This window comes from Ylistrum balloti, unplaced genomic scaffold, assembly GCF_031769215.1.
Source record: "Ylistrum balloti isolate Yb309-2 unplaced genomic scaffold, AGI_CSIRO_Ybal_v1 Utg369570, whole genome shotgun sequence".
In the NCBI taxonomy this organism is placed as follows: Eukaryota; Metazoa; Mollusca; class Bivalvia; order Pectinida; family Pectinidae; genus Ylistrum; species Ylistrum balloti.
Genome location: NW_026781866.1, coordinates 537989 through 682167, shown reverse-complemented (window position 1 = coordinate 682167; position 144179 = coordinate 537989). Strand labels below are relative to the sequence as shown.

General features: G+C 35.1%; 7 protein-coding genes and 1 non-coding gene across 8 annotated transcripts in view; 4 read left to right on the top strand and 4 right to left on the bottom strand.

Moving 5' to 3' along the window:
* Window positions 1–9173, top strand: part of LOC132565035 (5-hydroxytryptamine receptor 6-like) — a 13331-nt gene extending 4158 nt beyond the window's left edge. Inside the window, exon 2 of the mRNA XM_060229644.1 lies at window positions 3100–9173. Within this exon, the coding sequence (XP_060085627.1) occupies window positions 3128–4363 (1236 nt within the window). The 5' untranslated portion in view covers window positions 3100–3127 and the 3' untranslated portion in view covers window positions 4364–9173. The remainder of the gene's footprint in view (window positions 1–3099) is intronic.
* Window positions 9174–25096: 15923 nt separating this feature from the next.
* Window positions 25097–40286, bottom strand: LOC132564674 (dol-P-Man:Man(5)GlcNAc(2)-PP-Dol alpha-1,3-mannosyltransferase-like). Its single transcript, XM_060229338.1, has 9 exons — window positions 40124–40286; window positions 37959–38058; window positions 36359–36506; window positions 34964–35124; window positions 34230–34350; window positions 32445–32650; window positions 31928–31991; window positions 29753–29889; window positions 25097–25613 (listed from the first exon to the last, which is right to left on the bottom strand). The coding sequence occupies exons 1-9, from the start codon at window positions 40284–40286 to the stop codon at window positions 25448–25450; spliced, it is 1266 nt and encodes a 421-aa protein (XP_060085321.1). The 3' UTR covers window positions 25097–25447.
* Window positions 40287–40388: 102 nt separating this feature from the next.
* LOC132564029 (uncharacterized) lies at window positions 40389–48646 on the top strand. The gene is made up of 4 exons (XM_060228791.1): window positions 40389–40506; window positions 42567–42768; window positions 43677–43756; window positions 43984–48646. Exons 1-4 carry the CDS (start codon window positions 40389–40391, stop codon window positions 44160–44162), a joined length of 579 nt encoding a protein of 192 aa, XP_060084774.1. The 3' UTR covers window positions 44163–48646.
* A 4558-nt stretch (window positions 48647–53204) lies between these two features.
* Window positions 53205–80285, top strand: LOC132563729 (uncharacterized). Its single transcript, XM_060228515.1, has 14 exons — window positions 53205–53624; window positions 53915–54083; window positions 55886–56193; window positions 65354–65668; window positions 69253–69322; window positions 69681–69752; window positions 69892–70039; window positions 70155–70324; window positions 70759–70812; window positions 73394–73541; window positions 75053–75222; window positions 75436–75555; window positions 76105–76140; window positions 80215–80285. The coding sequence occupies exons 1-14, from the start codon at window positions 53205–53207 to the stop codon at window positions 80283–80285; spliced, it is 2271 nt and encodes a 756-aa protein (XP_060084498.1).
* An 8028-nt stretch (window positions 80286–88313) lies between these two features.
* Window positions 88314–93696, bottom strand: LOC132564363 (eukaryotic translation initiation factor 5A-1-like). Its single transcript, XM_060229050.1, has 4 exons — window positions 93506–93696; window positions 92774–92878; window positions 91722–91853; window positions 88314–89263 (listed from the first exon to the last, which is right to left on the bottom strand). Exons 1-4 carry the CDS (start codon window positions 93680–93682, stop codon window positions 89189–89191), a joined length of 489 nt encoding a protein of 162 aa, XP_060085033.1. The 5' UTR covers window positions 93683–93696; the 3' UTR covers window positions 88314–89188.
* A 17798-nt stretch (window positions 93697–111494) lies between these two features.
* On the bottom strand, window positions 111495–121248 carry LOC132564257 (solute carrier family 35 member F6-like). Its single transcript, XM_060228961.1, has 8 exons — window positions 121158–121248; window positions 119408–119480; window positions 118136–118346; window positions 117791–117961; window positions 116451–116561; window positions 114575–114730; window positions 112958–113257; window positions 111495–111928 (listed from the first exon to the last, which is right to left on the bottom strand). Exons 1-8 carry the CDS (start codon window positions 121232–121234, stop codon window positions 111909–111911), a joined length of 1119 nt encoding a protein of 372 aa, XP_060084944.1. The 5' UTR covers window positions 121235–121248; the 3' UTR covers window positions 111495–111908.
* A 205-nt stretch (window positions 121249–121453) lies between these two features.
* On the top strand, window positions 121454–121525 carry Trnap-agg (transfer RNA proline (anticodon AGG)). The gene has a single exon. It is a non-coding gene; the product is annotated as a tRNA-Pro (tRNA).
* Window positions 121526–126766: 5241 nt separating this feature from the next.
* LOC132563929 (myeloid leukemia factor 1-like) lies at window positions 126767–138194 on the bottom strand. The gene is made up of 6 exons (XM_060228714.1): window positions 138035–138194; window positions 134660–134894; window positions 133950–134081; window positions 133671–133830; window positions 133039–133278; window positions 126767–131061 (listed from the first exon to the last, which is right to left on the bottom strand). Exons 1-5 carry the CDS (start codon window positions 138082–138084, stop codon window positions 133055–133057), a joined length of 801 nt encoding a protein of 266 aa, XP_060084697.1. The 5' UTR covers window positions 138085–138194; the 3' UTR covers window positions 126767–131061; window positions 133039–133054.
* Window positions 138195–144179: the final 5985 nt, after the last annotated feature.

The window sequence follows — 144179 nt, the reverse complement described above, 5'->3', positions numbered from 1 at the left end:
ATCCTACTGTCTTATGCCGACACGACTACTTTCTGTTCACATCTTAAATTTCATCGCTTTAAATTACTCTCCTTGTCTTCCCGATTTTAAATGATATAAAAACCCTTCTCGTCGTTGGCTTCTCCTACAAATACTTTCATGACACCAACACTGTCCCACCCCTTCCCCTACCCCATGTCATCCACCCTAGCTTTCCCTTATTCTAATCCTATTCCCATTCCTTAACACATCTTATCACTTGTTCTGTTTTCCTCTCTCTTCCTCTCACCACCAACATCAACACCATTACATCTTCCCACGCAAATGCCGTGCGATGGGTTTATATCGACATATTGATTACGTAGAAGGTGATCTGACAAAATGATCACTACTAGTGAGTGGCATTGTCGCAGATACAGTATAACGAGATCGTGTGTAGGTTTTCCTGTTGAATACACGGAAGGTAGGATTGGTGACGTCATCTAATCGGCAAATCGATACTGTCACCACCTATATATTGATCTTGAAAAGGGTGTTGTTACGTGTATATTTTATCGTTTAAATATCCCCTTAAGGGAAAACCCTTAGACTCCAAATAAAAATTGTCTCGTATGACTGGAGAAACGAGGTTTCAAGATATGATTTACTGTACTGTGTTAACATCCTTTATAATGATAATAATATTAACAGTAAATCTATCAAATATACATAAATATTATATAGTTTGAAGATTTAAGCAATTATCTGGGTTTTTTTTATTCAAGACCTATATTAAGGGAGTTAATTCAAGATCTTAAGTATTTAGAGCATTCAAATGCATTGAAGATATTATTTGAGCAATGTCATGCAAGAACTTCTCTTTTAAGATGTTATGTTTAATATCTTGTGTAGTGAGATAATTCGACATCTCACCTATGTATTCAAAGTTTGATGTAGTGAAAAAGATTTAAGTCGAATCGAAGACAATTAATTTCTATCGAGTATTCCAGAATACCTTGGATATTCATGTTCTTTTTGTATATTAAAACCAGGCCTCTTGCAACTGTTAACCACGTTTTTCTTGTTTTTTAGCATAATAATAACGTACCTTGTTCATATTTTCTGACCGTATCGGTATCAGTATTCTAAATTTTTTGTTATTCGCCATCAATATTTTATTCGAAAATTGATAACTGTGTTGAACTTCATTTACAGTGTACCGGGATAGTTTCGTCTCGGGTTATTTTCATCTTTATACCATTATACATAAATGTCGCCCAAATCCATTCACTCCCTCAGGATGCTTTAGAAGGTTATATAAGAGAGACAAATTTTCGCTTCCATCTTAAATTCGCAATCCCTTCAAACACGAAATATGCGAAAATTAAACGAAGCAAAAATTTCCCGGTATACAGTAACTCTTACAAAAATATTTTCGCTCAAATTAGCGTTCTACAATATTAATTAATCCTAGGTAGATTATCCATCATTACACCTTACACCTGCAGTTGCCATCAATTCCATGTCAACATTTGTGAAACCGTCTTATTTCATAATGCTACGTAAACAAGTATCGCTTGAAATTAATGAATTAATGAACATGCAATTTCAGGTTGAAGATACAGAGTCAATACTTTGTTATTAGAAATATGGAGCATCATATTCGTCGTTCATATTTCTATCATCATGGAAATGACGTAAAGCCCTAGGTCACTAGTGTATTTCAAAAACATCTGAAGAAAGATTTCTTTATCGCGTAAAACATTCTCCCTATTGGAATACTGAGTGTCGTAATCGTAATCCTGTCATCAAATTAAAATTAATTCGATTTCGCCTCTTTTTCAATTACATATTTACCTGCAGGGCAAAAAACGGAAATATCTCATAGCGTTCGTCTAATTGGAATGTCCATATAACGATTGAAGCAGACACGAACTAAAATTCCATTTACCAGCTTGTTTACTACTCGAATAACGCTCGTTCTTTGATTGCATGAAAGTTGCTGGAAATAGAAAGTCAGAATAACAGAATCAACACGACCTCTTGAAGTTCATAACCATAACCCGTGTATGTCCTGTATATCCATTAATAGCTCTATTTACTACGGCTATATATTACATTTTAAGGAGAAGAAAATGACAACGTCGGACCCTCATTACACGCCAGACAAAACAAATGGTTAAATAATTATTTCGTTCTTTTCTCTTTTCCTTTGATGTTTATCGTTATTTGTAGACAGAAATAACTGAACAAACATTAAAACATAACTTTAAGATAAATTAATCTATTTTAAATGATGACTATTCATGAAAGGACAGAGGTAACATAGCATTTTAGGTATACAATAACTCCTTGCGTAATGCTCAAATTTGATGGTGCTACTCACACGTGTGGGTGTGGCACTGAGGAAGCGTGCGCCGCCGGTGTTGGTGCTGAAAGGCGAATATTAAGATAAACATAACGATATCAATCGTATAGACGCGTATTAATGTCCTTCTCTAGAACACCAAAAGGACAACTACATTGGTGCAATTAAGTACCTCAGGAAAATACAGGACGTTATACAAATGCTGTATGATTTATCAATATCGTTATATACTGATAACATTCTGCTTTCGAGATTGTAAACAAAATAAGATTGAGGCGCTGAATCTATCGTTATTCCTGTTAAATGGTATCTGTTTAACTGTGGCACTATTAAAACGTAGCCATTAGTAATGATATCTTACACTTAATACATTATATAATATATTATATAAGTATAATAAAGCATATGATTATTTCATATTATAAATGAATAAATATGATATAATAGTAGCAGTGATTAACGCCAGATGATCGGCTTTCTGTTGATTGTCTTCATCATATCCTGGCTTTAATAAGACTTGCTAGTTGTCCCTTTTATCTAGATGTACAATAACACAATTCTTATCCGATTGTTAGAAATGTATAGACAACTTCCCAATGCTTGTTTGGCTTCTTAATATGTTCGTAACAAAATCAATCTATTTCACTATCGTTATCTAATAAGTTGAAACAATATCTTATTTAATAAATTAGCAATATTACCTACAAACATTGTTTTTGGGAGGGAAAAACGATTCTAATGAAGATTATATTAATTCCTTATTTCCATTGCAGATTAATTCCGCTAGTCTACCATTGAAGAATGGAACATATCTACAGACCGAACATGGATGTGGTCATTAACTCAACGGAAGGGATTCCATCAACAGACTTACATACAGCGATCCCCATACCCTTGGCCACCATGGAAACATTCCGGTGTCGGAACTGTTCCCGTATCAATCAATCCGTGGAGGGGATTTTGGAAGTTTCCAAGACCGGAATAGTTATAGACGTGTATCCGGAGTTTATCGGATATGCTTATACCATTCAGAGTGTTTTTATTGGAATTATCCTTTTCTCTCTTATCACTCTTACGGTGGCGGGAAATGTCGTTGTACTATTAGCCGTATTTTCAAACCGAAAGTTGCGAACGGTATCTAATATGTTCATTGTATCGTTGAGCTTGACAGATCTCTTCGTTGGAACGATAGTTATGATCCCTGCAGCTCTAAACGAAATATTCGGCGAATGGCTATTGGCTCGAGCGTTTTGTTCGATATGGGTGTCATTTGATGTCATGTTGACCAGTGCCTCCATATTGAATGTTTGTTTGATTAGTATAGACCGTTACATTGCTATTATGACACCACTAAGATACCGGACATTGATGACAAACCGTCGGGCGATATGTATGCTTTCTATTGTGTGGGGGATAGCCGTGCTTTCTTCATTCGTCCCCGTGGAAAACGGATTACACAGTCCAGATCTGCCAACACTTGAAAACTTGACGATATTCAGTGAACAACCCCAATGCATATTCATTGTGAGCTTCACATATGCAGTGATTGCGGGGTCAGTGACCATTTTGCTCCCTATTATTGTAGCTCTGACTTTGTACTGGAGAGTGTCAAAAGAGGCGAAGCGCCAGGCCTTCCTTGTAGGAAGTCTTATTGCAGCAGGAAATGTTCTACTCGGGCAACATGTGGCGTCTAAGCACATTCGGGAACCCTTTACAAGGAAAGCAACAGTGACGCTAGGCATTATTGTAGGTGCATTTGTAGTGACATGGACGCCATTTTTAATTGCCAACAGCGTCGACGCATATTTCCAGGTGATTCCTCCCAAAGTTTTCACCGCATTTGTGTGGTTAGGGTATTGTAATAGTTTAATTAATCCAATAATATATCCTTTGTTTATGAGAGATTTTCGGAAAGTCTACAAATCGATGTTTTCTCGTTGTTGTCCATATGTAAAAAAGATAAAGTCCTTAAGGAAAGACAAAGTATATAGGTGCATACCTTCTCCAAAGAATCAACAAAGTAAAGCCGTATTATAGGACAGAAACATCAATATTATACGTGTATGCTACAATGATTGACATTTCAAAACAGTATCTATATTTAACTCTGGTTTTTTTTTTTTTAAATAAATTCAGTAAATGAGGGTAAATTGGCATGAAATGTTAATGTGATATTCCTCATTATAGGGTAGTTACAAATTTATTATGACGTCAATTCGGTAAGACAATAGACTAATTAACGAGTTCTTCGTTTAGGGTTTTGTTGGTGCACGCCTAGGTTATCTTGAATACAGCAGACAATAATTCTAGCTGTAAATTTACACAATGTCTCGACAAATCGGATCTCTGACAGATTGTCCGGAAAAAGTCCGCACCTAGAAATTAGAAGCCAACAAAGATAAAATGTAAAAGGTGAAGAGATTGTCCAGTTTTGTAAATAGGTTCAAGGATAAACATGAACATAATTCTGTGATAATTTGTGTGATAACTTGAGATACATAAATTAATGAGAGAGAGAGTTGTTTATTTTTAAAAGAGAGAGAAAATTGCCAGCAAGCACGGATATTTTTCAATGTCATAGTTATTTTCATTGTTACGGAGGTTTGCAGAAAAGTTGTTATATAATTTATTCAGAGCAAAGCTGTGTTATTAAGTGTATACTATTATATTTGTTTCAATTTTGCCATCCTGAAAGTCTAAAGGAAGGTGAAAAATAATCTTGAATTCGCTTAAGTAAATACTAATCTGAAATGATTGCAGAAGTAGGCAAATGAAATGGTCACATGGACGGTTCACTATATGATATTTTAGATTTTACGTCCTCGCAAACGGTCAGGTCATTTTGAAGCCATTAGGGATTCAAACTCAATAAGAAACTATAATGAGTGTACATATTTTCTAGCTTTATACGCTTGTACATGTGTTCCTTATGTTACTATCAAGCTGAAAGCCACACAAGTTTTAAAGGAAATACTTATTCATTATGGTTCTGCATAACATAGAATTTCTGATAGATTTACAATTAGGAAATTTATATAGGTTTTAAGATGATTTATGTTAAACAAATCAGAAATCATCACAATTTATTTAAGTTTAGTTGAATTCATGATTTTTGTTTGAAATACAGATACGTCCATACACTCCCTAGTATGTTTATGTATGTGATCAAAATTGACTTACTGAACTGAAATCCATGTACACGTTAAATTCACACAGGCACATGTAGAAGATTCCTCATTGTAGCTGATTACTAACAAACGAAGAACTTACAAACAGTGCTCTTTAGAATATCATATAAATTCGAACATGATAAAATGTAGAAACAATTAGGATATTTAAGTATATTCTCCGTTCATTTTTTCAACCTTTTTTTATTTAAATTCTTCACATAAGTTAAGTAGCCGGATTGCGTAAACAATTGTTTTATGTTAAAACATTTAAATAAAGCACTGATCACATTGATAGGCCGTACCAATGTACTGTATAACATGATACTGCGGTAAAATCAGCGAAGCCGAAACTGAGCATCCCAGACAGAAAAGTAGTGTTAACAGCAGTCTGCTGTTTCATGATATCACAAATCTAATTATCTGTTTACAAGAATCCCTTTACTGCAAGCACAAAAATAGACACTGCCGCGATAAGGTTAAGCTGTAAGGTGCGGACACACCATTAAAATAACTAAATATGGATCGTTGACTACGTAACCTCCGGTATTACCGTCACACGGCGAGGCTATTTTGGTAATGTAATGTAATGTAAATGGCGTTTTGGTGTAATATAATTATCAGTCAGATCACCGGTGTGGCTATTACAGACAAGAAATCGTGTTAAAAGGTCGGTTACTAAGTGATAAATCTTGGTATATTCCATCAAAAATTGTTCATTTCAAATTAGAATAAGTTTGACATTGTAATCTATCCGTATTTCTAAATCTTTCTAATCTTCATAGTTATAGATTATACAATATAACAGTTACGTTGACTGTACGTATTAATTGATTAAGAAAGGAATTACTCACTTATACTTACTGTATAAACAGCAAAGTTCTAAAAACTAAAAAATCAAGATAGATTTATCATTTAGCAATTGCTTAATATGATATCTACATCAAAATAAATCTTCATGTGACTAATGATAAACTGAAAGAAGTTGTATCAAGTTAATTCGTCTTTTCGGGCAATTACAAAACAAGACACAGATATATATTTAAATCAACCGAAATTATTAAAACCAAAATATCAATACATATACATGTGAAGACTAAGTAAAAGTTCTTAAAGTGAGCTTGTCAGAAATCATAAAACTGCCATGGTTGAAATAGATTATCCTGATTCAGCAATTTCGATGTGTTCACCAATTTATTCATATCACTGTCCAAAGAGGGCCTACATGTTCTTGGTTCAGTAACCTAGGCTAATTGTTTATCTCCACAACTTGCTGTAACGTAGTAAGTAGCGAGTTTAAAAGCCAATGGATGGAACATGAAAAATTCTAACAAAAGAGGACTTTGTTTTCCATGGCAAGAAGGTTTCAACAAAGGATGTCTGTGTAAATCTCCTAAACCAATACACAACTCAGTTTGAATATCATACATGACTAGAGATCTTATCTACTTAAAAGAAAATATCAATTTAGAATCTCCTTTAATTTTGTTTCTGAATAAGCGATGGCCGTAGGGCTATCGTTAAATCTGGACCATTGTCCAAGTTTAATTACTCACTTTAAAATAGATATGGTGTAGTCTGAGAGCTTTATACGAAGAATGTTCTGTTACATTATTTCGTAGGACTATCAATAAGATTGATCACTCACGTTAAATCGTTAACACAAAGTTGTATCAAGTTAAAACTTTCAATATCATTGATCAAAACAGGGTTATTTATCACTAGCATAGGTGTTTGGAATCAAACTGATACCAGATGAGTAAAAGTCCCCTTACATCACATATAGATGGTTTCACGAACTAATATACGATAACTGAATTATGATATACATTATAAAAATGAATAACGTCTGGCGATGTATGCAATGAGTCATCATAAGCCTTACAGATCTGACAGTTTCGTAGTAATTCTATCAAAACGTTCATTCTGTAATCAAGTATTCGGAACATGTCTGATGACACTTTGTAATCAGTTTGACCCCTCATCTTATCAGTCTAATCGCGCTCCTGTAGCATTAAGAAAATTAACTGATGTTAAACGTGGCTGGAACAGTTATTATTCCAAAGTCCTGAAACAAAGCCATCCTTGTTTAGTTTAAAACGTATCAGAAGAATGGATAGGTCGAAATATAATTTTGAATGTTCATCATATGATAACATTTAGGGTATCTTTTGGTTGTTTACGCAGTTTTTGTAGTAAGCAATGTATCTCGTCGACAACGATTTTCCTTAACCACAGTGAAACTCTCATCTAGAAGTACCCAAGGAAATTTGCTTCTACATGCATTACAATACGATAGACGGATTTCATGAGATACAATATATGACGTCATGTTTGTTTGAGAGTAAAAAGATAAGAAGCTTTCAGCTTATTCAATTATATCCTCTCCAGGAGACACAGATTTAATAATGTCTTTGTACAGCTCCTTCGGGAGAAGGTATCCATGTCAAGATCGGGAGGCCAAATTGTCTGCAAGTATTTTTTGATCACCTCTCTGTCATTAAACAACCAATAAAAATTTCCTTCCTGTAGACTTTGCATGAAAGTCCATGAGTACAATCTAATGTGTACTGTGATATAAATAGAAAACCGTCGCGATCTTCTCATCAATATCACAGCTATAGCAGCAGTTGAACATATACATTCAAGCTGGAATACAACTTGAAAGGTTTATTTCTGGAAATGTGATATCTAATTTCACGTACGTTTCCCCAGTAACAGTTTTATTTTTGGAAATGTGATATCTAATTTTACATATGCTCTCTCATTTCCTCTACTATATTTTCGTTTTTCAGTGCGTTACACAGTAAATATAATTTCCCGCGGTCATTTGAAGTGTATTTTAAGACATCAGTGTACTTACAATACACTCATGTATATATACCATGGCCCGTATCCATGATATCATTCTCATGTTTATTAATGAAATAAGTGCTTACCACAATTTTCTTTAAACTCGCTTAAAACCTGAGAACTTGACTTGAGGTCTCCGAAATTCCTTCGAATCATTAAAACATATTAATTAAAAAAATGTGTCACAAAAGCAACTGAGTCTGATAACAAATTATGTATTTAAGCACGAGTGTGGTGTCATGAATACAGGCCATGGATTTTGAAATTGGGATTTGTGCCAAGATAATGAAGTATGATGAGTACGAATTGGATTGTGTGTTTAGTTGGTGTATGTTTGCGGGCTGGGTGGATGAAGGTGTGTGGTATAGTGTGTTTGTGTGTGGGTGTGTGTGTGGGTGGGTGTTAAGGTGAGAGTGTGTTTGGTGGTATGTGCTTGACTTTACACCTGAGTCTGACAGATTAAGATGAAATTCCTCATATTACCAAAGTAGTTAAATTACGTTACTGTTACATTTTTATTATATCTAACAGATAATGCATGTTTTTAGCGATATGTTCCAAGCAATATTTGTTGGATGCATTGTTCTGTTCGTAACACATTGTATAAGAGATGTATAATGGTGATGTTGTGCCAGCGATGTTTTTATCATATTGTGATCACAATGAATCGTTCTAGTCTTTCATCTGGCTGTTCTGGCGTCCATACTTATAAACGTCCTATCCCCAACGTATCTTGTGTTGTTGACCCATCGTTATAATGCTGTTGTTATTCATGAAGAAAATAATTGCGAAACTGACAAAAATACAATAAAATAATACAAAAATAACTACATTGCATTATTGTTTATTCAAGTAAAAGTTGGAATGGTTCACGATTTTAGCTTTAAGATCTAGAGTGTATGTCATCTGTTTCCAAATATATCTAAATATACTTAAAGCATTGCGTAGCCTAAAACATCAAGGAGGACATTCTATTACATAAGACAGCGGGGAGTGGAGGTCTTACACAAGGTACGATTAGACGTAGTAATCTGGATAGGATAAAAATAAAGCTGATAATAATTCCAAATATCAGCAGTTATTACCACATTTACAATAAATATAATATATATTCAAATACAATTTCCACCGCATATGTTTTATTACATAATCACGTTTATCAAATATTCACCCTCTGTTAAAAATTCCAAGTCTATTTCATTCGCGATGATGATATTTTTGCTATTACACGGTACAGAAACAGCGAAACCTTAACGCATGAAGACGGTGACACGTGTATTCTATGCCCTTTTAAATCCAGATCGGAAAATTTCCATTCGCTAAAATGTAATTCGATCGTTTTGTTAGAACATCGCGGAAAAAATAGCCAGTAATTACCAGCAATACGTTATGTATATTAATTTATTGATAAAACTTGTGATATTTGATACAGAACACCTTAGGTGTAATGGATGTAGTGCTATCATCTGATTGAAGTGAAAATCAACATTTTGAAAGTTTAAATTTTTGTCTGTATAAATATCGTTTCTCTAAATATATTTTAGTAAATATAAATAATAGATTTGACTGAAAGGATTAATTTTGAATCAAGACAAGATCTAGCCAAATACTGATTTTCTTTTGGAAACTATTGATCTGTGAAGAACGGGAGGCTGTCATGGATGCAAACTCACAGAAAATACATGCAGGGAATGTTGGGATTTTAAAAGCAGTTCGATTTACATCATATTCAGAAATACAATGAAACAATAGTGTGAAACTGAATTTTCAGACGTTTTTAAAACGTACAAAACGAACGTCAGAACTGATGACTTTCGTAGTGTTCCATGCGCATAACCTTTCATAACCGTAGATTTTACAAGACACTTTAAGAAGTTTTGAAAAAACAACAACGAAATTACCGACAGCTAAATATGATTTTAATAATAAATTCAAATTCTTTAAAACTAGGAAATAATATTTACAATGGAATTGTCATAGAGACACCTGAAAAAAAATACACGAATAAGACTAGACGAGCTCGAAAGTAAACGTATTCTACTTCATCGACGACGTCAATCGGCATTTTTGTTTCGCCTGAAATTTACTTTTATTTGTGGAGAGAAAAATATCATGAACCTTGGGAGAAAAATTCGATTCTAAGTAATATTTTATTGAGTAATTAGGATTTATATTGTGACAATGAAGAAATGTTCTATTTTAATTCTGAGTCATTTAACACATTTTGTTGTTCAAATCCAGTTCATCTTCATTTGCACCGAAGAATGGTTCGATGTCCTTACATGTAACTGATCATCAGACTGTCGTATCTCTGTTATTATAACCCGTATGAAAGTTCACAATTGATTTCTGAATAAAGAATCAAAATGACCGATAGTTTTAGGTTGAAAAGCAGAAAATATAGCAGCAGACTGTCTGTGTGTAGTCAGCTCCGCTCAATATGGCGTAAAACTGATGTAGAGAACTGGAATTTTACTTATTGTTTGCAATATGTTTAGGCGTTTGATCTTTTTCTCAAATGTAGCACATCTTCATTAAAAACATTATATCAATATTATACAGAGTATGTTATATTCTGTACTTCCTCAACTATTGTCAAGAACAAAATGTATGAAATATGTTTCATAACTTATTCTGTAAACATCATTATCAACTGCTAAATATATACTGAATATAACATATTCTTCAACACCTGTTTTAATTAGCTCCTGTCGTCACACATTTTGAAAAAAGAAGACATTTCCTGATGATAATCTGCGTTCTAAGAACATAATACTAGGTATTGAGTTTGATAAATCACAAGAAATGCATCAAATTTGTTTATTATGACAAAAGTCTCCAGATTTCGCCCGGACGTTCCGTTGCCATTAGATAATAATAAAGGAATTAATAAGACTAAACAAAAAAATCAATATTCCGTATAATATTTTTTTCTTATGCTTATTATTTGTTCAGAATCTGTTAGTTTCACATTCCTGCACATGCGTTTTCGATGCCTTCAAATAATTAAGGCTTTGCTCGAAATGTACAACGAAGAAATTAAGATTATCGAGAGTACGGGATCCCTATACTTGTTACAATGTTGTCAACATCACATACCCAGTTGCGATAATAACGACCAACTTCGTCAGTAATTCAGTACCTGACGTAGCTGATAGGTCGGTTATCGTGAAGGGATTAGGTAGAAATCTGGACAAAAACAAAAACAAAAGAAAAAAAACCCCATAAAAACAAGAAAGTAGTTATATGTCAACATAATCATAATCCAAAAGGTCAAACTATAAACCAAAGAAAAATGTACATGGAGACTTCTGGAAAAAGTACAAGGAGCATAAGACCGTTTGATTCGGAAGAGTAAGCGTCTTCTGCTTCATCGACGACACAACAACGGAACCAACAGACAAACTAACGAGCATCAAACACTTCCAACTTTATATCGCACAAATGAAATAATATTTACCAATGAGATCACTATGGCGACCAAGGAACTTCCCCATAAATATTGATTCTAGCGATTTGACCAGGTTTTATTAGTAGCTGTTAAAACTTTATCGCTAATAGATGGTATTTTGTTATAAGTTGTCTTCATATAAGGAACAAGAAATATTCTCTACCTTGTCCGTGGTCACCGTATATACCCATCGGAGAATTTTCCACTCCACTAACCTCGATATACCTTGGCCTTGTCCATCGTATATACCCATCTGAGTATTAGTGACACGACAGAATCTTCTACTCCACTCAGCTCGATATACCTTGTCCATGTCAGTCGTATATACCCATCGGAGTATCAGTAACACGGCACGTGTCTAGTCGCTATTGTTTATTCGATATTCATGGGTTTGCTCCGAATATTGTTATTTCCATGAACGACATACAGGGCTTCAAAAGCGTTAGATGGATGAAAATTATCAGAAGTATTATGATCGCATAGTAATCTTATTGGGAAATATTTTATTTCCTAGTGGAATTAGAATTTATAAGTCAACATGGTTGTTTATCTTTTATAAATTTGGTTCCCTTGTTACTTGGATGGGCAAGGGCTCATAGGGTGAATGTCATGACGATGAAGCATAAGACGCTTACCCCTCCGGATCATATGTCATTTCGTACTATTTCAAGGTCCTTTGAGTAACATATTTCAGCATTATATTATAATTCATAAATGTTATGGCTCTTCTTTCTCTAAATATGCAAATATCAAAACATTCATATCTTCAGCTAAACTTTGACTGTTTGGGGGATGTGTACGAGGTAATAGAAAATATAAAAACACCTATTTGACGTTTTGGTTTTGATTTGATAACTGCTGAAGTTTTTAACTAACGTTCCGTACACTTCATACTTTCTATTAGATATAAGAAAAAATGTGAGTTATATATCCTAATTTGGTTGATTATTTCACTTGCACCAATCTTCAAATTTGTGGGTGTGGAATAAATATTCTAAAGTCGATGATTATGTAAATCTGACAATCAATATGTAGACACCAAACAGGCTAACGATTTTGAAAATCGTATTTTGGTCGATCGCGGTTGAAATCCACTTACTCCAACCCACAGACCGTTGATTAATTTCATTGTACCAAAACGAAAGGCATCTGGTCACGATCCCATCAGTCATCACCTAATGAAGCATCCGCCGCTGCAAACTTTTACAATTACTCATTCAATAGGTCGTTCATATTGGAAACAAGCCAAAGGGGCGATGATTCTCTAACTATTGTTGATGGCAAATTATCTGTTTAACGCATGTTCGCTTTTTCTGCGAATTATACAGAGGCGCTCACACTCACAGCAAATCAAAAACGCAACATTTGCACTTCAAGCAATATTGTCAACAGCAAAGATGGATAACGCGGATGTTGAGAGAAATGATATGCCACAGGGATCTAAATAAGGTTTGAAAATGTTAAACAGGAAGAAAATCGTATAACCAACAATGTTTCAGAGCAATCAGTCGATTGGTCTTTTGTTATCGGTATTTCACACGGAAAATTACTCTGTAACAATCACTTTAGCAATAAATATTAACAATATCTCTCTGATGAGCACCTACCTAGGTCATGTTTTAGATTTTGTTGGCGGTTTTCAAATCACTACGTGTTACTACGACAACATCAGTATATATGTGTAATTTTATAACATTTGTTGACGTTAAGGGATTTGTATAATTACCTTTCAGTGGTTGTTTTTATTGTGATAAAACAACGATAGTTTTACATTTAATCAGTGGTATACCAATGTAAGTTATAAACACAATACCAAGGTCACAACATAAATGCATATAATTTACATTTCGGGGATACCATACCTTGTCATGTACATCAGTCTTACGGCTCTTTCCCTTATTGCTTAAAATCTTCTTAATGTCAGGAAAATTAATTTTTAAACTTAAACGTAACATGCATTTATTTACGATATGGCACAAAATATATTGTTGAAGTCTATCCGTTCACAAGGCCGTAGTGCTCCATTATCTCGACAATGCATGAAGATGACGTGTAGATCAAATTGTAATTATGATTATGCAACCTCGATAAGTTTGGTGGCAAGATCGTCAAACAATGCTTATGGGAACTCAGTGTGCCACTGGCTTTTTGGCGTTTTTTATACGAGTATTTACCGAAAGGCTTGTCAAAACCAGTTACAGTAGTAATCTATCTTTTTCACTTTTAGAAACATTCATGATGTCATGTATTGATTGTGCAATCAGATATACCCTCGAAAACCTGAAATCGTGGTAGCGACATTCTCCTGTACATCAGTCGCTTACCTCAATATTGTCTCTTCTTTAAAAAATGTAACAGGGATACCTATCAAGCTAGTGTTATGATAAATATGATGATTTTCATTTTCCTGTCTTGAGGTTTCTATTTCTAGATTGTAACTTTCCTGTTTCCTCAATTCATATGTCGAAGCTAATTTCATAATTTAGGGTTTTCCATCGCTGCTACCAACGATTGTTAACGTAACCGGATAGTATTTCTTTCAACCATAAAATAATGAATAAATTACATCTGATTACACCTTTATGCATTTACTTTCACATTAATACTTGTAGAGGCGAGTACTTCTCAAACATTACTACAATATAGACTAACACATATCTTAGCAGCTTCGCACTTTCGGTCATCACACTATGCACCACATACAAGACAGTGGTATTATTCCACATCCAGCTATTTCTAGATAGTAACATGACTGCTTCATCATTATAGTGATATTTACACTTCGCAGATGAAGCTTTATTCTAAGACTTATTCGGAATATCACAGTTTCCGTGATAGATGCCGATGACTGACGGAAAACTTAAAACACATTTTCCCAGAAGATTCAGATTAACAAATATGCTTTTTCAATATCGTGGTTTCATTGGCAGTTAGGTTATCCCTTATGCATTTTAAAATTAGATTTATTTAATGCTCGTACAGTGCGTTATGCCTGTTGGTTGCATCGTGTACCTGTGAATTGCATGTCGAGTGCAGCAATTAAACATGAGAATCGTATCGTTTCGTGACTCTTGTGCACCTTGCATTTTGTTCAAATGCCTAGTTTTGTTTGTATATAAAAGATATCAAAGAAAAAGTAAACGGAGTGCGAAATCATGAAAATAATTGAGTTTCTGGTTGAAAATATCTTCGTTAAGTAGGGTGGGACGATCTTCCCACAGACTTTCGGAATACCTATGAAGAAGACGCTTGGTCTTCTGGAACACCTGTTCTTATTTTCCATGTACTTTTTTATTATTTGCGTATAAATCATTCTTTTGTTCATACTTTCTGCTAATTTCATGGAATTTAAGTTGGGATTACGATAATGTTCATATGTTGCTATTTACTTTGTTGCTTTTGTAAATGCCCTCTTATTTCTTGTGGTGTCATCATTTATCCTCCTTGTGATTATGATCGATTTTGATTAAGGTTTTGTATTTGTATGCTGACAATGTATAGGGTTTTACGTCTGCCGACTGGCAGTAAATTAACCTCAGAGACCCTTCGACCCATTTCTATCAGATTAAGCCTCCACTTAGAACATCTCCTCGTGAATTAACCCTGATTGAGAAAGAAGAGGTAACACGAACAATTTGTAGGTATACAATGTATTTCTTCAGGAAAAACATCCAGTCTAAATCCGACGAGGTGGTCCGACTGATGCCAGATCATTGATCCCACACGGAATGTCGCCTAATTTCCGATCGTTTGTGAGAGTTTTGATGCGTGAGGAAGTTTCCGATAATAACAGGTCAAAGTACGGACATAGAGCTCTCTCATTAACTTTCAAAGCCAAGATTGATCCAGCGGATCGCCAATGATTGAACATCGATCACAATCAAGAACACTCACAACACCGAACGGCCCTTCCACTTAGCATGGCTTACAACTAGTAGTTGCTCACGGATCACATTGAGATATGTTTTACAGATTGCACAGTTACGACAAGCATGGCTGACGTAAACAAAAACTAAGTAGTAACTCAGACTATCCGACATATATTACCTACTAATGACACAATGAAGATTAGCCTTGCCAAACTACTTGGCACCTGACTTGCAAAAATTGTGTTTTTGATATTCAAAATAATTGACATTTTTCAATTTTCCCAAATCACAACTGAGTAGTCGATTCATTCCGTATCTTGCAGTGTATTCAATCGATATATTTTAGCAAAATAATGAGTAGTAATAGAGTTCCTAATGTTAATATAAATGTGAGTATATATTTAAATTGGACAAATGGAATGAAAATATCAAAGAATCATAATCCTACGGAAATTTGATTCAACTGGAGCAAGATATGAGTAAAAGAAGAAAGTACACAGCAATTCTTGAAAAGGTAAAAGAATAAGAACAGGTGTTCAAGGGGAGTAAGCGTTTTTTGCTTCATCGACGACTCCTGCGATGTAAGTCTTGGCTAATACAACAACGAAATTGAATATTTCAATATGTAATTATTATAACGGCCTTCAAACTATCCAATCATTTGCATCAACCTTCATCTTTCGAATTCTTGTGATGAAGGTGAAAGATGAATACTGCATGTCTGCCCTTCTACGTGAAGACAGCTTAATGAACATCTATATGATGATAAAGTAGAATTTGTTTTATTGAGAAAGAACCGACAAAAAATCTAAACTCTTGTAAAAAGTGAAATTTGGAATTATTCGGAAAAACACATCTCAGAGGTTTTTTTCAAGATTTTCGTGAATTTGTTGAATGACAGTTAAGGCGGAAGTAGATCGATAAAGATGTTTTATCAAATACGTTTCTGGTGGATGATTTGTAAAAAGACAAGACAATGACAGTATAAAATATGGCAATGATGAGTTCGAGAAAACTTGAATTTCAGATTGACGATATTTTTGTTGAGTTTTCCTTTCTTTATTAGTGACTCATATTATATGTTTCTTGAACTACGGTTACATCTATATCCTTGCTTTTTTATATTTAAGGGCTTCCTCCTAACGCCATTATTTCTGTCATAGATGTCGACTTCTGATCGATAGACTTAACTCAAGACATACCGTATGACAATAGGCTCAATGTGTGTGTTCGCAATTCATGTATATTAGCTTAACATATCTGAATAAACAAAAGGATGTTACTTGCGGTTTCGTTACCATTACCGCGACCCACAATTTGAGGGCATTAAACAGTTTGCTTTTTACTGAAATTCTCACGTAAAATATCATATTTAAGGTAGGAGACGTCCCTTTCAAAATAAACTAGGCTTCTTTGTAATCTTTCAATATGACCCATATTGTTTTTTCTCATATTTTTCCTGATGTCATCATTACCTGTGTGCTTTACGATTTTCTTTAGCCATCATCGATATCCCGTGTAATATTTCCTTCTTATCCCTTTGACGATATAATACTTTATGTGGAAATTTAGAAAATAATCAAAACACGATGTCGACCTACTCTTTGTAAAGAAACACTTTAACATTTGGTTATTAACAATACTGCGGAAAGTAACTATTTGAGAATGATTTACCTAGGCAGGAACCGGAAATCCAGTCGATGTGAATTATCTATTGCAACGACGTGGTTACAACCGACTTCCTGCTAGTACCATAAACACTGCGAACCGTAATTGAGGCGTAAGTACCAATTAGGAGCAAAACGCGTTGACCGGACAAGTGATTAGAGAGGCGGCGCTAAATTTCAATAGTTATGCGAGGACTTTTTATTGTATTTATGGTACCTTATATAGCATAACACGGACGTGAAATCATTACCGAAATGTTAGAATGTCAAATGTCTGCTTTTATCGTAGCGTCCATGAATCATGTGTGACGTCTGATTCATTTAAACGTTTACTTTTATCGACTGTTTGATACTTTCAATAGCAGATCAATGATTATCGATCAGTCTATTGTAGATTTCAGACTTTTGACATAACTCAATTGTCAGATTTACGAAAACTGCGCTTGAATATGTTTACTTACCACAGCAACTTCAAAAAATAGTTGATGCTTGAAACATTTGCTAAAAATTACAATTAAAATGATATTCAAAGGTTGTGAAATGTCTAGATTGCTCCTGCGATGGTTTGTAGAAATATACATTAAGTTCCGGGCTCAGAATATCGATAGGGGAAATCCAGGAATATGTTTGGGAGTGGAATTAGTCATTAGTGCGAAGAAAGCGAATATCAATAAAGCTATATAATCATTAGCATTTGTGATCGCAAAAATAAACTGCAGTCTCGGTACACAGCATAGGATCAAACGAGTGGCAAATCGAATACCTTAAAGCATAACAATCAATTTCAACAATTACAATATTTAATGAGAATCCAATCAGTAATCATAGTGCCCTAGATAGTCAATGGGGTGGAACGGTCGGGTATATATTACTATCGTGCGGTCTTTAAAATCACAGTACGCCTTCTTTAAACGTAAGCTAAATAGAATATGAGACGACAGATGTCGTTTATCAAAGGGTATTGATCAGGACCATTAGTCATTGGTGCAAAGAGATCGAAATTTTAATACCTATGGAAGAAAAATATTGTGCGATACACATCTTTTAGTTGTTGTACTGGTGGTACCACAGGTGTTAAGTGGAAAACTGAAGTCATATATATATATATAGCTGTTGAACTGGTGGTACCACAGGTGTTCATAGAAAAACTGAAGATATATATATAACTGTTGTACTGGTGGTACCACAGGTGTTCAGAAGAATACTGAAGGTAGATATATATAGCTGTTGTACTGGTGGTACCACAGGTGTTCAGAAGAATACTGAAGGTAGATATATATAGCTGTTGTACTAGTGGTACCACAGGTGTTCAGAAGAATACTGAAGGTAGATATATATAGCTGTTGTACTAGTGGTACCACAGGTGTTCAGAAGAATACTGAAGGTAGATATATATAGCTGTTGTACTGGTGGTACAACAGGTGTTCAGAGGAAAACTGAAGGTAGATATATATAGCTGTTGTACTGGTGGTACCACAGGTGTTCAGAAGAATACTGAAGGTAGATATATATAGATGTTGTACTGGTGGTACCACAGGTGTTCAGAAGAATACTGAAGGTAGATATATATAGCTGTTGTACTGGTGGTACCACAGGTGTTCAGAAGAATACTGAAGTCAGATATATATAGCTGTTGTACTGGTGGTACCACAGGTGTTCAGAGGAAAACTGAAGGTAGATATATATAGCTGTTGTACTGGTGGTACCACAGGTGTTCAGAGGAAAACTGAAGATATATATATATAAATAACTATTATAACATTACTATAATATTTTCACGAGTAGACAGAAAGTCAATGTTGTCCAATAAAAAATGTTTAACGGTGAGTGGCTCATCACATCCTATGCACCGAGGGTTATCTTCGCCTTTTAACACATATGAGTGTGTAAGGTATGTATGGCTCATCCGAAGACGGGAAAGGACATCTTCGTCGCGGTGGTTGTCTCTATAGCCTGGAGACCATTCACCGATGATAGGTTTTGCGGAATGCAGTTTATTATCGGTATATTTATTCCGTTCCTCCTGCCACAGAGCTGTTAAAAATTGTTTGATAAATGGTTTAAAATCAGTAAAATGAAATTTAAAAACAACAGGTGGCAATTAAGCTGTCTTTGAGGCACAATTTGCTTTTTCATCGCCTGGTATTCTCATGCGCCGAGGAACCCAGTAAAAAACAATACGAAACCTAAAGACAAGTTCATGAGGTAGTATTAATGCCCTGCTAATGGAAATATTGTCGATATTTCTATTGTTAAGACCTTGAAGTACAAAAAGAGAGTCTGAATAGATAACAGCTCTCTTTACTTTGTATTTTAAAGGGCGAGGCAGATGGCTCGCGCTTCCGCCGAGAATATTGAGGCGTTGTTGGGTACCCGGCATCCATAGGTTTCATCTTGTGTAACCAAGGCCGCGGCAACCTATCATTGTCTTTTGAAACATCAGTATATAAAGATAGAACATATTTGATATTTTAACTCCAACTTCGAGAAGGATGAACGAAAGGTGAGGCTGTCATTGTATGATTTAACAATTTCATGAAGTGAAAAGTCAATTTCAGGTAAATTCAAGAACTAGTGTAAAATTTATATCGTTCCAAAGAATTGAATTTGGTAAAAATCAATATTTGTGTGTTGTGAAATAGCGGAAATCCGAATACCGAATGATGGAATGTCCTTTGGTTTGTTTTGAAACAAGGTTTTGTATTTTGGATCACATACAAGTGAAAAGACAGGATTTGAAGGATTTTACTTCAGCCGAACTGTGTATTGCAAAGCCAATATATTTCAACGGCTATATAGTGATGGTTCGTTAGCCTCTACATTGACGCTTGTTTATGTGTGGTTCTTAAAAGCTCGGAGAGCGAGCCTCAGACCCTGGTGATGAACAGTGTCTAATAATTTGAGATATGAAGAACTATTATCCATATACAATGGAACCGTAGTCTTATTCATAATCTGATAAAAGCTCTTTAAAATCTTAGCAAAAGTTTTTCCTATCCGCTCCCCTTCCAGTGTGGGACGCTACCCAAGCAAAATGTTCAAATTTCTGCAGATAGAAGGACAAAAACAAAAACAACAAATTCGGCTCCCTGGAGGATATGGAGTACCAGGTAACTAATCCCAAATCCTCCAAGATCTCTATCAAAGCTGTCAAACCCCCCTTAAGTTTGAACAAATAATCTAGCTAATTATCAATGATCCTCCTCTCTTCTCTTCATTTACATTAGTGATAATTGATACAATAATCCAATGGAATTGTAAAGGTCTTCGATCCAATATTGATGAAATTATTTGACTGTCTTAAGAAGATAACCCTAGTGTAATTGTCTCCTACAAACGCTCACCAAAGTCGCTATCCTGGTTGACAGCCAAGTTCCTCACAGAAATATACAATTGTTTACAGACCTCCAGGCAACTGCTTTTCGTGTTATACTATATAGGACGCTGACAGTATGCTCTAGCTAACTCCCTCAAAACACTGATTTTATGAACTACGAACTAGACCACTTCCTCTTGCATCTGTCTCCTCCATTCGTACAACCATTGCGGTTCACCCGACACCAATGACAGAGGAACAAAAATGGAAAATAACTTTTGTCTTTTCAAAAATAAATCTCCAACTTATTTGAATCCCCCTTCCGGAACATTCTCGCGCCTTAATTTAGCGTTGTGTCACCCATCGTTGTAACTCGCTTTCGAATGGACAGTACATGACGATCTCTGTGTAAGCGACCACTTTCCAATATTTCTAAGGGATAATGGATCTACAAGGAAAATCATGTACCCCATCAGAAATCACATAAAGCTGATTGGAAAAAATTCGAACATCACAATACCAAAATCCCAAACACCATTGATTTCCTGAATTTAGAAGACACAGAAAAATCCTTTACTTACAAAATTCTGGAGATAGCCGAAGAATGTATACCAAAGTCCAAACGAAAACGCAATAAAAAAATCCTGCATTAATGAAGATTGTGATAAAACTAGGCAATTAAAAACCAACCCCATCAGCGCTAACTTAAAAAACGATAAAATATTAGGGCAAAAATCCCGTCGAACTATACGATTAAACAAAAACATTATATCAGAGATCTTATGTGTCCAAATTAAATTCCATTACATCCACCAAAAAGGTTTGGGATATGATCAAACGAATCAGTGGTCAAGCATCCTTCAAAATAATGGGACTTTTGAAAACAAATGAAAAACTAGCCACATCGATATTTGATATTGCAAATGCTTTAAGATCTGCCCTTTCCAACAAATCGTCTGCAAATAAATAATCACTCCAAGAAACTTTAAAAAAAATTAAGAACACTCGAAAAAAAAATAAATTGAAATTCTCTTCCGAAAACACCTTTCTCAATATTGATATTTTAAATTATATTTTTAGATCAGGTTATGTTCCAAAGTCATTGAAAATGGCAACTGTGATTCCTATCCCGAAACATGGTAAAGACACGACAGATCCATCCAGTTACCGCCCAATGTCACTCACGAGTTGTGTTTGTAAAACTCTAGAGCGGATGATAAATTCAAGATTAATTAAGTATCTAGAATTTTCAATAGGACATTAAAAAATTAAAACTATGCAAAATATTATCATAAATTGAAAGTATTGAGTCGGTATGTAATATGTATTAGCTCTCGTCATATTTTATGGCTTTGTACAGGTCAATAGAAAACAAGTTCCCTTGGTCGTTATGTGTCACAATATGGAGACAACCTATACAATAAATGTATATTGAGCCTATATCATACCAGTGAATCCTAGAAGGAGTGAGTATTTACTTCTAGCATTGGACCAAAATGAAGAGACCTATGCCTAAATGATGACGGTCTTCCACAAATGCAGTCGTGCTCTGTTGTAAATACGCCGCCACTAAAATGACTTGGGTGGTCGGGTGATAAAGCATTCGCTTTTCGCCAAGGTGTCCGTTGTTCGATTCCCGGAACGGACGTGAAAAGGTAAAGGGTCACCTGCCCGAACACGAAGGTTTTCTTTAGAACCTCTCACAACAAGACCCTCCCGCGCTTAGTATAACTTGAAAATAACTGGTTTCGTAATTGTTGTTAAATAAAGTTATACATTCAAAATTACTGAAACAGTGAGCGATATTCCTTCCTATCGACGTTAAGCGAGCAATTATACTTAAAAGTTTCAGATTTTTATTTTACTTTTCAATCTCCTATTATATCGCTGACCGACAACTATTGAAACTCTGTTGATTTACCAACTGTGTGTCCTGATATTGTGTCAGTGTTACTACATCGCGCGCGGTGATATTTAAGTTAAGGTCCCTGTCACAAAAGATTTACCTTTGTCTATATATGTGTTCAGATCAATACGAGATATAGACAGGACTTAGGCTTCTATCAGACAATTTCAATATCTCAGACGACTTTCTCACTGAACAGTCGGAAAGCGTCAATAATACCTTAAAAACAGGATATTGTCAATTCCTCATCTTGTTATATGAATATAAACGGCTTCTGTAATACGTGCTGTACATCAAATGATGTAACCCAATGTGATAGTATAAGTCACGTGCCAAGCATTTTTGTCGCTGAAAAAAACGTTTTATATAATATCACTGAAATGTCTGGTTATATTCTTGCAAACTGCGGTTAAGATAAAATTTCATGTTAAGTATGAGTATCATGAATAAGGTCGTTTCCGTATACTAATTATAAATATCATGGTTTCTGCGAAGAATTTTAATGTTGAAACTTAAATACTGTATTTGATTGAATTGCACATCAAACGAACGCGTATTAACAAGTAACACTTATTTTGTCAAGTATTCGTATATTTTTCGATATATTACTCAACCCTTGTTTCAATGACATCGTTTATTTTTTGTGAAATAAAATCTTCAGATTTTCGGAGATACATTCCATACGAACATAAAGAGCAGGGTATTAGTCGTATCACGGGTAAACTTAAAGCGACATCACGGTAAAACAAATTATCATTATTGAATCTTTACATCAAGTGTATCACCTTACGAAGAGAAACAATTGATTTTCGCTGTAATTTACAAGGATCAAATTATTTGATGCATATAGTGATTATGCAAATGGTGACAAATAGTCATGACATCAGGATCATGGACTACAGACCTGTTTACATTTTAGATTTCGAACCTCGGATTCCTTCAAGAATGACAGGCCTAATGCATTTACTTCATTCTGAAAGTAAATCCAACACAGCATGCTCTCGTTTCACTCACTAAGTCAGGTACTAAAATCCACATGCCAAATGATTTTACTTTATTGTGGGAAGTTCATGAGAACCTCTTGTTGTCTTATATTTTGGATAATGCGACACGAGTGACTTTGTGTTCAATTGAACCGTAGTTGGAGGCAGAAGGAGAACACTGAACAACAGAGCTAATGTCAGTTTCTTTGAGCTGGTGCAACGTTTGCTTGTAATCGGAAAGCTTGGAAGCAATAAGCTTATAATAATTAGAAAATGACATGGTATTTCTGTGTCCGAACTATCGTGGGATATTACACTTCCGGTTGAAATGTTACTGATGTTATCACTAATAGTATCCACTTCCTTGTTTCAAATTCTACTTCATTGTTGCCACATCAGCAGTAATTTGATGAGGTCTCCTTGCTAATTTCCAAATATTACCAATCTTAATGTTATCCTCCAGCAATTTCCGTAACACTGACAGAGGAAGCGAATATATATAATTTGATCATGGTGAACACTTGGCAATTTCTGTAGTCTCCATAAGTATTCAGTGTTAACAAGAGTATACGGCAGGTTTATAAGAATTTAGCCATTCAAGACTACGATAATGTCTCCTTTGAGACTAAAATACAAGCTTATTTGTCCATAATAGTTTTGTTTAGCCCCTATGCGATACAAATAAGTCCCAGACAGGTCCTCTCTGTCATACTTGTTAGATGTAAGGTTCCACCCGATCAGACTTTACAGGTGTGGGTCAGAGACCGGTTTAGATGATCGTAACCCCTGAGAGACGAGGATGACCATAGCCAAGGCACCATCGAGTTCACACCACGATTTGTTTTCACTTGCATTCTAAGGCCGCTCTATCAGTCAATAGTTTGATCAGATTACACAACCGAGACCAAATATCCAAAAATTAAGTTCACGAAAGAAGAAAGACAACTCGCGGTTTGGTCATGACTTTACAACTTTACGGTGTTGTTGGTATAAAGATATTGCATCATGTACTGATTTACTATTTATAGCGTTACATTTTTCAAAGGCCTACCTTTATCTTTAACAAAGTAAGTCTTTCATTCCTAATACGTGACAGCTGCTGTCAATCCTCTTCCTCCTCTCGAGTTAAATCCACTCCGTTAGATAGACGATTACGTGGATGCAGGGTGATGTTGAGTTCTAACATTCAAATACCCAACACATTGTTACAATATCTGGCCGAGATATCCTAGTATGACATTTCTTACTTATCTTTTATAATCCAATATGCAAAATTTGTTTGCTATGTTACACAGTTCGTATACTGTAAACGTGTTTATTTTGGCGAAATCAAATTTTTGCGCAAAAACAATTTTGAACAAGTAAGCAGAATGATGAATTTTTCGCGCATTCGCAATATTTGCTCTATCACTGAGATACAGGGACTACACTAAGCGTTGTGCTGTTTTCGCGGAATATCTTTTGCGGGAAAAGTGTTTAAATAAGCTTATCGACAAATGTTTGTTCACAGTATGTATTAATAATTATTGACCGGCGAAAAAAAACATGAAAATATAACTTTGTATTTACTAGTATAGTGTTTTATTACGTAACTACTGTATAACACAATAACACAAATAATAATTAGAGGGTAACATTAATCAGACTGGTAACAGGAACACGTCACTTGGGGTAATACTGCCATTATCACTTCCGGGTACCATATCATCACTTCCGGGTAGGATTAAACATTGCACAACATGCGTTAGATTTTTCACTTGATCTTTGAGATTATAAAATCCCATACTAATCAAGAATTAAAAATCCTGATGTAGGTTTGGGAAGAGAGGTACCCATAACTTCAGACCACAGACAGTCAAAACAACATTCAGATCAGGTACTTTCCCATACATTATAAAGATTCTCGATATCACTCTAATTTGGTAGCTGTTATAGTTTGTGTGGCAGGCGTGTACGCAGAGCTTGTCCACAGTCCGAACAAAGCCACACCATGACAAACATGTAGGGCTGAACTACTGAAGTCGGTAGAGGGATATGTGTTCCATGACATTTCTATCATCCCCAGCAGCAACAATCTGTAAGGTCAAAGGTCACATTGTTAATATTATTGTCCAAGTTCTAATTCAAAAGACATAGTGGTTAGATAGGCCAAGAAAATCGAAGTTTCATGAATTTGAGAATTTTGAAAGTGGTAATTAAAAAAAAAAAGAAACAGAAAAATATAAAGGTGAAACATCTTGAAACCCAATCTAAATCAGATAAGTTATTGAGGTCCTGAAATTCTACAATAAATGCACATATTTATCAATAGCCCTATAAATTATTATGCATTTGTATCTAATTTTAAACAATATTTTTACAATAGCATCTCTTCAACTTTGGTAGGGTCATGCATCCTTCTCCCTCTCACCACGGATTACCTATGTATTTATTTAACAGATTTTTACATCAACTATTAGGGCCTTTCAATCTTTCAGCAGACAAACACTCAGATAAACACGACCTGTGATCCCATGTAGAGTGTGTTAGACTATAAACACGACCTGTGATCCATTGTAGAGTGTGCTAGACTATAAACACGACCTGTGATCCATTGTAGAGTGTGCTAGACTATAAACACGACCTGTGATCCATTGTAGAATGCGCTAGACTATAAACACGACCTGTGATCCTATGTAGAGTGTGTTAGACTATAAACACGACCTGTGATCATATGTAGAGTGTGTTAGACTATAAACACGACCTGTGATCACATGTAGAGTGTGTTAGACTACAAACACGACCTGTGATCCTATGTAGAGTGTGTTAGACTATAAACACGACCTGTGATCACATGTAGAGTGTGTTAGACTATAAACACGACCTGTGATCACATGTAGAGTGTGTTAGACTATAAACACGACCTGTGATCCATTGTAGAGTGTGCTAGACTATAAACACGACCTGTGATCCTATGTAGAGTGTGTTAGACTATAAACACGACCTGTGATCCTATGTAGAGTGTGTTAGACTATAAACACGACCTGTGATCCTATGTAGAGTGTGTTAGACTATAAACACGACCTGTGATCACATGTAGAGTGTGTTAGACTATAAACACGACCTGTGATCACATGTAGAGTGTGTTAGACTATAAACACGACCTGTGATCCTATGTAGAGTGTGTTAGACTATAAACACGACCTGTGATCACATGTAGAGTGTGTTAGACTATAAACACGACCTGTGATCACATGTAGTGTGTGTTAGACTATAAACACGACCTGTGATCACATGTAGAGTGTGTTAGACTATAAACACGACCTGTGATCCTATGTAGAGTGTGTTAGACTATAAACACGACCTGTGATCACATGTAGAGTGTGTTAGACTATAAACACGACCTGTGATCACATGTGTTAGAGTGTGTCCACATAGAGTGTGTTAGACTATAAACACGACCTGTGATCACATGTAGAGTGTGTTAGACTATAAACACGACCTGTGATCCATTGTAGAGTGTGCTAGACTATAAACACGACCTGTGATCCATTGTAGAGTGTGCTAGACTATAAACACGACCTGTGATCACATGTAGAGTGTGTTAGACTATAAACACGACCTGTGATCACATGTAGAGTGTGTTAGTGTGTGTGTTAGACTATAAACACGACGAGTGATCACTTGTAGTGTGTTTTAGACTTTTTACACTACGTTTGATCACATGTAGAGTGTGCTAGACTATAAACACGACCTGTGATCACATGTAGAGTGTAGAGTGTGTTAGACTATAAACACGACCTGTGATCACATGTAGAGTGTGTTAGACTATAAACACGACCTGTGATCACATGTAGAGTGTGTTAGACTATAAACACGACCTGTGATCACATGTAGAGTGTGTTAGACTATAAACACGACCTGTGATCCTGTGTAGAGTGTGTTAGACTATAAACACGACCTGTGATCACATGTAGAGTGTGTTAGACTATAAACACGACCTGTGATCACATGTAGAGTGTGTTAGACTATAAACACGACCTGTGATCACATGTAGAGTGTGTTAGACTATAAACACGACCTGTGATCACATGTAGAGTGTGTTAGACTATAAACACGACCTGTGATCCTATGTAGAGTGTGTTAGACTATAAACACGACCTGTGATCCATTGTAGAGTGTGCTAGACTATAAACACGACCTGTGATCACATGTAGAGTGTGTTAGACTATAAACACGACCTGTGATCACATGTAGAGTGTGTTAGACTATAAACACGACCTGTGATCACATGTAGAGTGTGTTAGACTGTGTGATCACATGTAGAGTGTGTTAGACTATAAACACGACCTGTGATCACATGTAGAGTGTGTTAGACTATAAACACGACCTGTGATCACATGTAGAGTGTGTTAGACTATAAACACGACCTGTGATCACATGTAGAGTGTGTTAGACTATAAACACGACCTGTGATCATATGTAGAGTGTGTTAGACTATAAACACGACCTGTGATCACATGTAGAGTGTGTTAGACTATAAACACGACCTGTGATCACATGTAGAGTGTGTTAGACTATAAACACGACCTGTGATCACATGTAGAGTGTGTTAGAGTGTGTTAGACTATAAACACGACCTGTGATCCTATGTAGAGTGTGTTAGACTATAAACACGACCTGTGATCACATGTAGAGTGTGTTAGACTATAAACACGACCTGTGATCACATGTAGAGTGTGTTAGACTATAAACACGACCTGTGATCAAATGTAGAGTGTGTTAGACTATAAACACGACCTGTGATCACATGTAGAGTGTGTTAGACTACCTGTGATCACATGTAGAGTGTGTTAGACTATAAACACGACCTGTGATCCTGTGTTATATAAACACGACCTGTGATCACATGTAGTGTGTTAGACTATAAACACGACCTGTGATCCATTGTAGAGTGTGCTAGACTATAAACACGACCTGTGATCACATGTAGAGTGTGTTAGACTATAAACACGACCTGTGATCACATGTAGAGTGTGTTAGACTATAAACACGACCTGTGATCACATGTAGAGTGTGTTAGACTATAAACACGACCTGTGATCCATTGTAGAGTGTGCTAGACTATAAACACGACCTGTGATCACATGTAGAGTGTGTTAGACTATAAACACGACCTGTGATCACATGTAGAGTGTGTTAGACTATAAACACGACCTGTGATCACATGTAGAGTGTGTTAGACTATAAACACGACCTGTGATCACATGTAGAGTGTGTTAGACTATAAACACGACCTGTGATCATATGTAGAGTATGCTAGGCTATGTAAGGTGTTAAGGTGATGCATTTGCTTTCTTTTTAAATAGATGCTGATTTTAAAAAATATATACTTATTATCAAATGATTTTTTTCAAATACTAAGTAATAATACAGAGCAACTTTAATAATACTTTAAACCATGTGTTCTTGTGGGGCTCAATTTTTGAAGTATTTTTAAGCAAAAACGTTTTCATGGACAATTGTATTTGTGGATATATATAGCCAAACAAACCTTCTTATCCTGAATTTAAGAATTTATCGACATATCAATTCATGGCTTGAGAGTACTCATGAGTCATTGAAAATAAAACCTCCACGAAAATCAATTATTATACAGTAATATTTTGCAAAGGTGAAGAAAAGGACACTAAACCAGGTTATTTACACCTTCTTTCACAACCCGACAAATGGTTTTCTTACAGCAAAAACCATTTACTTAATTGCTAGTAAAATCATGTCAACGAAATTTCAACAAAACAATAGGCCCATGGGCCTTAATGGTCAACTGACATAAAAATACAAGATTTCAAATTTTGAACTTGTGAAGAAGTCGAAAATGTGTTTTCAAGATGGCGGCCATGGTGGCCATGTTGGATTTCGGACCTACCTGAAATTAACAAACTTTGGTCAGGTCAATGTCACGATCATTTCAGGTAAGTTTCAGCTCAATGAGACATATAGAACTTGAGAAGAAGTTGAAAATGTTTGCGACGGACGCCGGACAAAAGGCGATCGCAAAAGGCCATCAGACCCGTCGGTCAGATGACCAAAAACTAAAACTGAATAATGGTCATGATTATTGTTATGCTGTTAATCAATTTTGCAAATGCACTACTAGCAATATAAATCAAATACACTATCAGCAGATAAACCATTTTACAAGGAAAAAAGTATCCTTGTTCCTTTAACTTACCTCACTACAGTAGGTAAGGGTGTAGCCCAAAGTAGATAGTGTAGTGTATGGAAATACCACACGTAGAACTGGTAGTGTAGAGACCGGCTAAAACACATCCCTATAAAATTACAGGTAAACAATGGCAGGACAATCTGTATTTCTGAGTTAAGGATCTGTAATAACGAACTTTACCTGATAAATATCACATACAATTTATACATTGAAAATGTTGGCCAGGAAATCTATTTCATGTGTATTATTACAATGTTAAACATTTTATAAAAACCTGATTCTCCGTTCATATCTAAGTTATTACCTGTGAACAGTAAGCACTACTCATAGGATTTAAACAAGTCATGGTGAAATTTGGAAGGAAAGTCAATATTTCCATCAAAACAGCCAGGACAAAGTGGCATTAAATGTATACAGGGTTCACAAAACAAATTGACAACCATTTTGCAACAAAATGTTGAACCAAACTCAGAGGCTGATGAAAAATCCCTACTACAAGGAAAATGTGTGTTAAAGGGTTAGAATTACCAAGAAATTATATATAAACTTTTGATGCTTAACTAATATCAAATCTAAATACATTGTATATAAATTTATCTATACCTGTATGTATAACCAGTTGAAAGATTAAATACAAAAGGTATTCCATCAAACCTGGCGCTTTTAAACAAATATATGTGGTCATGAAAGGATTCATAATTACAAAACTTTGTGTTACCAAAGTTAAATTAAACAACTAAATCTTTTGAAAGTTGCTGGACCAGAAAGTTTTGGACCATTAAAAAATAAATCAGATCAAATGTGTTGTTTTTACCATTACACCCTAACAGTCCCTTATATCAAGAAAATAGCCCAAGTCTGACAAACATTAAACTTGCTGCAAGAAAACAATTTATGTTGTAAATTGTAAAACATAGTATTTTCTATAACATCATATTGCTCAATGAGACAATCTACATTTCCTTTCCAGCATCACATTCTGACAGTCAACATTTTTTTGAAATGCCAGGTGTTGGCATTTCTGGAAGAGATTTCACCGAAGCAACCACATTCTGATCAGTATTGAAATCATTGACTTTACAATTATGTTTTGGATAAGTATTCATGCCCTCCTCGTCCATCAATACGAAGCACTTCACTTAAAGGCTTCGAGCCACATATCTCCAACGTCCTTGAAGTTTTCACATTCTAACACACCACCACAGCTTTTAGCCTTTTTATTTCCTACCCTCACAAATTACTAAAAAAGCAGAGTACACAACCTGCTTCCATCATGCCCCTACACACAAAACAGTAATCACCAATATTTATTGAGCTTTGCAAGAAGAAGAATTGAAGCGTTCTGATATAAGTGACAAATCTGTGTTTTGAATCACAGACCTGTTAATGGAACTGTACTGATACAAACTCTATTAGCTGAAGGTGAATTGTAAATATCCAGGATGTAGAAGCAACATTCTTCTTTCAGTCAATAACTCAGCTGCAACCTGGGAATCAAGTCAAAAAGCACTGTCAAGAGGTATTAGGTGTAGATCTATGTAAAATTGAATTTGAATATGTCTCCATTCATGTGAGTGCAATGTTATACCAGACACTCAAAACAAGCTTACAGTTAAAGTCACATTTATTTTTCATGACCAGACACTTTCTGTCTCACTGGAAATGAGAACAAGTGCAAACTGTGGGTGCAAAAGCCTATTCAACATTGAGTTCCACTATTGAGATAAAGCAAAACCGGTTCACTGTTCCTTCAGTAAAACTGATATAATCAGGTCTCGAATTTCACATTTTTGTCACTTGCTGTAAAAAGCCAGTCATTATTTTTGCTACTTCCAATTCTTGGATTTCTACTTGCAAATAGCCAGTAAAAAGCTTTAAATTCTAGGCTTGATAATGTTGTGTAACATTATAAGTGAAATGACTCACTTTTTCACATAGACACCCAAACATGCCTTGTTTGTAATATAACCCACCAGCATTACCCTTTAAAAAAAGAAAGACGATTCTGGAAGATGTGCTTTAGTAGTTCTCGATGTTGGTACAAAGACATGTTGTAAATATTTCAATATCAATATAACTGGAAAATCTGCCATGATTTCAAAAGCCGTCATCATACTGTCAACAAGTCCTAGCACATGCAATCCTTTGATAGATATTCACAGTCTGTGTTAAAAGGATATGAGTTGGTGACAAAGGACCTCCAGATGATTTCATCAACAATTGGAATTTTGTTCCAGGAAATAATCTAAAACAAATCAGCAGTCACATACAATGGTGACACATTAAAACACCATTAAACAGTTTTATACATTCCATTACAAGGATAGTTCACAACTGTAAAGATTGTATTGCAGATTTTACAAAAAAAAAAAAAACAAAAAAAACACTTGTAACAAAAATTAAATTCCTTTTACAGAAGTCATGAACAGAATTACATAAAAGCCCTCCCCCTCCCATTAACACATAAAAACAACATGGTTATACACAGTGGATATTGTACAAATGACAGGAGTAAATAGCTCCTTTCAATAAAAATTCTGATGTAGAGAGATTTGAGTCACATAATGACTTAAACTGCATCATACAGCAGAGAGTATTCAATTAATACAGGTATCCAAAATAAAATATATTAAATTTATGAATATTGAACACTTGTGTTGTTACTGTATTAAGTTAATCAATAATATCTACTTCTTACCTTTTCCATTTAAACCAGAAGAAAAGTAGGAGAACTATCACATGTGATGCTAATAACAACAGGTGGAAGTAGCGATTTAGGAACATTTCTTCTGATAAAAATCTCCAGTTAACTGTCCATTTGAAGAAAAATTGTCTTCCCAAATTGAATGACCTAGCTATGTATCCGATTGGATTTACAAGGAGGAATGGCAATCCCATCACAATCTGAAATAAAGATTGACATTCTTAACATCAATTATACAGGAAACAATCACTTTAGAGTTTTTGTGAAAGTCACAATCTAGATATCAGATTTATACAGAAGTGCTTAACTTATAGAAACCATCACAATAGATCTTTCACTACTAGGAAATTCTAAATATTGTTTCCATACAGAAAAGCTTAACAGAAAACATACTAACAAGTTCTAGAACACCCATCCAATGTTGACAAAAAAGCTGTTATCATGAAGTTACGATTAATATTATTGGTATGTCTTGTGAACGGATTCCACAGCCTTCCTAACATGGAGACACACTCAACACAAAACCAGCTGTGAGAATGAGTCTACACAGACACATTTTTCTTTAGAATAAGGTAGATAAAGATATTAGGATCCAAAGTTATGTTGCCTCACACATTCACACATTGGAAGAGAAGACACAATTTTTAAGACCTACTGGCAGAGATCAAACTAGAGTAATGAACTCCATAACAGCATACTGACAAACACATTTTAAGGATGACAGCTGGTATCACTATCCTAGGTGGCAGAAGAAGGAAATATAAGCTAGACATCAATCCTTGCTCAATTCAGCATCAAGTTGGATTTTCTTTCTTTTTTTATGTCACCACGTACAAAATGAAAAAGAATCTCAATTGATATTGGTATTACAGACAGAAATAACAACAATTCTATGTCTAAGTGATGAGTCAGCCTTTTTGTATCCTCTACCTAAAGAGACTGGCAAAGAAACAATTATGGTGCTAGGAAACACTGGGCTATTAAAGGATCTTCATATGATTGAATTCCCTTGACTTAGAAATGATTGCTGTAAAATCTACTCTTGCAGCACTCTTTATGCCAATTTCCAAACAGAAAAAAACTGCCTTCGTAGCAAATTAACAACAGAGACATCCAATAAGATCAACCAGGATTCAATCAAAGCTAGAGATGACTACAGGACATACAAAATGTAGATTCTTCAGACACACAAAGGAGCATCACTTCATCAGCTGAAAAAAAAAACTAATCATCAATAATACACACATCACTTCAGCTAATTAGGGAAGGGTGAGTGATTTAGATTACACTGGCGGAGGAGAACCTCCTTCCAGGGTAAAGAGAAGATAAAATGATCACCCACCAAGTACACGCTCGCATAGATTATGTACAAATGATATACTGAAGGACATATGATATATATGTGGCTGTTACCTTCGCAGTACATAGCTAAACTTATCATATCAATGCCTTGGTATTCAATAATATATTTATGGAATATTTTATGCATTACATATGTGACATAACTTATAGTGACGTCAGCTTTAGATAATGAATGATGTCACACAATCACAAGTTCTATTGTGACTTAACAAGGAAGATCCTAGATATAGAGCTGAAATGAATTAATCACTGATGCGGAAATATCCTCTTTTTAATATATTTGCCTGAATAATTACTCATGTGATATGTGAAACTGTAAAAATGTTCATAGACTTGTTTCGTAATTCACACATCTTAAACTTTTGTAAGATTCTATTTGCACAAATAATATACACTTGTGATGTAAATGTCACCTACCTGTGAAGTAGCACATATTGTTAAATATTTTAGAGAACCAACTGTTCCATGTCTCACAACCAGTAACATCAGTAGAGCTGGGGCAAACAGCAAGATGTTCATCTTCACACCAACACCAAAACTGTAGGAATAGCAACATTATACATATAAAAGCACACCTATATTATAGTACATTTAATAGAAGATATTGTTAAACAAATAGAAGCAACAATTATAAATACACCAATATGAATTACAGACTACAAAAACATGTTCAGGATCATTGTGCGTCAATCATTTTGTTCTAGCCAACATTTGGTTTATTGTTGCTTTAGGTTCTATTAACAACCATGGTCATTTAAGGATGTGACAGGTTTGGGTGGTGGAAGAAAGAGGGATTTTCCAGTCAGTATCAGTAGATTGCCCTAACAGGCCTCAAACCCATGACCCAGAGATGGACAGCAAGTGATAGAAACAGTCAGGCACTTTAACCACTTGGCCATGGTGGTTCTTTCCCTCTAACCAACAGGTTCAAAATTGACGAAAAACCTAAATAGGTACAAAAACTTGGGAAAATCCATCAAGTTTGTCTAAAAGCACTGGATGGGTTTTTCTTGAATTTCAATTGCATCCTCTGCATTTCTTTGGTAAACAATTTTAGGTAAGAAATACACCAAGCATCACAGAAGAATATAACTTCCCAGAGAAAGAGAGCATAGATGTCAGAAATACATAAAGGGTATTTCTGTTTGTACCTGAACATAAGACAGCCCCATCCCCAGCTGTCCCTCAGGAACAAGTCCACTGCCACATACAGAAACAGCATGGCTACCGGATCATTAAACAGCCGCAGGACGTAGATGGAGTGGATGCGGTAGGAAGCACAACACATGAAGAAAAGGACATATGGTGGTACCTAAAAATGTCAATAGTAGGCATGAAAAAAGAGTCAGAACATTTCATTCTGGGCCATATTCAGTTTAAAATCATAATTATACAAGGAAGTAACATTTGACATGACATCTTCAATTTATCTCTAGACCTTTCATAATCAAGATCTCTTTATTTGATGAAAAAAAAGAGAATAATGGTTCTTGTGCACTGCACTTCTCCTTGTTGAGATTTATCTACATATGAAGTTTTATGTTGATATCTCTTATAGTTTTCTTACTATGATCTGCAAAAAAAATTATTTAGGTATGAAAAATGAAAAAGGGCAACAACTCCTAAATTATGCAAAAGAGAGTGATGATGCTTGTGCACTGCACTTCTCCGTAATGAGATTAATATACATATGAAATTTTATGTTGATACCTCTTAAAACTTTTGTGTTATGCTCCGGACAAAAGGACAAACTGATATACATACAAAGCGGTGACTATATGATCTCCCTTTGGGGAGCATAAAAAATAGTTTATCTTAAAGTTACTACTTCCTTTAACCTTTCCACTTATTCCTGAACCCTAAGAAAAAGACACTTTGTTTTTACCTAACTAAATCTCCAAATTCATCCAAAAATTTCCTTCTGGTAATCTGGTCTATTTGAACTACCAGTTACTTCAAACACATGATTTTTGTTGATGAAACAACAATATTCCATCTAATCAAAGTTTGAACCAAGCTTATTTTTCTTTAATCAAATTTTCAGAATATTCAAACACAACAAATTCTAAATATATGTTGATTCGTCAAATGATAAAATGGTTACCAATTGATAAATAAAATGGAAGGGCAATTAACACATGACATAAGTCCACAATCTACACAAAAGAAAGTTAGGCTATTTTACTGTGTCTTTACTTCAGGCAATATGAAAATGGTTATTCCATCAATTCATATTACATAAATCTTTAATGGATTTTATTTCAATTTTTTTTTTCAAAATTGATTAATCTAATTTTTTTTCTCATCCATGTATTGCATGCATTTTCATAAATTTTAACCATTTTAACTCTATGTAAAAACTAAAAAGGAACTTATAACTTTACTAAGTATATACTAAAATTCATAAGGATACATGTATGGCATGTATAAAGAAAAATTTAATAGTTAATAAATAATTATTAAAAACAATTCTGTGACCGTCTTTGAGAATGAACTTACCATGTTGGATAAGAATTACAAATTCAATGAAATTTGTAGGTATTTACCTGTTTGACTTGTCTGTATATATCAAAGATGACCATTAGAGACAGGACATACAAGGCAGCAAAAATGTACTGAGCCAGTACAATGTTTACACCCCTCTCTGTTATGTGGTACAGTCCCAGGAATATATACACAAAGCCTGCTGGGTACCTAACAATTAAAAAGAACAACAATATTGCAAGCTGTTAGAAAAAAAATATTCTAAATTTTAGCAGACACTAGATATGATTACCACAATTATACGGGAAACTTGATAAAACATTTACATATACATGAATTACTTGAGATAAAATAATGAAACAAACCCATATCAATAATGGGTACCCACTGAAATATTCATAACAAATCTAATAGTACAATGTACATAGCAAAGCTAATTCACCGAGGCTATCCGTTGTCTGGTGACAGCGAGTGCTGGTGAGATATCTTTACATATGACCGACTCTTGTTTCAAGTATCAAGGGGTTATGTGTGCCAGCATACTGTGCAAAGAGATACAAAAACCAGACTTGTAAACCATTTAGTATTTTGGAACTCTGCTGGTTTTTTGGACTAAAATATTTGAGTCCTGGTCACTTGCTTTGCTCACATTTTTGAAACCCATTATATTTCTTTGAAACTGGACTTATCAAACTTTTGGATATGGTACTCTGCACTCACCAGCAAAAAACCTACAAAAATTACTGTGGAATGTAGCAGAATTAGACTAACAGATAATTGTTTGAGGGTCTTTCTATAGATAAGTGAAAGGTCACAATGTGCTTCCCTTCCTTGCTACACATGTGTAATTTTTGTGTTTACTGATACATAATTACTAACAAATGATACAAAAAAACCCAAAATTGGGTACCTCGAGCTCGACAAATGTGTCACAGTGATTGATGATATAGTAGACCACTGTCTTGACTCTAGAGGTTCTTTTGACAGGTTACTGAACCTGTGTGTGGTACTAACATAAGCTGGTCCAAGTAGGATGACTGTACTTGATTGAATCTTTGCTATATTGATATCAATAGTAATGCAGAATCAGATCCATGTATACCGGTGAATTCAGTATTACAATGTATTTTCTTCTATTAAATATATATATATATATATATTGATATTCTTGATAAAAGATTCAGCATCAATATATGACAGTGTTAAACAAATCAACCACCTGATTGCCTGTTAAATTCTTGTACAAATTGTCTTAAACAATAAAATTATTAGTAGAGCCTAAGCAAGCATGATCTAGTGATGATACAGCTAGGTTTTAATACAAGTAGTGGCAATTGGGAAGAAATAGACTTACAAAAGTTTGAATTTATTAAATCAATTTAAAGTTTAGTTCAAACAATGAAATATCAGGGTAACACAAATTCCTGTCAATATTTCATACTGCTATTATCCAACTCAGGTGTCTGTAGTGATCAACTGCAGTTCAAGCCAGAGCATTTTCAATTAAAATATTTATAGGCCGTTGGATTTTCAAGGTGTTAGCTCCATCTACTCTAAATTATAAATACTGAAATACCAGCATGTATTTTAAGAGTTTGCAGAAAAAATATATACCAGGTAGATGTACTTCAAAGGTATCATGCACAATTATCAATAACCTACACCAGTGGTCCTGTGTCGCCTTTAAGGGTCATGTAGTCATATGATCCATTCACCACTCCACCAACTTCCTGCATGTAGGCAATCCAGTCAATTTCTGTATCTGTGTCAAAAAAGAAAGGTAAATGATTTATAGACTACCATAGACATAGTGTCTCAGATGTTATGAAATAGTGATTTTTCAAAGACAACAATCGATTAACACACTACATTAATATTTCGTGGGCCATAATAGTAAGATACCACATATATAGATACATTAACAGGCTCCAACTTGTTATTTTTTACCTGAAAATATTTCATGTTTACATATGTATGTAGATTTGTTAACTGGGTTTATTGTCCTCTCAACAGCCAGTCAGCCCTGGGAAGGTGGCTATATAACTGAACAATTTGAGGGAGGCCTGTCACATGCCATTAAGTGTAACTAAACTACAGTGTTTTGCCAAAGGACACAAGCGTATCAGTCCATTTCACGGCTTCCTGAGAGACACATACTGCCACAAGTAGGGAACTTTGAATGACATCCCTCAAACCTTCACATGAGGTTGCACAAGCTTATTTTCTATAGAATTATATATGTAGATGAAGTACAGATGTCTAAAAAGCATAACATATGAGAAGCATGTTAATACTATGTTGAAAACCAAGGTTAAAGGTAACTTTTTTTATTAAGGGATCATAAGTTATAAACTTCAAAACCGAAAAATAAAGTCACAGGGTGTACAGGGGAAGAAGGTATGTTTTACAGGTGAAGTGATGTCGCTTGTGCTTCATTCCTTTTGTGATGTCATATTGCAGGTAGCATAAGGTGTGGATAATCATTTAAGGGAATGCTGAAGTCTGAATACGATATATAAATGTTTTGAACATGGAGGTTATTCAAAGTCAGTAGTGGAACTTGATATAAATGAAGTTTTATATATATAAATGATTAATATAGCATGTTGATCTTAAGAGTCAATATAATATTGACACATTTCCTCAAATATAGGCTCTGATTACAAAGTTGTATACTTTTCTAGAATTATACTACAATGTATTTTATATTTAGTTGGTAGATCTTTGTGCGTTTTGTCAATTAGATGTATGTTACTGTAACACTACCTGTATACACATGATTGTGGAAACTTAGACTGCAGTCATCATTTATGTAATTTCTTTGCTTTAGTTTTTAGATGAATAACTTTTATTTTATTTCATTAACTATGACAGAATATGAACATTTTTATCATATAATCAGCCTGTTATCCAGTGAATTTACCTTCAAAATATTTTTTGCACATTCTTTTAACAAGACTAATATACAAAGGAGCATTTTTTATTCTTTTGCCAATCAGAAATTGACTTTGCTAATATGGAGACAAAGACATAAGGTCATCTTAACTTTATTTTCAATTAATATGCGATTTTGGGAAAATTGTCTCAAAGTTTAAATTTTTGCTAATCAAGACTTGAAAAAAATGAATACTGATGATTACACATGTACATATCAATTCCTTTTGGGATTCCTCCTTCGCACTCATTTATATTGAAAGTTTGACAATGTCTGTCATCAGAATTCCAATGAGGGACATTGTCAAATATCCAATATAAATGAGGAGGAATCCCTAAAAGGCTCACTGTACATAGATAGTACACTGGATACAGGTTCTTATACATCTTTATCAAGATCCTCCTCCTGTGACTGTACGTCATCACTCCTAGTATTGTTTATATTAGTCTTGTAGTTAAAATGTAAGTCGTTAATTGACCAAAGTCTATTGAACCTATTTTCGAAAGATTCTAAGGTTGGCGTAACCACCACTATTTGGTAAGACTTGTTTCATAAATTCTCATATGAAATAAAAAATTATAGAAGATTTTATTTTTTCTACATAGAAAAGGAAAGTGAACAGTAAGCATTTTAGCTTGTGTTTTTCTTCTTCAGTCAACGTTTGATCTGTAGGGAAAATATGTATCACTATATTGTCATGCACAGAGGAAATCATTGCAAAATTGTTTCCCCTTATACCAAGATGTGAAAGTTGTGTCATTGATAAGAAACCATTAGGATAACATTTCAAAAGAAACTATAGGAAACTTCCATATATTATACCATACCGGCATACAGTTACGAAGCATGCAAATCAAAGAAAACAACAACATAATATTAATTACCCACTTACATTTTATGCGCTGAATCACCAATACATTAACAGCAATTTCAGCAGCAAGTAAGCAAAACATCGCCAGAATCGCATGACCAGGGTCGAATACAAATTTTGACCAATATTGTAGAGAAAATATCTCTCTGTGTTTTTTCCACGTCGTTCGCTTGGGAGCTGCCATTTTGAATGGTCATGTGACTGATACTTCCGGTGATTTCGGTACCTTTCTAGATTTTTCTTCAATTCCCGTTGCTGCTGAGGCTGAGGCCCAGAAAATAACATTATGGACAGGTATCTCTGGCTGTGTTTTATACTTGCCGCATGCTGGTTTGTAGTTGTTGAAAACACAGCAGAATACCAGATAGTTGATCAAAGGGTACCTTGTCCCTATTATGGTCTTGGTGAGTTTTATTACAAAAGACTTATATTGGAACAAACTCCAGATCTTAATACTATGAAATATTGATTTTTCCTTAATATTCTCAAGATCTTTGTGGAAAATTTAACATGAGAATGATAACTTGATTTATACTGGGTTAAATGCAGTTTAACAGATGTTTTCTTATGTGATATATATGTGTATTGATATTTCAAAATGCATGTACTGAATTATGTTACATAAATTTCTTCCATATTTAAGAAACATGTCAAAACACATCTTTATACAAATATGATTACAATGGAACCTTTTGAATGTACAATTAGCTGACAATAACAATGACTTTTTTATATATGGTAAACAATTAAATATTTTAGATACAGCATGTACAGTTTGTCATTTCAAATTATCAAATGATTCGATTTGTGGAATTTGTGTGAAAATATCATTCATGAATACCGACACAGCTTGAGATTTATTACCGTTTTGTCGTCCTTTCAAAAATCATGTAATAAGCAAGAAAAGGCGAAGTGAAGACAAGATATATCTTAAGAATATACTTGCATGCTCTTCATCACCTGCACCATTAACTGGAGGATTTTTAAAAAATTAAATTCCTGAATCCCTGAATGGATTATTAAAATGTTTTTGGCCAAGTTGAATGAGTGTTAAATTGCTTTCATTAGACCAGCTTTAAATTGTTAACATATCAGGAGTAGTCTCAAACAGTTTTACTTTTTTTAATTTATTCAGGTGGACTATATTGTTTTTTGTGTTTTTCTGAATATGATTTTGATTCAATGTTTTTTTTTGTACAGTATATGACCTTTGTTCAATCTTTTCCAGAGATCTCCTTCTGTTTTCTACCATTCTTTATCAAACTTAAGACTTAATCACCTATGACATAGATATATGTGTACTTGATCATTATTAATTGGATTCACTATTTTTTCTAAGTGTTATTGCTCTTAACTTTTTCAGCATTTTACTCTTGTTTAGATATTTCTCCAGTTTTTCACTATAACAGTTGGTAATCTTTATCAACAAAACATACAACTCTCTCTTGGTATTTTGACTTGACCAGTTTTGGAAGAGTTATTTCCCTTTGTTTTTGCCATCATTTTTCAACCAATTTCATTCGAGCATGCTAGGTTTAATTATAATGACATGAAACTGTGTCTCTATGTCTTTTTGTTCCTTTGCCGTATTTCTGTGCAATGAAGTGTTTTTTGGCATGAAACGAGCATATATATTATTCCATTCTTGTTCTATAATAATCCTCATTGGAGAATTGATAAATTGAAGTTACCATCCCATAACTTGATAGGATTGCTGGACATCAAGAGATAAACAACTGACGTCTGTTTCCACTTTTAGGGAATTGGAAACTGTAAATATGGTGTGAGGCTCATTGGGGAAATATTTTCCTTCTGAAGAAATGTGAAGTCTAGGATTTTTGTCTTAAATATCTATGTAAGCAATACAGGCCTTCTGGTCCTGTTCTTTTTTAATTTGGTTTACAAAGAATCAGGGAAAAAATACCAAATTCACTTCAAACCTTTCTAGATTACATCTCAAGAACTTTTCAACAGAGTTACTAGTGGATAACACATTATATGTGGTGGATAAGACATCACACTTTACAGCTGTTGTTGCGAGTGGATAACTCATTATATGTGGTTGAGAATATATCTCACTTTACAGCTCTTGTTATTCATTTACAGCTGTACATACCTTTGTATTAATTTTGTAATTTTGGTAACATTGATAATTTAACCATTTGTAAAAAATTACAACAAAAAGTGTGAATTTCACATACATAAATATACATGACATTTAAACCTATCATTAACATGATTCCCCACCCTTCTTCTCTTTTATCATAGATATAGGTGTTAGACTTCTCACATACATATTACACCTGACATCCTAATTCTAATACCTGTGCTAGGTTTTTGTTATTGGTATTCTCTTGCTTTTTATATATACATTTTGAATGACTGAAATTACGACCATTGGTGTTAAAATCTTTTTACCAGTAATGTAGTTAATTTCTAAATTATATTGATATTTTTGTTACAGAGAGCAATCGATTCACTATGAGCAACGACGGACTCGTAAACTGTTCATGGTATGCACAGAAAACCTGCTGTAAGCGAACTGAAGTGACATCTGTTTTCTCTAACATGTTTTCCCTGTATGGTGCCACGAAGAACTGCAAGAATCACATGAACTATCTCATGTGCTACTTCTGTGATCCAGAACAGTACCGCTGGTACAAAAGGTACCATCTTTAACATTAAATATTGATCAGATTTAAAACAATATTTGTGATTCTAACTGATCTTTAAATTATATCACATGATTAAATTTTGTATCACAGCATATCTGGTAGCTGTAGGCTGAGGTTAAGTCTTAAATTTGCGATATCTTTAATGACCACTGATGTAGCAGAATTTAATCGTAAGAGATATTAATAATTGTCCGGTCACTGTCTTTCTGTATGTTTTTAACATTGAAATTTTACCTACCAGAAATACATTGAGAAAAGATATCTGTACCATTGGATGACACCAGAACTAAGTGTAGGTTGGGAGGCTCACTGGTTGTGCACTCACAATCACAACTTCCACCTAGTTATGGAGTCATCTGCTGAACCACATGGTTTTATACCAGGCACTCTCACAGCAAAACCTTTCAGGCATTTCAGTCTGGGCCAGTATCAGTAATTTATATAAACTATACGAGCATGTTGTAAAAAACCTGAAATTTATAGTTTATATAGTTTTACTTATCTTATTAATGCTGAACAACATATTTTAAAATTTTTTGTCAAATCCATGAATTTATATGTCCCCAAAATAATGAACCAGAAAAAGTTGACATGGGTTATATTTGTTATTCTAGGAGATTTGATAGGCAAGATTTAACCTCAAAATCAGGATCAAAAGCCAACAAAAGTATAAATTTTAGAAAACATTGAAACTTGAGTACCATAAAAATTTATACATTAACTGTGAAGTACATTTTGAAATAGCATAGTACACTGTACTACTGATTGATTTTGATTGAAATCTGACAGCCTGTGTAACATCGATTGTACTTTATAACCAGAATTCTGTACACCATAGTGTCTACATAGCAATTAGTGTGATTTTAGAGTAAGGTCATATATTTGTATTAATTTTACAGTAAGGCCCATGTGTGTGCAGACTTCTGCAGAGCTGTGTTTGAACACTGTCAGGATGCAGAATTTGATGGCAAAAGTATTGGTAAGTATATTTGATAAATAATTCAACAGTTGATTTTTCTAGAAAAAAGAAAGCATACATATTTTTTATACTTGTTTGTGTTTACTTTTATCTACAACAACATTTCGCTGTAACATTAAATAAGAATTTTTATACAGAGTGAATTATTTTACTTTAAAAGTGGCCATGTTGTCAAAAATTGCCCAATGAACTACGTTTGTGATTTATATTTATATATTTTCTTTAAGGAACAAACTACCGTAATGGAACAGACTTCTGTGAGGCCCAGAACTTTCATGTGGTGGAGGGCGATAACTGTTTTGACTATGATCCTACAGTGTTTGGGCGGGCACAGATTGCACAGAGAGGCAGCTTGGAATTATTAGCAGCTTCAATCATAGGGTTTCTTTTGATTATTCAAAATTAAACTAGGGGACAATATTCCAATCACTTCTCATTTATCATCAGATAGCTTGCACAGCATGAGAGGTGGTATCAAATTAGTTTCTGTAAGATGTGAGTACTAGTTTAATGATGGTGTAGTCTAAGAAATAGAACCATTTGTCAAACAAAAGTCCTGTAAAGTCTTGAACTAATTAAGAAGTTATAATGTTGACAATTTCAGTTTCATGATCACGGCTTCCATTAGACCCCTAATTATCAAGATTCAAACCACCTTTTCCTCCAAATTTGGAAAATCAAAACTAAAATGACATGGAAATTGGGAGTCAAAGCAAGTTTTAGAAAGTCAACAACATAGTATTTAGGGTTACATTGTGGATGGAAGTTCTGATTAAACTTTACATTTGGAATGAAATGTCATACTAAGCTCATTACCGTAAAAACCCATGTAATGTCCGCATCTGTGTAATGTCTGCACCCCTTTTTTGACACAAAAATCTGGGGAAAAAACCCACCTTCCATGTAATGTCCGCGGGTAAAAATGCAAATTGAAGCTGCCGATTTCATTTCACGTAAGCTAATGTCGTAATGGCCGAGAGCATGTCGCATTGTGTATAACGTACAGGTGCCATTCAAGAATTCACTTAATTGTTTATAACAATAGTTACTCTCCATAATGGTACAGTAAGCTTACCAGTATGACAAGTCCTCATTTCGATAATTGGTGTTTTGATAAGGGTTAGCCCAGCAGTGTTATAAACAGCTTGGGTTGTCTCCTCACCTCGAGTTTGAGTGAGTGACAGCGTGTGATTAGCCAATTAACGATAACTATACAGTAACATGACCTGCCCACGTCCAAACCAACATCATCTTCAAAAGAAAGACAATGCCAAAGGGAAACTTTCCTAGTGACATACATGTACGTGTCCATGAGAAAGGATGGATGTCAGAAAATACAATGAAAGACTGGCTTAGGGTTGTGTGGGGAAGCCGTACCAACACCAGAGAGAAGTCGATACTTGTGTCATTTCCTCTATATCTCTGTAATGTCCGCACCCCCTTTTTTGGATTGATTTTCGATGAAAAATAGTGCGGATATTACATGGGTTTTTACGGTATATTGATAATTGTAAATAAATTAAGCATGCTCGTAATTACATTTCTAACATTGTTAACAAATTAAGTCTACTGATACTTGCTAATTACATTCCTACATACTTTATACAAAGCATGAAATTTTCATTCATGGTTGTTTTGTACAAAATATTCCTTACTCTACTAGCGATCTATCAGTTACATTCTTGAATACTGATGACTTAAAGATTTTTTATAGTGTACTTTACCAATTAAGGGCATTAATTAATTAGGAGATTATTTATTGATCTTAATCACTGTGATATGTCACTGATATTTAGATAGCAGACATATAAGATCATGTAGCAAATTTGAACCGTTTCAATAGACAAAGACCTTGGTGTAAGATTTAATTCATGCATAGATCACCTCATTTAAATTGACGAGAAAATAATCAAAATTCATTTCCTTGTAAGACCGGAAGACAAAGCAAATGATCACTTGTAATTCATTAGTTGACATTTTTGGACATACCTTCATCAGAATAGTGTAACAATTCAAAACCATAGGACTTGTGTAGTAATGTTGATGCCTCTACCTAGAAACTACACATATTGTAAACATTAGACATGATAGATAGTTCACAGGTTTTCGTGTTCTTTCAACTTATGTAAGTTGTGTATTGTGTTTTTTTCAAAAAGGAGACATCAGTCAGTAACTGATGTCAGCCAGTTACATGCAGACACTTCAGCTTAGTCTACAGTCAATGTATATCACATTGTTTCTGTTATTACTGTGTAGATTCACGTAACAGATGCAAAATGTTTGTCTATTAGCAATATGTATACAAAATTATATCAGTGTGCCTGGAGACATCAGTGAATGTAATATATCAAGTTTAACTTATTTTTTTGTATTTTATGACGTAAACATAGTGTTATCCATGTATATCCATCCCATCCTGTTCTGAACCAATGTTATATATCAAGAACTTCTCAACATATTTGGTTCATATATACTTCATAGTATTCCATTCTGATCTGACAGAGTTACTGCCCTTTATTACTCTCTGTCAGTACTGTAGTGATAAGCTTGATAGCAGATGGGAGCAGAGAATGTAGTATGCTTATATCAGTTAATTGGTTAAGGTTAAAATGTCAAATGTGACATTTGACCATTTTTGAAAATTAATCAAACTATGACACTGATAAATAATGGTGTATAACATCTATTTCTACATTTATCCATAAATAACTCCAGGATCCAAAAAATACAACCTATAACTCAAAAAGGACAATGTAGATAGTACAGAGCACAGATATCAGATATTGTCCATTTTAACTGAAACTTTAATGGATGTGTGTATAGGTTGATTTCCAATCATGGACTTATTTTTGGATACATAGGATAAATAACACTCCAAGTGTAAATGTTACCTTTTCAGTTTTTTCATATTTGTTTCATAATGCTATTTAAGAGAGATTGTAATTAATGCAGTTGTTTTGTTATTTAAAAACATGTTATACATTCTACACGGTTTTTGGTTACATGTGTAGTGATTGTTAGATTTTTTTATCAGAGAGTGATTGTGAAAAAATAGCAGCTTTTACTGTTATTTACAAACATGATTGATGAATTCTGTTTGAGATGTTTAATGTATTTTGTATATGCTATTGTCTCAGTATTATATATAACAAGATATTACAATATCATAGTGTTGTGTGACTAGACATCTAATCACAACATCATGTGTCCTCCTCATTTCAGAGAATGTAAAAAATGGTAAGTTTATAAATCCTGTACTCACAATGTCACAAAGTCCTTTATTGTTATAATGTAATTCAACAGGTTAACATTCACAGCATTTAAGTAACATATAGCTGTTCATATTCATAACATTTTTAAAAAGTTAATACAATACCAAAAATAACTTTTTTACTTTAAATTGATTTATTGTCCCAGCGTATAATTTTTGTCTCATCAGGGTTTACATAGTGGGGTTTGTTGATGAAACAGACAACATTTTTTCTACGGTACCACCTGATCTTATTCTCCTTATACTAACAAGGAATCTCCATGTTTTTTACCTAACAATTGATACTAGTCGTAAATGGCAAAGCAGATCTTGACTAAATTTGGATAGAAGTATCCCAAGGGAAAGGGAAACTAAATTTGTATGAGTGATGGATTTCAATTCCAAGGGACCTGAGAAGTAGAGCCCATAATGGGAAATTTTGAAATCCAACTGCTCCTGTAAGAAGGATTGGTTTTTTGCCAAATTTGGTCTCAAGCATTGTTGGGTGAAGGGGGAATACATTTTGCATAAATGATGGGTCATGGCCCCTTGGGGCAGGAGGATCTTGGCAAAGTTTAGGAAATAGATACAATTGTTTGAAATCCTAATCCTCTTGTAAAAATTATTGGATTTGACTAAATTTGGTCTGAAGCACTCTTCGGTGAAGTGAGAATCAATTTGGTATAAACAATTGGTCTTAGCCCCTACCAAGTATTTGCAGATACACAGTATTTACTTTTTCTAATTTATGCCTTTTGACAGGGTATTTTTTATGTAGGGAAAATTGACAGATTCCATTATTATTTAAACAAGTAATGATGTGTCTGTTCGATGTTAGTTAAGGACAGATATATGCCTCATCTTTCCACCTTTAAAAGGTATGTCTTCATTGATAATGTAGTTTGTACCAAACAAGGAAGGAGATTCTGACAATAACAATGCTTTAATTGAACATTATTGTTGAAAAAACTCATATTTGTTGTCTTTATTTTACACTTTTTGACTAAACCATAATTCTGAATGTTGATTGATTGTAACAACATCAAATATTAACCTTAAAAGTGCTTCGTGTTCAACCGTTCGTTATGATAGAAATCATTTAAGATATTGTCTCCATTTTGTATTACCAGATCTGGATAGTAGTTTAGATCTAAACTTTGTTTCTTGTTAACAGTAGCATATAAATCAGTGATATTTGAATCAAAGTGAGGTATTGTAGATCTTACATAGGAACATCGACACTTTAACCTTTATAAATATTGTGTATATCATTGTCACCTGAATTTTTATTTACTTGGTAAGTTGGTTTTACATCAGGTGTGTTTGTTAGTCTACATATACACCAAGTACATTTATTTGTATTTGGTAAAAGTGTTTAAAAGTTTAAATAAATTATGTTTTGTAGTTATTTGACATATTTTTTAATGCTGTTAAAATCTGTCTTTAGTTTCAGTTTTGATTGTTTTAAACTCTCTATTATACACTTGGTGTTATTCATCAATAATTTAAAATAATTCTTAATAATTTTGTGTTTTGGAAATGTTTATGACGAATTCATGGGATAATATTGATATTCAATATTTGTTTTGTAGATGTCTTTAGAACCAGACAAGGGTGAATTAAAAACTTGTTAAACTACACAGAGACTTGTTATGTCATAGCACCGAAAAGTTGTCACTCATTGCTCCTGATTAGCTGAACTATTGATAATTTAGTTAGATATGCAGAGTAATTGGAAATATTCCGATAAATAATGATCATACACGTGTATTAGTTTTGGCTATGGACTTATGATGGTACACGCCAGAAATGATAATAAAATGACTAAATCGCCGAATACATTATGACGACACGATAAAGACCATTGCTAAAGTATGAGCGGCCGTTTCAGGATGAAATACTATAACTACTTAAATTCTCAAGTAAAATCGCCTAAGTGAAAACAAGATTTAATCATTTTTACTCGGGTGTGAAATATTTTCACCGAAGTGTAAAAGAAATTAACTATCTAAAGAGGCTAAATGACTCGACAAAACACAACAAAGAAAATGCTTTCTGTATTTTGTAAACGTGCAAAGGAGATATAAGTATCTTCAATTTGTTTTCATCTATTGTGAGATTTATGATTGCACATTTTCTTTCCAGCTCAATAGAGACTCAATAAGATGAAAATTCTTTGACTCTGTCCACAAGTCCCAAATATCATGAAACAGATGGTGTAAGATTATGCAAATATCGTTAATTATATAAAGATTTATATAACGAAAGGATAATAACTTCTCCATTGAAACATGGTTAAAATTGGAAACATTTTTTATTGAATAAGTTCATTGATGTTTTATCGAGTTTATGTCAGAGATTGATACAATTATGTTTCATTATTGACGTAGAAGGATTAATCGATGTGTATTAATTTCCGGTTGTAAATATATATTACATAGATATGTTGTTGAATGTATTTACAATGATATCCTGATTTTAAATTGATTTTACTTTTTAAGTACTAATAAACGAGTGGAAATATACCTTGATTGGTTACAATATGTATTATGATGCCGTACTCGTGGCCATTATCAGCTCTACTTGATGAATTACAACAGCGCATACCTATAAAACCTGACGAAGAAAATATTCCGCTTAGAATACATAATTAAATAATTAAATATGCTTGGTTTGCTGTTGCAAAACGTAGATAAAATTATGAATAATTCAGTTGGGGATTTATACCTGTACATATATATACTAGCAGCGTACTTGTCTCCAAGTCCGACCTGCCGACCTGACACCGGTCTACCAAGAGATAGTCCGACTCTGCACTATTTAATGTTGGGACACTGGATTCTCAATGCTAAAGCTTCTTAATTCTAGAGGTAAGGTGTGCGTCATATTACGGTTTTTTTATCATACCGTTATTGTTAGATTTGATTTGACCGATGTCAGGGATAGACAAGATTATAATGAGAGGGGGCACCTAGGCAGATAACAGAATCTAATACATGGCTTCAGAACATGACACTACCTATCTTGCTTCTAGTAAATGGTGATTGTCGTCGATGAAGCGGAAGTCACTTACCCAATTTAGTTTTTTTTTAATGGTACAAATTAAACAAGGGAAAAAAACAGTTTTCGATAAAACATTTAGAATACAATTTAGTATATAGGTAAAAAGGGTACATCACACACCTGTTTCGCCTTTTGGGGAATCATCAGTGATGCGATTGTTTATTAAAATCTAACGACCTCTGAAAACTTAATAATAAATAAATGATAGATAAATGATACTCAACAATGAAACAAAGGATAGCTTTACAACAATGGATACGTTACAACAATGGATACGTTACAACAATGGATACGTTACAATGTTGAATGTAAATGTATTTCGTAAGGCGAAAACATCGGGGTGAATATTGACGGGGTTGTACGTTGATTCAGGTATCGTTTAGAAGAAGGAAATTTACAGTAGAAATAAACAGAAATCGCCTTAAATTCGCAAGGATGATGTCAGTGTTTTTTTATTTGTATTAAATGGTGTTATTCACTTGTGTGTCTTTAGTACAATGTTTTTGACGATGAGTCGGAACTAGTGAAATGTCACTTTTAGAAGAATGTTGATAATCCATTTGATTGTAAATTATAAATAAAACAACTTTAGCTGCTGACTTGTTTTGTTGACGGACGAGACTAGATTATTGAAGGGTTTATCAGAAAAAAAAACATTCCATTACCAAGTCCTTCAGTTTAATTCGTATATATGTTCATTAACTTTAAGTAACAAGAGACCTTTAGGTACTGCGTCAATTTGATATACTCTCTTGTAATCAACACAGGACTTCCGCTGGCTACAGACTGATGAAGACTAGGCAAGGCTAATCGTTGCTTGCATGATCATATTGGAGAGTATTCTAATTCCGTGAGCGAATGGAGGTTATGTGTGCTATATGTATTTAACAAAGTCATTGGTTTCATTTGTATTTTGAGAGAACATTTCAGCAAGTTGGGTATATCGTACGGACCATTACCGTTTTTTCTCTTCATAGATTTAAGACAGTTTAATTTCCCTTTTTCCTTTTTAATAGCCTATATGTTTTATTAGTACTGGATAAACAGTGCGGTTTTGTTGACAGTTTTTATTCTCCTGTGTTTTCTGTTACAGCTATGTTTTTCTATGCCGTATTTTATGTGATGATTGAAGTAGCGATACATCGTGTGCTGACAGAAGGTAAGTTCCTGTTTCATATACTGATTTTCATCTTATTGAGACTTGGAACAAAACAAAAAAATCGTTCTTGACTTGTTTAAGCAAAGATAAAAATGTGAACAAACGAGAAATCATCATGGAGATTCCTGAAACGTTACTAAGCGAATAAGGCTGTGCGTTTCGGTAGAGTAAGTGTATTCTGCTTCATCGACAACACTTGTAAATTTCGGTAAAATCAAGTACATCATGTTCCCAAATGAGAACAATGTAAATAACGACGGAATCAGACACGTCCAGCTTTCTATCGTACAAATAGAATACTTCTCAATGGGATATGGGGACTCTCGATACCGTGTATGAGTTCGTCTGTCCATTGTCGACATCTAGCCCGAAAATCGTGAAATTGGGATTTTATTATTGAATATCAAATCATTTGCAACATGTAAACACCATATTTTGGTGATGCAGGAATGTTGATATCCAGAAATGGTCAATTCACAATAGGGAAATTGAAATCGTCACGTCAACATATAGCCTATTGGGAACCTGTCCATTGTGGTTTCGTTGTAGGGAAAGATCGAGATAAGCGGCTGACGTATATAGGTCTATAATGTCCTTGAAGCCCAATACGGAATGTATCACCTGTACGATGGAAGTGGTCAATTAGATCTTTTTTACCTGTTTTGATAAGATATTCGACGATAAATGCAGTCTCGCATGAAAACAAAGACCAGTCGGCCAACAAATAGGCACTGTTCGTTCCCAAAAGTATGTTAATGTTGGAGAATATTACCACGAAGATGTCAGCCAGAAATTTATCATCTATATGATGTCGCTCTTCTTATATCTTCTCTTGGACTATTTTTTGGGAAATACGCTTCAGGATTGTTCATAACCATTTAAGGTGATTCTTGCAACGGTATAAATTTCCGCGTACGGATATGGACTGTTGCTTTTTTGTACTTAATGTATTTATTTTCGTGGTTTATGCTAGTAACAAAGATTGTAGGGAAGTTTTATTATAATGATATCATCGAGAAACGTTTTATTTTTTTGTGAAACTGGATATGTTTGATGCCCATTCGTACACTTGGCCATTCTGTTGTTGTTTACCTTGTTTCCTTTCGGGAACGTACCACTTACTTGGAATCAACCAAGATTTATATGGCGAGTGACGTCGATAAAGTAGAAGACGCTGATTCTTCCGAGCTACCTGGTCTTATTTTCTTTCCAGGAGTCATCTAAATCTATAACTTTTTTTGTGCATAATTTGTCATTGTTTCATCAAATTTAACTTTGAATTAAGATTCTGTTCATACGGTGTTGCTTCCTTATTACTGCAACCTTTTCATCATTTTTTCATACTTATCAGTCGTTATGATTGATTGCTGGCATTTTATGGGAAGTAATCAATGTTGGCAAAAGAATGTGTAGAGATAAAGAATAGAATATCTTATTGCATTAATCTTAATTCCACATGACCTGGTAAATACATATGATAAGGCATTTATAGAAGAGGGCATACTACATATATCGTTGCTGTTATCCTTACAGAACAATATGTTGGGATTTGTGGATCAGAACCTGATGGCCGTTATTGTTTTGGATTATCTACACTGTCATCGAAAAACTATTCCACAACCTTCAATGTCAATCAAACTTATGGAAATTGGTTCTGTCCAAAGGTGATTCAAACCTCTGAACCCTTTATATACACAAAGGATTTCAATGTATATCCTTTTAAACTCCGGGGCTTAAAATCTAACATCTCTATTTTTCTTCCCAATGAAAGCAGACCAATGGCCTATCATCTGAAATCTTTCCATGAAGTCTCAGGGACTAGATTTCTCTTAGCAGAATGCCTTTTATTTGCATGCAAATGCATCATTGTCAACACGAAACCCTCCATTGTACGTATACTCACCCTTAACAGACCGAGTACATCAATAATAGAAACAGTGCCTCGGAATATGACGAAGGTCAATCAGACATATACGATGACAAACGCCTTACAGATGGTCGTTGTTATGGGATCGCTATACGATACCTACGTAACAAGCAATGATTCTGTCACTGTGTTATGTTTTGGAGAAAGCATTCATAAGGCCCGTGGTATGTTGCAACTAACCCCATTGCCCTTGTCAGTTCAGATGGTTATGTCTCCACCTGCTTCAACAAAGAGTCCCTATCATATGATGTTATTGCGGCAGTCTCGATCTCAGGATTACTTGATCATGATTGGATTGAATGACTGTGAACAAGTTCCATCAGACTGGTTTACTTATGTTCGAAACTTTGACCCCAACATAGAATACCATTTGTTGCGTTTAAAGTGGAGTAACGTTTCAACAGAAGTGGACAGATATAAGCATGTTAACTTTAGCAAGGCAGAGTTTGATTACAAGAAACTGAAAATGGTAAGTCATAATCAACTTTTTATCAGCATCACACCTTTTCACATCAACTGATGCCATATATCGATACCATTAGATTTAGGAATGTACTTAAATGTGATACAATAAACGTTAAATAATCTTGGCTTGTCCTGAGATTGTCCCGTCAGGATGTTTGGTATTCACAATTATTGTTACCAGGTGCAGTTTCTCTTTGCAAACTGAGAATTTTGATCACAATCTATCGTATTGTTGCAAATATAAATCATGCAGAGGATTTCTGTTGAGTTAATAACATGACCAGCTTGTTATAGGTTACACACATAACACCCGCAATATCAACGTCAAGCCCAAATATCACCAACTATCCTGCGTCTTCCGTGGTCAGTGGAACAATGACAACTGGAACAGACATTCTAGCTCCAACCTCTGTTGGACACTTTTCGAAGACGTCATATGCCCCTGGCTCATCCACTTTGTATAGTAAGTAAATATTACATACGATAGTATGTATATACATATACCTTGATCATTCGGAACAACTTCAACGTGCATATGATAAATGGTGTTCAGCAAAATGTTATAGAAGACAATGGATGTAATGATGACCTTGATATTTACTACTTTCTACTATATTACCGTGGAACATCAGTAAATATAGCGTGGAAGTATAAAACTAAAGCAATTTTGATAATAATAATAAAGAAAATTATGATAAACTTTGATGTTTAATTTGCTATATTATTAAAGATATCCATTTCTGTTATTAAAAATCAAAAATATGCCACGTCCTGAAATTTATCAGAGTGACAAGAAAACAAAATGGCATGTCAGTGTTTATGATCGAAATGAAGATAATAATAATGAAACATATTCATAATATCTGCATTACCTTATACCTCTCAAAACAATTTCTTAAAATTTGTTTGACGATATTGAATATTCATCTCCGGTATTAAGAATGTACGTTATTCAGAACAAGCTTTAGTGACAGTGTACCCAAACTGTTCACGGAAGAATATACGTAAGCCTTTGCAAATAGTGTGACAGGATTCACATCATCACTTTAAAATACCAACATGTCAACATAACAATAATCAAACTCAAAGTCAATGAAACTGGGGCAAAACAAAAGAAATAGTTATACGGACACCTCTGCACTTCCCCGTTACTTTCATCATATTGTATCTTTTGTAACCATGTATTACGAGTTTGTCCGTCAGTTGACAACATTTACTGTTATCTTATATTTATGCCTATTAGCAGCTCATTTTCCCTGAAAGAAGGATTCGTGATGGGCAAGAATCACAATTTTATAATAAAGTAGAAAACAGTATTTGGCCAATCTCTGATGATATGGAATACACACATCACATGTCTGATATATCTATCATTAGGTGACCTTTCTTATCATGAGTTCACAATGAGATGACAGCTTTACATTATGACGTCAAAATCAAAAGTCTTTTCATATCATTGCTTATCTACTCATTGCCATCTTGTCTTCGGTAACTGACCCCATCTCATAAATAGAATTATTACACATGTGCTTGATGAAGAAATTGCGGTGTTTTTCTTTTCTTTTAATTTGAGGTATACTCATACATATGTGTACCGTACTTTTTCTTATGATATATGGCTTAGGGCTTAGAGTATATCAGTATGTCACATATGAATTGCGCTGTATTATACTCTGCACTTACTTCATCAACATCGTGTTGACCAAATATTCATTTAAGAGGTGATAGAAAAAAAAAGAAAACCATATTTAGGTATATGCGGTAATAGATATCCTTCTCTTGGGTGAATAATTTAGGTCAGAATCGAGGCCTTTGATTTGGGTTCAGAACCAAACCTCTGCCCTAAATTCTACACCTTCAGGTAAAATGTAAACATCCCATATATCTATATATGGTTGAATCCATTAATCACTAAGCCCGTTAAATAATAAATAACCTAAAATCGGCCATTGTTTTATGATACAATCCCTGCATTCTATCTATACTTAAAACCTTATATTCAAAGCTTAAGTAAAGACAACAAAATATAAGAAAAGAAATGAGAAAATAATGCCGATTATACAAACATGATGATGAACATTTCTTTAAAAAGAATTTTTTGAAGCTATTCTGTTTTTCCGTTTTCGATTGCCGCCTTGTCAACGTTCTTTTGAAAAACATTCCAAACGCCTTCTATCGATTACAAGTGAAACTAATGGTTTTGTTTCTGTATATTAATGTCTGCTCTTGAATTTGTCGCTTACAGCCGATGATTTGATATTACAGGACCATATACATATGTAGTGGGTATGTGTACGTACAGTTGTGACGCAGCTGTTGTACCCGTCAACACTAGTGACCCAATTCAAAAACAAATGTTAGAAAGACAGGTAAAAGAGCTGAAGAAATTGCTGACTGTGAATAAAACGGGACTTTCTTCGACTAGACGACGAAAGGAGAGTGCAATTGACCTTCGCATATCAGCTAAAGCTTTCGGGTTTGTCGGTACTGTCATGCTTTGCACGTGCATTATGATAATCATTTCTGCTGACATACCAAGATTGTCTCGGGCCATCCTCCATTTCAAGGCGCAAGTATGTAAATCAGATACGGTCCCGGTGAGACCAACGAAGATGCGAAGTCCTGGTGTGGTCAGGAAACAGAGTCGTGATAAGCTTGTGCCCTTCATGCGTGGTACAAATATCCGGAATAATAAAATCTCCAGCGAAACCCAAATCTAATTATGTACCGTACTTTGTTGTCCATTATTTTGCATTTTGTTTGTTTATATAAATCTTACATGTGGATGTTTGATGTGCCGATCGTATTAATAGCTATTTTATTTGCATTAATAAGATACATCTTTGTCTTTTAGTGAGAGCGAAAGCTGTATTTAGCAAGGCAAATGCCAACATGACCACAGCATGTTAATTGATAAAATCTATTTGTGTATATCAGCACTTTTTATCAAAATATGATGTCAGGTGAAAGGAATTGGCTTAAGTATTAATTTACCCGTGGACTTTAAACCCTAACGGTGATAAATCAATATAATGTATGGAGTGTTCCAAAGACAGAATAGGCATTGTAGATTTATCAACAGATGGACATTTAGTGCTAAAGGTAATTAATTAATATGAGTGTTCCAACGACAGAATTGTCAAGATAGATTACGTAACAGATAGAAACTTATTCCTAACGGTCATAAACCAATATGATATATGGAGTGTTCCAAAGAGAAAAAAGGAAAGATTTATTTACTGGTGGACATTTGGTCTTAAACTTAATAAATCAGTGTGATTTATGGAACGTTTCAAATAGAATCAAAGTACTGAAAGTACTGGTATGCTAAGACCATTAAAAAAACAAATTCTTTGTTATTAGCTTGCTATATACTGAAACCAACTATATGCAAGCAGTAAATCATTACAGCCCATAAAATGACCAGCAGATATCAGAAATAACAAGCATAGTAGTATTACTTATGTAATACATGTCCCAAGTAGGCTCCAAGATGCAATGATAGGGAAGTTGTCCATTTCTTTGGATACATTGTAGGAAATGTTGATCTTGGACACCATATTATCACTTTAAAGACTGCGTATCTTATTGGTTTAAGACCATTAGTTAGACCATCATGCAAATAACATGCTACATACAAATATTGGGCAGCTTCATTTTCCAGATTTTCTGTAAATGACTGCATAAGAGTGCCAATTTTCTAAAACAAACATGATATGTCACCATATCTTAAAATAAAAGATGCCTGTTCTTTCGGAACACCTGGTCTTATTCTCCTTGTACTTTTTCAGGGAATCTTCGAGTAGATATTGCCTTTGTTTCAATTTTACACTTGTTTTACTGGTTCTACAATTCTGTTGACATGTTTATATATTCTTTGTTCTCTAAAACTTGTCGCAAGATATTTTATTCCTCTTGTATTATAATTTTTACATACTAACAGTGACCTTGAACCTTGAAATTTGCAAGATGTGAATATCTTTTAGGTTGTGAAATTTGATAGAAAAATGAGGGTAATGCAAAGAACACCCCCATGCATCTATCCGTTTTTTGACTGTGACCTTGATCTTCGACATCTGACCCTGAAGTTCTAAAGAAACCGACTTCCCATAAGGGATACATGTTCCAAATTTGATTAAGGTATACTGTCTTAGTCTCAATGCGTTTACAAGGTAATCATATAGTACTTATGCAAGTACTGTGACCTCTACATTCAATCCTCAAAATCATTACTATATCCTCTGCACATTGCCCAGGGATAACTGAAACTGTAATCCAAATGATAACTAATACCCCCAACACCCACAGCCTTAGCTATCTCCCCATGGTGACCTTTTGCACAGAAACATCCTCTGAAACACAGCGGCATGTGCACGTTCCCCTACATTCCTGCAAAGTTTTGTTGAAATTGGTCCACAGGTTTAGAAGTTGACCGACGAGCAAAACCCGTCTATATTGACCAGTTGCCATGGCAATGAATATTTCGATGGGAAAATGGTGCATGTACATCTACACATTGTCCCGAATATTACTGAAAAGTTTCATTGGAGTTGTCCAGACAAGATGTGTCTACAGACAGACAAACAGATGGATGGACGGATAGACAACCTGATTCCAGTTTACTCACCCTTTTGGTGGTATAAGAACGCACAAGAGTGCTTACAAATTCCATGTGGACAGACATTATGGAAAAATAATAATAATAATAAAAAAACATGATACAGATGCTTATATCTTGTTTTATTAAGTTTTTAGATACAGTATTCTTTCCATGCTTTGATCAGCAATGTAATCTTGTCATGTCAATATCCTAGTACAAGATTGCATACACAAAATTGCTGTAGGTAGACTTTTAAGATACATAAAAAAATACATGCCTAAGTTTAAATGAAAGTTTTAAACAGAAGTCATATTATGTTCAGTATACAGTGATTTTTCTAGACAATTGTAAACTATAAACTCTGTATACAGCGATCTTTTCTACACATTTGTAAACAACAAACTCAGTATGCGGTGATCTTTTCTACAAAAAGTTTTTTTATATATCGTATACACTAAACTCAGAAAAAAAAAACAAATAAGTAAACCTTTCTATGTACACTACAAACTCAGTATACAGTGATCCTTTCTACACAAACTTGGTATAACTAGTGAATCTTTCAACTCAAGTAAATTGAAGATTGTATACAAATTTACTACAAATGCAGTATACAATGATCTTTTCCACATTTTTTTAGTTTCCGCCATTTGTTGATTCTTCTTTTGTGATGGTAAATATATTTCCGCCTTTAGAGAGTACTGTGACATTAAAAGGCAACATGGTTGTTAGCATCTCCTCAAGTGATTAATCATCTTCAACATCTAATTGGAGGCCGGAAAGAAGGACGTTTTTCTCCACCATAAGGTCCTCAAATCCATTGTTGGTCACCATGGCCAATTCCAACTTAGAAGAGTCAATAGAGATACCTTCTACCATTCCAGATTTCATTTCTTCAGGGACATTCACTTGCTGAAAGAGAGTAAGGGAAATAAATAACTATATTTCATTATTGCTATGATTATGTGCAAAAAATACACACTTCTGTATAAGCTTATAGTCTTCCCAATAGGAGTCTATATTAAATATACTGTAATTAATTACTTTGACGTTCAGGACTGTCAAATTATTAAGCGATGGACAGCTAGCAAAATGATAATATCTTGACCATGGTCATACAGAGATTGAATCATAAAATTAAATTTGTGTGATAAATCTGTGCAGTATGATAATTTATTTTGACATTTGTATTTCAAAAAAAATCATTTTGACTTGAAAAGTAATGTATAATTTAATTAATTACATTGGACCGTCATGTAATGGTTATTTAATTATTTTGAAAATACCTGTAGTGGCAATGCCATTTTCATAATGTAATTGTAATTTAATTAATTACATCATCATGTAATTGAACCCATGCCTGTTACAAACAGTAGCTGTCCTAACTGATCCTAAAATTAACTTTGGCTACATCTATCACAAAATTAACTTTGGCTATGTCTATTACAAATGCCACATTTAGCTACAGTAGAGGTATTTCAAAAATGTACGTCATTATAGCTGAAAGGACATAATTAATGGTTACTTAACCAGAACTACAGTTCTGAACAAACCACTACAAAGCCTGGTTATCTGTACAGACAATGTCCTCTCAATTAATCAATTTCATTGATTATCAACATCTTATTGTTGTACTTCCGGTCACTTGAGTTTCTTAAAGTTTCAATGTGATTTTTTCACATGCATCACTCTTCAACAGAATCAATGAGACATCATGTCAGAAAGACAAAAACTAAATTTAAGCTAAAACTATATATATAAACTTCAATTGGCATAGCTGTAGAGTTCCCGTACGATTTCATACCCTGGACTTGGGGTACTTATAAATTATCTCCGATCAGAAATTTGAAAGAGCTAGATCTACAATAGCACGGACAGTGACCGATATTTTAAAGTAAAATCGATATATTACACAGATAGATTCCTAGATTTATTCACGGTAGCGTAAGTAGTACAGTACAATATTACGGATAAGTTTTTTTCTGTTTAATTTCCGATCTGTTGGGCCACTCACGATCATTCAAAATTAAATTTATTTCAAAACACTGAAATACTTTACGGAAGCAACAAATGCTTACATAACATTTTTCAAATGCATACTGCTTCAAAGGAAAAGTCTTGAAAATATTTTGAAAAAAGTGCCATGGCGGCAGTGCCCAGCTTGCGCGTCGCCGTCGAGCATAAATTCAATACATGCGATAGCTCATTTCAAATGAGTATTTTGCAAAAAATGCAATTGCTAGTTCAGTTTAAGTATTGACTTTAAATTCAGCTTATATATATATAGTTATACTTACTTGCATCAAATACCTGCCATCTTCTTTCTGCCGCCGTCTTCTTTCAGGGTCCAGCAGCAATTCCGTCAAAATTTTATGCTACTCTAAATCACTCTTATTTTAGTTTCATTCTTATTTTCAACTACATATTTCAGTATTTTCAAAAGTTTTCAACAGTATTAAACGGGATGAAAATTTTCGAAAAAGAAAAAAAAAGAAAGATATATGACACCCACAATGCATCGCGCGGGAAAGAAAGTTAAGCCGCCATATTGGCATCGCCTCGCAAAATTTACCACCATAAAACGTGAGTCTTCATCACTGTATTTACAAATTTCGATGTCTGATTATCATTAATACACAACACAAAACGTTTTCTTGATGTACAAGTAATGAAGAAAATGTCGATAAGGTTGTTTCATTTAATGACTAGGATCAGCAACTTGTAGGGGCGATAATCCAATGATTACGGTAATGTCCGGCAGATGGAGTAGGAGTAAACTTTCGATTTATGAACCAATGAAAACGAAGTACTGATACTCAGGGCCAGGGGCGACAGCAACATGCTGAAGAGCATTGAAAATGCTCTTAGCATAAAAATGGACAAAGTACAATAATGCGTCATTGTGAACATATCTAGGAACAAGTTTAACGTGCACAATCAAAATTGATATTTCAATTAACTTTTATTTGCAATGATGTCATCGTATTTTTTCAAGCTACAGTCTACAATTATTGTTCAACCATTCATGTTCAATGTTCCTTCGATCAGAATATATATATATATATTTGCAATTTTTTTTATTTTTTCCAAATTTTTATACATATAGATAACAGAGAGAATGACATAACATAAACGTACAAAACTGAAAACTGTTTTATCATTAGAATACTAATATTGTCAGTGATACAGTAGACATTTCTATCGTTTATACGGCCAAATAAAAAGGATTGTTTATTGATTGCAAATGGTATGTATAGTGCATTTAGAAGTGTCTCAAAATTTTGTAAAAAGTGTTGTCCCTCATGGCATGCCCACATTAGAGGAACAATGGTTTCTCTATTTGAGTTACAAAAAGTAAAATTGTATTGATAACTAGACCTGATTTAAACAATTTTGAATTAGTGGTTAGAATGTGGTGTGATACACGATATTGGAGCCATTGAAGCTTTGTGTTTTTAGTTATATTAAATAGAATTTTATAGATATTACACCATCTTCAGTGAAGTTAAATTACTCATTCCATATGATCTTGCCAGTGGCTATGGTGTCTGTATGAATGAGTACGTTGTAGAATATTTAAGAGCCTCTATTATTTTGCAAAAAGAGATGTTTAATGACAGGTATGAAAGGACGATAAACAAGGACGATTTCAATGGGCAGAGGGACTGGCATTTACCTGCGAACTGCAGTAATTAATCCTTGTGCTTGAAGAAAATTTGTATTGATCTGATATTTTTCTGCAAGTTCTTCGAATGTGTAAAAACAAAAGTTATCAAAACTTTTAAGAAGATCTGCAATAATACGTATTCCTGATCTATACCAGGATTTATAGAAGATTGGCTTACCTCAACAGTAATATTCTTATTATGCCACAAGTTTGTTGTCAAAAATGTTTATCTTGTTCTTTTAATTCTTTGCAATAAAATAATTTGTACCAAATTTTAAAGACATCTTCCAAAAATTATTTGTATAAGTGTTATTACATTTCAAGATATATTCACCACCAATATTCATCAGAATATCAATATCAACATTCTATTTTAGAATAGACTTCCATTTCCTATCAGTATTGTATAATCTTTTAACCCAACTTAATTTTAGAGAGTTAATAAAACTATTCAAATTGAGAAATTTTAGGCCTCCATCAGTATAATCTTGAACCACAATATTTCTTTTACTTTTATCTGTTTTACTATCCCATAAAAATTCAAATAACAAACTATTGATTTCTTTTATTATCTTATCAGTTGGGTTCGGGAGTGAAATGAATAAATGGTTGAATTGGGATATCATAAGCGACTTGATAATGTGAACTTTACCGATAGGAGTTAGTTTTCGTTTTTTCCACATATTGATCAAACTTTGTAATTTTACAATTTTCTTATCAAAGTTATGCTTTGAAATTTTATCAAGGTTTACATCAAAATCAATACCTAATAATGTAAATTTAGTTTTTCCCCATTGAAGATGAAATTCTGGGAGCATGGTGTCTTCACTATATTTTTTACTTCCAATCCAAATTATATGAGTTTTGTCTTTGTTTTAAACCGAAATATCTGCAAAATTATTTAATTATTAATAGATTTGTGGAGTGACATTTCTGACCCATCAAGTGCAAGAAATGTGTCATCTGCATATTGAGAAGTAAGAATTTCAAAATTATTTGTCTTAATTCCCCTAATTTGCGTATTTTCTCTTATTTCATGATAGCCATAGGTTTTACATTTCACTCTATACAGGGAAATATTTTACACCCGTTTGTGGTGTGCATACATCATTCTGTACGATTAAGTGTCACACGAGAATATGAGGGTAAGAATATGAGAAGCAAAGAATCTGTTCCCTCACAATAAACTCTATAATGCATGTCCTACAAAGTTTGGCAGTTTGGGTATAGAATTTATGAAGGGATTTCGATCGAAATTGAATTTAAAATTTCTGTTTAAAATTCACCAGTGCCAAGATATATAATAGAATGAATTTTTGGAGCTTTTAATGAAGACAATTATATCTGTATAAGAAGCACCAAGAGGATAGTGACAAGTTAACAAAATAGTTACTCAAAGTGAATGACGGGAGGACACGCGTCTTCTTTTTCTAGGTCTAAGTAAGTAATGTCACTAAATCAGAACATCGGTCAACAATGATAAAACATTCAGGCATGTTATCGGACCTCGTAAACACCTAACTCTATATCACTGACAGAGTTGGAAATTTTCCCGTTTATGAAACATTAAGCGTTAATGTAAAATGCCTCACTGCCTTATCTGACATGCCAGTTTTCTGTCCTCGTAGAACGTTGGGAAACGCCATGATGACATTAACATGGATAAAACAACACCCTTTTTTCATTTTTTTAAACAAAATCTTTCAGTTCAATAACAAAGCAAACAACCCGATAACTTTCAAACGTTTTCTCGACTAGATTCTCTAAGAATTGAATGGAAAATATGTCCTTCGATAGAAGCGTTTGTGTCCCCAACTTACACTACTTATGGGCTAACATATCATTATCACTGAATTATGCATGCAAATTGATTTAAATGATATGCTGTATCTCCTCAGGTTCACAAATGGTAAAGTGTTCTGTATAAGTCTTTCCCTGTTTTTAAACTCATATCTAATATGTTCAACATTTTTAAATAGAATTCTCCAAAAAGACGGAACATAAAGTTAAAATTCAATATATATAAAAAAGATATTCGGTGTTGCATCCTTAACAATTCCTTTTAAAATAAATAAAGAAAAAGAGACGAAACATAAGGATTTGATATGTATTCCAAACTTGAAGAATGGTTGGAGATAACTACATTTGAGTAGTGTGTAACTGTGACTGTGTTACCTATTATGGGTCAGATCTCGTCAATAACATTAGTTAGGTGCATGTATCTGAATAAGGTCACGCACTTATCTCTGGAAAAGTCCAAACCCTTATTGACCGAGGACTGACAATGGTAAGTACTCTTTAAACCCTTTACTAGTTTAAAATCGAGAAATGTTTCTAATATTTCGGTTTTTTCGCCAAAAATATTACATAGACATTCACTGTAAAAAGTTACAATTTTACATTTAAAAGAAAGCATGTGAGATATCACATTTTTAACAGATTTTCATAAGCATATGTTTTTTCCCCAAAATACGCGTCAGTAAATTATTTACATTTTCAATCTCTTCTCAAAAACCACTGAAATAAATGTAATGAAATCTCGCAGAAATTTTTCATAGCAAAAGGAGATGAGGTACAGTTTACTATAGAATATAAAAGAAGTTGCATTTTTGAGCATGATTATTAAAATTTAATTTGTATAAGTATAAGATGACGGTGCACATATTGCCCATGACTGATCCTCAAGGACTGATGCTGGGGACCCAAATGAGGTATAATTAAACACTTATAATAGATGTAAGGACCTTAATATGCTTAACCAAAATTGGGAATTTCATGACCACAGTGTTTCATATTTACACATGGGGAGACGCAAAGTTCTTTTTCGCTATAAGGAAATAACATTTTTTTGGTATTCGTTGAATTCTCAATGGAAATACTTATTTAATATGGATTTGATGAAATAAATATTTTACATTACATCTGCGTTTTGTAGTTAAATTATATTTTCGTGCTCTGAAGATGATGTCTCTGACTTGACATAGCAAAAACAAATAGAAGTTTTTATCCAACCCAGTTGCGTGTAAAGCCTAGTTGACCCTTATTTGTCTTCTTGCAAAATATTCGAAAGTTTTTAAACAATAGGTGTCTTATCTGTAAAACAATAATTTCAAGTTTTAATGTATTTTTGTTGTGCATGTTTACATTCTAATGACAATTTATATGTTTGTTCTGCTTGTTGTAAGATTCGGTGGAGATAATTGAATTTTATTAGCATATCCTTACTTTTGGTTAACAATATTTAATCATGCTTTTCTTGTAAATTTCTATATTTTGAAATGCGATTATTTCGGGGTGGTACATATTCAATTTACATCTCTTCCAGAAAAAAGGGTAGAGTGCACAGAGTGGTTACGCATAGCTCATTACTCCTTGGTAACGAATATTTTAATAATATGTTCTGTCCGGTCATGAATGTCGTTAATACATGAACACCTTGATGTGACGGAGACGTTTATTTTGTTTTGAGATCGTGGTCTGCTGGCTTTTTCTCCTTCACATATGCACTGCTAGCCAGGACAGGTTAGCCTTTACACGTGAGAACCATGAACGATCAGGATCAGGAAGTCAGTGCCTCGCATGTCCGATACTCTACAATTCCCAGTCTACACATAACCATCATAACCACCACAATCATGCCAACAACGACTGGTATATGTGTATCCATATAGAATACTCTCCATATCACTGTGATTACCTGGAGCCTGAATGCGTTCCATTTTTAGGAGAAACATATATAATCTTCGGTCAAACTTATATGAGGGTGCGTTACAAACACACAAAGGTACGTGGCTACATTGGGCAGATTACTGTAAAATTATTTATTCAAATGTTGAAAAATTGCGCGGTTTAATCAAAATGACGTACAGACCAACCTCGTTTTCTAAAAGTCTTCTGGATCATGGGAGAACTGCGTAGTTGATGTAAGTGAGTTCGAATGTTAGATGTGGGGTTTTGCCGGGACTGACATAATACTTAATGTCTAATAGGGTTATCTGATTCGAGATAAAAAGGTTCTACTGAATATTTAAGTCCTAAATAGACACAACTCTTCATTTTTTATTTCTATATTTGCTATTTTATTCGTACCAAAAAATAGAAGGAAACAACATTTACAAATTGTATCTTATTAAAAAATTTATATGAAGGCTAGTGAGTTTATGCAGTGGCATGGCGTTTGTCTGTCCGTCGTCCGTCCGGCATCAACTTTCTTATAACGGCTTCTCAATAATAAACAGACCTAGAGTTGTGTGCAGGTTCCTGTTGTGAAGCCAAACAAAGATGCGAAAAGAAATGACTTTGACCAATATTCAAGGTCACAAGGGTCAAATTTGTTAAGTATCTTAACGGCCTCTTCTAACCAATGAAAGAACTTAAAGCATGTTATTTCACTGGTAGATGCCTGGATTAAAGCCCAATAAAGCTTGCGGAAAGAAATCATATGATGTACTTTGACTTATATTCAAGGTTGCAGTCGTCCAATGTGTCGAAAAAAGACTTATTCTGACTAGCAGAAAGGCCTGAAGGTATGATATTTGGCTGGTAGGTTCATGGGATGATTAAGCATCCATGACCTATATTAATAGTCACATGGATCAAATTTGTCAGAAACTTTAAACGACTTCATCTGATAAAGCTTTGTCATAGACCCATAACATTTGGCTGGTAGGTCACTCGGATGATTCAAACTCAAATTCAAAATCGGATTAGCCAATTACAGTTGGCAAAAACAAACAGCCCTAAACCATATTCCGGGTCATAGGGGTCTAATTTGTCAAAAACGTCTGGTTAACCAAAAGTCCGAAAAGCAGGATGTTTGACAGTAGGCTGTTCATAGAACAAAGCTAACAAATTTCGAAAAAAATACATGTTATCCAGTATATAGCTGTTATTGTTATGAGTTGAGTGTAAAAAGCTTAAGTTTGTTCCGGCTATTGATTGAAATAGATTGGATGTGCCAACATTGAAGATAAATGTTGTACATGTATACTGAGAGGAAAAAAGAAGCGCAATTAGCAGAATATTGTAAATTAAATCTTTGACGCACACCCTTGAAACTTGACAGATGTGTGCATTTGAGTTAGGTCCCTATGGTACCGTGTTAAAATCACTAATGAATAACTAAACTGCGCACTGGTTTAAAATCTGTGTGTGCGAATCTTCAGATATATCCGTCTTGATTTCCCACATTTCAAGCAGTTCACCATAAAAAATGCGACGACAGTCCGAAGTTGACAGGGGTCGTGCCATTGCAGTTCTTATGCAAGGTACCCCGCAAAATCAGGTCGCTAATCAATTTGGAGTCCATCCATCGAACATTTGCCGTCTCATCCGAAGACTGCATGCCACTGGAAGGGTTGCAGACCGTCTCCGAAGCAATCGAACTCGTGTGACGACGCGTCGGCCGGATAGGGCAATGCGACTTTAGCACATACGCGATCGCTTTCTGACGGCCACGGAAACAGCAAGGAACACAATTGGGCGTCATCATGTTCCAATTGATCCAAAGACTGTGCGTACTCGACTGCGTGCCTTCGGTCTAAGATCACGGTGGCCATATGTTGGACCACAGCTTAATGCGCGGCAACGTGCCAGACGAATGCAATGGCTGAACGCACATTCCGTATGCAACGTTGGAGAAGGGTCCTGTTCTCAGATGAGTCCAGGTTTTCGCTTTACCGGGCAGACGGCCGACGTCGTGTCTATAGACGTACCAACGAGCGCTATGCAGATTCTTGCGTGATAGAGAATGGCCGCTTTGGAGGAGGATCGGTCATGGTATGTTGAGGGATTGCGCATGGTATCAAGACTCCTCTGGTCGTTATTCAGGGAAATCTCATGGCCGTCCGCTATAGAGATCAAGTCCTAGCGCCGCATGTTGTTCCTCTAGTACAGCAGCGTCAACTGACGTTTCAGCAGGACAACGCCCGGCCGCATAAAGCGAGGGTTTACCGTGGTTATATCGCAGCAAACAATGTCCCCACCCTAGACTGGCCCCCATACAGCCTTGACCGCTCCCCAATAGAACATTTATGGGACGAGTTGGACAAAAGGATAAGACGTAGGCCGAATCCTCCAATCAACGAAGCTCAGTTGGCGTTGGCGCTGGATGAGGAATGGAATTGTATACCAATGTGGAGGGTTAATACCCCGATCAATTCAATGCTCAAAAGAGTTTTTGCAGTTACTGCAGCTCGCGGGGGGCACACACGATATTGATGAGTTCAGAACGCACTTCATTTTGAGTGGGGTACTCTTGAATCAACGTCAAAGTTGAAAGGTTTACTTAACGTACGCGAATGAAATTCTCGTAGATGACAGAGTGGTCAACTATCTTCTAGTTACACCATAATTACATTCTAAAACCCTTTTCTATTTCCCGTAGTTGACCTGGAAATTCCTAATTGCGTTTCTGTTTCCTCGCAGTATATTTGTGATGAACATTGATTAGCAGGTGAGCGATGCATGCCCATTGAGCCTCATCTTCACGTTCCTTTGTTTTATGGGGACATCAAGATAAAATGTTGAATAGACCTGCTGTATACACAGACATTTAGATGTTATCTCAATAGTTTTTTTCCTTTCTAAATATCGAGGAGGAGAATCAAATAGTGCCCAATATCCATTAACAGGGAACATTCCGAAACAAGGCAGTAACATGTTTTCTAACGATAAAAGCAGTTTGTGTGAACAGCCGTATTAGTAACTCAACACTTTGTTGCTGTCAAATGTAATTGTTCTGACAACCATAACTTTATTCATGATGCTGTATTTAAAACATTTGTAATTTCACAATCATTCCTATGACAATTGTTTCGCTACTCCATACACTTTACTATGTTGTCCTTCCTTCTCAAGTCGTCTGATTGTCCCAATACAATTTGACAACTCCTTATTTGTAGCTAATGCTCTAGTTTTGGTCGCCACCAATTCACTTGAGTCACCATTTTATTTATAAGAACAAGTTCTTCAATGCATGCACAGTCGCAGTCCGTAATTTCTCAGCTCTTTGGTGTTTTCTATATTGTTAACGAATCTGGATTCTCATGTTATTTAATTACTTCTTTGGGAAATTCCTACTGCATTTTCCCATATAGATCTGTACCACATCTGTACCACATAAGGCAGAAAAATGGTTCACCGCTATGTCGTTCTGATAATAATATCTGTTTTCCTTCCTTTGATATCAGCCTTTTTCACATGGACTTGGCACGAATTCCCGCCCCTGTGGCCTTTTTCATTTCTGTTCCATAGATTGTTTTTGTGTTGATGAATCTATTGTTATGACTTATAAAACTATATTATTTCATATCAACAAAACATTCATTTAGTTCCTAGAATAAGTGTTTGAATATGGATTGTTTGCAGAAAATGTGGGTTTTGGCGGATAGTGTACGATGCGAAAATAATTGTTGTAACGGTGAGTGCCGTATTTTAGGTTTTATACTAAGCTGTTTTGGTATCCAAGTCTTTTCATTTAATTCGATTTTCGTCGCAGGAGTTAATGTTAATGTGTAATGTTTCCAATATTGTGATGTCATAGATAACCAAAACCTCGTGAATACTTGGTCATTAATCTGTTATATCGACACGCGTAAATTTAATGTAATTCATAACAATTGCGAAACAAGTCGTCAGTTTATATCAATGATTCTTGGTTGAATGTCTGTAAAAGACGGGAAAACCCATATAGTCGGAATGGTGACTCGATATCGTGTGTGGTTACAAGGATGCATATTAGAATTGTGTTTTATGTGTTAAAAAAATATTTTGAATTGTGTCATATTTTCTTGCAGGCATAAATTCTTTCTCTTCACCGACTGTGCAGTTACCAACAACAACGCCCGTGGTAACCACCACACCACCAGGTCAGTCAAATCAAACTTCGGTTAATATCACAGCACGCTAAACAGGACTTTATAACACTAGTACAACCTTTTACATCCATTTACATCCTTTATCAAACTTATGTTATACCTTAAAACTCAAACAAACTTGTTTGAACAGAAAAACTACAGGTGCGTCTCGTCAACGGTCCAAGTGCCTTAGAAGGTCGCCTGGAAGTTTACCATGACGGTAGATGGGGAACTGTGTGTGACGATAATTGGGATGATGATGACGCTAGAGTGGTCTGTGGTATGCTAGGATACTCCAGGTGAACGCCTTTTCAATATTTCAAATTTTCTTAATAAGTATGTCGTGAATGAAACTGTGCCAGCTTCAATATTTAAATATATAACAATGCGCTGCCTACAACGTTTGTCGTTTAGTTTGCATGCAACCCACACGTCCAAGGCTAGGTATGGTAGTGGTCAGGGACCTATCTGGCTGGACGAGACCCAGTGTAGTGGACAGGAGACTAACCTCGGTCAGTGTACCTCTGAGCCTTATGGCCACGGTGACTGTGACCACACGGAGGACGCTGGAGTTATATGTCAAGGTATTTGCCATCTTGTATATGTTGTTCAAATATGACCGACGGTGTGTTGAACAAAACCATTACAAAATTTTATAATTCATTCCTCTATTAAACAATCATTTTGACTGGCTAATTTTTTTATGTTATCGTGTCATAAAATGAAAAATCGACGTCATATTGTAATATCACATCTGATTTACCTATCTAGCGGTGTAAGAAAAGACTGTTTTATAAATGTAAAAAAAAAATACTGATAAAATTAGAAGAATTACATTCGCGGTTCATTTAGACTTTTTGATGTTTTTTTTATGTAATGACGCAACAAATTACAAATGAGTAAAGTTTAGGTTTTTTTTTATAAACATTTGTTATATAAACTGTAATGGTCAATTTTCTATCGGAAATGAAAAGATATGATCGGTATTTAATCATAGCTATATTTAACTATTAAACAGCTTTGCCCACGACAACCTCAACGACAACAGCAGCATCTACAGTAGTTCCTCGAGGTATTTCCATTCTTATTCGTGTTATATATTACGTTAACTAAGCGTGTCCATGAATGGTCGCATTTCCTTACCTCCTTAAATGTCATTTGATGATATATTTCAAAACCTTCATTAGAAAAAATGACTGTAGTTGAAAAGTAGGACACTGTTATTAAGTGCCCTAATTACTGATTAAGTCACACTTGAGCACCGTTTTTTGTCTTAATGTATATATAAACAATACGTTTATCACGTGCAGTGTATTTATTTGAAATATTTTTGCATGAATTAGAGCAATGAAGAAGTTACAGTCAGGGTAAGAGAGGCATGCCATTTAAATAGACTAGGTACAATTTCAAGTGCAAGAGCACCAGTCACTATCTTATTCCGGTTAATGAAAATGAATATTGAATTATACTGTATGAAAAATTATTTCAAATAAATTTCACAGCATAATAATTCTTCCGTGCATTAGTTGTATTCTTGAGCTTTATCATAAGATGGTTTGACACTACACAAAATAGTATGACATCATGACATCTCCCTGATGTGTACCTTGTTAATGGTCTTGTTTCAAACACTAGCAAACTTCAGTAATCTACAATGCAGTGTATGTAACACATGGTATATCCAGATATATAAGTATACTTTGTTCTGTGCAGGTCATACATACATTGACTTATGCACATATCTTGTGTATCACTAAACCGTTAAGTATAATTTCATTCATAGAAGTGTGACATATATTTGATAGTATTATAGTATTTTGTTTAGTTTTTATTAATTTTCTGTTATTTTTGTCAAATGCCAGTACAAAAAGCAGTGTGCTTGCTGCAAAGCAGATTATAAAGTCAGAATATATTGTCTGAATCAGGCAGCTGTTCTGTCTTTCTTGAAAGATAACATCAATAAAGATTTATGTTTAGGTGACCCTATATGTGCGAAATGCAGAGGGAGATTCTACAAACAATATGAACCAGTAGAGCATTCTAACAGTGGTTTAGACCATCAGAATGAGACACCTGACTCTAATAAAAAAACAAACTTGATATTCCACGAGCTACGCTTACTGAATCGCGATGTTTTGTTTGTGGAAAGTCCAGAGATGAAAAAGTAAAATGGTGAAACCATGCACGGAAATAAGTTTCCTTAGATGTGTTGATAACGCAATGACGGTAGAGAACTGGTCAGATTGTGACAGCAACAGTGACTCCTAAATGAATATCACAACACCACCATTCCCCTTACTAAAGCAGTAAACAAAAATACAATCCCCTAAGTCATAGACAAAGGTCATTTATGATCCTGTGAAACCCAGTGCTAAATTGATTTTTTTTCTATTTTAATATCATCCATTTTGCAAAAATATTTCAAATAAATACACTGCACATGATGAACGTATTGTTTATTGATGCATTAAGACAAAAAACGGTGCTCAAGTGTGACTTAATTAGTAATTAGGGCACTTAATTACCGTGTACTACTTTTCAACAATGGCGTATTTTTGGTCATTTTTTTCTAATGAAGGTTTTGAAATATATCATCAAATGACATTTAAGATAAAAAAAACTAAAAATAAATATCTTAATTTGATAATTATTGCAATAATGATGAATTTGATCCCCCACTTGTCCCTCCTATAACAACTGAACAGCTTTGAGTTGACCTTAGATTAATGTCATGTCATTACCGCCTGACCTCAAGTTTTTAATAGACAAAAAATAAAAAGTATTCGTCATGGCCACCAGAAGGCCCAAACTGGCACTCCCCCTTTATCATCTTATTCCATTTGAATGCAAAATGTACTTTCTGTGGTGTTACTCCTTCGGATAAGACATTACTACTCACAAACCTAGACTTACGCTTTCATTTTATATCATATTGTAAATGATGTAATGACCTTATATGGAATTCAGAAGATTAACTGTACAACAAACTATGCTTGGCGGGATATGTTATTAGGACATAATGTGAAATTGGTCTGCACGATAATGTTTGAACTATTGCGCTTTCGTGTTAAAACTAAAGGCAAGAAAAAAGTGAATCAAATGTTGTCAAAAAAAACCCATTATTTTGTTATTGTCTTGTATTCCGTCATTTCAGTACTATTTCAGAGGATTACGTTCGGTATTACTCTATAACGCCTTTCGAAATGGATGATCAAAGTTATTAACAATAGTGGAAACCGACTGTCCACATGATCTGTCAGAAATCAAAAGTACGATTCCAAATTAAAAAACACGAATCCGCACATTCGACCGGAACGGAATGCTGACTACAGATGTGTATCACTCGACGTTTTCTGGCCATAACCGATTTTCTGGTTCAATAAGGACCCTCAGATACACTAAGAATTCGAAATACCATCATTCTTCCGGACACTCGATACGTGGCCATGCGTTTTTAGCATACAATGGAGTTGTATACAATTCAAATATTCCCAGTGAAACAAACAGGAATGATGGGTCCGAACACAATTGTTTCGTTAAATCTGAGCAATGTAATATTATAGAACAAAAACGTTATCGACTTATAAGCGGCATGGCGCTCACATTTCATGTTTGATATTGAATTGTATTAATGATGTCATTTGATCTTGAAGCATCTTTGAAGGTCCGCCTGGTAAACGGGCCGAATGCCCGTGAAGGACGGGTGGAGGTCAAATACAATGGCGTTTGGGGGACTGTGTGCGACGATAATTGGGACGATGATGATGCGAAAGTTGTCTGTGGCATGCTTGGTTACAGTTCGTAAGTTTGTTTCATATTGTATTGTTTGTTTCATTTTCAATAAGGGTTTGTCGCATGAAAAGTCATGTTTTTCTTTAATGATGTTAAATGAACGAAACGAAATGGATATAGACTTTGTCGGATTTTCGTGCAAGAAATAGTCAGCTGACTGACAAACTCGTAACACGAGGGTTCAAAAGATGCTGGTTGATGAAAATTATGGGGAAAATGTCCCCACAGTGATCTGATTGAGAAATATTCTATTTCTTTGTTTGATATGAAACGTGATGCTTGATGCTCGTTAGTTAACCTGTTGATTCCGTCGTTTTATAATTAGTCATTTGTGAACGTGACATTACTTACTTACATTGACTAAGTTTAACATTGCGGTTGCCGTCGATGAATGAGAAGACGCCTGCTATTCCGGAACATCTGGTGTTATTCTCCTTGTACTTTTTTCAGGAATCTCTGTGTAAATCTTACTTTTGTTCATTATTTGCCTTAGTTTTATGGAATTTGAGTTTAAATTATGATTATGTTGCCATGTTGGTATTTTCTCCCGATTTTTTTCGGACGTATCGGATTATGTAGCGCCATAATGTTGTTTAAAGTATGATGGTTATTACTTTGTATATGCGTCCGTGGAATGAAGCCAGTGTACAAAGTATATCTCGAACCACAAAACAGATTTTGTTCATGTTCACAACGTAGTATCGCATCGTCGAGTTCCTTACCAGATTAGCTTCTTGGGGTCATTGTCGAGGTTGAAAAGTCAAAGTTCATACGAAACCACTGTTGAAATGCAAAGATTGTGACAACGATATTTCATTAAAATATTCGAAAGAGTTACATGTTATTTTTGCATCACGTTTACACATGGTGGTCATCGGTCAAGATTACTATATAATAACTAAGTTACCATACTTTAAAGGATAGGTTCAGTATCAACTAACATCCCGATTACTATATAACTACTTAGTTGCCCATACGTTGAAGGATAGGCTCGGTACCAACTAGCATCCCAATTACTAGTTACTTTCTCATACTTTGAAAGATAAAAAAATCTTATGTCCAATGGAAACAAATTGATGAGTTTGTTTATCACGTGTCTTAAATACTTAGTCAAACATTCTCGACAACATTTATTATTAGAACATTTTAATTGGCAATATTCTTTTACTTTCACTTTCTTTAATTGCTGACGTGGCATGGTATATAACACGTTCTGACGTCACAATAAAAGTGAACCATCAGTCAACCACTTCTCCGCTAGGTCAGATAAACTAAAGTTTGGTATAAAACTGTGTAATGGATGTCACGTCGAGGACAGAATAGTAATATAATGAGCAGTGTATTGATTATTATATACAAATCAGCGATTGCGACGAAGTGTTAATGTAATCATCGCCAAAATACACGTCGAAGGATATACAATAGTGACAATTGTTTACTCATATATGACTTCAATTCACCCACGATCTGTCCATGTATATGTCTTGTATTGGTAATTTTCTGATTATTTGCTACTTTAGTCACTACGCAACCCACACGTCCAAGGCTAGGTATGGTAGTGGTCAGGGACCTATCTGGCTGGACGAGACCCAGTGTAGTGGACAAGAGACTAATCTCGGTCAGTGTAACTCTGTGCCTTATGGTCATGGTGACTGTGACCATACAGAGGACGCTGGAGTTATTTGTCAAGGTGAGAACGTATGTTCATATCTACATGTAATGTTAATTCATCATGTGGATATATGTATTAAATTGTTGACGATTTTGGTGGTAGTTCTACTCTTGTACTAGATTTGTACGAAAAGCTGCTATTCATTTTGGTGCAATATTTGAAACTAGCAAAACTATAGAAAAGTTTGTAAGGCGGTATCATTTCAAATTTTCAAATTAATCATTGTTTTAGATATAACGTCATCGACATCAGTAGCAGCAACAACCACATTAACATCAACACCATCAACCACCAAAACGTCGACAACATCGTCGACGACGATGACTTCTACAATGAAGTCAACGACAAAAAGTAAGAACTTCCATTATCCATATCCCGAAAAGCTGGCATCAGATTTAGACATAAGAATACCATATGTCATCTATACTATGAAATTGTTTATACATTGTTTAACGTCCTATCAACATCTGAGGTCATTTACACCATCAATCGACTGTTTAACTCGTGTACTAGTTGTTAGTGTTCGACGTGATGTGCTGGACGACAGGTTACATAAAAAGGTTCCTTAGGGTTTAAATGTATTTACATATGAAATAACAATATGACCTATTCGCCAAATCTCGTATAATGAAATGGGTCAAAGAGTGTCCTAGATTCTGACCAGACCTCTAAGATAAGTTATAAGTTTGAATCATTGTTCTGTATCTCAATCAATATGTCTCAATTAAAAAAGATGCTTGGTCGTATTTTCTTCAGCAATCTCCGTGGTTTTTTCGCGCTAGTTGTATTGAATGCTACATAATATAGTTAGGATTATGATTCTGTCGACATGTTTGTATTTTCTTTGTTGTTTCTGTTGAACATGCATTTCATAACCATTTTGTGATATTTGCAAAACAGGTGGACACCACTGGTTGGCTTTAGGTAGTGGTACAGGTAAGTCATAGTGTTCTTTACCGTATGCAAAGATCAGGTATGTATTCAAATCAAATGAACATTTAAGTATTATTTGTTAATACAATGAACATGTACGTATTAAGATAAATTAGAACACTTATATATCGTAATTAACACAAGGAATTCGTTAATAGCAGTATAACGATAGCTCCGGTTTATTCGACAGAAAAATATCTTGACGGTACAACTCTATAGGACTTTGGATAACTTTATCTGGAAATTCATCCGACATTTTTTCTTTCGAAGCACGAATTTCATTCGAAACAACTATGAAAATATCGAAATTTCAACAGAATTTTACAGCAAACTCAACATCGACGAAAGAGTTAGAAATAAAGGAACAATTTCCTAGAAAGGTGACCTTCCCCTTCCTCAATTCCACGCACCATGTATGTGAAGTTTGGTCAATCCAATTAAGTAATGCCATGTTCTCAAATGAAAAAAAAACAACAAAATACCAATATATCAACATAATCATTACCCAAATTCTTATTCAATAAAACTAGGTCAAAATATGAACAAATAATTATTTACACGGAAACTCCTGAAATAGTACAAGGAGTAATGATCGTCTACTTCAACAACGACACCTGCCATAAGTTCTGTCAATCCAAGAAAGTTAATGTCAACATGTTTATCTGCAGGACATCAAGGCTAGCTAACAAGCATGTAAAACACAAACAACGTCACTTTAATCATTGAGAGGACCTAAAACCACAGTCTTTATTAACCTGTGCCAGTTTCCCATTGACATACCTGTGCTGACTATAGGAATATTAATTTTCCTAAATTGAAATAATTATATCATATAACACAATATGGTTATAATGAATGTTTTCTAAAATGTCTGAAGTGATGTAAATCTGATATATGCTACCGGCTTATTTGGCGAAAATTATTTCATCGTGGATTTAAAAGTCCTTGATACCTGTTTAACTGTCACTAAGGTCATATCCTTAAAGTGTTTGCCCAGCTGACCGATTATGCCATTAGTCTTCGATTAAGCCTTGATCTGGTCAGTATACAGAATTTCATCTTTATTTTTCTAAATTTTGTTTAGGGACGATTCGAAATGAGTTTTTGTAATAATGGATTCATTCCGATTTTCTCAAGATGTTTAGGTTAACGAAAATACCAGTTTCCTTGCATTTAATCTACAGCGGCTTTGGGCATGACCTATTTCCTATCAACACAATTCAACAGAAATGCAGCTACTTTCATGAGAATCACGCACACATCGATCGTGTCCAAAATTCAATCAAAAGCTCTTGGGCTCATTTCATAAATCACACCTCAAACCGAAATAAATAAAGACCCTTCATGTACTTTTATATTTTAACCTGTGAAATAGCATTCATTGCATGGGATTTTGGCAGGGTAGATGAGATGGTATAACTAAAACATTCGTATTTCCCATGGCCTAGCCCTTTCAGTTTTCGATAACGTATTGAAATTGAAAGGGAGTACCGAAATCTACATTCTCAACAGCAATATTAGATACTAAACATTTTATCTTGTCGCGGATATCATGAATAGCGTAAGTCATACAGGACAAGTACGACTATTTGCTTTGCCCAAGAACACAACCACGTTAGCACAGGCCGTTCCGTTTCTCAGCTTCCTTAGCAACACGAACTGCAACGGGTAGAGGGCGTCGTACCACGCACCTCGGCTGAGCTATCGTATAGGTGAAAGTAATGATAACTTGTTTAACACTTCATCTTGAAACTTTTTTCTTTGTCTATTCTTTCAAGCGATAGAAAATGTACGGAATGTGTCAATAGTCCTTGGAGTCAAATATTACTTCTGCAAAATGATAGCATCACTTCTGCAAAAATTCCTCGCCTTTTTAACATAAAGCTTTTTTAATATTATATATTCAAATTTCTTCTTATAGTACATGGAAACAATGATCTAACGTTAAAAAGAAAAACCGTTTCTCCAAGTATGGAAGAATTTACAATATTTTTTTCACTCGTTTAGACACTAGTACTCGCTTTGCTGGTAAATCATTTGTAATTCATCGTAACTACCTTGTGAATATCCTATGTGCATATATTCATAGAATTATTATTATTATTACATATGTATCGTGGTGACGATATGGTTCATCGGTGTTCTGTTACCTCGGTATGTTTTATATTAGTCCTTTATCGTTTTATCTGATAAGGCTTACTGACCACGGAAGAAAAACTTCAATGCGATGGCAGCAAGATGACAGAGGATATATTTTATTTTACAGTAATTGGTTGACTGCAATACCGGAGGTGACGTCATAACGTGTTGATCATTAAATCTGGACCGGTTGTTTAACTAAACAAAATGTTACATCATGATATCATTGATAACTATAATGATAAATGAAAACATGACAAATCATTTGCTACAAAGGCGAAATCTGCTTTTAAAATTGTACATACGATCTTGATATGATTCGATAACAAAATCAGACTCACAACAATGCCATCTAATATAGAAGAGAACAAAATAATTGATATTTGTCCATGTTGTACTCATGTTCATACCAAAATTTCAATAAAGCATTCCTCGTTCAAACAGTTCCGTCGGAATATTGTTTAGCGTTGTCTTTTGTTCATATACTTTACGTCTACAAATATTTGCACTTGTTGTCAAAGAGGTGAAAACGTCACAAAGAAAAATACATAATGCTGAAGTGTACAATTTGGTCCCTTCGTCGCATTAATCGCCGACAGGAAATAAAGCTCGTGTCAGCTGAACCACATGTTTATCGTGACAGGTATAGATAAGACAAATGACATAAACTTTTGATATGAATATGTTAAAGGGAACGTGACAATGTTGGTTGTTTTAGAATGCAGGAACAGCTGTATGATTTAGGTTAGATATTTGACAATACTATATTAAATTTCAAAATAGTATTGCAATGTGCTACCCTCGTAGGTATCTTTCGTACAATCCTTCGAGATTGGAACTGGTAGACAATGCTCGTGGACAGGCCCCGAGATCAGGTCATTATACACAAACACTTAACAAATACACGCCCTCGCCGCAAAGTTGGAAATTTTGCAAGAGCATAATTTACTGTCAGAAACATATATCAATGCACTTTCCTAAGATCAAAGAAACTTTGGTCTGCTTAAGACAAAAGCAAATTAAATAGGAAGGGTCAAAAGGTCATTGTTGCTGAAGTGTCTGTAAATCAGGTTTATATAGGTTGTGTGGATACTTGGTATTATCGAATGGTAAGAAATTTTTGATTCATAGAAACTAAAAGTCGGTTAATGACGCGTATATTTTGAAAATGCTTTGATTTTCAAAAAACTTAATAATAGGAATATAAAGAACCCAATGATATACAACAAATTCCTGCTCATATCAGTTCACATACTTAAAACGATGAAGTAAATACACGCTAATTAGCTACATTAATTTGCATCTTTTCGGCAAGAAAAGACAAAAATTAACAAAGCTTAAATCACGTCCTTTCGACATTTCATCCCGAAAAGACAATAAAGATCGCTTAAATGTTATAGAGAAAGCGATAAAACATGCAGTTGAACCTCCAACAAAAGTAGGATTAGGTCTTTGAGGCCATCATGAAAATAGACAGTATTCGAAAATAACAACATCCAATAGGGGACAAGAAACGGCTCTTGTAGCAAAATTCATGCACCGGTAGAAATGAATTCATTTTCATCAGTAAGAATTATTTTGTCAAGGGAATCGAATCCGGGCACTTTCCATACGGTAGCTACTGACACTTAATTGTAAAATAACGCCTTGCTAGACAGGGGCAATACCACTGAAAGTACACAAAACGTTAAGAGCGAGTATGTCATTCATTTGCTGTAAGTTCAGCTGTACAGCGTCATCTCGTGCTGCTGACCTGATATCTGATGTCGGTTATGGAAATCCTTTTCCATTCTTGGTGAAGGGCACACTAGAGTTCCGTAATATCATGACGTTGTCAAACACGTCTTCCAAGAACATCCCACATGTGTCCGATTTGAGATAAATCCGGTGATCTTGCAGGTCAGACATGTGTATGAACATTATTCTGCCGTTAAACAGTTTGTGTGAGGCGTGCACTAGCGGACAAGCAGGTTCCTGCTGGAATTATGCCGTCGTACGTTGACACATAAGTACACAATTAGTGTACAATTAGTCATAATTAGTTATGTTCCTTGGACAGTCGTTAAATTAGTCTTTCCTCTCTGATTCCTTCCCATATCATCACACTTCCGCCGTTGTACAGATCGCGTTGGATAATGCAGCGTCATCTCGCTTGTGACGTCATATCCTTTCAAGCCATCTTCCGTCAGCATGCTGGACGTTGAAGCGCGACTCGTCTGTAAAACTGCTTAATTCCATTGTCTTTGGTTCCACCGACGTAGTGTTACAGCAGAAATGAGACAATTAAACCGATGGTAACGGAACAGGGGCTGTTGGGCGTCTACCGTTTAAACTCGCTGCGTGGAGACGATTAAGCAGTTTGACGCGAAGCCTAGTAGCTCTATAAAGTTCATAAGCAGTTTTAAATGCAGAAAGAAAACATTGATGTGTTGAATTTGTTATAATATAATGGTCCTGTCGTATCGTCGTTTTACTAGGTCGGCCAGGTCGAGGATGGTCCGAAACAGATCTAGTCATCTGTTAAGTGTTTAAAGTCGTGATATTGTCTATTATGCAACTACCAACATCCGACATACCTATCGCCATATGAAGTTGGTTTTCTGACGTTCAATTGAACCTTCAATGGTTATGATTGTGCAAACTTTGTCGGCTACAATGTGAAATCATGCGTAAACTACGACAGATCAAAAATATCTGATATTAACGCAACGAGACTGCTGTTGATGGAAGCTGACGCAAGGGCCAAGACCTCCGATTTAAGAGAGCAGCTGAAGGCACTCGCCAAACTCTCCATTACCTTCAAGAAAATGCAACTACACTAATAAACTGGGAATGTAACTCATGAAGCCATTACGGTTAAATGAGTGTGCTAAGGAGGAATATTGAGGCTGAGATGCAATGCGTCCGGGTTTCGATTCTCGGAACGGACGTGGAAAGGTATGGGGTCACCTGCCCGACCACGTGGGTTTTCCCCGCGTTTCCTCCCCACTTTAAGAACTCTAGCACGCTTCCATCCGGGCCAACAAGAGTGATGGCTACAAGCCCAGAGCGTGTTTCGCGATGGTTGTAAAATAAATAAAGTCTACATACATGTATGGTAATGGTACAAACGGTTTCAATCATCGAACCAATATGCGTCTACATCATGCAGATCCTTGTGTACGGATTTGAAATCTTGCATCCCTCAAATTAATTGATAAAGCCACAGTAGTCTATCATTAGAAACATCACAAAGTATTCTCTCTACTCAAACGTTTAGCTATGGCTGCAGGATTCCTGGGTACCTAATCCTTCAGTGTTCATTTAGAGCATTTTGTTATCATGTAATTGTCACTATTATCGAGGAATTCATGAAATGGTTTATAATATTCATAAGAACCATTCGCCTGACATAACAATCACTTTTCAAGGCATCAGCACGGATTTCCTCCCCGTAGCGCGTGATTGCGGGACTCTAAGACATTTTTTTTGCTATCTGTTGACGTCTGCTTCAGTAGTCAACATTTCCGATTTCCGGTTTGAATTTTGTGAGACACCAGGAATAGAAACTGAGTGGAAGTGAATATAAAAAGTTCAGCTTCTAGCTTCCAAATAAAACGAAAATCATTAAGAATTGTAAGAGTGCGATAAGAAGGCGTTAAAGATCTAAAACTACATGATTGGACTAACGGGCTGATACTTGGGTCTAGGTTAACTGAAATAATAAAAGAAAATCCAGCACCGGGACAGATACTCTAAAATACCAGTTATAATTGTTCCAACACCGTATAATGAAGCACCAGTTCATAAACTGCTTTTAAGTGCCACCATAAATGCAGGCAAAACGGTTCAAGTTCGATCAACAGTCCATTCCGTGACTTGCTCTTCTTCAACATGTCAAAGCCTGCGCAGGTACTCGTCGGACGCTTAAAACATTGTGGTGTCAATGTATATTGTCAACAATACGTGAAGAATGAGGCGCAACATTAATATACCCTTTCTTTGATCTATTTCACTACATCAGGAATCCCTATCACCAGCACAACACCCTCTTCCTGTAACTAGGGGTCGGTGGTAACAGAGATCATTATTGATTCGATTTGGGTTAAGAAGAGGATGTCTTGTACATAAGACCGATTTCGGAAAAGCAACTACAGCAAAGGTGGGGTTTCCAAAACCACGCATCCTTTTTTTGAAACTTTGGAGTATTTTAGAGTACGTTTAAACATACCTGAATATGTCTTTCTTTTTCCAGTTGTGATATGCAAAAGGCCCACAGGGCCTGAGATTCACTTTTTCACACTACATATCATTAAGTGCCTTAAAGGTAAATCTTTCCTACATTTTGGAAAGTATTTTACTCTTAGATGTGTTAAAGATAATTGTTTCTCTACGTCAACATCAATAATTTTCCGTTTGGAGTGATAACTTTACTCACATGTCAACTTCAGGGTGAAAAAGTAGCTAATTTTGAATTCCACAAATCTCAATTTTGAAGTTTAAGATATCAAGTCAATATGGAATTACCTTTGTTCACCAATTGAAACCATTTTAAAAATAGGTTATAATATCCTCTGTACACATACTTAATATTGAAAAAAATAAAATCCGGAAAAATGGTTTTATAGCATTATGAACATCCCCGTCCCCTCTCAATCAGCAGGTACTGCGTAGATACAAAAGTGAGGTAAGATATTATTGAAGTCATTTCAAAAGACAATATAACTTAAAATATATGCAAACTTGAAAATAATTAGGTTTGATGTGAATATGACATAACAAACATGATCCTGTGATAATTAATAGAGATAATCATAATTAACTAATGTTATTTGGCATGGAAAATGCCATACACCTGGTAATACACAATTATAATGCAATAGTGTAAAGTATTCACGAAAGGTATTAAATGTGCTACATTAAAATAAAATAAATGTATGTATAATATTTTTGGTAAATAACTAAAATAAGCAAAGTCATCAATACCTGTGTGTAACTGATTAGTTATCAGGTCTGCACCCATCAACCTGCCTGGTTTGGGAGCATCCTAAAGGAAAATTGTTTATTTTTGTCGGTTGCATGGTCATAGATCTATCCGGAGGTTCAATTTGTTATTCTTAATTTGTATTTCCTTGCATACTAGAATTGCAACTGTTTTATTTATTAGAAAATATAACATTAGGTCTTTATATGTCCACGAACATTTTAGTAAACGTCACTTATTTAAGATGCGATAAGCCATGTGCCGAGTAAAGTACTCAATTTTACTGGCATTTGTTTGTCAACGACAACATGCAGTTTCAGTTGAACAAAGCTTGTTTTAATTTCTTTATCTGTGGCTCTAAAGGTCTTGCCTTTATTTGGCGGTAAAGGTCACCAAGATAGTAGAGTATACTTGCAATGTGGCAGCACGTACCCATTGTGCGCTTGCCTGCTGGACACTGACAATAATGATCAGTAATAGGTTCATCCTTGTTGTCTGCATCGAATGCTATCCAAACGTTGTACTTCGTCTGGGATTTTAATTTTTTACGTGATCATATTTTTCCTCAGATGATCAGCGTGCTGGTACACCCATACCTGGAAATCACCCTCATCAGTCAGGTGTTCTGCAATGTACCCTGAAGCCTGTTTGATTTGATAGGCACCACATGTTGCAGTTTCTAGGTACTCCATATCGAGCTCTGGAAATGCACAGCTTAATTTCTGCCATTCTGATCTTGCCCTTCGACTTAAATCGGGCTCTTTGTGTACTCTACCAGCCAAAGAATTCTTCAAGGAGAGCCTGGCCAACATTCTGTTTGCTAGTTGGCGATCTTTGGCTTCATGGGCAGCAGATGGGTTGTAAATTGGGCCACGGATAGCATTCAGACAGGCAGTAGTAATGCCAACAAGCTGCTCAATTATCTCGATGAAATAATTGGAAGAGAGCTGCTCTTTAAACAGTCGCCATTGCTTGAATCATTTATGATAACTTTCGACGACCCAGCGTGTTTTTGTGTATAGTCTGTCCTTATTTGCTGTTTCTGCATCATGTTGTGACATCCCGGATTGCAAATAAGAAGGCATATGAGATTCTAAACCAGATGACTTGATAAGGTCAAGAACGTCCCTGACCCTCTGTCAACTTTCATATTATCGCTATCGTGTAGCCATTCATTCAAGTTTTCAATAGACTCAAAAATCTTTTTTTGTGGTCTTGGCATCGTTACCATAAAAAGGACCTATTGTGTCTAGAACATAACCGTCGGGAAGGACAAAACTCATAAACTTTAAATAGTTCCTCTTTTTTTGGCCACTTACTGAAGTAATCATGTGGAATGTTTTGGAATCTTCAGCTTTGCTGATACCATACAGTGCACCCAGCTGTGGCCAAGATACATTTGTTTTAAGTTTAACCCAAAACATAATTAATGCATTGACTGTTGAAGTACATTTTGGGTTAGTGATATTATTGGCACTTAGCTCATGCATCTTATCTATGTCGTCAAGTGACCAACCTGTCCATGCCTTACAGTCCTCATCGGAAAGAGAAGCAAAGTCTAGCCTGGGTTTGTCCATACCAACTTTCACTGTGTTTGCCAGCTCCAAAAGACCATTAATGATAGGTTCGGCTTTATCAGAGAGGTGTTCCTTTAATGGAGTACGATTGTCCATATTAACTTCTAGATCAGGATGCAACTCATTGCCTACAAGATGCTTTGAGCATACGCAGGAGTCAACTGGACACCAAAGTTTGAATTTCCGAAAGAGAGTAAGACGAGCAGAGTGAGGTAGTGGTGATAGATAGCAGGATACATACTGCAAACAAATTGTGCATCGCCTGTGGGAGCTTGCACCATAGAACGCATCATCCACAGATAGAACTTGATATTCAGTTATACAAAAATCATCAGTACTTCTGAAGGATCTGTTTGGATATCTCTGACAGGAATTGCTGCTCGTTTTCTCTCATAGCGCTTAAAGCATTTGAAACAAATGACTGCGTCATTAATCTTTGATTGGTTGATACCATCTTCTGAAAGGAGTCTACAAGGCCACTCATACTTAACAACCTTCCGGAAGACCTTTTTTGTTTTGGGAATATCCCTTACACGAAATGTGCATCCTGGTCCAACACAAGTCATGTTTTTGTCATTTAATGGTGCTTCTGCATAAAATGCGTTATAATGAATTACAGAAGATGGCTATGCCTTTTGTTGTAGGCTTTACTTAAGGTTATGACATTTCAAACTAAATATTATATATAACATGTCAATTATCAAAATGGGGATATTGCAAGGGTGTCCTTTGTGACCTTTATTTACTCACTTGATTAATACATGAATGCTCAAGAAGATAATCAGTAGGTTTTACACAAATGTGTTGCATGTATTACCACCATATATTGAGACAATTCTAGTACAATATATGTGACACTATAATATTATGATTACAGTTCCTATTCAAGATCACCATTGACAACACATGTACAATGTAAACAGACATTGTCATATGGAGAGCGTATATGTCATTGTTACGCTGCATTTGTTGATATGTAATGGTCTTCTGTTCTCTACCAATATTTGCAATCAGATGAATTTTGTTGTTCAAATCAATGCAGAAGAAAATAAAACTATTTTAAAAATAATAGAAAATAAAGACCACAAAATAGCGATGTAAGAAACATACTTGAAGATAATACTAAGTATTTCTTTGTTGTAAATTTGTAATGTTAACTAAAAAACACAGCATACACCTAAAATGATCAAATAGTTATGTAATTATGCTGTGAATTATCCCTTTTTTTTTGCCAACTGGAGACACTTTCCTCAAATCCAAAATTTTACACAAGCTGCATTGAAGTAGCTCAAAAACCATTTTCAGGGTTTTCAATTCTTTCCCAATTTTACCTGGTGGTGAAACATATATTTAAGCTAATTTTTATTTAAATTATAATGGTGAACAAAAGTTTTAACATGGCAAATTTTGACATTTTTGGCGACATCATGGTTTTCAAAACTGCAAAAAATAACTATTTAAGCCTCTTAAACATTCCTTGCTTCAAGAAATCAGTACAGATTTCATATATAAATCGTGAATTATGTTTCAAGAAGAGAAAAAATAAAGAATCGATGAAACAGATTGCATGAAAACATGTTGTGGATGCATGTTTTTATATGTCGTCACTTTTCTGATTTTTGCGGGCCCTTTGGGCCTTTCTAATGTAAAAAATGAAAAATCAAGTGTGTTTTAACATTGCCTTTTATAGTACTACAAACATGTGAAGTTTGAAAGAAATCCGGGTGTGGGTGGTTTCTATGGGAACTTTAACATTAGCTGGAACCCCACCTTTCAATGTCGTTCCGCTCAAACTAGTTATGGGATGTAAAGCCAGCATTGCTTCTACAGTAATCAGTTTCCAGTGATCCCTTTCTTTCTTTTGTTTTTGTTCTTTCCCTTTTCATTATAACTAAAATTATGATAACAAATATGAAAATTCTTTCTAAATCTAAAACTGTCAAATAAAATATGGTAACCTGTCGGCCATCTTGTTTTTCAAATAAATCTCAAAATAAATGCTGTACAACAAGGGATCATATAACGTGAATATACAAAGAACTTTAAGAATGATGAAGTCAGTTCTGCTCAAGAAATAGCACAAAATACTACTACTGGCAAAATTCAAAATGGCTACCCATCAGCCATTTATTTTCATACATGTCTAAAAACATTGGACAATGTACAATTAGTAACCAAGAGGAACCTACGTATGAAATATTACGAATTATCCATTCAGTACTTCTACAGAAATAGTGACAACCATTAGTCAAAATCCAAGATGAACGACTGTCGGGAGATTTTAAAAGCCTATCTGATGATGGCGGGCTAAAATGTAGAGAACAAATGGAGGCAGCCTTTTTTTATCAATGACGTAAGGCCATTGTTCATATGACAACACAATCAATTTTTGACTGGCACGGCCAATGAAAAATTACTCATACTATTTAGTATCTAGTAACTACCTATATGGTGTTTTGAAAATGTGACTGTTTGATTGACCTTATGCAGGATCAGTGCTGTCCATGAAACAAGCAGCTTACTGTTGGTCTTATTTTCCTGCATATGAATCTACTAAGGGTCTCTCTGATTTCCTCCTATTATTAACAATTAACAGCTTTATCAGTTAGAATAACACCGACAGTTCAGCATGAGCCCTATCATCATGCTGTACATCCCTCAAGTGTCGCGAAGCCATCTGTCCATTCTTGTTGATGATACAACACTTCATCTTGACATGAAGATTAATCCAATTAAACTCCCTTTTGTCAGTAATTTGTTTAATTCTGGCCAACTCTGCTAGATAATTTCATTCAACAAAATGACCTTAAAAGCTTTGACCCCGACATTAAACTATAATCAGGTAATCCTGACTTTTGGTCAGTTGACTCCTTTAATTCTGAGCTTTGATTCCTGGTTGATACAAAGACTGTACAAAAGACACAGTGAGTAGCACCTTTTAATACAAATTTAAAGTTAAGATACAGTACAGCCAAACAATGATTAAATGCATCACATTGCTGTTTCTCCCATCTAGGATTCGTCAGTGATGTTAATAGCCTAAACTTCGAAGACTAGCAAGCGACCGAGGAAAATTCAAAGTAACTGGTAATCGTCTGAAAAGTCAAAATCTAGAAAGGATGGTGCACTAGCCCCATAATTAAATTTTGTGATTTTCATATATGCAATAATTTTAAAAGAATGTCAAGTACATGTATATATTCTGAACCGTGCCAATATTTGAATGAATTAATTATTGAATTTAAGGTTTTAGCTAACCTTTGGGACTCGTCCACTAGCAGTGTCTATCATTTGGTTCTCAAAGAATATACAAAAGGCACAAAAGTGAATGGCAACTCTCCATACAAATTCAACATCAGATAAAGTGGAGTCAAACAGTGAATTAAATTGCATCCTATAACCGTTTCCTCCTTCTAGGTCTCATCGGCTTCAAGATTTAAGTAATAAGTTGAACCAATAAAACGTTACCTGTACAGTAGCAAGAATAACATACTCGGTTTTATGGTCATGATAATTTATTTTGCATTTGTTTGGACAAAATTCAATGCAACTCTCAAAATTTAATGAAACCTTTCAATTGGATCATTAGCACTTAATAGCAGAAAGTAATCATTTGGTACCAATATGAAATAGCAGAAAAAAGGGTGGTTTTTTTTGTTTAAAGACATTTACAACATAACATTGTGAAGATAGTTCATCAATTTTCTTTTATTAACTAAAGAACTTTGTCATAAGATGCTGTCAAGCACTTTATAAAACCCAAGTCCAGTGATAAGATACAATGCAATCCAAGGATGCTGCCATGTGCTTATGAACCTGAACATTAGTGCTTTAAAAGTACCTTATATGTAGCTACTATAAAAGTATACATATGAGTTCAGTGCAAAGAAATAGGGCCATCATGTCTTGTAGTTTAAAATACAACCTGCAGTAAGCACTGAAGAAATAGTCATCTTGAGATGTAATATGCAATTAAATGGGCACAACATTAGGCATGGTGCCATCTAATGTTACAACCTCAAAACTAAGGAATCGACACAATGGTGTTAATGCCTTCAAAGTCATTTAAAAAAAAAATCCGAAGGCAGAATAAAAGGACTTAGTACAGAATTTTTAGAATATAAATGCTCAAGCCGAATTTACTTAAATCATCACATTCATTCTTTAAATCTTGTTTAAGGTTATTTCTAAACAAAGTGTTTCTTCATCTTCTTTCAGATTCTTTTTCCATCTTTTCTGTCCACTTAAGAAACATCTGATAGTTATGTAAGGATCACTGTACCACCAACCAACTGTGATTTTTCAGCCAATCAGTGATCAGTCCAAATGTTGAAGGAGCCAAATATAGCAAAAAATCTACTTTTTGTCAAGATCAGTTCTTGGCTGCATTATTTGCCTGCTTGGTACCAACAATAATTTCTTCGCCCATAGCCTTTAGAACAGTGACCTAAAAAAAAAAAGAGAACATTTTTTTAATAAGAGGCCCATGGGCCTTAACGGTCATCTGACAAAAAGCCAGCCAAACTCTAACAACAGTGAGTCTGCCGTTAAAACAGTGGCTTTATTCATTTGAATAAACTCGATAGCCCTTCCTCCCAGCATCCTACAGGCCCAATATCAGCACTCTGAGCCTTTTGGTTACTGAGAAGAATTTGTTTACAGATTTTAACATATTTTAACCCTGTGATCTTGAAAGTGGGTCAAGGTCATTCACTTGAATACATTTGGTAACACTTCCTTAAAGCATCCTACAGGCCCAATATCAACACTCTAATCATTTTGGTTATTGAAAAGTCATTTGCATATTTTAACATATTTAACCCCTGTGACCTTCAAAGTGGGTCAAGGTCATTCATATGAACAAATTTAGTAGCATGTCATCCCAGCATCCTACAGGTCCATTATCAGCACTCTTGGACTTTTGCTTATTGAAGAGAAGTTGTTTGTATATTTTAACATATTTGACCCCTGTGACCTAGAAAGTGGGTCAAAGTCATTCATTTGAACATACTTGGTAGCATGTCATCCATGCATCCTACAGGTCCATTATTAGCACTCTTGGACTTTTGCTTATTGAGAAGTCATTTGTACATTTTAATATATTTGACCCTATTTACCTAGAAAGTGGGTCAAAGTCATTCATTTGAACAAACTTGGTAGCCCTTCATCCCAGCATCCTACAGACCCAATATCAGCATTCTGAGCCTTTTGGTTGTTGAGAAGAAGTTGTTTAAAAATTTTAACATATTTGACCCCTGTGACCTAGAAAGTAGGTCGAGGTCATTTATTTGAACAAACATGGTAGCCCTTCCTCCAAGCATCCTACAGGCCCAATATCAGCACTCTTGGACTTTTGCTTATTGAGAAGAAGTCATTTGTATATTTGAACATATTTGACCCCTGTGACCTTGAAAGTGGGTCAAGGTCATTTATTTGAACAAACTTGGTAGCCCTTCCTCCCAGCATCCTACAGACCCAATATCAGCATTCTGAGCCTTTTGGTTGTTGAGAAGAATTTGTTTAAAAATTTCATCATATTTGACCCCTGTGACCTTGAAAGTGGGTCAAGGTAATTAATTTGAACAAACGTTGTAGGGCTCCATGCCAGCATGCTATGAGCCAAGTACTAGCCCCCTAGGCCTTCTAGTATTTGAGAAGAAATTTTTTGAATGAAAAGTTTACGGACGACACACGGTGCACGGCGGACGACGACGGACGAAGCACGATGGCTATAGGTCATCTAAACCCTTTGGGTCAGATGATCTAATATATACACATACTTTTAACAAATCTATGTATATAAAGTTGAGCCTCATTATTGAAGTAGGCGCAACAAAAGAAAACTTCAAGATAACCATGTTCGGTTTGAAGTTTGGTGGAGAGAACCAAAATATTATGAATTAAACAGGATCTTTGAGTTATGATATATAAAATTTTAGAAATATTAATTCAGTACTTCAAGAAATTACAATAAACTCTTAATTATCAAATCTAAGATGGTTTTTCCTGATTACTCCCAAATTCAAAGAGATACAACTAGGCACCAAAGGACACCAAAACATAAACATTTGAGGTATCTATCCAATATTTCTCAAGAAAAAGTGATAACAAACTTTCACTGAAACAATTCCAGAGGGATCTTTGCAACCACCATCGTTAAGTTCTTTGAAAGTTGGATCCTTTCCCATAATTTTTCTTCTATCCTGTTTTTTCACTTGAATTTCAAAAATAATCATTTAGTTGATGTTCTTTATTGTTTTGTATATTTTACTGGGACGTTTATGTGTATGGGATGTAGAAAATAGAACTGGGGAATTTCCCAAATGATGCTACAGGATTCTAATCATAGCAAACTTTCTTCAACAGGCTTCATATTGAACCAGTTATTATTGTATAAAAATTTCCATTCATAGCCCACATAAAGAAATTGAAATATGGTAACTCTATGCCTTTCAGTATTTCAGAAGAAGTTGTTTAAATGAAAAGTTGATGGACGCCAGGGTATGGCATAACCTCACTTTGCCCTCTGGGCCAGGTGAGCTAATAAACTTCATCAACCCAGTGGTAAAATCCTTGCTAATTTCAAGTAAAAATGTAATTTACAGGACTTGCGTGTGGTTTATGTATAGATGTATTGTTCATTCACTAATTGATATATAAATACAGTGGTATTTCATGTATACAATTGTTGGTATCACCACAAGCAAACATAACGTACAATAAACAAACCCTTTTCCCAGAACATTTCATATGGATCATAAAACTTAACCACAGAAATCTCTTTGGACAGAAGGTGGGGATATATTGAAGTTACACTGTATACATTATTTTTCATCTTAATCTGCTGTTAAAGAACTGCTGCCAATTCATATCTTTAACTATTTATTAAATCAATTTTAACTTACCATAAAAGTTTCGTCATTGGTATGCCTCTTTAAAATGTCTTCTCCAACTTCATTTTTCGGAACTGTCAAATCACTCCTAAGGTTACCATCGTCACTCATCAAAGAAGCAAATCCATCTTGTATGTCAACGCACTGAAAATTAAAAAGAAAAAACTTGCAAAAAAGAATAAAGAAAAATAATCAAAAGGCCCACATGGCCTGTTTAACTTATCTGGCTTAGTTTGGCAAATTTTTTATCAATTGTAATGAAACATGGCAGAAGGGATAATAACATGACAGCACATATTGCCTCTTTGTTTGATCTTATTTATTCTTTGAAAGTTGGATCTTTTCTCTGTTTTTGCTCTAAATGAAAAGAAATTTAAACACTCCTTTGCAGAACTAGCTATAATTATCTTTAACCGATAAACCCAAGACAATTGTCTGGAAGCCATTTTGTTTTTCTGATCAGTCCCAAAATGAAACCTCATAACTAGGGCCATAGGGAACCTGTATACAAAATTTTAGCATGATCCTCTGAAGAAATAAAGATAAAATTCACAAGGCAAAATATTAGATGGCAATCTGTCAGTCATTTTGTTTTTATGATCAAACTAAAAATCAAACAAGCAAAACTAGGAACCAAGAAGAACCTACACATGAAATTTGAGAAATATCAATCCAGTGCTTTTCAAGAAATAGTGGTAACAAATACTGGTTATGGACGGACAGACAGACAACAGATCATGAATGTAGAGCAATCTGAATAGCCCACTATCTGATGACGGTGGGATAAAAAGAGAGTATACCATTTTTATACAAATTGGCTATCTAAAGCAGACTTTGTCAAAATTCAAATATTGTCCAATTTCCATGAAAATTTAATGTAGGATGATTATGGGACACTGATCAAAATTGTAGCCTCCGTTTCAAATTTCAACAAAATGACTGCCATTTTCTGGTTTCTGATTGATAAAAATGTTAATATCATGAGTACTTATGTAGAGTGAAGACCATGTTGCCGATCTTTATAAAACGCATAAAAATATTGCAATACATCTATAGTGGCTTACTTGATAATCTAATCTTGTTACATTAGGAACACTCATGTTATGTGTAGAAGGGCTAACATCTTCGTATTTTTTGCCTGTGAAAATGTCGATACCAACCAAATGAACCTGAAAATTAAAAGAAAACATTCATGTAAACTTAGTTAAAATAGACACCATACTTTTCATCAGCTTGAAGGACTGGGGAGCTAGTCGATCAACCAAGTACATAAATCCAGCAAAAAGAAATATGACAACCCTAGACACCGAGTCAAATTTGTAGTGAAGTTTTATTTGATGCACAATTTTAAAATGCCTTCTGCTAATGCTTCACATTTTGACTACAGACCCTCAGAGTTTTATGCCTACTATATCCATTTTCATCTATCAATTACAAGATTTAATGAGCAAGTGTTATGTTTGTTGTCATTAATTAACAGTAACATCCATTAGACAGGGGGTGTCATGGCCCAAAACATATTTTTTGTGATGTGTGTGTTAAAGTGAATTAAAAGGTAAGGCCATAGTAGTGTGAAGCCCCCTGCCAATCCAAGATATACTTTTTTGTGTTTAAATGAATGAACCATGGTCATTTGAAAAGAAATTGGTGGAAGGTCATGGTAAAGTGAAACCCCCTGCCCCATCCTAAATTTCCAAATCCTTGTGAAAACCCCTGCCCCCTCACAAATTTCCAAACTCTTATATATTTTTTTCATAATTTAATAATAAGTTTTCCTCGTCAAAAAGCCATTGTACCTTTGCATGACCATGTTTTCCTGTTTTTGATGTAGACATTTCTATAATCTTGCAAGGACGACCTTTCAGAAGAACGTGACCATTTTTCCTCAAAGCAGAGCATTGTGTCGGAAAGGAATTGGAGGCTCCAGACTCTCCAGATTCAAAGTCATTACCAATATCTTCTTGGTCACCCATTGTGGATAGTATTTCTGAAAAGAAAAAAACCCATTATGTATCAAATAACCAATTCAACTATACAAACATGTCTGCATTTTCCAAACACAATCCTTTTTTCAGATGCTCCCATCAACAATCCTACATGTACATCTCTCACATGGAATATTTCAGCTATCAAAATAAACAAAAACCCCCAAAATGTTCTTTTAATAGTTACAGTGACCTTAACCATTCACCTCTGGACATAAAAGACAATTTTGAGTAAGTGCAAAACAATGGATGAACAGATTTTGATTTAGAGTGAGAAATATTTGCCTCATTACGTATCATTTATATTTCACAAGCATCTCTGTAAAACGAAAGTTGTTGCTTTGAGTGAAGGTTGCTTTGCTCCTACTTAAAGTGAATGCCTGATAACGAGTAGCTCTTTCACCTCATTCAGATGCATAATAGTTATTAGGGACTTGCAAAAAAAGAACTTTTATCTTGGGTGAATGGGCTTTTTGAATATATTATATCACTGTTATGACCAAAACTTGTTGTACCTGCTGTATAAAGGGGAATAAAAATACATGTATTTATTTTACAGTTTCAACCTTGTCAGGTGCACTTACCAGAGGTGAAGATCTGGATTATTACATACCACACATAACAAACACACACAATCACTTAAATAAAACAACAGCACCCCACTCCCACAATTAAGGTCTGAAATTATTGTTTAAGACTGATAAGTGTCCTCTCCTTCCCTATTCAATAGTCCTTTACTATCATCCCTACTCCTTGGTCACACTACATCAAAATTATCCCATGTTATCCCACGGCCATATCCGAGTAATCTTTGTAGGATTTTGGACCATCAAGTCCTAGACGTGCTTTTCTTGAAAAGGCAATTCCAAGGCAAACACAGAGTGCCTCACACAAAATACTTGTATCCACTGCAACCAATTGCAAACAGACACTAAAATATTAGCCCAGACATGGTGATACATAACTTGTCTATTCTTTTCTTTATGTGTGATAAATTATGGAATTATATTAAAAAAGTACTCTTGAAAACAAATTTTGTTTTGTCCTCTGATAAAGATCTTAGTAATGAATTTAAACGGCATCATTCTATGATGGTACATGTATGGTTCAGACATGATTGTTCTGTAAATGCGACTGAAGTTCAGTGATCAGTTTTATCACTGCTTTTGTAAATTGTATGGTTTTTGCCGTCTTCCATCTCAAATAAAAAATTAAGTCCAATAATAACTTTAAAATAACTAAACAAATTAAATTCTATAGGAAGAGGAGTTTTTAACAAAATTTAAAATACAGAACCATACTCAAGATCATTCCTTTCTTTTGCTTTTTAACATTTAAGTAAAAATTGAAATATGACCTATTCCCATTCAGACAAACTCTTCCAGTTCAGTCATCAAACACTTACACATCATCTGACATTCATAGCACATTCATTCTAAACAATCTCATGGTCAGACGATTACTCACGACAAAATGTCACAACAGTATCATAATCTCAGTCTTGTTGGCATTCATACAAGGGGATGAAAATTGTCATTTCCCCACAAACATGGACGCCAGCACAGTCCAAGGCATGTTAATCGTCAATAAAATTGTACAAAAATGAAAACGAACCATCACATACTTCCAACTCCGCTAAATACTTACCTCACAATCACAATTATAATTATATAAGTATTAAAATGTGAACACAGGATACCAGGAATAGTGTTGAACTACAGAAAATATGGCCACCGTTTCACAGATTGACACCAGTAGGATATTAGCACTAACACCTCACCAACAAATAAGCACCGACACACTGTCCATTAAAGCGACTATAATGTTAAACAAGAGGCCCAGAGGACCAACCTTTCAGCCAAATATATTGATTCTCTGCCTTCCGGTATTTTGGAAGAAGTCATTTCAAACATTTGACCTATGTGACCTTGAATATGTGTCAAGGTCATTTCTTTTCACAAAATTTGTTGGGCTTCATCAAAGAAATCTTCCAGCCAAATTTGGTAACTCTATGCCTTTCGGTATTTCAGAAGTTGTTTAAATGAAAAGTTGACGGGCGCAGGACGAATGTCACGCTATGGCATAAGGTCACTTGGCAAGTTATAGTCATAATTAGGTCAAGGCAGTAATCTTCAAAATCATTGTCTAAGAATATGTCTGGTTGTACAGATGGTCCCTTTCTATCCAACTATACCAGTCTCAACCATCACAGTATACAATTTCCTTTTACTCATTTTCCTATAATTTCTCATCTGTTGAAACATGGTTTAGAGGATGTACAAGAGTTTCTCTTAACTGTAAGTGTCACGGTCACCCAGAAATTGAACTGGATGTGCAACAATCAATCATAAAGTTGTAATACCAAATTTCATTTCCATAACTTGCACTGTGCAAAGCATTATTCCCAAGAAATTTTCAAGTTCAAAGAGACATATCACTGCCAAGAAGGGTTACAGACTGCATATATCAAATGTCATTTCTTTAACTCAAAGCATAAGCCAAAAAAGTCCAGAAAAACAATATTCCCACAGAATTTTCTAAGTACAAAGGGCATCACTCAGCCAAGAAGGGTCACAGACAGCCGGAAATCAAACGTAATCTGTACCCTTGCAACAAGAAGCCATATACTAAATTTCATTTCGATAACTCAAAGCATAAGCCAAAAAAGTCCAGAAAAACAATATTCCCAGGAAATTTTCTAAGTTAAAACTCTGCCAAAAAGGGTCACAGACAGCCGGGAATTGAACTTAATCAGTACCCTTGCAACAAAAAGCCATAGGCCAAATTTCATGTTGTTAACTCAAAGCATTACCGGAAAAAAGTCCGGAAAACTTTTGTACGGACGACGGCACCGACAACGCGTGAAGACAGACAAAGTGATCCCTAAGTGTCCGCCAGCTCTGCAGGCGACACAAAAACATGTTAAAAGAAATAAACATGTATTCTTTACCACTCATTAAACTTTCATTTACCCTTAACCATACACAACAATGGTGGCAAACTATACCAGTCTCAACCATCACATCATACAATTTCCTCTACTCTTTTCCAATAATTTCTCATCTGCTCAAACGCGACTTAGAGGATGTAAAACAAGCTAAAAGAAATAAACATGTATTCTTTACCACTCGTATTTAATAAAAAGTTGGAAAAGGTAGTCACAAAAATAAATTGTAGATGGATCATTGATCTGCACATCAGGCATTCGAGGTTAATGGGGCAAAACTGTTAATCAATAAAAGATTTCATACATAATTTGTTCATAGACAAACTGTGAATTCTTTCCGCTTCGTTATTTGACTTTCTAAATCATCTGGACAACCTAGGTTTACGTTGGCCACCTGGCAATTTTACAAATATTGACCGTCTCCGTATGGTTCAGTTTTACAAAGGAATGTCTCTAAGTGTTAATATCTCTCTGTGTATTTACTCCACAACATACATGAAGAAACGAAAACGATTAGGTGGCACGATGAGAGCATTAATGATATATATGTATATATATATATATTTCGGCTCATGAGACAGATGATAAATCGCCATGCTGGATTGAACGACACAAGGCGAGCCACAACTAGTCCGGCATATTGAAGAGATGTGGTAACAAAACTACAATACTGTTAAAACTTCAAGTGGAATACGACTGATAACGTCTTATGACATCAGAATTACAACTTAAACATAGAAAGACGCCAAGTATATCTAGAAATGAAAGGATGGTAATTGCAATACTCACGTGTTTCTCAAAGCAGATAGAAAAAGGATTTATTACGCATGCGCAACACGTAAAGCTGTTTTCACCAGATGGAGGCACTGTTGTGACATACCTCGTCTGTTGTGTACCGCTATCGCAATGTGAAGGAGTGACGTGTAAGGCGATGCCCGAATTTCTCATACGTCTAATGGATCGGAATGTTACCCAGTCAAATCATATATTTATCGACTACTTTATCCACCCTATTTCTCGAGTTATATCTAATGACCTATAAATAGATAGGGATGCTTTGTTATCTATTTTTTCGTATAGAAGAAGTTCAGATATGAATACCACTCACTGTAGATTTGAAGAAAGGATAAAATAATTAATATAAAGTTCAGTACGACTGAGCAGAGACATAGCCTGAGTCGCGCGGTCATCTGGTTAATTATCAGTGATCGTTGTATGAGGAGATCAGGTAGGGTAGTATGGTGAGTTCAGAATTTACAACACGGCGTATGCAAAACACATAGAGAATGAGATGCATATTATATTATACAATTTGTTGGTTTTTTCTTAATTGATTACATTCAGGCATATATTTCCCCAGAGTCTGACACCGTTTTCACAATAATTTTTTTCCAATAGTAACTTTTATGATATTTTCCCCTTAGATCTTGTACGTATTAATTCAAGAATTTAAAAGAAAAGAAACGTAGTGCCTTTATAAGTCCATTTCTTGTAACAATGTACTGTCCCCTTCTCCCTCTCCCTCTTCGGAAAACAACAACTTTCGTATTTTCAATATTCAGAGTGAGCTCCCATTTTTCAGTTTATCTAAATTATTGAACAGATCTAGTAATCCCTGAACAGCCTCTGAAATAATACCATATCGTCAGCATATTTCCTATATATCCTTAGTTATTGTTTCTATGCGTCTAATGCAGTAATGGACAGTACTTACATATTCTTAGTTGTTGTTCCTATCCGCCTAATGCACATCTCCTATATATCCTTAGTTATTGTTCCTATCCGCCTAATGGACATCCCCTATACATTCTTAGCTATTTCCTTAGTTTTTGTTTTTAATCGTCTAATGGACATACCTTATTTATCCATTGTTACTTTTTCTATCCGTTCCATTGGCATCTCCTACACTGATATATCCAAAGTTTTCCTCCTGTAAAAAGTGACTTGCGTAAGTCTACTATAAGGGTAATACATTGCATCAGGCCTATATACGCGATAAAATATTGTCGGTACCTACGCACTTGTTTGTCCATTAGACGTATAAGATTTTTGACGTTTCGCCCAAATGTAATTTGAGTCGTCTCATATTAACAGTTGTTACGTCCCCTATTCCCCAACCATATCATCCTCAAATGTCTTAGTACAATGGGTAGGCATGAGATCATTATCAACGCGATGTATATAGATTTTTTGGGTAATTTTGATTTTGTGAAACGCTATACTGAGCTGTTGAGGGGAGGGGTACAGGAAGGTGGGAGGATAAAAGTGATCAACGGTCTATCTCCAACTCATTGGTTGTGAGGGGCGGAAAGAGTTACTCAGAGACATCCAAAATTACCGCAAAATAAATTGAAAACTACCCAAACCACCATAAACTATTAAAAAGACCCTATTATCTACCTTAACAACACTCAGCAGACAAAAAAATATCTAAACGATGCTACATAGTAAAAAGACATTCCCTTGTGAAATTTCATCTCGCGATGGTGTTTTTGGAATCCTTCTGCACCGCCACTTAGGTTTCCAAGTGTCTCAATGGAGTTTATTTAGAAGGATGTGTATCTGAAGTGTGTATTTGGCGAGTAGGGTATTTGAAGTTTGATAAGAAGATTTTTTGGATTGGGAGTGCTAAACAAAGTCTTACCAAAATGACAATCAAAGAACACAAATATAAGTGAGAGTACAATTAGATGTTAGGGCAGTGCACACATAGTAACTACACATTTTCTGCATATCGCTCATATTCCTTGATATTTTATAACCCGGGTTTGTTAGGATAACTTTCTGTACAGTGAAAATAAAGTAATCTATTTCGACTCAAATAAACAATGCAATAAGTGTTTATTACATAACAATGATGAAAGGTTACATAAGTAACACAAAAAGTAGTTATACAGATATAGAAATAGTGTTAGGTTATTTCCACCTCATAACCATACAAGTTGAGATCTATATCGAAATCTTACAACAATACACTGACTTCTTATATCCAATATTGCTAAACGTTCTATCTCACTTCTATGAGGCAAGTAATGTAGAAATAAGTGGGAAAATATATCTTATTCAAGTTCGATATAAACTGACAAGATACGCAGGCATCTTTAAATGAGTATTTTATATAATTCATTATGAAAGACACGTGGCATTACTCATGAACTAATGCAAACTTGATATTTTCATCTTTGCAAGCTATTTTTTGGTTAAACAAGAGGCCCATGGGCCTTAACGGCCATCTGACAAAAAGCAAGCCAAACTCTAACAACAGTGAGTCTGCCGTTAAAACAGTGGGCTTTATTCATTTGAATAAACTCGATAGCCCTTCCTCCCAGCATCCTACAGGCCCAATATCAGCACGGAGCCTTTTGGTTACTGAGAAGAAGTCGTTTACAGATTTTAACATATTTGACCCCTGTGATCTTGAAAGTGGGTCAAGGTCATTCACTTGAACACATTATGTAACACTTCCTCAAAGCATCCTACAGGCCCAATATCAGCACTCTAATCATTTTGGTTATTAAAAAGTCATTTGCATATTTCAACATATTTAACCCCTGTGACCTTGAAAGTGGATCAAGGTCATTCATTTGAATAAATTTGGTAGCATGTCATCCATGCATCCTACAGGTCCATTATCAGCACTCATGGACTTTTACTTATTGAGAAGAAGTCGTTGGTATATTTTAACATATTTGACCCCTGTGACCTTGAAAGTGGTTCGAGGTCATTCATTTGAACAAACTTGGTAGCCGTTCCTCCAAGCATCCTACAGGCCCAATGTCAGCACTCATGGTCTTTTGCTTATTGAGAAGAAGTCGTCTGTATATTTTAACATATTTGACCCCTGTGACCTTGAAAGTGGGTCAAGGTCATTAATTTGAACAAACTTTGTAGGGCTCCATGCCAGCATGCTATGGGCCAAGTATTAGCCCCCTAGGCCTTCAAGTATTTAAGAAGAAGGTTTTTGAATGAAAAGTTTTCGGACGACGCACGGCGCACGGCGGACGACGACGGACGAAGCACGATGGCTATAGGTCATCTTGACCGTTTGGGTCAGATGACCTAAAAAAACCATGCATACACCCCTTTACTGAATGAACAAACACGTACTGAGCTGTTTAATAAGCGACTAAGCTGAACATGCAGATGTTAGACATACATTTATTATTTGCCATTAGGCTTGATTTGGTTTGTGTTAAGGTAATTGTGAAGGTGTAATTCTAACAAACACTTTTTTGGGTCCGTTCTTGAAACATTTCCAGTCATAATCTAAGGTACTTGATCACTTTACCAATGTGTATTGGTTTCTGAAAACCCACTCCATTCCTTCTGCATACATCTGTTCACTATACTGAATTTTTATAATTATATATGAGATCTGTGTGAATGTGCAGATTAAGAAGGGTTATGAGATGTTTCGGCGTGATACGTTACGCTGAAGTAAAAAGTGTTATGATAGGACGAGGTTATCCAGAAAAGAAGTTTTTGAAAGAAAAAGATTCACTATAAAGGTATGATGGTTGGATTGTGTTTGATGTTATGTGTATAGAAGTAGGAATATATATATATATATATAGTATTGTCATTTAATAAGATGTTGTATACCACGTGGTATTCTATAGATATGCATTACCAGGGTAATAGTTGAAGATGGGTTTTGATTTAAATACATTTTATTGAACAACATCAGTGGGATTGGGCACACGTTTTCCAACCTTATATTGATCACTTTCCACCCATAAAGATTGACAAAATACATCATGACAAGACAAAACGACATGTTTAAATATAGCATTACACCCACCGACCCACCCACACCCACACACACACACACTCACAGAGAGAGAGAGAGAGAGAGAGAGAGAGAGAGAGAGAGAGAGAGAGAGAGAGAGAGAGAGAGAGAGAGAGAGAGAGAGAGCATTACACCCCATCCCCCTCACAGAGAAAGAGAGAGAGAGCATTACACCCCCCCCTCACAGAGAGAGAGAAAGAAAGAGGGAGAGAGAGCATTACACCCCACCCTACCCCCCTCACAGAGAGAGAGAGAAAGAGAGAGAGAGAGAGAGCATTACACCCCATCCCCCGCCCTCACAGAAAGAGAGAGAGAAAGAGGGAGAGAGAGAGAGAGCATTACAACCCCCTCACAGAGAGAGAGAGATAGATGTTTAGATATAGCATTACACCCCCCCCCCCCTACAAACACAGAGAGAGAGACAGAGAGACAGAGAGACAGAGAGATCTTTAGATATAGCATTACCCCCCCCACACACACACAGAGAGAGAGAGAGAGAGAGAGAGAGAGAGAGAGAGAGAGAGAGAGAGAGAGAGAGAGAGAGAGAGAGTTATTCTAAAGTTCATCACATCCCGTGCCTTATCCAACTTTATCCCGTCATCTGTTTTTTATCTAACTTTAGGTGTACAATATCCATAGAGGTTTGTATACAGTAGATAATCTGTCATTGATGTATTTTATGTACTTTTAAGTGTGTATTATAGGGCCATACACATACATACTACAACATATAGAATACAGACATACAAAAAATGTAAGTATTCTATGTACCGTATGAATATAGTGACGAAATAAATTCATGACCCCGACCCAGTTGTTTTTTATTTCGTTTTTGCGAGCCCCAAATAGGCAACCCAGTTATGGAAATATAATGCCAGTTAGAATCGCTGAAGTTGTGTGACCTGAATCTTTTAAAATGATTTCATATTAATCATGTATTGCTTACTTTTTGGAATATATGTAGGTCGAGAGTGAAGACAACACGAACAGCTCCTTCCAAATTCACGATGTATTCGTGCATCAACCCTTTGGTGATTTTTGGATTATAGTTCTAAGGCGAAACATTTTGATAATAAAAATTACTTTAAAAGTGTTATCAGTTTAATTCTGATATGTGAATAAGTTAAGGGATAATGATGCTGATCACAACCGCAAGAATTATTGTCTGAAATTGAGGTCCATATCGTATTCTTAACCACAATTAGGATAATTGCCAGTTAAAACTATGCATATTCTGTTAAACAACACAGTAAATAAATGTATGCTATGTGAACTTTGTGCAAACATTATTTTGTTTCACAACAGTAATAGACTGAAACATTGCCACACATATGAACAAGTTATATCTCAAGTTCATCCACTTTCGTCATTTGGAATTTACAATATTGATATGTAAATGAACAAATAGAAAAATCTTAATGGTGAACTTTACAGAAGTTTTGATTTTACTGTATCATGTATTTGAAAGGGGGAGTGATGTTTACGAAAGTTAGGACAAGAGTGTGTATGCTGTGTAGATTTCTTGCCAACATAAATGGTTAAGCAATTACTAACACCGATTCGTGTTAAGGCACAAAACATAAAGCAAATTTACAAATTTTCTTCAGTTTCAAAAAATAGAAATAAATAGCATCTACTCATTAATATCTAAGCATTTTAGAGTTTTAACTTATTTCATAAATAATTTTTTTAAAAACTCTGCTTGTGATATGTTCAATTGTTAAGAAATGTGTCAAGTATTTAATCAGAAAAGTCTTGAGGCAATGACTTTTTAACATATGTAAACAGTTTCTGCTCGAGAGTAAGTTTACTTAACAAAGAAAGATATGAATCAATTGAAAAATAATTATGTTTATGATAATATAACATTTTTTGCACACTTCGAACATAATTATTTAGACCTGTTCAAGCTGAAGAATAACAATCATATTAATAACTCATAGCGAGAGCCACAGATAAGATGTTTATAGAAATGACAAATACCTTATATTTACATATGCGGTGCTTTTTTTTGTATTTCGTCTTACCAACAGAACTGATGTTTACAATTCAATGAAGGTCTGACAATCTTTCCCGCCAAAATGAAATAAGCTGTTTTGCTATCCAATCAGATGTTGGGCTATTCCGTCAATGTTTATAACGTCTAATGAATGACGAATATCATTTCCTTAAAAGTAGCGTAATTAAAAGAAACGACTGTCAAATAAAGATATAAGAAACACGTTTTCTTATTTGGTTGTTTAATGGTGTATAAACTATGTTTTACAGATACTTCAACATACATCACGTACACGCGTTATTAAAAAGTATATCTTAAAATACAGTTAACAAAACAGTTAACGAAACAAAAGATATTTCATTCCTTAAATTAACTTATCTTTCATTGGTTGCATTTATCACGATACCTGATATCCTATTATAAATGCAGATTATTGTGATTTCCACGGATTGTGTCTGTCGGTTGATTGTTTTCTATATTTTTTCTTTAGTTCATTCTCCTCTGATTGAAGTTATTTATACAGGAATTCATTCAGTTAAAAGACTTAATAAACGACAAACTCAAATGTGCTGAACCATGAATCACTACGTATTTTTTTCATTTATTTATGAGGGTTTACGTCCACTATTTCGGCCTTTCAGCTGGCGAGAAAAGGCAAGGGAATGAGTAGTAAGGGGAAACAAAGAAGTGATGGGAGAGAGTGGGATACAGAGTACAGAGATGAGGTAGAGAGAGTCTGTCTATACTTTCAGGGACTGGAGAGAGTGAGATACAGAGATGATGTAGAGAGAGTCTGTCTATACTATCAGGGACTGGAGAGAGTGAGATACAGAGATGAGGTAGAGAGGGGCTGTCTATACTTTCAGGGACTAGAGAGAGTGGGATACAGAGATGAGGTAGAGAGGGGCTGTCTGTATTATCAGGGACTGGAGAGAGTGGGATACAGAGATGAGGTAGAGAGAGTCTGTCTATACTATCAGGGACTGGAGAGAGTGGCATACAGAGATGAGGTAGAGAGAGTCTGTCTATGCTACCTACCCTGTTTTAAACAATTATTAAGAACACGACTCCTTTGCCTAAGTGTAGACATGGATGCTTATCCTAACTACAGTCTGGAGGCATATGTAGGTAGGAGTAGATAATCGTTCTGGTCAGACTAGTCAGTGCTTATCCTAACTACAGTCTGGAGGCATATGTAGGTAGGATTAGATAATCCTTCTGGTCAGACTAGTCAGTGCTGATCCTAACTACAGTCTGGAGGCATATGTAGGTAGGAGTAGATAATCGTTCTGGTCAGACTAGTCAGTGCTGATCCTAACTACAGTCTGGAGGCATATGTAGGTAGGAGTAGATAATCCTTCTGGTCAGACTAGTCAGTGCTGATCCTAACTACAGTCTGGAGGCAGATGTAGGTAGGAGTAGATAATCGTTCTGGTCAGACTAGTCAGTGCTGATCCTAACTACAGTCTGGAGGCATATGTAGGAGTAGATAATCCTTGTGGTCAGACTAGTCGGTGCAGATCCTAACTACAGTCTGGAGGCATATGTAGGAGTAGATAATCGTTCTGGTCAGACTAGTCAGTGTAAATCTGATCCTAACTACAGTCTGGAGGCATATGTAGGTAGGAGTAGATAATCGTTCTGGTCACACTAGTCAGTGCTGATCCTAACTACAGTCTGGAAGCATATGTAGGTAGGAGTAGATAATCGTTCTGGTCAGACTAGTCAGTGCTGATCCTAACTACAGTCTGGAGGCATATGTAGGTAGGAGTAGATAATCGTTCTGATCAGACTAGTCAGTGTAAATCTGATCCTAACTACAGTCTGGAGGCATATGTAGGAAGGAGTAGGTAATCGTTCTGGTCAGACTAGTCAGTGTAAATCTGATCCTAACTAGAGTCTGGAGGCATATGTAGGTAGGAGTAGATAATCGTTCTGGTCAGACTAGTCAGTGTATATCTGATCCTAACTACAGTCTGGAGGCATATGTAGGTAGGAGTAGATAATCGTTCTGGTCAGACTAGTCAGTGCTGATCCTAACTACAGTCTGGAGGCATATGCAGGTAGGAGTAGATAATCGTTCTGGTCAGACTAGTCAGTGCTGATCCTAACTACAGTCTGGAGGCATATGTAGGTAGGATTAGATAATCCTTCTGGTCAGACTAGTCGGTGCAGATCCTAACTACAGTCTGGAGGCATATGTAGGAGTAGATAATCGTTCTCGTCAGACTAGTCAGTGTATATCTGATCCTAACTACAGTCTGGAGGCATATGTAGGTAGGAGTAGATAATCGTTCTGGTCAGACTAGTCAGTGTATATCTGATCCTAACTACAGTCTGGAGGCATATGTAGGTAGGAATAGATAATCGTTCTGGTCAGACTAGTCAGTGCTGATCCTAACTACAGTCTGGAGGCATATGCAGGTAGGCGTAGATAATCGTTCTGGTCAGACTAGTCAGTGCTGATCCTAACTACAGTCTGGAGGCATATGTAGGAGTAGATAATCGTTCTGGTCAGACTAGTCAGTGTAAATCTGATCCTAACTACAGTCTGGAGGCATATATAGGTAGGAGTAGATAATCGTTCTAGTTAGACTAGTCCGTGCTGATCCTAACTACAGTCTGGAAGCATATGTAGGTAGGAATAGATAATCGTTCTGGTCAGACTAGTCAGTGCTGATCCTAACTACAGTCTGGAGGCATATGTAGGAGTAGATAATCGCTCTGGTCAGACTAGTCCGTGCTGATCCTAACTACAGTCTGGAGGCATATGTAGGTAGGATTAGATAATCCTTCTGGTCAGACTAGTCGGTGCAGATCCTAACTACAGTCTGGAGGCATATGTAGGAGTAGATAATCGCTCTGGTCAGACTAGTCCGTGCTGATCCTAACTACAGTCTGGAGGCATATGTAGGTAGGATTAGATAATCCTTCTGGTCAGACTAGTCGGTGCAGATCCTAACTACAGTCTGGAGGCATATGTAGGTAGGAGTAGATAATCGCTCTGGTCAGACTAGTCCGTGCTGATCCTAACTACAGTCTGGAGGCATATGTAGGTAGGATTAGATAATCCTTCTGGTCAGACTAGTCGGTGCAGATCCTAACTACAGTCTGGAGGCATATGTAGGTAGGAGTAGATAATCGCTCTGGTCAGACTAGTCCGTGCTGATCCTAACTACAGTCTGGAGGCATATGTATGTAGGTGTAGATAACAACTGAGATGACTTTACAGCTCGGTGAACTAAAACTAGGCCTTGGTTTCCAGTCTTTGCATTTAGATTTCCTTCCATCACTAATATTAAAAATTACACGAATTTTCTAATCTTTTATTAATTATCTTCATAATAAGCATTATGATTTTGTTTGATGCTTAGAAATAAGTATTCAAACCCATACAACACTTTTATGAGAATCTTTAATATTCCTTCAAGCAATGTTTAAATTGAAAATACAAAACATGAGACGGTGGTTTCTTATATAAAAAAAACAGCTACATACAACCATAAACATCAATATCCACGTCTATGTTACAACAAAACTATAAGGAATATATAAGCAGCATAAAATGGCATTTCTTTCTTGATCATTACAATACAATTTTTATGTAGTTGTTCTTGTGGTAAGTTTATTCCTAACAATAAGCATGTGTTAAAGCAAATCATTAATTTCCAAGCTTTTCTACTGCCACAGCAAACTTCACTTCAGCTGATAACTGGTCGAGTCGTGAGAGCCAGAGGTCTCCGATTCAATCCCCCACGGAGGTCTTGAAATACTGGCACTCCTGTATAGGGACACAGGAGGTCTTGTCTTGCTCTCACAACCATCACTGTTACCTCTGTATAGGGACACAGGAGGTCTTTTCTTACTCTCACAACTATCACTGTTACCCCTGTATAGGGACACAGGAGGTCTTGTCTTGCTCTCACAACCATCACTGTTACCCCTGTATAGGGACACAGGAGGTCTTGTGTTTCACTGTTACCCCTATATAAAGACCCAGGAGGTCTTGTCTTGCTCTCACAACCATCACTGTTACCCCTGTATAGGGACACAGGAGGTCTTGTGTTTCACTGTTACCCCTATATAAAGACCCAGGAGGTCTTGTGTTTCACTGTCACCCCTGTATAGGGACCAAGAAGGTCTTTTGTTTCACTGTAACCCCTGTATAGGGACCCAGGAGGTCTTGTGTTTCACTGTCACCCCTGTATAGGGACCCAGGAGGTCTTGTGTTTCACTGTTACCCCTATATAAAGACCGAGGAGGTCTTGTGTTTCACTGTCACCCCTATATAAAGACCGAGGAGGTCTTGTGTTTTACTGTTACTCCTGTATAGGGAGCCACAAGGTTTTGTGTTTCACTGCTACCCCTATATACGGACCCAGGGGGTTGTTTGTGTCACTGTTACCCCTAAACTTGAGCTCCTGGAGAAGTAAGAAGTAAAATATTGTTCATTTCCCACTGACTCAACAAAGTAGACTTCATCTCTACCACATCCAGCATCAGCCTTGTGAGCTGGAGATCATGAATGCGATATTTGACAAAACAATTTTTAAAAAGTTACCAAGATATAAATGTATCATTCACAAAATATACTGGTGCTATGATAAAATATACAATTTCAAAATATATAAATTCAATATTTACAAAAAAATACATTTGACATTTCAGACATTAAATAATGACAATAGGTATAATTTAACACTGAAAAAGGACACGGATTGTTTGCTATTTTATTTTCACATCAGTTTAAGGGAATCCCCCAGCCATACTTTTAACTAATGCACGGTACTGTAGAGAGGAGCTCTTGTTTAGCTTCCTACATTGTACTTATACTTAGTTCACATGATTCAATCAAAAATCATTTAATCCCTTTAACTATTGGGATTCTATGACATTAATTTTAACAGACCCAAGTCTGAATTTTTCTAATATTGCACAGTATAGCCAGTTAATTTGTGGGGATATTTTTGTTACTTTGTGGAACAGTAACAAGATCACTAAAATTTCATCTGTGAAAAAATGAGACACTGTATTGAGTGTCCTTTTATATTAAGATTGCAGAATTTTGATTAAGATATATTTTGACTGTTTAAAAGAAAATGGCGACAATTTTGACCTGTGAAAAATTACCCTTTGCAAACTATTTCCAAACTAATAAGTTGAGAGGTTTCCTAATATTTAGGTTCTTCAGGCTAGAAACCTATTACTGGTACATATTAGCTCTCTTTGTAGTTAGTGTCAAACTCATAGAAAGGTTTTTATGGTACATCCATTTTTAAATTTCTGTGTAGGTTTTGGTGATAACCCTTTGCCCCTACATCAGAATGAAAACCAGTAAACTCTGGAGCATAAGGAATACATGATGCCAGGTCATTTTGCCGGCTGATTTTAAACAGTTGTTCATATAAGCGTTAATATATGTATAACATCTTGAAATAAAAATAAAAAGTTTAATAGGCAAAACTTTAAATGTACTTTTATACAGCGTGAAATGAAGGTTAAAGATAACTCGCAAATGAACGAAACCAAATATGACTAGATTGAAGCCTGAGTACGAAAGCATTGGCACATTGTAGAAGAGTAGCATGGGCTGGCAGGATATTAATCTTCTCATGTCAAAGATAATATACTATTGTATTAAAACGAACAGAAATACTGAAATAGAAATATTGTGTTGAGGGCAAATATTGCTCAATGCTTTGATGATAAGTATAATTGGTTTCAAAGAGGTAGCTAAAAACTCAATCAAAAAATCTCTGAATAAGATAAACTGCTAAAAAAGACGAGTGGAGATAACCCTTTGAAACAGTTGTTAAATCAAAATGCCTGTTAAGGGAACACAACCTTATATTACAGTTATAAAGCTTTCGAAGTTTTGCTGAAATTGGTATTAAACTGATGGAGGAGATATAATAAAAAAAGAAAATGGGGCAAAGCCACAATTGGCCGGGTTGCGGGATGAATGCAATGTTATATGGTATTTATAAGACAGTTAAGGGTGTTTCATTTGTTGAGTATGTAGAATGTTTGGTGCTGAAGAAGGACATTTGAAGAAAGAAGTTGCAGCCTTTTTTGATTTTTGATTCGGAGATGTCCAGAAAAATGTCAGAAATGAATCCATAATAGGAGGTGCATATCTTCAACATATATATAAACATCCTACAAAGTTTCAAGCTTCTACGCCAAAAACACTAGGAGTTGATTCTACAAAACTGGTACCCCTTTTCCCTGCCAGCCCGACATTCATTATACTATACCGGACAATATTATCATTAGAAAAAAAAAAAAAAACAAAGGCCAATGACTCAAAATCAATGAATCACATTGCTGTTCCTGATGTTCATGTCATATTTACAAAACCTACCTAGTCCAGAAAAGATGGGCTGAAAGCTGTGGGAGAAATACTACAACAAGATTAAAATTTTGAAGAAATAAAGGTTATTTTGATAAGCATAATGAGAATGAAGTGGGATGCTGACAAACACAGACATTTGACCATAAAAAGAACTTGTATTACAATCAATGGTATACTCCACATGATCCATAATCCTCTCTCAGCATTGTGTTGGACTTTTGGACGCCCTCATATACAATGTGAGCTATATTCCAGACATAACCAAAAATATTGTGTAACCACCACATACCAAAGCAAGAGGCCCAATAGGCCAGCAGCACTCACCTGGTATATACATATATATATATATATATATATATATATATACAAGCCAAATATCATGCCTCTAGGCCTTTTAGTTCATGAAAAGAAGTCATTTGACCTTGAATATAAGTCAAGGTCAATTATTTTCCCAAACATTGTCCTGCTTCATAATAGGAACATACACACGAAATATCATGGCTCTAGGACTTTTAGTTCATGAGAAGAAGTCATTAAAAACAAACAAATTTGACATCTGTGACAATGAACATATGTCAAGGTAATTTTTCATCACAGACATTGTCAGGCTTCAATCAAGGAGTAAACCAGCCAAGTATAATGCCTCTAGGACTTTTAGTTCATGAGAAGGAGTTGATTGAAGGTTTTCAAATTTGACCTGTTACCTTGAATATATGTCAAGGTAATTTTGTTTGCAAACCTTGCCAGGTTTTTGTTGAAAGAAAAACATTGATGCTAGATGCCATGCTACAGCATAAGCTCACTTGGCCCTTTGAGTCAGGTGATTTAACAATTTCATGGCTTTCAAGTCAGCTAATCATGACCATCTTAGAATTCTACTTACCCCAGATAACAGCTGAGTTGTTATAGGGTAGAAGAAGTCAAATACTATGATGCACCATTTAGTTGAAACTTTGGTAGATAAAAAACTTCTGAGTTGACATTGACCACATTCCATGTGGACACATTATATAAAGAACAGAATCTCCTATATATAACACTTCAAAGATTATACAAATGATAAACAAGTGAATCACACCTGTAATCTAGAACACTGACAGGGTAGACAAGGGCCCTGTGGCTGGAAATCCCCCTCAACCCATACTAACAATTACATTCAACAATCTGTTTTTTTATCTATAATAACAGTGACCTTGACCTTAGAACTTGGGATATTGAAGCAAGCACTTTTGGTAAGGAAGCATTGTATGAAGTTTGATCTAGATTGGCCCAAGGAAACCAGAGTTATATCACTAAAACCAGTTTTCTACACAGTGTAACAGTAATCTGATAAATATACCTTGGGACCTGAAATATTTTATAGAGTATCACAGGGATCTCCTACTACATTTATAGCAGAAAAGAGATTTCCTGTTACAAATTTAATTAATATATCATATATACTACATCAGAAGTAACACAGGGATTCCTAGATAAACTACAGCGAAGAGCGTGTATACACATTGTAGTGAATGTATCACAAGGATTTTCTTAATGTACAAAGTATAAACAAATAACATTATATATACATATGTAGTATTACAGGTATTCTCCACTGTACACATCAGGGATTCCCCACTGTACACATCAGGGATTCCCCACTGTACACATCAGGGATTTCTCATTGTACACATCGGGGATTCCCCACTGTACACATCAGGGATTCCCCACTGTACACATCAGGGATTTCTCATTGTACACATCGGGGATTCCCCACTGTACACATCAGGGATTTCCCATTGTACACATTGGGGATTCCCCACTGTACACTAAAGCACCAAAAACACATTATTTTACATGAATTCTCCATATCTATGTGAGGACAACTCATGCGACACAAGAATGTCATTCATGGCTCTGTATTGGGTAAGAGGATGACAGCCAGTTTATCTGTTTTACCATCCATAAATATTCTACAAAACTTATCAATGTATAATTCTAGATTTAATATACATATCATTTTCAATACATCCTGTATAACTGTCTGGAAAGCCCTTACGAATCAAACACAAACTTAATAATTAGAGTTTACTTGTTCTAAATAACTGCATCATCACCAGGAATGTCAGGAGCAGTACCAGGTGTTTATGCATTTTCTTGTATACCTAAAAAGTAAAGAGGACAAGTATTAAATATGGTTATCATAATATATTCTTACATGTTTATGTACTAGTATCTCATTATTCTATTAAATGTTTCTCCCCCCTAACTTTTCATTCTTTCTGTCTTCTGCCACCCTCACCCTTGTATTCGCCCTCAGATACATAAAATATAACACAATATATTTCAACTTTGATATCAACTTTCTGCCCACCTTTAAATCAATCTCCTTTGAATCATTATGTAACGATAGAAATGTAGAGCTGAAATATTTTCTACAATGTTTGTATGAATTATGTGATCTTCCATTCATTTTGATACAAACAAATGTTTTATTTCAGCTAGCCAAATGGTCACAAAAATTAAACAAAAGATCTTAGAGGGATCTTGGCACCCACCATTGTTTCATATTATTTATTTAAAAGTTTAATATTTTTCCTTCCTTTCTTTGTTTTTGCTCTTCATAATATGAAATTTAAACATTCTTTTGAGAAATATAGCAATGATAATCTTTAACTACCAAGTCAAAGATCGTCACATGTCAGTCATTTTTGTTACCAAACAACATATGAAATTTGAGAAAGATGCACCCAATACATCTCCAAAAATATACTAACAAACATTCATTGTAAAAATCCTAGATGGTCACCTGCCAGCCATTTTTTTTTCAGGCAAAGCTAAGGACCAAGGAAACCTACATAGGAAATATGAGAGCGATCCATCCTGTACTGTTCAAGAAATAACTATAACAAGAATTGTATAAGGATGGACAGACGACTGACCACAGATGCAGGGTAATTGATGTCGGGCTAATAACATACTGTATAAAACTGAAACTCACATCAGATCAAATATGTATAACAATAGGTTGTTGAGAAGCCTTTGAGTAGCCAAGCACCCACTACTGATTAATACTATATTTCTAATAATAAAACCAGCATTTTATTGAGAAATAACTTTGTATTATCTTTTAGAATCACACTTATCTTATAAAAATCATACCCAATTTAATTTGAAATCGGAGAAAATCTTACCTGGAGCGTTTTGTTGTAGAATTGGTTCGTTTTCTTCCTCTGTGGCAGGGTTCTGACGACGACAAGGCAGGTGTCGTATTATGATTGGGACAATAATGTTATAATACAGACACATACCCAAAATCAGCAACAGGAATCCAAATACTTGTAATACCTCAAAAGCCTGCCATCCGAGACAAATTGAGACGAGCCAGATAGCCAATGTTCTAACACTATCAAGAACCATACGGGTGGTGGCGCTCTGTAGCTTCGTGATGCTAATTCCAGCGAAATTGAAAAAGGCTATACTCACTATGTTACCTGAAGAGTAAAAATAATGCAAATGAACTAGTAACACAAACGATGGTGGTTTTTCACAAATGAAATTTTTGCTATTTTCAGGAGAAAGTCATCAACTGTTACATCACAGAATATACCCTGGCACCCCACAAGTTGTGCAAAATGGTAGATGTACAGGGAAATGTAAAGTAATTTAACCATTAGCTGGTCTGCCCGTGAGAAATGTATCTAAATGTCTAATAGTGTTTGTGAATACCTGTATGAAGTATTGTGACAATCAGATAAGAAATTCAGCATGTAGAGCAGTAATGTTGTTTTTCCTGTAAATACACACAGATCTAGCTTGTGACAGAATTGCAGGTTGCAGAATGGTGATATCATTTTTCTATTTATAGTAAATGTAACCTAGTTTTGCCATCAGAAAATGGAAAGGCTAACTCAAACAAGAGAGGGTGTTTGTGAACACCTGAGTGATGTATCATGACAATTGGATAAGAACTGTAGCCTGTGAAGCAGACACATTGTTTTTCCATTGATAGTAACGGTTACCTAGTATTTACCATCAGAAATAAAAGGCTAACTCATATTACAGGGAGTGTTTGTGAACACCTGAGTGAAGTATCATAACAATTGGATAAAAAGTGCTGTCTGTAGAGTGGTGACCTTGTTTCTATAGTAACAATGACTCAGTTTTAGACTGCAGAAAGTTGAAAAGTAATCTTGTGAAATTGTTGATTTTTTTGCAGATCAACTACCAAAGAAATCAGTGAGAAATGCAGCCTGTAACATGAACCCAAACAAACGCTGGTGTTTATGAATACATGTGTCGAGAATCGTGACAATTGGATGTAAGAATATCAAAATATCTGAAGAGCGTTGATGTTGTTTAGGACATTTCTATTTTCTTTCATTGCTATGGTATGACAAACTTTTTGTTTTTGTTTTTTTTTTATCTTGGGTCATCAGTTGAAGAAACAAGAAGCCGATGGGCTTTAATGGTCATCTGACATAAAATACAAGATTTCAACTTTTGAACTTGAGAAGAAGTCGAAAACGTGTTTTCAAGATGGCGGCCATGTTGGATTTCAGACCAACCAGAAATGAACAAACTTTGGTCAGGATCATGTCACGATCATTTCAGGTAAGTTTCAACTCCATGAAACATGTAGAACTTGAGAAGAAGTTGAAAATGTTTACGACGGAAGCTGGACAACGTACACCGGACAACGCCGGACAAAAGGCGATCGCAATTGGTCATCAAACCCTTCGGTCAGATGGCCTAAAAACTATATTTTCTAAATCTGTTTATCATTATTAAAACATCATCAAATGACATACCTATGACAGCAGCAGCTATTTGCCAGTTGTTACTGATCTGTCTGAAGGCATCAAGTGGGTCCTCTAGTCTGTGAGTAGGAAGCTTACTAAACACTTGAGCTTGTATGAAGTAAAATGGAACCAACAATATCCCAAGTATGATAAATCCCCAGAGGCCTGAAACATAGAATTATTACACAGCATGGTCGATTACTGAAACATTAGACATCATCATCACACGTCAAATTAACTACAATAATCAAGACGATTAAGGACTGTTTTCTTGTTTTCTGTACCTGCATCAATGATATTTACATTAAAACAAGTTCATATCACTTTGTATGCATTCAATGTACACAAAACGCTTTTCACACTGAAAATATTATGTTAATATATGATTGTATCAGAATTGGGAATGTAAGCCAACATCACACATTTACTGGGTACATACAGTAAATATAATGACAAAGACTGTATACACTTAAGCAGACTTATTAATCATTCATGTAAATATTGATAAATACATAGGAGTTGGTACCTAAGCTTCATTTTGAGAGTATGCCACACCAGTGTATACATATCCTTATATCAAAAATGTAACTGAGCTAGACAAATATACATCAGAGTTCTGTGTATAATATTTCACTTGATGACAAGTAGTTGCATAGAATTGGAAAAGTTAATGGCTATCTCCTTGACGACAGGCATACTTAACAAATAAAAAAGAGGCCTAATGGCCTTAACGGTCACCTGAGTCACAATGCTTCATGTAACATGTCATAGAAATGATTTTGTTAAAAAAAGTAATATAACTTAAAACTATATTGTACACAAAATGTAAATTATGTATACATAAACTGCTGTCCCATGCTAAGGCTTTAAACAAGTTTGAATTAAATGAAATTACAATCAAGACTTTAATTTTTCTATATAAAATCTGTCATCCAGGAAGGGGAACATTTTTGAAATCATATTCAATTTGACCCATTTTTGGTCCCGCCCATCAGTCCTGGGGGTTAGTCATAGCCAATATGTGCATCTCAACAAACTGTCAGCTTATGGTAATAGAAAAAATTCCAACCAAGTTTGAACTATTTCTGAAAAAAAATTAACAAAGCTCAAAAATTGTAATTTTACTATTTAAAATGTAGTAAATTTTGCTCCCTCCCCTGGGGGAAATGTGAGACAATGGGGTCATGAAATTTACAAATTTGGTAAAGCATCTGAAGGTCTTTCTATCCAAGAGAGTACTTGATTCTACGATACCTGGGATTTGAAAAGAAGATTTTTGAAGTTTCAATTAATTTGACCCTTTTTAGCCCTACCCCTCAGGCCTGTGGGGGTTGAGGACCATATAATTTACAAGTTTTAGGCCTGGAAGGTTTTTTTTTTTTAAATTTCATTAAAATCCATTCAGGAGTTTCCAGAAGAATTTGAAAATGCTAAAATGTTCATTGAAATCAGTTAGGTATGAAATTCTAAGACTGTTAGAACATTCATAGAACAAAACAAATTTCTTCACTTTTCTTCGCACTTGAGCGGCATTTAAGTGTCCATAAGCAGACATCCTACTGACTGCTCATTTGTCATATTTCAGTGAAACCTAATATAACTGCCGCCAATATAAATCTTGATAAACTTTTTTTATTTTGTTAAGTATAGTTACATAAAATTAAATGAAAAGATAACTCACATAATATATAAGATGACATGGTGTTACACAAGAGTAGAAAAGCTACTGTTGACAGAGAACTACAATATAACAGAAATCCAGCAATGAATTTCATTAGTTTGTTTTATTTTGCTTGGTTTGTACTGTGTCAGGATCATTTTGAGGCAGGTCTCCTTGTATTGGCTAGAAGATATTTTACTGGACAACAAACTCTACAGAACTCACCTTCGTATCCAACAGCCAACAATGGACTGACTCTGTACCTTGCAACAAACTTCTCTTCATAAACCATCTGTACGGACACTATAATCTGTGCCATGATGATCAGTAAATCCCCTGTAAAACAAAGCGTCTGTTACACACCATTTGTAATGATCGCAGATGAAATCATGGAATCTCAAAGCACCGGGCCATTTTCAGTAATTTTGAGACAGTGTCAGAATTAAGGCGGCAATCATAATATACAAAATTTTAATAAAAATGGAAAAATGGTCGGGTCATTTTCAGTTCGGAAGGCCAAGGCTGCTTTGGCCTCCTACAGAATTATCCTTGGACTGTCAGGGTTCAGGAATTCTTTAAAAGCAATCGCTAAAAAAATTGAACTAAAAATCTCTTATACTCTAAATGCTGTTGTTCTTGTATAAAAATTTCTATGATAATCCAATATCAATATATCATGTAAATGTTGTTCTAGTATAAAAATATGAAAATTTCTATGATAATCCATTATCAATATATCATGTATTTGTTGTTGGTTTGATACATTTTCAACACAATCTTACTAAACAACAGTCAATACCAGTACAATCTGTCTGTTGATTGTCCGAAAACATCCAGGGTCATTTTCAGACTGGGTCAAGAGTGTCCAACTACCTATCTCAACTCACAGGGCTATCACACCCCATTTTGGGACTTGGGCCCGGGGCCCTTAGAATTGGGAAAAATAATGGTGTTTTTCTCAGAATTGGGAAAACTTGGGGTCTAAATTGGGAAAAAAGATACTATTTTGCATTGGGAATGGGAGCGATATTCGGCCCCAGATCTGGCAGATCAAGAGCGCTGACTCATCAAATGTCATATTTTATATCTATGTATATAGCAATACAATACTGAAAACTTGGGGTCGCCAGTAGAACGTTGGAATAATCTAACCAATCAAAGAGCTAGGATTAGCAACAATAGGCTGAAACTGTAACTACGTTTAGCCTCATGATTGTAATTGAAGCCATTTTTGGGGCAAATAAACAAGGTACGATAATGAAAACTGGTTTGATATGTTTCTTTTTCTTGTCTTGTTTTTATTTTTACCCAGCATATATATCATTGTATAACATAAAAAAAAGTTCATTACAGACCATAAATTACTTTCCAAGCAAAAAAATATGCAAGTGTTGACAAAAGAGCTGAAGATAAGATAAGACATTTTTTTTTTTTAGATTCTCCTAAGTTTTGAAGATGATATCAAAATTTCTGCTGAAATTGAAGCAGATTATTTACAACTTCAATTCTAAGTTTCCTATCCAATACGATATGATAACAAAAGCTATGACGTGATTTAACTATACCTGCTATTATTCCATTGATGTCTTTAGATTTCTTGTCACCAAATATGACATCAGAGACACCAACAACTCCCAAACCACATATGACACAGAGAATACCTGCCCACATTCTGGCCTTTATGTTGTGACCTAGAAATGCCACAGATAGAAGCGCAGTGAAGATGATTACTGCACCTGAAATATATAAAAAAAAATCTGTAGTAGATACAGGAAGTCTTTTAAATAAAGAACATGATTACTGCACCTGAAAACAAAATGTAGATGCAATAAGTCTTCTATATGAAGAATATGTTTATGCTGAAATGTATGTAACACAGATATGTTCAGTGTGAAAAGAATTAATCTTACCTCTAAGCATCTGAAAACTTGAGGCATAAGTCAAAGTGAGGCCTATGTACATCAGTGATGTTCCACACATGTCGCAAATGGCTGGTGGAGCAAAGACAAGAGGGTTCACCCATCGACTTCCATACTCCCGGTCCCCCTGGTGACGTTTCCTCATTAAAACCACAGCATACGCTACAAGGCAGGTCATTTCACCCAGGAACATACCAACAGCCTTTGTAATATAAATATCAATATTTTAGTTCTGTGTTACATATCTGAAATCATATCCTGACATATTTAAACTGAACTATCTTGTTAGATATTGATAATGATGACATATTTGACACATTTCATTGTACATTGATGATGGCGGCCATGAATATGTTTCACATCAACTCACAATTTATCTGATCTTTCGAAGTTCAGGAGAAAAATAATGAAACATAGGTCTGTTCCATGAACAGGAATATGCCAACCCTTATGTAAGCATTTTGCTAACCAGCCTAACATTCAGGTTGGGATATCCCTGTTCATGGGACAGACCCAAATATCATCAATTTTTGTAGGAATTTTCTGGCAGGTCCAGAACACTAGTCCCAATACTTAAAGTCCCAAAGGAACAACATTAGTCCAGGACCTAGATATCTAAAAGTCATTGATTTCAGATTCTCCCACTCTTATATCTATAGTATACTGTTTATGATTAAAAGGTGCAAATTACATAACATCTATATGTGATTTACGTATTGACTCCACTGATAAGAGAAGTGCATGTATAAGATACCAATGTGTAATACAACTGAATGAAAGCCCCATTACAGACATATATATTTAAACAACATGCCCTATATTGGGATATTTTTATGTTGTGAAATTTTTGCCAAAATTCTCAAAATGTGCAAAAATGCAATTTCTGCTTGTTTTACTTTTTGCGATTTAATTGTCTCAGAAATTTGGAAAGCCTCTTTTGAAGACTTTGAATACTTAAGAATGGATATTTGTGTTGATTCTTGCATGACTGGAGATTTAACTAACTAGTCAAACTAGATAGGATCTACATACTGACCAGTATTTATATACAATAGGAGTATTCACAACAAGAAAGTGTTCAGTTACATGTAGATACATCAGCTTTACAGTCACTACTTTTGCATTTGAAATAAAAAGAAGAAAAAATGCAATATTTGCGATTTTAATGTTTTGTGATTTTGAAAGGGTTGCTAAATTTGCAAAAAATAGATAACTGCAAAAGATTCCCGATATACCAAGTATTTTTACCAAAAAAATAGATACCTGAAAGAAAGGATGATCAAATGAATGTTCATTTTGGTCTGGATTTCCTATAGCTTTCTGTCTATCAGCCCATCTGTAATAAAACACAAGTATACTACAAACACTGATCCCTGAGGTATCAAACATTGTTCCAACAATGAAAATGTTGTAAATCAATTTCATGTTCAATCATTATATCTACACGTGAACATTATAGGTTTCATCTTTACATAATCTGACAATAATTGTCAAATAAGTCATCATGATAGGAAAATGAGATCCAATGTCTTTATTTCAAACATCTTGGTAGTTCTCTAATGATGGATTCTTTTGGAATACAGAGACCTGTTTAAAATAAACATGAGATCTTAGAGGGATCTTGGCGCCCACCATTGATCTTTACATGCTCTTTACATGTTGGATCTCTTCCCTTCTTTTCTCTGTTTTTGCTCTTAATGAAAAGACATTTGAACATTCCTTTGCAGAAATAAATGATAATCTTTACCTGCCAAATACAAAATGGCCACTTGGAAGCCATTTTGTTTCTTCTGATAAGTCCCAAAAGCAAAAAAAAAAAAAAAAAAAAACACAAGGAGAGATCAAAGGGATATACATATGAAATTTCAGAGGTATCCATTCAGTATTTCTTCAGAAACAGCAATAACAACATTTACTAAGCAAAATTCAAGATGGCTACCTGTCAGCCATTTTGTTTTTCTGATCAGTCCCAAAATCAACTTGGCACAACTAGGGACCAAGGGGGCCTACATATGAAATTTAAGAAAGATCTGTCACATACTTTTCAAGAAATAGCAATAACAAACTTTTGAAGTCAAAATCCAAGATGGCTGCCTTTTGGCCATTTGTTTTCTGATCAGACCCAAAATTGAATGGGCACAACTAAGGATGGAGGGGTACTTACATATGATATTGGAGAAAGATCCATCCAGTACTTCTTATGAAATAGTTATAACAAAATCTGTTTACGGACGGACAGACTATAGACCAGGGATTCAGAGCAATTTGAATAGCCCACCATTTGATGATGATGGGATGAAATAACTGTTTTCCAACCGACATTAATAACTTATATATGTATGATTCTGTATTTTATATAAGTAACAATGTTTGCAGAATAAATATAGAATAATGAACTTTATTACATGTTTAAAAGAACTGGACTGGGTCAATTATCCAGGAACAGCTCAGTAGTTCTATTGGTACAGCATCCCTCTAAGAGTTTGGAGGGTCACAGGTTTGAACTCCCAACCCCACTTCCCATGTTATAACCCGTAGGTTTCTCACAATCTTTCCACGATTTTAGATTTGATAGTTTGTCTTGATCGCAGTCTGAGAAATCGCGGATAGGCCTAGTCAGAACCTTTTATACTACAATTACTCAATGTACAAACACTCATTTTAGGTATATCAGTCTTAGGAGTAATAGAAATGTCCATAGATTTATCTGTATTTCTTATTTCCATATTAATTTTATATTTGTTAGAACGTGAATAAGACTGCTGGTCGACCGCTTTATCGGCGACGTTGTGTCAGTTTCTCGCCGTGTTGAAAGAGTAATTTGTCAACTGTAACGTTGAACTTTTAAAGTGTTGTAGTTTCAAAGTAAATCGAATATGATAATGAGTATTGTCATTGTTTTTAATTCTATAACACTCCATGACAGGCCATAAGTCATAGTCATGTGACATTCAGCTTTGTTCCAAAATACTACTTCACCAGCCTGACAGCCCTTATTCCTCTAGTTACTTACTTTGTTGATAAAGTGTTGATTGAGCCAGTAACAACCATTAAAACGGCTATGAGAATAACACGAACAGGCCATGCCATGTTTGAAATTCGTCAAATCTTCTGTAAGAAGGAAGTTAAAGTTTCGGTATGTGAAGGAGTCGTGTTTGTTTAATACAGACTAAAACTTCCTCTTTCGGGAGTCTTTTTCCTGTCCGCTATTTACGAAAAACTTGCATTCATTCAAACGTTATGATAACTTAGATTGACAGATATTTACAACTGAAGTACATATATTTTAAGTCTTCGCCTCGTTACCATGGCTCGTTGGTCTAGGGGTATGATTCTCGCTTAGGGTGCGAGAGGTCCCGGGTTCGAATCCCGGACGAGCCCCACTTTTACTACTTTTTTTATCATTTTATATGAATTTTCGTTATCCATACGTATGTACATTACTGTATAGATATTTTTATATAACATTGATGTTAATTAGAAGAGCCTGTTTCGTGGCTTCACTTATAGGCTGTGCTTAACTAAATTTGTGCACGTATCCAGCATTTTGTCTGTGTTAATTTTGTCATGGGCATGTACAGTCTATACAATATGAACCTCCTTTATTTTAACCATAGTACTAGCAAGCGAAGGCAAAATCATTTAGACGCTTGGCACAACTTATGATTTTTCTCGACACCTGGAAGAAGGCGATCGCCAGACCGTCAAAAGTAACACGAACGTCAGATTTGTTATTTTGGTTTGCGTTTTTTTTTATTGGGTGAGAAATGGGGTAGGATAAGGATGGAGTCTTGGTGTATAGCAGACCTATGTCAATATCTGTTGGTGTACGTTTGTGGAATTGGAATTGTTTGCAATTCTATTTTATTTTTCAAATCAGTATTTAAAGTATACTTTTTGTTTGGTTGTTTGTTATGGACAAATGGATTTCCATTTATGTCTTTTTGTATCTCCCTATTATCATCCAAGATTTATGTATCTTAATTTGCCTTACCTGCGTTTAGTGAGTCCATGTACCACTGGCCAAGATCTCTAGCCCGAATCTGACTGAATGATCAGTTAATTTCCGTTGGACCAACAGGACTCACCTTGATTTGATCTATACAGAACTTAGTAGTGGATACATTCGTATATTTCTGTTTACAAAAAAGGCGGTGTGATGGTCGTTAGAAACAATTTGTATTTGTGGTTTTATCTGTTTATATATATATATATATATATAATTTTAGTGTAATTTGGTCGCAATCTGTCCCTACTGTATATGTAGACTATTTTACCCATTTATGTAATGATATGTGATTGTGTGTGTTATTTTATTTATGTGCACAGTTCCGGCATCGAGCATTCCGCTCGGAATCACGGGGGACAATTTTCAGCCTTCGATGTTCGTTTAAACTACTTTTACAAATGTTTATGCGGGGGTTGGGGAAGGAGGAGGACACCAAAGACCTCATGATGTGTAAGTATGCACCAATGAATGAGATGATCAGAAGTAATCTTACCTGGTAAAGTCTGTCTGTGTATCCTGAGAATACTACCTGTTGTAAAGAATGCATCCTCCATATACAGGGCTTACAATCACTTTCGCTCTCTGCAACCCTGGAACAAGTCATTGAAGGCAAAAGCAAAGTAATTTCATTGGTTCCAGGAGAAAAAAATGGACAAATCACGGGCTGGTACTCTCCTATTAAAGATTACAGAGGAGCGACAATTCAAATCAAGTTGAAAGCGTTTGATGTACATCTGAGAATGTGCAGAGAGCAAATGTGACTGTAACCCATTATGGTGACTGATTTCCGCTATTTTGGTTTTTTTTTTTTTTGTTTGTTTTCATTTTGTCGCTCTGACAGAACGTTAATCTTCATCTTTTCGCCCCGAAGTTGTTTCAATATGAAAACAACGTAAATGTTCCCATGCAATATACCTGTTAGTCGCGTTGTGCCAACATTGAAATAATGACAACCAGTTTGACAGGTGGCATGCCTTTTACACCCTCGGGTGCCCATATTCTTTTCCAAGCAAGGCTTGGACTAAAACGTCTGCCGCTTCCTTAGATACCATGGGGGAAGTTATATCGTTAGCATGGAGGAGAGGTCTCGGAAGCATTCTATTTTTTTCCCCAATATATGTCTTTTTTTTTACTTGCATTGTAAGCTTTAAGAATTCTATGAACAGTCAATCCACTTACATTTCATTTTGATATAATGATACCTGGCTGATGGATTTGTATTGGATTTTTTTTTTTAATTTTTTGAATTCGGAAACAAGATATTTTACTTCCTTGTCGAATTATCAATATAGAAAAATATTATCCATTTTCTCATCTGAATTACAACACGGACATTCTGGGGATATAACTTTAACCAATATACTGACATTCTAGTTTAAATGTTCCTAATACTAGGTTCCTGTGATGACAATATCTTCTAATATGTCACAATGCTTTTGGTTTTTCTATTGTGTAGTCATATAATTTGTCTCGGGTTGTTCAGATTTTTCCATGTAAAATTGTAAATTGTCAACCCCACCCCCCTTTCCCCACCCATCCCCATGAGGCCTGAAAGACGGGGCTAAAATGATTCAAAGTATGGTTCATGTACAATCAAATACTCTTCATGGACAGAATGTCCTTAATATGCTTTATTAAAAATGTAAATTTCATGACCCCAGGATCTCAAACCTGGTCAGAATTGGTACCATAGGATGCCAGATGATATGCATATATTGACCTCGGCTGACCTCAAGGGCTGATGGGCGGGACCAAACAAAGGTCAAATTGACGGAAATTTCAACAAGAGGCCCATGGGCCTTAACGGTCATCTGACAAAAAGCAAGCCAAACCTAGAAAGTGGGTTGAGGTCATTCATTTGAACAAACTTGGTAGCCTCTCCTCCAAGCATCTTACAGGCCCAATATCAGCACTCATGGACTTTTGCTTGTTGAGAAGAAGTCGTTTGTATATTTTAACATATTTGACCCCTGTGACCTTGAAAGTGGGTTGTGGTCATTCATTTGAATAAACTTGGTAGCCTTTCCTCCCAGCATGCTACAGACCCAATATCGGCACTCATAGACTTTTGCTTACTGAGATGAAGTCCTTTGTATATTTTAACATATTTGACCCCTGTGACCTTGAAAGTGGGTCAAGGTCATTCATTTGAACAAACTTGGTAGTCCTTCATCCCAGCATGTCACAGGCCCAATATCTACACTCTGAGCCTTTTAGTTAATGAGAAGAAGTTGTTTAAAGATTTTAACATATTTGACCCCTGTGACCTTGAAAGTGGGTTGAGGTCATTCATTTGAATAAACTTGGTAGCCTTTCCTCCCAGCATGCTACAGACCCAATATCGGCACTCATAGACTTTTGCTTATTGAGATGAAGTCCTTTGTATATTTTAACATATTTGACCCCTGTGACCTTGAAAGTGGGCCAAGGTCATTCATTTGAACAAACTTTGTAGGGCTCCATGCCAGCATGCTATGGGCCAAGTATTAGCCCCCTAGGCCTTCTAGTATTTGAGAAGAAGTTATTTAAAGATTTTGACATATTTGACCCCTGTGACCTTTAAAGTGGGTCAAGGTCATTCATTTGAACAAACTTGGTAGTCCTTCATCCCAGCATGTCACAGGCCCAATATCTACACTCTGAGCCTTTTGGTTAATGAGAAGAAGTTGTTTAAAGATTTTAACATATTTGACCCCTGTGACCTTTAAAGTGGGTCAAGGTCATTCATTTGAACAAACTTGGTAGAGCTCCATGCCAGTATCCTCTGTGCCAAGTATTAGCCCCCTAGACCTTCTAGTATTTGAGAAGAAGTCGTTTGAATGAAAAGTTTACGGACGGCGCACGGCGGACGGCGCACGGCGGACGACGACGGACGAAGCATGATGACTATAGGTCATCGGACCCTTCGGGTCTGATGACCTTAAAATCTTCTCTATACAAAGGTAAGGTAGAATGAAACACTCTTCATGAAAGGGAGTGTCTGAAGGTGCTTTACTAAAATAGCAAATTTCTTAATGACATTTTCTCGCATTTTCCCCTGGGGGGGGATAAATTTCATTGAAGTTTGCATTGAAGTAATACATTTTTGAACATAATTACTTTGCTATTAGAAATAGCATAAACTTGCTTAAAATTAATAGTATAAGATACAGTTTGATAATATGTGTAAATTGATAGTGACTTAAACAAATGTAGATAGAAGCCTTTACATGGATGGCAGTTAAAATGTTATGCACATTGTCTTATTTTATTACATGTACAATGTAACTAGTCTTTCTATGATAGGTTACAAGAATAACGACAGCATTGTTACTTAAATAACTGTCAGGACCCTTGGGCCTCTTGTTTAAATAGAACCAGGTGAAGATCCAGTGCTTCAGTTGTAGGGGGCGCACTTTTTAAACTGAAAAATCCACCATTTTTTGTAGAGTTTCCGACTCTGATTATACCATTTTCCCTGAATTGGTTCTGTATATCTTTATGTAAAGAAGTGCAGTCCCATGTGTAGTGCAAAGTGACAGATTACATGGTCCACATCTGAGGCCAGGGGCGAAACTGTGACAATGATTTTGAGGGAGGGGGCTTGCTCCCCTAATGCTGGATTGATTTCCTTTGTCCTGTTTCCTTTCTACTGGTGATTCATATTAATACACGAATGGCTGTCGTACGTCCAGCAGATACTTTGAGATTTTTGGTAAGAAAAAAATATGTCATCTTCAATTGCAATAACTTGTAAAATTGAAACATACTTTTTCTCTCTCACTTTGACTTCAAGAAATGTCTTCCTTCTTTTAAACCTGCCGTCCATACACGATCGGATTATGACATCTACATAAGCTATATAAGACTATGTTAAACTAATTCTTGATATGGAGAAATCATTCCAAGTGAAGCTGTCCTTGTGTTTGTCTGCTTGACGGACTTTTTGATACTGCCACCTGCAGTGACCAACATTGTTTTGAATAAAAAGAATATGAATCGATCCACGCTGTGAAGAAGCATCAATTCATCAATCACAGTATTGCTCTAAAAATGCCAAATGTCCATGAGCTTAATCTTCTCTTATTAACGTCCAGTCGACCAATGATTTAAAGGTTATCTCCTCGACTTGCCTATCTTGTCTGTACATATCCTTTACCGAATATAGTACACTTCTTATATTTTTGTGGAGCTAAAATTTCATGGTTCTCCATAAAAGTACATCTTCATACACATTTGATGTTGTGTAAACTCCATCAGTTTTGTAAATAAGATTAACCTTGCCTGAATGCCAACCCATGCATGGGCGGCTAAAATTTCTCGTTATGATAAATGATTAATGAAAAGTCATTGCACGAAGATGGGCTGTGCTCCAAAATAATCAACCTGATGCAATACAGGGCTATCTGGTGAAACACCTATAGCGTAAAGGTGGATTTGCATCAAGTGGTCATTTCATAAACTTGTAACAACTTTCTTTGTTAATAAAAAGTTACTTGTTTACAACATGGTAAAGGTATCATCATAGAAACTGACAAAGGGAATTACTTTGATTGAACTGTATATGATACATCCTATACACTAAGAGGTCAAAGCTGGTGTCCCACACACAAACCACAAGGTGAAGTCTGTAATGCTGACTGAGTGTTTATTTATCATTACACACCACTATATACAATAAATATCACATCTATCTTATCATATTCAGTGTATGTAAGAAAAATGCACCCTTAATATCCAATTCAACAATGGAAAAACATTCCTTTTATTAATAATACCTAAAAATCAAAAGTTCATGAACATATTATCTTTTTGTGTGGAAAAAGTGTATGGTAACAATTCACCAAGGTCCTATACTGGGGTTGTATTAGTAACTAGAAACTGGTGAAATACCATGATTACCATCTTGATAAAAATAGTCACCAAGTTTACTGTCTTCTCTGATGGGGACCTTCAAATAATATGTATATGTCTAGTAAATGAAGTATGTGAAATGCCAACACCTTCAAGAGTTGTTGAAACATTTGTAAAAAAAAAAAAAACTGTTAACCAACTGGAAACAAATCACCCTCTAACAAGACCGGAATAATTACATGTATTACTTAAATTCAGAAACAAAATCTTGAAGACTTTATACAACATCTGTAGTTTACATTACAATAACATCTACGGAATGTACATCATCTGCAAATTCAATACAAAATCACAAACAAAATGTACTGTGTGACCCTTCATAATATCCTAAACAGACCAGCTGGACATAAAAACACAGGAATATCGGACCCTAAACAGACCAGCTGGACATAAAAACACAGGAATATCGGAAACTGTTTTCTTCAGAAATAGCGAAAAGTTGTGTATTTAATAAATGTCAGTAATATGCATTTATTTTTCCAGTAATTTCTCATATTTGTTTTCATTGAAACTACAAAGCTCTTGGTAAGCTAAGTAACAAAATGTTGAGAGGGTTTGAATATATTCCATACTATGAAATGTAGATATTTTTCCAAAGAACAAGAAAAAAACAGTTTGGAGGTCAACCATTAAATTTCCAATAAAGGCCATGTGTCAATCATGGCCCACAGACTCCTTATATAGTAGAAGTAGTTTCACAGAACCTATTCCTGACCCTAAACAATTTTTATTAAATCTCAAAACTATATAAACAACCAAAATATTCCTATCTTTTCCTTGTAGTTGGTTTACAAATGAACTTTAGTTCAATACAATGCTTCATCAAGCTAACTAATTTTGCAAAAAAAGAAAAGAAAAGAAAAAAAAAAAAAAATGGCAAGCTTTCACATAACTAAAATCCAAAAAAGACAATTGAAATTTTTAAGAATTGGGGTAACACAAAATATGCAGAACCTATGGGGTTTACCTGAATCATTGATCAAGATTATCTGATGCAATTTAATGTACTGGTGTACTGACTTATCACAGTGTATTCACACTATTTGCGCATATATAGGATGTAATCTAATGCTCATGTTATCATGTTAAAAATAAGCCAAGATGAGAGAAAAAAACAAATTTGATTAAAGAGCTTATACAATAATAGGATTTACCTACATACAGAATGACGTAAAAAATTAAACTTTGATAAAGCTGGTCAACTAATAACAGCTAATGATAGGTTATCTTGCTAAGCCTCAGTTTATTGTCACATGTTTAGATGTAAGGTGCTTCATCTTCTACTCTATTTATCTATCAATAAAACATATGTCTATCTTACAACACCGTCCTCTCCGAGGGAGTGACTAGAAAACTACATAGGGAATCAGCATAAGCATAAGAAGTGCTGTAGCGATATATGATTATCAAAAGAAGAAAACAAACATGATATTTTACAGAACTATTCAGATTGTATTATACCAGGTAATTGGACCAATATTTGTTAAATATAGTTTATCTACCAATTATATAAATGTAATGACTTTTGTGGTAAAAAAATCAAATACAATGTCAAGAAAATATAAAAATGTCCATGAAAAAAAAGGACTACGTTCCCCTTTAACAAAAATTCTAAAAGTTTTACAACCCAATAACAAGGTAAATTTTAGTCGATTTCTTTTTAAACATATCTCTATGTCATTTTTAACATAAAAAAAAACAATATGTATATACATTTAAGAAAAATCACTGCAGCTGTTCAATTTTTCCATTTGAAGCAACTCTATACTTTAATTGCTCATGACATCTACAGGCTCCAACTCATGAAAATCAAACCTAATCCTGATTTTGAACAGTCCAAAATGATAAAACTTTTATTTTTCAAAAAAAAACCAAATTACTTTAATGAATCAGTACCACTAACCAAGCAAGTTATGGAGAAAAAACCCCATTTGACAGATTGGAAAGCTCTCTTCCACATGTTGAATGATCACACAGACACTGCTTCAACAAAGTAACTAGATAATGGCACATAAGTGTATATAGTTCAGTGAATTTTGGGACTCAAATATTTGAGTTCTGGACTCATGCTTTGCCTGTGGGACTGACCCAAATTTTATGAACTCACTATTTATATAACTCAGTGAATTTTGGGACTTGAATATTTGAGCCATGGGCTCATGCTTTTCTGTAGGACACAAACAACTTTTATGAACTATCTGTTCTCATTGTAACCAGACTCATCAAAAAATTACTGTACTTCAAATGATAAAACATTACTTTTGGATCAGCATCCAATGGCTAAATACTCCATCTATTTAAACAGCAGGCTCAATCTCTGACTAACACATTCAAAAAATAAAATAAAAATATTATAATAGTTGTACTTTTTGAGGGTTTCTATTTTTCACTATTTTCAAAGAGGGCATGTACCATATTACAGGTACTTTGAAATTAAAAGAAAAGAACCATCCATTTCATGACTTCTTTTGCACAGTTTTTGCTTCAAGGTAAGACATGAAAAGTTGAACCTTGGAAAAAAAAACTTGGAAAATTTCTACATTCTTTAACTGAGGTTTTATTTAAATGTCAATGTTAGGAATAAAAGGCATGAGTATAATTGTTTTAAACCTAAAACATCACAGAAGTAATGAGTGTTAAATTCATATTCCACTTGTAGATCATGCTAAATTCATCTCTTGAATTTTGAGCTTTAAAACCAGGCATGTCCTAAAATTACCATGGCTGTTTAAAAGGGCGTAAAGCAACAAAGAACTTTGAATGTTAGAGGCAGTTGGTGATTCAAAAATTTATCAATGGATGCCAAAAATCAAATCTATGATTGCTAAAATAATCACTTTTCTTAATCTTGCTGCCAAAATAATTCACTAAACATGAATCATAGGTCATTAGGTTGAACACGGGGGAAAAAATCAGTTATACATCAAGTCAGTGCAGTTATTGTATTGTTATGATCCGAGATTGACATTACCTGGTATATATGTCTACCAATACTCTGCATGCATGCATCAGATATATTAAGCTTTACATGACAATGGCACACAAATTAAATTGCTTAAATAGGAAACAGTAAACATAAATGTCATTTTTCATAGCTTTGCAGGAAAATATCAAACAGATTCTACAAGTTCAGTGCCAAATTTACAGTTTTCACTACATGCAACACCTGATTTACTGCTGAATTAGCACCTCTAAGCACAAAATGTATTTGTAGGTCTAGTTTTAAAACATAACACTATTTAGCATTACAATCAATGACCAGGTCGTGCATACTGACAGCAGAGCAGCTGATATTGACTATTTTGGGAGTGAATTTGCAGCTTTTGTATCTACTCAACATTATCAAATACACTGATACTTACAAACAATCTCAAGTAAAATGTACATGACACTGAAGACTGATCACCATATTAATGTGATTGACTTATTGGATAAATATCAAGTATCACACTCTACATTCAACAAAACCATAAAGAAATAAATAACCAATATAAAAGTTTAAATAAGACATTGTATACACTACCACTCTCAAGTAATATTACTAATATGTCTAAATATTCAGTTAATTTGAAATTTGGATTTGTGATTGCATAACACCAAGAAATAATTTGCATCCCACTTCAAATGATCTGTGTTAAATGACAATCAGTTAAGTGGCCAATGATAGGTCAATAAATGATTATGGTCATGAGCATATTATACAACATGTCTGTCTCATGTCACATTTAATCGACAATAGAAATTCTGAGGCGATCGATGTCCAGGTGTGAAGAGAAGAAGGCTTTGTAAAGGAATTACTACACCAAAATGAAATGTTATAAGACTTGTTAATTTTCTACCTGTTTCAATACTGTTTAGTGCTGAATAAATACCAAACTATCAAGAAAGGGCTGTTTATGTTGTATTTATTGTTGGGAGATAATTGTCTCCACTTTTCTATTTTCCCTGGAGTCTGTATCACAAGTTCATTAGGTGGGAACTGTAAGCTCACATTCTTCACTCTTCTTTTTATCCTCTGCAAAACAAACACAGAAAACATACAACTAAAAGTGATTTACAAAAAATTACATGGTTGATAATCAATGATGCTGACTGATGAAGTTTCATATTCTTGAAAGGAATTGTTGGTGAACTATCAGGGTATCCTCCCTAAAAAATGTATCTATTCTTTTGAAAGTTCAAACATTATGCAAAGCCATCATCATTAACTGCCAGGATTATCAGGTATGCAAACCTGACAAAGGAAGGATTCGCTCATTTCTTTATCAATGATTCATGAGTAACAATAATAAATAAAACAAGTCACACCAGATTTGTCTTAATAAACAGTAAAAGTCCTGGCACAACTATCTGTAGTGAAACACCATTACTCTTTTAACAACATACACATGCCAACATTCTGTACTCTGCATACTGATTGCTTACAATTACACATCTACAGTTGGGACCTTCGTTTGTGTCAGCAGGTGCAAACACAATGTGACATAAAAAAACTTCATTCACAGACATCCTAATTACCTGGTTTGATAATGAATAATGATGTGTGATGTTTATAAAACCAGAGACGTTTATGTGTTCTAGACATTGCTGATAAGTCATAAACAATACTGTGGTGAATTCTTTCTTTTAACTGAACAACTCTCCATAAAAAAAAGATGACAATGCCCTCAAGTGTGATACACAATGCAAGTGTGTACAGTTGGCAATCATGAGTGATAAACAGCACAAATGTGTACAGTTGGCAATCATGAGTGATAAACAACACGTGTGTACAGTTGGCAATTATGAGTGATAAACAGCTCACGTGTGTACAGTTGGCAATCATGAGTGATAAACAGCACATATGTGTACAGTTGGCAATCATGAGTGATAAACAGCACGTGTACAGTTGGCAATCATGAGTGATAAACAGGTCTATTCAGGTCACTGACATCATTACTAATCATTATCTAGGTTAACCAATTACATGTAAATGAGTTTGGGGTACAGTATATTGTTGCTTTACTTCCACAAAATGTTTTCATTGAACTATCAAATGTCATGTTGCTTCTCACCATGTATTGTACATGTGTTCACTCATAAAACAGCTGTTTCAAATGCCAATTACAAGAGTTCCTTGGAACTGTATGTGTCAATTGCATAAAGTGTCATGGTCACCCAGAAATTGAACTGGATGTGCAACGATCAACCATAAAGTTGCAATACCAAATTTCATTTCTATAACTTGAAGCATAACCAAAGAAAGTCAAGAAAACAATATTCCCAGAGAATTTTCTAAGTTCAAAGGGGCATAACTCAGCCAAGAAGGGTCACAGACAGCCAGGAATAAAACTTAATCTGTACCCTTGCAACAAGAAGCCATATACCAAATTTCATTTCGATAACTCAAAGCATAAGCCAAAAAAGTCAGGAAAACAATATTCCCAGGAAATTTTCTAAGTTGAAAGGGGCATAACTCTGCCAAAAAGGGTCACAGATAGCCGGAAATCAAACATATACCAAATTTCATTTTGATAACTCAAAGCATTACCGAAAAAAGTCCGGGAAGCTTTCGTACAGACGACAACACGACAACACCGTCGTCGCTTGGCTACAGACAAAATGATCCCGAAGTGTCTGCCAGCTCTGCAGGCGACACAAAAAGTACAAGTGACACTGCCAAAGGCAACACCACATCAACAATTATCCTACTCTGTAATTTTTTCAGAACTTACAGAAGACTACCATATTTCATGATAGATTGATTTGTTCTGTCAGTCGGGTTTTGTTACTGCAATATCACCTAATGTTTGTGAGAGGTCAGATCAATAAGGCATCTCTTTAAAGCTACATATGTTATTATTTCACAATTTAAAAGTCAGTTATTAGTGAGATATCACAGATCGCTCATTCTGGCTTAGACTGCATGACCTGAACTTTAAGCTTGCACATAAAACCCTTCTTGTGAGTGGAAAAGGTAGCAACTCTTCAACTGAAAAAAGAAAATATTTACCAATCACACATATTGTTCACTCTCTGTCCCGATATTTGCGCTCATATTTCCTGTTGTCTCGCTGGGCGTGGTCTCTGGGACTTTCAATGGCCAACTGACGTCCGCCTCCATGACGCTCTGATCTTTCTGGTCGGTGGTCATTTGATCGTTCTCCACGGCGTGCATAATCCAAACGATTTCTGTCAACTCTGTGTCTTCTCATCTTGCCATGCCATTCTTCATTAAATGCATGTTTGTCATCTGAAATTATTTGAAACAAACCACATGACGTATATAAACATGGGCTGCTCATAGAGAAAATAATTTTCTGAGGCAACATCACCAATTTCATTCTTTTCAATTTTTGTTAGGAATGATCTTATCACATAACTTTTTTTCAGAGTTGATAGAATAGAAGTTAGCCTCCATCAGACAAATGACCTGTGTGAAGTGTACAAGCACTGACGTATGTAATGTACGAGATGGTAATATGGAATCAATATCAACCTGAAGCAAGTGTTCTGAAATATTCTTAGTTTACGGTTTCATCTTTTACTCAAGATGAACACTTTTGAACAAAAAAAGTAAATCCATCATTCATGTTAAACATGATCAAAACATCTCAGTGAGTATATAGTTTGTGATAAACATACCATCATCAAGGTTGATGAGATCCTCATTCCGATCTTCTTGTCCCGTTCTGTGGTTACGTGACTTCTCAATCACATGACCCCGATCATTGATATGGTGTCCAATCGCCATTTTCTCCACACCAGATTCTGAATCTCTCACACTCTTTTGTGTTTCTCTTACCTGTACATCAACAAGAAAACCTGTGATTATCTGCGATCGTATCAAAATGAAATGTCCCGATAATATAAAATTTGATGATGTAACGTAAACAAAAATTGAGCTTATAGAATTCTACTTACCCCTCCAGGTGCAACACGTGTGGATGAAGAGGCCTGGTACATTTTGGGTTGGCCCTGACCAGGTACATTGGAGTATGACATGAATGAGGTCTGACTGAAACTGTGAGCATTGGGGTCGGACTGCATTTTATTCTGTAATATAAAATTACATTGTTAAGTGTAAACAGTATCAGGCAAAGAATCAAAAGAATGTGAAAAACTGTATGCAAACAACTGGTTGAAAACATGTCACTTAAAGCAAATATGAGAGAGCTATGATTTCTTCAATATCGGTAAACATTGCAATCCTGTCCATGTCATGTTACTTAACGGTCTTGGCATAAAATTTCTATAGTGATTATTACACTATATTTTCATTTGTTGATCCCACTTGTGAAGATTTCCCATTTTACAGTGGAAACTTCAACAGGAGGCCTCCCAGCCTCAAAGGTCACTTGGTGTAAGCCATATTGAATATACACGTTATAGCATAAGTAGCTGTCAAGTGTCATGAAAAAGAAATTGCAACATTAATGACTAAAGTGATATGTTTTATGCCCTAGGGGGTCTGTCAGCCAGTGTCAATATATGCAGAACAACCAATTCTAAATGTCATTCTATGCAAATAATTCTTATCAAGTTATATCCAGTGGAAAATAAGCAACTTTATTCTAAAAAAAATCCAACTTTCCTATAAAGACTATTGTTAACCTGCATTGGGAAACACTTACAAACTGTTGTCCCATCATCTGCATATTTTTTCTCATGTTACTGAACATGCTATCAATGCCTCCAAACATATCCATAGGATCCATGAAACCATGTGGAACCATTGCATTCCTTTGAGGTACAGGGCGACCCCGGTTTCTTGGTGCTTCAACTGCAAGCTGTGATTGTTGGGGCATCATCATGCCGAAAGGATCAGCAAAGAGAGAATCCATCCTTCTCATATGTTCCATATGTCCGCTGAATAATAAAACATATTATTTCAAAGATGACAAATGTATATAAATCAGATCTAGTTATATTGAAATCCATAGGGAAAAATGAAAAATAAAAATTAAATTCACCATTTTTAAAGATAACAGAGTTCAATTAGACATCTAATTTATTTAACAAACGCTTGACAGGCTGACCATGGCAAATTTCAAAGTATGTGATTACCTGGGACCAGAGATTGTATTTTTTGAATAAAGCAATACATAATTACAAAGGAAGGCATATGGAAATTGATTTTGTTTTATTTCAAATAAAGCAGAATTTCAATATATTCTAGTTCAAATTAAGGTGGATTGGACTGTATGCAATACTATAAAGCATAATTAGCTGTTAAGTAATGTTAGAGGCACAATTAATTAACAATTAAAACCCAATTAATGATAAACTGTAGGTAAAATTTATCTGCAGTTTGTGGGGGATGGTTATATATAGACATCAGTATATTCCTACTTTCAGTATTACAATAACAATGTAATACAATTGTTTTATAATTTCAATTTTTTACCCACATTTGATTCAGAAATGCTACTGGTATGTTACATAGTTGTAGGTTTATTTTCCAAAATGAATACCTGCTACAAATCAAATTCACGAGTAATGTTACACATGTATTTTACACTTGAAGTACAAAAGAGCCTGTGCGGGCAAAAGTTGTTTTTTTCGGCTTTCACCAATGCATTTAGGGTTCAATTCCTGGTATGGGGTCACCTGCCTGACTACATTGGTCTTCCCTTGGTATTTTGATTTCCTCCCAAAGTAAGACCCCTAGCTTGCTTCCATCCAGGCCAACAAGAGTGATTAAGATAAGTTAGAACAACTTGTTTCATAGTTGTTGAAAATAAAGTTTGATTTCAGTAGAAGCTTTTGGAGAATGATATGCTTCAAATATCAATTAAATCAGCTTGGATTTGATTGTCTTTGGCATGAAATCTTTGAGCATAAAGGTCATCAGTCTTGGCTTCTGTGAATTTCTCTTTATTCAAATAGCAGCATGCATAGCTACCTGGAGAGTGAAAGGTTGCTAATTTGAACCTAGAGAGGGCTACAGGACATTTTACATTGCTTATTACAGTGTACCAAATATAACATACAATGCATTGATCACCTTGTTTGTAACATCTTTGGACTCCCGAGGATGGAACAAAACTCTGATTTTCATTAGACATTGTATGTATCTTCTCAACACTTTGTATATACCTTCTCAAAGCAGAGCTACAAGGATCAACTCAAATTTTTCTAATGATCAACTCACACACATCTGTGTTTTTAGGCCTGCATGTATAAGTGTGTATTACGTACAGTTATAATTATCATTTTTAAACATATATACGTATATGCACAATCATAATAAAATATCACCACCGGAAACGACTTAAACTCATTCATTTGTATGTCTAATACAGTATGTTGAAAAATGAAATTTTATCCTGAGTGAACATGTTTGTCATTTCCATCCTCCAAGCACATGCCATCCTTTCAAATCGAAGACTATTCCTAATCTGTTGACATTTTTGTCAATTTACTGTGTATGCAAATGCAAGTTGAAATATTGTGTTAGATTTACTTTAGTGAAAAAATATCGATAATATGACCCTACCTAAATTGGAACACTTTTTGAAGAAACAGTAAACATTTGCTACCAAGAATTCTAATCATGCATTTTCTTGTTATTCCACGAAATTATCCTTTCAACTTTCATAAATAGATCACAGCAAGGCATACCAGATTCAAACATACATTTCAACAGATAAGGGTACCCCAAATGGAACACCTCTCAAATTCTGTTCATTTATGGAAATAACTGATATAATTTTGAATATTTTTCTTTATTTTATGAATGTTCACTTACTTTCTTTGACTTTCTTTCTCATTAACCTCTGTTACTTATCTATCAAAAACATAAATTTCCGTAATACTTTTCAGTCTTTTAAAACATGATAGAATATTATATTATTCACTGGTTTTGCAACATTAAAAGTATGTGTCCAATATTATTAAAGTAAAATGTGAAGTTTGGAACCACCGCTGTGGTACAATCTATTGGGTGTCTGATTTTGAAATCTTTCTTGGTGATACTGCTTCTTTTAGGAAACCTCGGACCTTCTGAAAGAGGACCTTGCTTTAAATAACTCCTTTAGCGATGAGGACCCAACTCTATACTACACACAGTGAAATGTTCAGTCTAGCCACCTAGATCATCAGACAACACAGACACCTTCTGCATTGAGAACAAAACCTCACACTGGAAACTGTGTATACAACATATTTAAAGGACTGTTTAATTTCATTCATCACTAGTTTAATTAAACTTTCTATATAGACTATACTTCCATACACTCATTCATAAGAATCCCACATTCGAGCTTGTTTAAAACAATGACTTGTAAGTATTTGAGTTTCATTCATTTTAAACCACTTTCTATATTGTTCTATTTATAGTGTCAATAAATACATCTATTTTTAAACTTCTTAATTAACCTCCTGAACTGTTCTTTAACTAATTCAATGTAAATGACGGTTCTGATGAAGCATCACCAAAGACGAGAAACCAGTCAACCGCCACTATGTAGCGAATAAATACAAGAATTGGCTGTGATGTGTTGCATTTCATCATATCATTTTTAAAAGTGTTTCATTTTTGGTAGCGTCACGTTACATAAAATAATACTGTGTAGAAAAGGGTATTAAATTCACTCCAAATCTCAAGCAAGATATTATCAAACTATTAATAAGCAGCATAATAGTAGTATAATACATGACTATTTAGGAGAATGTGATGAATCTGTGTGATAACGGGGAATGAAGGCAACAATTTGTTTTAACAGCGAACCACGTCTTAATCACACGTAGGAGTGACCTGGTTTTGCCCTTCGGGAAGAAAATGTCAACATGTGTCAGTCAGCAGCCTCGGTCTGTTCAGTAGTGTTCATGTACAGGAGTAAGACATTTTATGCATGAAATGATACTTCTTCTACTGAAATATAATCCAATTATTTAAAAGTAGAATCCTGGCGATTTTATTAGCATATTCCTAAGCCACATTTGAAACATCCGTTCGGTTTCGACTGTCCTGTTCCTGATGTCGTCGGTTGATAGTGGATACTTACGCAAAGAATGGGTCTTCTTCCATTGATCTGAACAGGGAACCTCCAAGCATTTTTCTAAATGTGTTTGGAACTTGAACAGCGGATTTTAATTTTGTAGAGCAATTACCCTAAAAGTAGAACTAGAAGCGCAGTTTCTCGAAGGTTGACATGTAAACACAATGGATAACATCCGGGTCTCTTTCCTGAGAAGGGAGATTACTCTTGGCAAATGGTAATTATGACGTCATCAGGTGTAAGATAAAACGGAGATTTAGTATAACCAGTGGCGTAGGAAGCAGGGGAGTGACAATTGGCCCTTCACTTTGTGACAACTTCCTACGCATCTGGAGTGAATCAGAAGGTGAAAAAGAGAATTTTCCGTAATTTTATAACGTGACTACGACGAATGGAATTTATAAAAATTAACTTAATAAAATTCTGTGTGTATTTTTGCCTCCCCGCTTCCTACGCCACTGAAATCATTGTATATTTAGAAGTGTTTCTCCGTGATTTTCCCGTTAATTTACAAATGCTGAAGTTGCGATGTCTTAGAAAAGTGTTTCAATATAAACGTAATGCGTTTTTTCTATGGAGTAATTCACCATATTACGATATTGTTTCATAAATACAAACAAGGATTGAGATAATATGTCCAAAACAGCCAAAGTTGTGTTGATTTGATTTAAACATATTTAATTGCCACAGAATAACAAAGGGATTGGGCACAAGTTATATCAACATTATCGACGCCCTCTCCCAAAACAATTACAATATACACAATTTGGCAAACAAAAGTACAGGTTACATTAAGAAAAAGACAAAACATATAACTGTTGGCATTGCTCTCCGAAACTAAAATAATAAGATATATAACTATAGATATGTTAAGTTGATACATTTCTGTATACTGTAAAAGAACGGCGGAGATCGCATTTATAAAAGCTTTCCATGAAAAGTTTATCATCTGCTGATGAATCACCATTGGAAAGCTCATTAGATATTGGATACGCAGTCTTTTTGTCAGAGGTTTTAAAAAGATGGTATTTCAGGGACAGGTGTGATGTATCGTGATCTGGAATTGTCCATTTCATATTTATCTCGTTGTTAAAATAATTAAAATAGATAAGATAATAGATACGAAAGATAAACAAACGATTATCACCTTCTAATAACTTAAAGTTAAACATAGTAAAGTCAAAAAAGGAATTAAACTGCATTATACCGCTGTTTCATCCTTCTTGGACTCGTCAGTAATGCCAGAGACGTATATAACACATCTTATATATATACGTCTCTGGTAATGCTAAGGTCCCAAATTATGTAGCCTAGGAGGCCACTAAGGAAAATCCAAAGTGATCGGAAAGAAAAGTCAAAATCTAGACGGGAACCCATGATGCAGTAGCCCTATAACAAAATATTCATATATCAGGCTATTTTAATACAGCGTCGTATGTATATTCTGAACCGTGCCACTATTCAGAGGCAAGACAGTCTACAGCGGTGTCAGGGATGACTTTGATGATACTGACCGTGAGGTTAACTATTTGTAGTCTGTTAGCTGTTAACAGAAGTGTATTGTAACAGTAAAGGAACGACAACTCTGGTAAAAATTGCATCTGTTAACGCCTCACGGACTATATAAAGTTAACCCCGTTTGCAAATTCTTAGGAAGATTTTACTCTTAACCAGGATTGCTTACGTGGATGTTAATTCGCTCCACAAGATCTAATCTTTTACTATCAGGGCTTATTGGCTCAATCAAACATTATGGTATCAAAATATTAAGATTTAATCGGAAAATGAGAAGATTCATGTTTTTAATCAAAGTTTGTTTCCTACGTTACCAAAACTGCTGAACTGTTCGTTTTCCATGTATACAATTTTATTTCATGTATTAAAAGTAAATAAAAGTAACATGTTAATAAATGCTTTTGACATACACTCACCTCAGAATGATTGATCTGTCAAGACTTCCATATTGGTCACGGGTTTTATTTAATTTGATACTGAAATGTGTTTTTTCCCGGTTAGGATGAATTTTAGAGCGAATGATGATAGAATTATTCATTGGATGAAAACATTTGTACTAAGATTATAAATTAAGCCATGAATCGTACCCATACCCAGAACCAATGTAGTTTCCTACGTTACCATAGTATGGTCTGGTTTAAAACGGCCCAGGTGCATGAATAAAGACAACTCTCTTTACAAAGTCGATTTTTATCTTGAATTGAAGATAGAGTCCCATTTTCTTGAAATGCAATGAATCCCTTTTTAATGAGTTTAATTTCTGTTGAAAATTGTGAAAGTGTTGTTTGTTTTATTGTTAAAAATGGATCAACATACAACAACCCAAATTAGAAAAACGAGAGAAAAACACACACACACACACACAAAACAAAAAAACAAAAAACAAAAAAACAAAAAAACCTGAGTCATGAATAATAATTACAAGAAAATGTTGTTCGTTAAGTTCAACATATCAAGATTCTTTTTGCATATTAATATGTTTGCTTATCTGTTACAAGCACTTACTTTGAAGCCGTAATGTTTGCGTAACGTAGGTAACAGTGGGGAGCTTTTGCATTGTCTCCTGTACCGTATTAACACGTCACTGTCAAACTGTTATTATAAACCATATGCTGCTGAAAGGTTGATAATCTTTTAATAATTGTCTTCCCAACGATAATAATTCGTGCTTTCAAAAGCAGGACAGAAAAAATTCCATTGTTGACCGTTCTTAGATATCAAATCTATGCGAGAATCACGTCTCTACTGCCGTAAGATGAAATAGGTACTGCCTTAAAGCGAGCGTAAGTTAATCAACAAGATGCACGGGTTGAGCTGCCTGTTTCGTGGCTTCAATGAAGCATTTTTCTATTGTAAATTTGCTTAAATTTTGCAAGATTTTACCAAGACACACGCCGTCATAACCACATGTACCCAATATGTTACGTTATCGTCTTCTTCATTTTCTAGGCACCATTGCATCATCATCATCGTCGTCGTCGTCGTCGTCGTCGTCGCCACTCTTTTTACTTTATATGAAGTTCAGGGTCGAAACATCTGAAGAGGGCTGGATACCACCTGATGACGTCGACAGAGGCTTCGCAGCAGAAAGATACCAGTGACATGCTACACACAAGGAATGTCACGGATAGTAGAATCAAATCATCTGTAAGTTATCAGTACAATGCAACGTCGTTTATATTAATAAACTGTAAGAGATTCATAAGAGACCAGAAAGAGTTTCATAACATGATAAAGATTTTTTTATCTTAACTGCTGAACTTAAGGATTTGCTATGATAACTATTTATTTCATTACAGGGATTTATAATTTTAGAAAATATCTACAGTTTAATATCCATTATTGTACAAGTATGACAATATCATACCTGATTAATTCTACCTGAAATACACATTCTTTAAACACTAGTACACTGTATGTGAAAAATGAAGGTCATTTACTTGTTAGTGGAAGCATTGGTTGGACAATTTAGAAAGGTAGCTGTATTTTCTGCTGTTTGGTGTCTTTTAAGGGGTCAAGGGACCGTATCGGTGTACCATTTTAGATCTTCCAAATGTCATGCATTACATATCCCTGTTTCGAATATAGACGTACAGCCATAGATGTTTGATGTGGTCGCGGACGGAAATAAAATGGGGATGAAAGGGTTACATCCTCTGCTCAGGGTAAATAGGCAAAGCCCCAAAATACTTGGATACTACTGTTAAAATGACAAAACAATGTTGTGATCTTGTAGTGACCACTGTGTCATTGATCACGTGATCTAATTGAGAAAATATTCTATACCTCTGTCTAACTTAAACCTGTCAAGGATGCATTTTTTTTTCTGTCCTTGCTGCCTGTTGCCTTTCCTTGGTATGATTACGTCTTAATGTTTCGTGTAGATATGAAAAGGTAATTCCCAGTCTCAAAAAAGAGAATTCCACAACGGTTGTTTAAATCGTGGTAACACCTGAAATATGACATTCTTGTGAATCAGTAAAGTATCCTCTTTGATGAACATTTGGAATATGGTCGCCCATCTAAATTGTTTTGGAAAAATACCGTAATAAACATCTTCACTATTGGACGACATAATAGGAAAGATAATTTTTTTGACCTAGATCCATTTCAAACTAAACCGGATATACGACAGCTGTAAGGGATACAGGTCACATCTAATCTATTTAGAATTGAAATACGTCAGATGAACATCTTATTACAACAGGCAGTTCCCGTTTTAAGTCTTCAGATCGATATTTTTCAATGTTACAATACATTTTGTTATATACGTTAATAAGTAAGAGATAGATTATTATAATCAACCAAACATAACCTATCTGTATTTAAAGATGTGAACTTTCACTTATACTGTTAACTTAACGTTATTATCAAGTTCTTGAAATCAGTTGTAAGTGAAATGGCCTTCTATTGGAATGTTAATACAATGTTCAAGGAGGGAGACACAGCTGGAAGTGTTTAAGTCTCCTGCCAAGATCTTATTAATTTAGGTAGTATGAAACGTATTACATTTATCATGTACTAAGTGATTCTACAAAAACAGACACTCATGATACATATAATGTACACTATCATATTCTACATAAACAGACATGATACATATAATGTACACTATCATATTCTACATAAACAGACACTCGTGATACATATAATGTACATTATCATATTCTACATAAACAGACATGATACATATAATGTACACTATCATATTCTACATAAACAGACACTCATGATACATATAATGTACACTATCGTATTCTACATAAACAGACATGATACATATAATGTACACTATCGTATTCTACATAAACAGACATGATACATATAATGTACACTATCATATTCTACATAAACAGACATGATACATATAATGTACACTATCGTATTCTACATAAACAGACACTCATGATACATATAATGTACACTATCGTATTCTACATAAACAGACATGATACATATAATGTACACTATCGTATTCTACATAAACAGACATGATACATATAATGTACACTATCATATTCTACATAAACAGACATGATACATATAATGTACACTATCGTATTCTACATAAACAGACATGATACATATAATGTACACTATCATAATCTACATAAACAGACATGATACATATAATGTACACTATCGTATTCTACATAAACAGACATGATACATATAATGTACACTATCGTATTCTACATAAACAGACATGATACATATAATGTACACTATCGTATTCTACATAAACAGACATGATACATATAATGTACACTATCATAATCTACATAAACAGACATTCACTCTATATTAAATATGGGGATAGTATGCTTCTTTTTATGCATATATTGGGAATAAGATCATGAAATAGACAAAACAAATAGAATTGTGTAAATATTAGAATATATTAGACTTCACGACTAGACTGGTTATGAAATAGCCCAAACGACTAGAATTGTGTTATGTTTAGGATGAAATAGCCCAAACGACTAGAATTGTGTTATGTTTAGGATGAAATAGCCCGAACGACTAGAATTATATTATGTTTAGGATGAAATAGCCCGAACGACTAGAATTGTGTTATGTTTAGGATGAAATAGCCCCAACGACTAGAACTATATTATGTTTAGGATGAAATAGCCCGAACGACTAGAATTGTGTTATGTTTAGGATGAAATAGCCCCAACGACTAGAACTATATTATGTTTAGAATGAAATAGCCCAAACGACCAGAATTGTGTTATGTTTAGGATGAAATAGCCCGAACGACCAGAATTATATTATGTTTAGGATGAAATAGCCCGAACGACCAGAATTGTGTTATGTTTAGGATGAAATAGCCCGAACGACCAGAATTATATTATGTTTAGGATGAAATAGCCCAAACGACTAGAATTATATTATGTTTAGGATGAAATAGCCCAAACGACTAGAATTGTGTTATGTTTAGGATGAAATAGCCCGAACGACCAGAATTGTGTTATGTTTAGGATGAAATAGCCCCAACGACTAGAATTATATTATGTTTAGGATGAAATAGCCCAAACGACTAGAATTGTGTTATGTTTAGGATGAAATAGCCCTAACGACTAGAATTATATTATGTTTAGGATGAAATAGCCCAAACGACTAGAATTATATT

What these genes read in the sequence shown, in the direction of transcription:
- LOC132564029 (XM_060228791.1), top strand. Translation starts at nt 40,389, where the DNA reads ATGGACAGGTATCTCTGGCTGTGTTTTATACTTGCCGCATGCTGGTTT. An exon ending in CAGTACCGCTGGTACAAAAG is followed by an intron (nt 42,769 to 43,676) that starts GTACCATCTTTA and finishes TTAATTTTACAG; the next exon opens with TAAGGCCCATGTGTGTGCAG. An exon ending in ATTTGATGGCAAAAGTATTG is followed by an intron (nt 43,757 to 43,983) that starts GTAAGTATATTT and finishes ATTTTCTTTAAG; the next exon opens with GAACAAACTACCGTAATGGA.
- LOC132564363 (XM_060229050.1), bottom strand. Translation starts at nt 93,682, where the DNA reads ATGGGTGACCAAGAAGATATTGGTAATGACTTTGAATCTGGAGAGTCT. An exon ending in GAAAACATGGTCATGCAAAG is followed by an intron (nt 92,879 to 93,505) that starts GTACAATGGCTT and finishes TTTAATTTTCAG; the next exon opens with GTTCATTTGGTTGGTATCGA. An exon ending in CCAATGACGAAACTTTTATG is followed by an intron (nt 89,264 to 91,721) that starts GTAAGTTAAAAT and finishes TTTTTTTTTTAG; the next exon opens with GTCACTGTTCTAAAGGCTAT.
- LOC132564674 (XM_060229338.1), bottom strand. Translation starts at nt 40,286, where the DNA reads ATGGCAGCTCCCAAGCGAACGACGTGGAAAAAACACAGAGAGATATTT. An exon ending in GGTGATTCAGCGCATAAAAT is followed by an intron (nt 38,059 to 40,123) that starts GTAAGTGGGTAA and finishes TTTTTGACACAG; the next exon opens with ATACAGAAATTGACTGGATT. An exon ending in TATACAGACAAGTCAAACAG is followed by an intron (nt 35,125 to 36,358) that starts GTAAATACCTAC and finishes TGACATTTTTAG; the next exon opens with GTACCACCATATGTCCTTTT.
- LOC132563929 (XM_060228714.1), bottom strand. Translation starts at nt 138,084, where the DNA reads ATGCTTGGAGGTTCCCTGTTCAGATCAATGGAAGAAGACCCATTCTTT. An exon ending in AGATGATGGGACAACAGTTT is followed by an intron (nt 134,082 to 134,659) that starts GTAAGTGTTTCC and finishes TTTATATTACAG; the next exon opens with AATAAAATGCAGTCCGACCC. An exon ending in TCTCATCAACCTTGATGATG is followed by an intron (nt 133,279 to 133,670) that starts GTATGTTTATCA and finishes AAATAATTTCAG; the next exon opens with ATGACAAACATGCATTTAAT.
- LOC132564257 (XM_060228961.1), bottom strand. Translation starts at nt 121,234, where the DNA reads ATGGCATGGCCTGTTCGTGTTATTCTCATAGCCGTTTTAATGGTTGTT. An exon ending in CATCAATGGAATAATAGCAG is followed by an intron (nt 116,562 to 117,790) that starts GTATAGTTAAAT and finishes TTTGTTTTACAG; the next exon opens with GGGATTTACTGATCATCATG. An exon ending in AATAGCTGCTGCTGTCATAG is followed by an intron (nt 113,258 to 114,574) that starts GTATGTCATTTG and finishes TTTACTCTTCAG; the next exon opens with GTAACATAGTGAGTATAGCC.
- LOC132563729 (XM_060228515.1), top strand. Translation starts at nt 53,205, where the DNA reads ATGACAAACGCCTTACAGATGGTCGTTGTTATGGGATCGCTATACGAT. An exon ending in TGCGTTACAAACACACAAAG is followed by an intron (nt 65,669 to 69,252) that starts GTACGTGGCTAC and finishes GATTGTTTGCAG; the next exon opens with AAAATGTGGGTTTTGGCGGA. An exon ending in ATCTACAGTAGTTCCTCGAG is followed by an intron (nt 70,813 to 73,393) that starts GTATTTCCATTC and finishes TTGATCTTGAAG; the next exon opens with CATCTTTGAAGGTCCGCCTG.